Below are 132,106 nucleotides of genomic sequence, written 5' to 3'. Positions count from 1 at the left end.
CCCGCCAGCGCCCCTACCATCCTCCAGCCCCCACCCCACTCACCCATCGAAAAAAAAATTAAGTTTGTTTTCAAAAATTATTTTCTACTCTAGTAAAAATAAAAGATATTTCTCAAAAACATTTTTCATTTAAAAACCAAACACTAAAAACAAATTTCAAAAATTATTTTATACTCACCAACCAAACATAAGAAAATAAGTCAAAAATCTACTTATTTTCCAGAAAAACATTTTCTAGAAAAATATTTTCCTTCATACCAAACACACCCTAAAATTATTTAAAGTTTAAACGTACGGTAATAGATTTTAAAGTAGCTTAAGAAAATAACTTGCAACGAGCTTAGTAACTTCTTAAAAAGTCTTCCATCATACATGGGGTTTTCAATCACGTTATCAAATAGTTTAAATAGACAGCTTGCAAGTAGCTGACAACATATAAGTAACTTTTGAAAAGTCTTATACTAATAACTTATTTTTTCCTTCTATAATTGTTATTTCCTCCGTTTTAAAAAGAGTGGCTTAATTTGACTTGAAACGGAGTTTAATAAAATAAAGAAGACTTTTAAATCTTGTGATCCTAAATTAAAATTATGTCAAATATATAAAATTGTCCTTTAATCTTGTGGTTTTAAACATGTCACGTGGAAAACTGAAAGTAAATGTTACCAAAATAGGAAAGAGGTTATTCTTTTTTAAACAAATGAAAAAAAAGTAGGTCATTCTTTTTTAAACGGAAGGAGTATTAAAGAGTGTCAATATTGTTGTAAAAAACATAATAATAGATGAGTACGACTATTATAACACACGACTTTGAGGAATTTTCACAACACTTTAACCACTAGACTAAACTATTTTTAACTTGTGTCAAAAGGTATCGATACTTACATATATATATTTATTAAACTAAAATTTGATTTCTATATATCGTGTAATTTTCTGACGAGGAGGTGTCGCTTGACACCTCGGCTAGTGGGTCCGCTTCTGCACTCCCCCGGCCAAAATAAATAAATAATTTTTTTAGCTACATTTGTTGTCTTGTTCTTTTATTATTATTTTATATGATTTTTTGGAAGAATATGCAGTATTGCATCATTGCTTACATATTTTACTTAGAAAAAGTTAAAATTCAATATCGTTAATCGAGTTTCCATTTTCATTTGGCAGGCGTATGGATAAAAAGAATTGTGAAAGATGAAAAAAAATTACATATTTATTTTTAAGTTGAAAATAGAATTCGAAAATTAGAGTTATAGTAGGACATTTACAAAATTGAAGTTGATTTTGAATTTTGAAGTGATTCGAATGAGAATCATAAAAAATAACTATTTGATATTTCTTGATTTTCGAAAAAATTTGAAATTTAATTTCAAGTTGAATTCTAAAAAATTATAGTAATTATTTTATGTTAAAAATAATTTTTTGAAATAAAATTCCAAAAAAAGAATGAAAACTATCCATAATCAAACATACACTTAATAATTGATTAATTGGAATTTGGAATATTGTATTTTGTTTTCCGGCTGGAACATCGTATACTTATATTTGATCGCATTATTTATTTACTACTTCCAAGATCACTGTTGAAATAAAACAAAAAAATGGTTCTATCACATTAGGTGACCCTTCACTGAATGAAAGAGCTAAGTTCACCTGAGGATTTGAGGACCAAAAATGTTACTCTGCCGAATTATTAGTCGCGGAATTGTTTGGTAGGATGTATTAAAATATATATATATATATATTAATTATATAATATTATTCAATTTGTTATTTGATAGAATTTCCAATTTCTATATATTCAATTCAGTATTTTAAGGTGGATAACTAATACTACTAGAGTCTAGAGCTATATTTGCGTTTTTAATATGTGGATGAATATGATTAAAAACGAAACGATTTTTAATATACTAAATCAAATAGTGGATATATATGAGATAATTCAATATATTAATTTCATCATTACTAATACATAATATTCAATACTATTTTTATAATATTTTATACGATAACATTATTATTTAAGAAATCACATAGTTGGTTAGTAAGAGAATTTTTCAAATGGAGATCTTAGGTTCAATATCATTGGCATGCGTTTTTTGATTGAACTTGTTGTACATAATTTGCCTAATGTGACTACTATTTTTATGTTATTTGTATATTATTAGGCTGAAATAAGATTTACCTAAAGTAAACTCAAAAAGTGTTCTTCAGGATGACTCAGTTGGTTTGGAGGGTGGTTATTCACACGGATGACTCGGGATCGATCCCCCTCAATGCTTTCTGGGAGATTTATCCAGTGCGCACAAAGTGCTCACTATCTTATATCTTATGTTAATTTTTTTTCCTCTCTCCTTTATATGTACTTTAATAAGTCATCTATATTTTTCGAATGACGTATTTACTATTATAAAATCTAAAAAATAAACAATTATAGCAATTATGTTCACACTTCGATCGGTCCTCCCTTACGTGGAAAATCGTGATATACCCTGAAATTCCTACCAGCAGATGTCTAAACCCGAAAAAAATTGTTTTCTTCTTTGCCTTTTATGATCCAAAATATGAACACTAGCTTTCTTAAAAGGGAAGTAGTATTAAACATATTTCGACAATATTCGAAAATATAATATATTCTAGATCTTCCATCATATGACGTGCTCAATTTGACTATAAGTATGAAAATTTAAAATTAAAATTTTTTCTAAAGAATATTAATTTTAATGCGTTATTGTATTTATATGGATATAAGAGTTTAGAACTTAATATCTTACCTATTCTGCAATATTTGTGTGGCGATAAAAGTTATAGAAAAATCTAATGAAAAGTTTAATTTCTATTATTTTTAAATTTTAAAAGGTATTATTATTTCTTTTGAAACGAATAATAAGAATCAATGTGGTGTGGAATGAAAGAACACATTTTTCACGAAAAATAAATAAATAATTTAAAATTGTAGAGTTTTACACTTGGGGGGAAATAGTACGGTTTTCTTCAATTATATTGTATGTCATCCACGATGTTATGACTTCAAAGAAGATCGAGCAATTAAAAGAGTAGTTTACACTTTGGGAGAATTTATTTCTTGCATATCATTTTACAGCAAATATGAAGGATGTGTATCTCTAGCAACCACGAAAATGAAAAAACACTAAGCTAATGTGGGAGCATTTTGGGGTTATAAGTCTAACAACCTTAACTATATACTATTTCGAAAAAATTCTTTTGGCCAGAAAATTTGTCCAAAATGATAAAATAACATATTTCACACTATGTTATTTTACCTTTTTGAATATTTTTATCCTTTTAACTTTAATACATTTTAATTAAAAAATAAAAAAAATCAATTTATTTTAAAATAAAATATTTTTTTTTAGACTTTTAAAAATTTCTGGCCAAATTCTCTAATCATTTAACATTACCCTACTTTTTCTTATTGCATCATGGATGCCTCATTTTCATGCACTTGTGATTATTTTATCGTCCATTTATGAGGAATTCAACACCGTCATGATTTACTTCTAGGCAAAAAGGTGATGATTCATGAAAAAACAAAAGAAAAGTTAATTAATTGGAACTGGTCAAATATCTTAGCCACAGCCAGACGGAGGTTTTATTTATGTGTTCGATTGAATTTATTATTTTCCACATGAATTATAAAAACATATGAAGGAAAGTCATTATAATTTTATTAAAAATAATTGGCAAATTTTGTGCCGATTAACTTTATCATTTTAATATCATATGCTAAACTATACCGCTAAGAAAAAACAAACAAGTACCAGAATAGGCAAAATGTGACAAGTCCGGCCCAAAGATAATAGGTTACGATTTACAAAGCCAAATGGTTATGGCCTATGGGTTTAAGCCTTAGAAATAGTCTCTTTAAGAAATGCAAAGTAAAATTGCGTACAATAAATTTTTGTCGTTGGGCCCTTCTCCGGACCCATGCATAGTGGAATTTTTAGTGCTCCGGGCTGCCCTGTTAAGTTCGGTGATTAGATAAAAAAAGGGAAAATTGTATGTAATAACAAATTATTAATTCAAATTAAATGCTATAAATATAGTTTGATTTAATTGTACCTCATAGCAAACTGTTGCTATTTCACCTCTCTCTTGATGAATCTCGCTCGCCACTCTCGTTCTCTCCCTCGCCTCTCTCGTTTTTTATACAAACACAAGTGTATAAAGTGCGTTTGTGTTTGTATAAAGCGAGAGAAAATTGTATATATACATATATTTTCGTTCCCCTCTCCTAGATCTCGCTCGCCACTCTCTCAGATCTCGCTCTCTCACTCGCCTCTCTCACTTTATACAAAAAACGCAAATTGTATAAAATGCGTTGTGTTTGTATAAAGCAAGAGAAAATTGTATATATACATATATTTTCGTTCCCCTCTCTCCCCTCTCCCAGATCTCGCTCGCTCACTCGCCTCTCTCACTTTATACGATTGATCTTTTTGTATATATATGCCAAAGCAGATTATACAACTGCTTTCTTTTGTATATGTATAGCGAAATATACATATTTGTGTTTGCTATAGAGCGCAATTATGCAAACTTTGCTATAGCATACAAATATGAATTTTGTGTTTGTTATATATAAAAGTTGCTCATAAAAAAACAAGCGATTTAAAAAAAAAAGATTCTCTTGTTGTATGTATGAAGGAATCAACACTTAAAAATATATATTATGTGTATGTCAATATTTGTTCTTGAACTCTATTTTTCTATTCGTGTCCACTTCGTTGGAAAGAAAAGCTAAATTTAAACTCCTTAATTAATGGTTCATTGATAAGTCAAAAAAAACTCTACTACAACTGTCGTTTCTCCCCCACCCCCACGTCCACCAGCCATATTATTTGTTCATCTTCTCCCTCTTTCTTCCTTCATCCTCTCAATACATGTTTGCATGATCAAATCAACATTGTACATATAGGTTTGTTTCTATTGTTTTATTATTCTCATGTATATTAGTTTTGTACCTGAATTAGAGTTCATAACATTCTGAAGTTCAATTTCAAAAAGTTTTTCAAATTAGGTTTTATATTTTTTTATTTAGTTGTTTCTCAACCACTTTAATGGCTGACCATTCCTAAAATCAGATGATTCTTGTAAAAAATGCTACACATTAGCAATATTATACTAAATCAAACAACTTTTATTTGTTTATTTTCACTCATGAGTTTTTCATTGTATGGACCGACTCTTCATCCGCCAACATTCAAGCCGAGAATAGATCTAAGTATAGGAACACCCAAATCAAGATGAAAGAATTACGCCAAGGTTTAATTAATAGAACAAATACACCATTAAGTACACATCAAGTGCAACAATGTTGGATACACATCAGGTGTACATGTATCTAGTTAAGAGTTCGCGTGTATCTGAGTTAAAATTATATGTATCTATGAGAAAAATTTCAGATGCTAAAAAAAGAAGGAAGAATTTTGATATATTTTTTTGGATTAATGATAAGGCAGATACCGTTGTAATTTGTTCCTAAATTCGTGCGTTTCAGTTACATTCCATATTTAGATACACATAATTATATGTATTCGAGATATATGTGTTTGAGTATAATATATGAAATTGATACTTGATACATCAATTTAATACTAGATACATATAAAAGATACATGTAGCTAAAATTAGATCATACAAATAGATACATGAAATTAGAAGAATCTTCTTCAATCGATATGCCCTTAGGCATGACCATATATACATAACATAAAAATCACACTTGGAAAGGGTGGGCAATTAGCTAGAGCAACGGGTGTTGTAGCGAAACTGATTGCATAAGAGGGGAAATCGGCCACATTAATATTAGATCATATATTCGGCAAATAGATGTATCTCACGGGTTTAAACTCATGTATCCTAAGCAAGAAATATAGTAGAGAAAGTAATATTTGAAACTATCGAAAATCTTAATAATTAAAACCTAAACTAGTGGAATTTATGTACTTTGCCCAATTGTAAGTTAGACCATTGTTTGGGCCCCCGCTTTGTCCAAGCCCATTCCTCCTGCAATTCACAGCTCCGTCCTCCTTATGCTTCCTCCGTTCCATTTCATTTTTTTTTAATTCTTTGACAAGTAATAATTTAATATTGATTCTCGTGTACTATATTAAAAAAAAAATCTCTCCACATTTATAGAAGGAAAAATTACTTGGATGGGTACCTTTTAATAAATAATTATTAATTTTAGTGATATTTTTTTTTTATTACTATTTCTAGTAATACTATGTTAAATCTGCAATATGTATTAAAAGTGAATTATGTAAGCAATATATATGTATTATAACTATTTTTTAAAATATATTATGCTTGTTTGGTAAGAAATTGACACATTGTATTATAAATGTATTAAAATGTGTGATAAATATAATATCAATTAATAAAACTTGTATTATATGTGAATAATAAATTGTTCTTTGAAATATGCATTAAAACTGTATTATAAATGTATTAAAGGTGATCAAGTAGAAAAAAATATTATTGCTATAAATGGTAAATATTTTTTTTTTTATAATAGTATATTTATTATGTAAGTTTCCCTTTATAGAATTGGTATTTTTTTTTTAAAAAAAAAACATATTGAGATAATTTAAGTGATACCAACTAAAATTTATATATGATCCCTCACTTAAATTATGGTTTATGACGCTGATATATTACGTATTAAATAAGTATTATTAATCTCTACATAATTTGTCTATAAATATTTTGAGTTCTAGTTTTATTCTTGGCCTAGGTTGGGGAAGGGAGAAGTTCCTAAATGGCCCTCGGGAGGCCGGAGGATTTAAAAGATATATAATTAGGAAAAATTACATAAATATACATCTTATGTTATCATAATTTTTAAAAATTTATATCATTTAAAAAAATTACAAAAAATCCGTGAGCTATGTATCCGAGATCCTGTAAATTTAAGGGATCTTTGTAATTTGAAAAAGAATAGGAATATGATATAATTAGCTCTTAACACAATGAGATTAATGTAATTTTTACGTATAATTATAGCCTATAGGTACCGAAATAGTCCAACTAAATGGTAAGATTTTATTTTTTATTTTTTTGATGTTGAAGAGTTTATCTAGCTAGTGCTTTTCTTGTCATATACTCGTTTCGTTTGCTTGTCACAATTATTAAAAAGGATAAATGACATAATTAGACATATTTCACTATCATATATTATTCTTCTTCTTATTATTATTACTTTCAAAATTTGTCTTCGAGCTTTCATTCCCCAATTCACTGATTCCTTCCTTCATATTCCTCCCCACCAATAGATAGAGACAAATAGGAATAACCGAACCACATCTACAAAATGCCAGTACCATGCATCTGCTTCAAAGCCAACATGATGCTCCTTGGTCAGATGACCAAGATATTGGCGAATACCACAATGATCACGTATCTTACTACTAGTTAAGAGTTTCCTACCATATATTGAGGAAGATACATTTAGATACATGTAATTTTGCCACCAGATACACTAAACTAGGGAGAGAGGAGAGCGAGATGGGGAGGGAGGTGATGGATATTTGTTATGTATGGATACATACGAATCACACTAGATACACTAGATACATGTATCTAGTATGATTCACATGTATCTAGGATACCAGATACATCGGAGAGTAGCGAGCGAGATGGGAGAGTAGCGAGGGAGGCGAGCAAGATTTGTTATGTATCCAAGATATATGCGAATCCACTTAGATATGTGCATATAACACATCACACTTAATTTTGACTTCATGTATCATGAGATACATGTATCTGGACGTATTTGAACTTATCAAAATCTGATATAATACGTAATATTGTAAATTAGAGCGTATCTAAGTAATTAACACCTAAACTTGAATAACTTATGTTAGTTTCCTATTAAAATAGCTAATTCGAAGGAAGACTAATTTAGAATCATCCAAAAAAAACTTTTCACGGCACCTTTAGAATTACTGGAATCTTAGAGGACTTGACTGCAAAACACAACCGTTTAGGTGCAGTTATTAGCGCGCCAAAACCGTGCCCACTACCCTATATAGTGTACTGAAATTACCAATTCACACACTAAAAATTTTCAAAATTCCACAATGAAACCGCTCGTTCTCCTACTCTTCTTCACTCTGTTCCTTCTTCTTCAATACTCTTCCGCGATACAAATCCTCTCTAAATCGAGGCTTCAAAAATGCGAGAAAGTTTCCGAATCGAATAGCCTGAACTGCACCAACAAGATTATCATCGACTTGGCCGTTCCGAGCGAATCGGTAATCGATCTCTCTATCTTCTTCTAGAAACTTCTGATTTATCAATCGATTGTTGTAATGAACGAATTGCATGTTAATGTGAGTTTGATGTTGAGTTCCTTTTTTTTTCCGGTGGCGGTAGAGTGGAAATGAGGCTTCGTTGGTGGCAGAGATAGTTGAAGTGGAAGAGAACTCAAGCAGTAACATGCGAACACTTCGAGTTCCACCGGTGATTACGATTAACAAATCAGCAGCATATGCTTTGTATGAATTGACATATATACGAGTACGTCTTAAAAAAATCTCTGTTTGATTCGCCATCGGAATATATTAGTTTGATCTTAGTATACTTTTGGTGATTATGGAACAAAATATTGAAGTCATTGGTGTAAATTTAAGCTTGATTGAGAAAACGTTGCATCAAAGTTTAGATTTGAGTATTTAAATGAATTGAATTTGTGAAAGCTGTAAAACAATCACGTTTTTATGTTGTTAGTGATTTTTTGGCAAATAGTTTGCAACATTTCAAAATGAAATATTTTCATATAAATTGGAACCGATGAAATATTTATGTTTTTCTATTTGGAGAAGTGAGTGGAAATTTGTTTCATTCAGTAATGCTGCTGAATTGCATCTTAGAAATATTTAGTTCTTCTGAGAACTTGCGGGAGTTTTTGGAATAATTTATTTAGCTTATACTAAGTTATATGCTTGAAGCTGGAGGCCCTTAGATTACATCTTTAAGCAAACCTGATTGTAGTATGTATATTAAAATCCATTGTGTAGATTTTGTTTATCAATGTCTATTTCCAAGCAATCTTTCCATCTATGTGATCCATGTAATTCCTCCAAATGCATGTCGCATGTTTTCTGGTGACACTTGTTCCTGAGAAAGCTTCTCTACTGCTGTGTGTATTATCACATACACTTCCATTTCTCTTATGGAAAATAATCAGCTCGTCTGATTTTCATAGAATGACGGAACGATGCTTGTAGATGGACATTGGAGTCACTGTTATATAACACTTTGTCTTAAAGATTATACTCTTGTCTCGTACACCAACTTGTTTAGGCTACTAGATAGCAGACAGGTCTATAAGCAAAGCAAAAGAAAAGATAACATGTCTGTCATTACTTGAATTAAGTCCATGGTATTGTTTTCTCTCAGTTCAATTGACTTTTCTTGTGTAGGATATTGCTTATAAACCGCAAGAATTCTATGTCAATACACGCAAGTGTCAGCCAGATGCAGGGGCAGATGTTGTGCAGATCTGTGAGAGGTGATTCATTTAATAGTGTCCTTCTCCAAATTGGACTTACTTTAGGGAATTTTGCCTTTTCATAAACAATCTTTGTTTCTGCTGTTATGATAGCTGAATTTTGTTAGTCACTAGTATTTGGGTAGTTCTGCTATTGAGTTCCATAAATATCAGCTTTCACTTGGTCTAATTTGGTTTCATTTTCTGGCTTCCTAAAGAATCTTGAGGTAATATGAAAGAGATAACCAAAAGAAAAAAATAATAACTAGGGTATCTAGGTAGATACTGCTCCTTGGAACTTCACTGCGTTAAACATACATTAATTTTGATCTAGTTTGTCACTCCATAAATAATACGATCAGAAACTTCGGCCAACCACCTATATGTCAAGTTAAGCTTGTTAAGTTGAAGCTAATGCTATGTTGTCCTTCCCTTGTTCAAGAGAAAGCGAGGACTTAGTCCATGACTGCCTAACGTTATTTTTAGCTGCCCATAACCTTTTTTTGGCAAGGTTAAGCTTGTTCAATTGCAGCTAATGCTAGGATGCCCTTTCCTTGTTCAAGAGAGAGTGAGGACTTACTCCATGACTGCCTCAAAACATTTTTCTTAGCAGCCCATATTCATGTGTTATGTAGCATAAACTGCAAACTTGTCATCAATCCAACTGTGCCTTTTAGCTTCCCTTTTGGATATATTTGTATAAAGAAAATGGATTTGGTACACCTGATTTAAAAATAAAAAAATAAAAACAGTTCCCTAAACCAGATGGATGATTAACATTAACATCATTTAATGATTGTGAATTGATGTTTGACATAGATCTTATTACTTTTATGTTCTATGTATTGATAATGCAAAAAAAATAAATACAGCACATAATTTAGAATGCAGGACTTTTCATTCTTATATACTTTCCATTATATCAGTAACATAATCAATAATCAAGATCCAGAAGACAGATAGGATGATAAGTTAAGTAGCTTGAAGTATCGAGGATGTGTTTCCAGACTTAGAGGACCTGTCTCCTCCCAAATGTACACCTTCATTTGATGGGAAAATTTGAATGCAAAAGGAGATTATTGAAGCTGCAAAGGATGCCCTATGGTTTTCCAGATACATAGCTTTTCATTTAATATGATCAGACTTACCACTGTCATGTCTGTAACAATATATATTTATGTTATTAGGTTTCAGAAAGACTCATACAGATAGAAAAAGAGAATACTGCCATCTATGTATCTCCATACTTTTTTTTTTTTTTTTGAATTTCCACCAACCATACAGGAAAATAATCTAGAAATGATTACTGTGGGATTACGTGTATTCTATATTTACTTACGTTACCAATTGTCAATTCTTGTTCATTGTCATTGAGATTCATGTCAATTCGGATTAATATTTAGGTACCGATATTACCTATTTTTTTTTTCTACTTTCAAACAAAAAAAAAATGATTGAAGTTTTTCTATTTGGAATCGTGTTAGGTCTAATTCCTATTACTTTGGCTGGATTATTCGTAACTGCATATTTACAATATAGGATACTATGTTTAGACTAAATATTTCCGTTGTCCTGTCTTTATCATGGTTCAGATCTTATGTTTTTAATCAACCTTTCATCTTTAAACCATCTTTCCAGCAACTTTTCTGCTAACTTCAAGCTTAGATGTTTATATATATATATATTTGTAATATCTTAAACTTTTTTGAAAGTATTTTTTGTGTCAGCTGAGTAACTTTTTGATCTGTTTCCATAGGCTGAGGGATGAGAATGGACACATTATTGAGAATACTCAGGTAACATTTGAGATTAGTAATTGTTTTTCATCCTAGTAGGATGTATAATAATTGTTACTGTTTGGTGATGACAAGTTCATCAACTTGTCATATCGATGACAAGCTTATGTGATATCTAGGCTGGGCGAGATATATACAATTTCTTAATGACTGCTATAACTATATCTCTAAGGAAATTTGTTGCCAATCATGATACCTAGGAGCTGTCTTTCAAATTGAAATTTTAAAGGTAAGTTATAGCCTTCCATTTAAAACTATATTTAGTGAGTCTTATTGAAGAGGCAAATGAAGATTTGTTTTGTTAATGAAAAACCATTATTTACTAATAACATGCAGGTTGTCTTCTCTTCTTAGTATTTTCTCACATTGAAGAATTTCCTTTCCTGATTTCTCCAAGTACTGGATATAATCCTTCTTCTATTTTTTCTTCTCAGCCTACCTGTTGTCCGTGTGGGGATCAGCGAAGGGTTCCTTCATCATGTGGAAACTTTTGTAAGTTTACCCTTCAGTTCTCAGAGAATATTTTTCTTCGTTGCAGTTTACAAAGTTTGCAAGAAATTGCTTTCTAACTCATATAGTTTCTTGATTTAGTTGACAAGATGACGAAAGGGAAGAAAAACACGGCTCACTGTCTACGGTTTCCAGATGACTGGTAAGGCCTTTATAATTTTCTGTTGTTTGTGTCAATGTAATCTGTATTGAAATTCCTGTTTTAAGATTTGAGATACATTACTTTTGAAGGTCATGTTGTTCTATGGATAAAAATTGTTTCCACAAAATGCTGTTTTGACATGGCTTTTCTAATATTTCACTTCCCATACCTTTTTCTTCTCTACCATCAATTCAATTTTATTGCTACTAGCTTTATGCAAGCATATATTGATGGATAATAATTAGTTAATGCTGCAACAGTTCTCTCTACATTTAGGTTCCATGTATTTGGCATTGGGCAGCGCTCAGTTGGATTTAGCATTCGAATTGACGTTAAGAAACAATCTCAGAATTCGGTATTTTCTCTTGAAATCTTTTCCGGTATTTATTGTATTTGTGTTCCTTGGTGCATACTTGGTGCCTGATTCAGATACAATTTCTCAGCATACAGCACTCATTTCCTTTTTATTTTGTCTATTTTGTCTAATATGTGGTGGTGTCTTGTATGCTGGATTGCGTCTTTAGAATTTGATTAGTAAACTCCCCAACATTGTTTGGTAGTGAGGCCTAATTTGTTTATTTATGCATAATAGCTATTTTAGACAAGGAAACCAGCAGCATGAATTGGATAAAGACCATCGTCACAAATCAGTGTTCCTTTTCTAGTCTTCAGCACTGCGTTTTATCCCCTTTACACATCTTCATGTACAACTGCTTAGTTATTCATCTATCTTTCTAGGTTTTAGCTCCAAAAAATTAGCTAGAGACATGGAGTTTTTCTTAAGTTCACCTTTCACCATTTCTTCTCTATGTTAATATCTACTAATTCATAACCCCCCACATCTCATTTGTGTGACACTATTTAGTTTTTGGGATGGAAAGTTGTTTTATTCCAGCTTCTTACAAAATTATGAATACAAAACTAGTATAATATGAATGAGAATATGCTGTCAAGCCAACTACTTTTGGTGATGTTCATGATGACTGATTATGATTACAAGGATGACTATAGCAGAACCTAGATTAAAATCAACAGTGCCTTAATTTTTTGTGGAATGATGATATTCCATTCACTTTTGCATGATGGGTATAAGTGTCATAGTTTCATTGCTAATATTTGGTGGCAGGAAGTGATTGTTGGTCCGGACAATAGAACTGCTACATCCAGTGATAATTTTCTGCGGGTGAATCTGATTGGAGATTATGTTGGATACACTGATATTCCGTCTTTTGATGACCTCTACCTTGTCATACCTAGACAGGTAGCTCTTGTCACTCATTTCACACTGGAACTCTTCAACAGCTTTGAGATTTTATATAGATCTCATGTAGATACAAAATTGATATGCACCTTTTTGAATTGTTTTACAGCAAAGAAGTAACTAGCGATGGTGAACAAATTAATTCTAGAGTTATCGGCATAGACTGTAGAGTTTCATTCTTAATTCTCCCTTTATTCTGGTAGCTATATTACCTGATAGTAATCACTGATGATATGCTATGCTGGAAACCACTCTTTAAATTGATGCATTGTGCAAATTTAATTCTTGAGGACAAAGGAATAATGCAAACTGCATATTAAAATTAAAAAGAACAGAAAAGAATATTGCTTATTGTTTTATCATAGACGCAATTGCTTATGTGAAATTTTTGTCCATGTGTCTTTCTTTGATTATGCAAGCATTTCCATATACTCGCTGGAATTAGTTTTTTATTTCGGATGGAACTTTTGTTTGTCATTCTTGGGTAGTCTTGTCATTTGTTATACTAAGAGGTTTTGTATCCCTTTTGCTGAAGGGTGGCCCAGGTCAACCACAAAATCTGGGGAGCAATTTTTCCATGTGGATGCTACTCGAGAGAGTGAGGTTTACATTAGACGGTATTGAATGTAACAAAATTGGTGTAGGTTACGATGCTTTCAACGCACAGCCAGATTTTTGCTCTGCACCATTTTGGAGTTGCCTGCACAACCAACTATGGAATTTTTGGGATGTCAGTATATATTAAACACCTAATACTTAAACTATGCTCTTTTTCTGTTATAAAATCTTACATGTCTCGTAATTCACAACACTTGGTCCATCTTTGTTTCCTTTTTAAGTAATTTCTGTTCCATATTTTCTTACCACTACAACATTTGGTCTAGAATGATGGTCTTTTCTGTTTCTCATAAATCTGTCTAAACTGTATCAAGAGACATCTTGTTTTCAGATTTCTGTAATGGCATGTCATCTGTTCATATATCTTGGGGGACTTGTACTGCCCATGTCTTCTGTTTTTTTTTTGTTGCTAGTGTTTGAAGACATTTTGTTCATACATTTCTACAATTCCATTGGCTTGTATAAATTATCTTTCTTAATTAAAAATACCAATTGCGAATCAGCAACTAAAGGTAAAGCGTGTCAAGTGTTTATGTGGCTGTTTCTTCAATATTTCTTACTAAAAATGTAGATATATATAACATGGGGGAACCTGTGGTTTGGTTGCGCTGAAGTTCAAATGGACCTTAGAATTTTATAATGTTTCGGACTTGACCTTGAGTAATTTATCTTGCAGGCTGACCAGAATAGAATCAGTCGAAATCAGGTGCCGCTATATTGCGTGCAAGGAAGGTTTGAAAGAATCAACCAGCATCCAGTTACGTTTCTGGTTTATATTTTGTGTCTGCACAGATGTCTTTTGCTTGTGCTTGTAATTTACAAGTATCTGCAGAATGCAGGAAGTCATGCATTCTCTATTGGAATTACAGAAGTCCTGAACACAAATCTGTTGATAGAACTGAATGCAGATGATATAGAATATGTGTATCAAAGGTCAGTCACCTTATTTGGTATTAGTGCATTGTCCTTGTGATTCTTCTTGGCATAGTTTTTCGTCCATGTTCCCCTTTATCTGAAGAATGTGAGCAAGTTTGATGGCTGATTTATATCACCTCCAGATTGAGCTTGAAATAACAAAGGCCAACATATGAATGCCCTTTACCGTCCTAAGTTGATACAAGACCAAATCCTTAGTGCTTCGTCATCAACTTTTAAACTGGTTTAAATATCATATAGTCCAGAAATATTAATCTTAAAAATGAACTTTTGATGCTTTTCCTGTCAAATAAATATAGGAAGGATTTGATAATCAGCCATTTGAGAACATATTTGATGCTTTAGAGTTCCAACTTGATTTTTAGGAGAAGGATAAGTTTCTCTTTTGAGTAAGTTACGTTGTTTTTTAATTTCAATATTATTGTCCCTGCATTTATTATTATTTGGAAACTCTAGAACTTTTAAAATCATATTACGGAGATTATTCATTTTTTTTTGTATTTTTCTGTATATGACTTTTTGTCTTCTCTACCTTTGCTCCTATATTTATGTTGCTTAAATAAAACAATGTTTTCTTTATTAAGAAATGCCAACTACTTACCAAATTATATTATAATTTATGAAGCATAGTACATCAAACTTTTAATGACCAGCAAACATTATCAACTAATAGGAAAATAAAGAGAAAAGTTGTCCCTTCTAAGATTAAGAACAATTTTATAAGTATGAAGATAATATGTGAATGGAATTAAAATATCAAAACACTGAAACGTTAAAACATCAAAACAAAAACTTCATCTGTATAGATTAATTTGGACAGACTATGAGTATTGATTGAACATTTTGAAAGATTGATTTGGTCCTTTTATGCAGGAGCCCTGGGAAAATTCTCAGCATTACAATCCCAACTTTTGAAGCTCTAACTCAATTCGGAACAGCAACAGTTACAACAAAAAATATAGGTGAAGTGGAAGCGTCCTATAGCCTCACGGTAAACAATTACATTATGCTTAGACAGTTAAAATATGTATGTTATCAGCTAATCAGTTTAGTGTTCTGCTATGCTTTCTAAAAGGATAAACTTCCATATTCACATCCCAGAATTAAGCCGCCAACCAAAAATGAGTTGGCTCAGTTAGTAAGGATTGAATCTTGAAAGGTCTTTGTCATCCCTTATGGTGGATAACCTGTACGTCTAAAGTACTTTGAGGCCTGCAGGATGCTTTGGCCCTGGACGAGTCCTCCTCTCAGTTCAACTTTGAGGCCTACAGCATGCTTTGGCTCTGGATGGGCACTCCTCTCTCTGATCTGCTCGATAGACCACCCCCACCTCTGCAACCCACAAAAGTAAAAAGGAAGAAAAAACATAAAAGAGTCCCAGAATAAGTCATGCTACATGATTATGGCATTATCTTGGTTTATCTTTGCTTTGATATATCAATTTTTGGTAATTTCCGTTGTACTACGACCAGGTTTAATCTAAACAAATTTCACCAGTGAAGAATTGTTAAATATCTGAGAGGTCCTTGATGCATCATTTCCCATTTTCTCATTCTGAAAGTTCAAAATTTTTGTTACGTAATTCTAGTAAATAACATAGATGTCTGAATACAGAAACTTGATAAAAGTATCACAAGGCTGTTGACTTAACTCTAATTTTAGTCGGTCAATTTGCAGTTTTTGTAGAGGCATAAATATGCTTCATTCATCCGTTCAAATAATATGTGAAACTCTTATAATTGACCTTCTTATCATGCAGTTCGATTGCTCAGCCGGCGTCAGCCAAATGGAGGTCATCATTACTCTACTTCTGATATATGACACAAAGTCATGATACTTTCAGAAGAAGAAATAACTCTAGTAAACCTTATGGTGCTGCAGGAACAGTTTTATATAATGAAGCCAAATGAAGTCATGACTCGGGCATTCAAGTTGTACCCAGCAAGTGATCAAGCTGCAAAGTATGTCTGTTCAGGTAATATATTAATGAGGAAGACATGAAATGAAATGTAGTTGATGATCCCGAAGATGCCAAATTTTCTATGTTTACTTTTTGTTGCAGCCATACTGAAGGATTCAGATTTTAAAGAAGTTGATCGGGCAGAGTGTCAATTTACAACCAAAGCTACTGTTCTTGACAATGGGTCACAGGTCAGCTGTAGTTTATGCTGGAAATCTTGGTAGACACCGTGTGTGCATATTGTTTTCTAACAATATAAAAAAAGGAAAAATAACAATGACATACTGGGCTACATGATGCGGAGAGTGTGTTGAAATGTGACCATCTCATCTAAAAGTTCAAGTTGGTTGAGAGCGTATACTTTTATTTATTTAATTTTGTCTTCCAACAAAACCCCTCACATGCGGCTTGTGTTTTTTTATGGGCCAAGCAGGTGGAAGTTTTTTTTTTAATAATGGGTGGTGGTGAGACTTGAATCCAAGACCTCAACCTGCTCTCATACCATGTTGAAATGTGTGACCATCTCATCAAAAATCTTAAGCTATTAGTAGAGCACACTTTTATTTATTTAATTATGTTTTCAACAAAGTGGAGCGGAGAGACCACGAAAGTTACTCTCTTCCTGGCTCCTGTGTAGTTTACAGATTTAGATGGGGGCCAGTCTGAGTGAAGTCTTGACGAGAGAAGGTACTATGTTTTCAAAGTTGTTATATGCACAAGTTTGGAGTTGAGCCAGCAATGGTGTTAAAATCTTAGCACCTTGGATGACTAGTTTGTGGAGAGGCCAGATGCTAATAGAAAAGAGAGTGGCAATATGTGCTTCTTTTCTACGGGACTATAAGATTTCAAATTTATGTTGAGCTTGAAGCATTTGTTTAGCATCCTGTTATACTTCTCTCCAGTTGTAATGATCTTTGCATTGTTCGGTAATCCGTATAGTTGTCAACCTGGAAACAGTTTTGGTTTCTGCTTGTCATATGTTGAAACTAAGCGGACTTAAGTTTGCAAAAAGGGTAGAGAAAATGGAATAGATCTTTTTTTTTTTTACTCTTCTTGCCTGATTGAAGTAAATAACTGCACTTTCAAAAACTGCTACTACCCCATCAGTATTACCTTCCAGGATCCGGTGAAGTTTCAGTCTTATTTCCCAGTAAGAATAGCTTAGTTGGATTCCAATTAGTCTATAGTGAAACTAGCTTTTGAAAATATGCTTTCCTTTTCTCCTCCTACCCATCCATTTTGCCATTAGATTATCCTAAGACTGATCTCTCTAGGATCTAAGTTTCTCAACCATTCTTCAAAAACATCGTTGGTAGGGCTGTCAGATAAAATATGTAATATCTTGCACTCACTCTTATTTGTATCACTGATCACATGTCGTCTTCTTATTGCAGATTCCGTTTAAACCTCCTAAGACAAACATCAATGGTTTCTTTGGGAGCATTGAGGATCTATGGAAAAAGATGTGGGAGAATTTGACAGATTTTTTAACTGGGAAAAGCTGCAGGTACTCAAACGATCACCAATGAAGCATATATATAGATATAGTAATATATATATATATAGATAGACTCTTGGAAGACTTCTATGTCAATTGCAGTGTTTTCAGTTGAGTTTCACTCTAGTTACATTCTCCTAATTGAGTTTCAGTAAGGTTATGTACACTTGAGTGCTCTAGGCAGGAGTTTGAGATATCTTTGAATTGATATACCCTCAATGTTAAGTTTCTGGCTGTCTTACATTGGTCTCTGCTTAACCATGATTATGGGGAATTCAAAGATTTATTACATCACTTAAGGTTTTTGAATAATGTTTAAGTATTCCTATGTTGATTTCTTTTTTTTTTCCTTTTCATAATGGCTTCTTCACTATTGTATTTCCTTTCCAAACCTGCTCTTATATGTTTTACTTGAGCCGAGGATCTTTTAGAAACAACCTCTCTACCTCACAAGGTAGGGGTAAGATCCAGTTACACACCACCCTCTCCTAGACCCCACTTGTGGTATTACACTGGATACGTTGTTGTTATTTAAGCATTCCTATCAAATAAATTCAATTTTCATGTTAATTGTCGAAATAGTTTTCTTTTGACAAATAATTTTCTGATTAGCTTTTGTCAACAAATATTTGTTGACTAAAGAATGTTATTCTTTTACATATATTAACTATAAAGATTGGTGATAGTGTATAAATTTGAATATAGGAGACTGACAATATTATTATTTTTTCAAACTGAACTGAAATAGCTACTTAGGTTCAGTTATCAGTTCTTTCTACATTATGATATGGCATGTGCTTCAGATATTGCCTCTGCTTTCTGGATCAAACGTGATATAATTTTTGATTTATTCCTGAGGAAATGTGTCAAGCATAGATGTACCAATTGAAGTTTTATTTGAGAAATTGATGCATCTCTTTTTCTAGACTTTGAATTCTCTCTTGCAAATTGGTTCTATTCTGATTAGGAAATTGGCTGTTTCCATCACTTCAAATGCTTGAAATATATCATCAAGATATTTTCTATCATCCTAAGGATATTATTTGTCTTATGTAGCAGAATGCTGTTGAGTGAAGGAGGAGATATACTTGCATGAATTTTTACATTAATTTGTTAGTATTTATTTTAGTCTGCTGATGTCTGCTGTAGATGTTAGATTTTGTTGAAAGTAAGACCAAGTCCTGTCTATTTCTTGAGAGAAAGTAGTTATGTCTAATTTGTTTTCAATTGGATTATGCAACTCTGAATCTTTCTGTGGACAGAATGAAGTGCTATGGATTCTTCGACTTCAGCTGCCATATACAGAACATCTGCATCAGTTGGGTGGTGATGTTTTGTCTGTTCTTGGCAATTATTCCAACAGGTTTCTTGCTTAGATAACGTTTGTATAGAGATCTTTTAGAAGTTGAAAGAAGACAAATATTTGATGGCATGTTACTATTATGACTTGCAGTGATTGTACTACTCTGGCTTCTTCACCAGAAAGGTCTTTTTGATCCTCTGTATGACTGGTGGGAGGATCATTTTTCAATTACTGAAGATAAACATATGAGTCGTAGGAAGCACAATTATGATGCTGACCCATTAAGAAATCATCATAAGAGAAGTCATAAGAACGAGCCAAGGCATCATAAGCATCATAGAAGGCACACAAGGTTTCACAATGACCCGCGTGAGAATCTTTTGGGTGAAGCTGATTATTATTACTACCTTCATCATGTGCACAAGGATAAGCATAAACATGGAAAAACCAAGAGCTCAGGTATCACAAAGCCACTTCGTTCAAGGAAGGGGGAGGACGACCACATAAGACATCACAGACGAACAAATGAGAGAGAAACCTTGGGAGGACCTATCATAAACAAGAAGAGAGGTGATGAAAATCAAGAGGAATATCTAAGGCACAAACATCCCATCTTAAATGACACACATCATAAGAGGCAAAGCAAGTGGAAAGAATGACTAAAGCTGGTTGACAGTGATTGTCACAGCCTTGCAGCTATCTCATGTACAGAAGATGTTAAATTTGTTTTTTCTTCTTTATAATATGCTTTTGACCTCTCTTAACTTACAAACTAAATGTTCCAGGAATATTTTGCGGGGGCAGAGCAGGGTTCTGAAATATGGGGGAGCTGGAAAAAGTGAACTCTCTGATTCTAGTAGGACATCTTCATTCAAAACTGTACCATGTATTGAATTTACACACTTTTTTTGTTTTTTCCTTCTTCAATAACAACTACACTTTGTATTTAAATCATAAAATAAGAAAATAAAAGAAAAAATATATATGTATAGGCGTCATATCAGTAAATTTTAGCAAAATTTCCCCAGACTAATGATTTGCTGAGTTTTTTCTTTCTTTGTCCCAGCATTCTTTCAGCGGCAATATCTTCTGCTGCTTTGAGAATATCCTGGTAAGTTTGAATTCCTGGTATTGCCTTTAGCCACTTTTTCTGACTATCCCATCTATCGTGTGTTGGCTATAGTATCTTCTCATCTTTTTCCGAGATCCTAACGTGGTAACCGTTGGGAAACTGTAAACCAGGAGTCCGCACTGTGTTTCCTCCTCCAATCGTTTGCCACCTGACAGTTATTAGCAGTTATAACTGATTAGCTCCCTCTCTTTCTTTCTCAAGGATATTAATGTGAGTTATGTTCTTACCTGTATTTGGTCACGAGGGAATGGAGAAAGACAGCCATCTGCACCTTAGTGAAATCTGTGCCAACGCAAAATCTCATACCACCACCAAAAGCCATGAAATTTCGAGTTGCTCCATTTATTTCTACTCCCTGTATTCCATGAATATTTCATAGTAGAGTTGAGAAATCACTCTATGATAACACAGAACCACTTTCATTTTCTCTAACCTTTAGTGTCGTGCAAAAAAAGTAACAATAAATAAATTATGAAAGGCTCACCTCCCATCTCCACGGATTAAAGTCAAGGGGATCTTGATATTTGGCAGGGTTTAAGTGTACAGCTGGAGGACAAACCATAACCGCCCAACCAGCTGGAATGGTATACCCTGCATCAGATAAGTATTATATTAAGGTATGTTTCTATGAGTAAATCTGAAGCCTTGTTCACAAGAAGATGGTGGTAAAGATTTTTAATCATATACCTTTGAAGTTGATATCTCTTAGTGTTTTCCGGAAAATAGCAGGAACAATATTTGCCAGTCTGACTGTTTCATTAATAACCTACACATCCAGTATTAATGAAGAATGTTCTTAGTGCTGGTTACTAAGAATTTTGAAAATGGAAAATCAGTTTTAATTGAAATACCTGAAATGTAAATTTCATTGATTTATATTCTTTCCATGTAAGTCCAGAAGCTGGATTTTCCCTGCTTCTAATTATTGTCTCATGTTCCTCCTGAAAGGCATTATGTACCCGTTAATTCTGGCATGTAATGAGGTTGATAAGTTGGGAGAAGATTAGTCACACTTACTGTTAATTCTTTTAAAGCCAAAGGATGATCGTGAAGAAATTTAGTGGCTAAAGTTATAGCCAGAGAGGTGGTCTCGAAGCTGGCAAAGAGCAGTACAAACATCAAATCCAGAGCTATTGCCTCTGTGAGGATTGTGTCATTCTTTTGAAGTTCTTCTAGGACATAATCAAAGAAATCAGTTCCTTCCTTCCTAGGCTTTGCTCTTCTTTCCTCCAGCATTGTCTTTAGCATCTTCATTGCCTTCTTTCTTCCCTGATGATCACCTCTAGAGTCAGTTCATCACTTTAACAAGTATATGGGCACACCATTCTAACTGAATTTCGTAGAACTGCATTCTTGTACCAGATGGCTAAGTCTAAATATGAAGTGTTAGTACCTGTAAGCACTTGTGAAAGGCTGTTCCGGGAATGTCTATAGGAAAGGAAATTAACCCCTGTATAAAAGCTACAAAACTTTCCCGCAGATTTTCTGGTGAGGTCTCAGAATCATAGCTGATTAGCTTTTTGGCAGTTAGATCAAATATCATCTGCAGAAACACCAGGAGATATTCTGATTAAAATTGAGAACTTTATAATATAATACTACAAGGGAATTTTGAAGGGGAGCCTTGGTGCAACTAATAAAGTTCCAGCCATATGACAGGAGGTCATAGATTCAAGCTGCGGAAATAGCCTCTTGCAGAAAGCAAGGTTAGGCTGCATACATACGACCCAATGTGGTCTGGTCCTTTCCCGTATCTCGCGCACAGTGGGAGTTTTGTGCACCAGGCTCCCCTTTATTACTGAAGGGGAAATTTTGACTAACTTACATTGGCAGTTGCTTCCTTCATCTCTACACTTGTCTGACCTGACCACCTCTTCAATTTATTTTTCGCTACCTCTTCAACCTCAGGCAGCATCTTTTTCAGACTTTCAGAACCAAAAAGGTTTAGTACCATGTTCTTCAAGTACTTGTACATGAAACCATGCAAGGAACCAACATTTTGCCTTCCGAATATCTCAGTGAATGTATCTGGATACCAGCTCTGAAACGACTGTCCTTCTTGCTGAAAGATGAAGTAATTAAGGTCTGGGTCTGTAGATACTATAACAGGACGGCCCACCACGCTAGTGCGGAAAATCGGCCCATACCTGAAATAAATTGCCAAAAACTAATTTACTAGGATGGTAAAATGAAGTCCAGTAAATGTCAATTTGTAGTATTACTACTAAAGTATATAAAATCCAAAAGAGTGGATTGCAGTAACCACCTTTTCATCCTCTCCTTCACAAAGGGAGCAATATCTGATGTTGTATTTGGGGTAAAGAACTGAATGGTCTCGCCGAGTAACGGCCAGCCCATTGAACCTGGTGGGAGTTTTCCATTGCATCTGGGATTCCTCCAGTTGTAAACCCAATGTATAATGATCAAAATCAGAAAAGCCCCAATGCTCATACCAACTGATATCATCTTAGTAGTAATATGTATTAGGTGCCCCTATATAAGTGGAAATGTATGTTGCAGGCAGGTATACAATAGCTTGATAAGAGACTGAGAAATTGTTCAAGGAAAAAGAAATGTATTGTTTTAATTTTTATTATCAAAAGGAAGAAGTGGAAGAGTAATGGTAGGAGATGTTGAGAGAAAAAGACTTGTAGAATGAGAAGAAACTGCTGTCATGTACTCCATATCCACGAGGCGTAGTTCTTAAATAGGCAGGCTAGAATTACAACTAATTAGAATAATATTTTTTATTGTTTTTTCAAGTTGGTTGCTCAAAAAAAGCTGTACTAGTAGTTGGAGATAATAATAGTATAGCCAGAATTATTTTGCGTTGAGAATACCCTCATTCTTTTGTCAACGGCCATATTTAAAAAATTGTTAAAGAAAAAGCCTAACATAACGATGAAGCTTACACGATCCTTCCTCTAATTATTTCTCTCTCTGTGTAGATAATCTTTTAAAGGTCTTAAAACACACAAAACTGAGGGATTACTTGCATATCTTTAGGAGCTTTATTAGGAAAAAAATAAATATTCCCTTAATTCACAAATTTAATAGGGTGAAAAATTGGATTTAAAGTCATCTCTTGCTTCCATTTGGAAATATGAAATCAATCATCAAGATGGATTACAACAACTACAAAATCTAATGGTTGCATCAGCTACATCAAAAATCTTCCCAATATCTAAGTTAAATACTGTCTTTCAAACAAAATGTAATGAATTAAGATTCAATTTAGATCTCATCTTAGATCTTATTCTTCAGCTGTAGTTGGTTATACCATGTCAAAGTTTGAATCTTAAATTACATTAGCAGTGATTCTAATTGGAGTGTCCTAGATATTGAGGCAACAACTGTATCAGGTTCTCTACTAAATTATCTTATCTTGTCCTTTTTGTAACATTGGAAAATACCAAACATCCCATGGTCTATTGGAAATAGTTTTTTAACCTCTGAGGTAGGGATAAGATCTGCGTACACTCTATCATTTCAAATACTTTGTGAGACTACATTGGATATGTTGTTGGAAAATACCAAATAGAAATATTAAAATCGTCCATAAGCTACATTGCTTATATTAGCCAGAAGTAAAAACTTCATTTCCTTGATCACTTGTTTCTAAACTAGTACAACTTCTTCATGTTCGTGACCTTCATTTGCTGGAAAAATCTATACATTTATATGCCTCTATTCTTTTAAAGTGTAGACAATCCGTTTCCACCTCTATTCTTCTAAATTATCTTATCTGACAAAATAGAAAATTTAACTATTCTTTTGCTCTACCGTAAACTCTTTTTCTTTTTCAACACATAGAGCACCACCCCCACCGTCGAGCCGCGGGATTAATCCCACTAAATAATGAAAGAAAGGTAGGTTTACTGTGGATAATGACTAACCATTATATACAGTTTTAGCATGCTTCATCATACTAATCCTTCATTTTTTTTGTATTTTAGTATTATAATAATGTAATTAAGATTCATGTATTAGACAAAAACAGAAAGGAGACAATGAGTTTATCAAACTGTTTAACTCTTAAACTAAACCAAGCGCGGGAATCAAAATCTTTGTCTGGTTCTTGGGATTTTTATGACTAAAATAAACTCAACTCGTGTGCAGACTGAACTGTTTGGGTCAAAGGGGGGGTCCATTTTGTGCTAACTTTTCATTTTTCTTGGCTTTAAAGTGTTCCTTTTTTGTCACTATTACACAGAAATTTGTTTAGGAAAAATCCTAGTTATTGCTGGAATGGTATGTCACTGGTGCTGTACCATTGTACCAATTTTATCGGTGATTTGTTTTAGTGGAAAAGTTTAAGTGAATACAGAGAAAAAGACCAAATTCTGAATGGATTGCTTAAGAGGATGACACAGATGGCTCAACTGCCTTTTGGCCTTAGGCTTATGTGGAGGTGCAGAATAATGACAGCTCAATTTGACTCTTAGTTTGAGCTTTTTTTAAAATAAAAAATAAAAAATTAGTACCAACTCTATAGATTAAGATAGATAATGAAGTCAAATTCTCTGGACCTTGTTAAGTAGTAGGTTTTTTTAATAGCTTAAGAGTAAGCGACTTTTTCTTCTAAGTATTTTTTTACCTTTTTTTTCTCATCCTTTTGGGGCTTCTAAGAACCGACACAAAAAGGTCCTACTTGTCTTGATGGTGTAAAGCACAGATCTGTACTGGGGACCCACCTATTTAAAAGCCAAAATCTCTCCACCTGGTGTCATTTTTTTTTTTTTAGTAAAATGCAATTCCCGTAAAAAAAAAAAATGTTTCTTTAGTTTTACCCAAGAAATCCACAGTAAATGGTTTGATTTTTATTTTTGTTGGTATAATTATTTGGTATTCGAAATATATTTCTCTCTGTCCAACAATACTTGTCTACTATTGACTTTGCACAATTCTTAAAAAACTATAAATAGAAGGGTAATTTTACTATATTATCCTTCAAATATAATAAATACAATATCTTGAAAAATGTAATATAGAAATAACTATAATTAATGATAAGGGTAAACTATGAATTAAGTGTAAAATTATTCATTAATTTCATAAAATAAACAAGTATTATTGGACATCTCAGAATAGTATAGTAAATAACTATTGTTGGACAAAAAGAGTACATGGCTCATTAATTTGAATAATTTTGAGTAGCTTCAATAAGGGGCATGAAGACATTATTTTTAAATTTAACTTAATTTTAAAATTAGCTCAGGATGATATGATTATCCAAGAACATATAAGACTATTATAACTCATTTCTATTGTTTGATAGATAAGAAAAAAAAAGTTAGTTTTAAATATGTTTATATGTGATCTAGCAAAATACTATGACTATGAAATTGAATATGTAGTGGGGGTTCAGAATTGGCGAGAGGTAGGATGTGAGATGGTCAAGGTGTAAAGATAACATAATGAGCCTAAAATGTAAGTTACAGAACTTGTTTTCTCTATTTACATTCGAAAAGTCTATCTCCTTATTTTTTTAAAAATATGACCTCCTTAACAAGATATTTTGAAATCAACAAACATAAAAAATAAAAATAAAAGTTAAAAATATTTTCCTCTTACCAAACACACCCTAAGAGTAGCATATGACTTTTAAACTTTATGCTGCAACCGGTCAAAGACACTAATTGTGAAATCGTGTTGGTCAGATAATTTATCCATAATCTTGTAATGCATGGTGCTTAAAAGTTACTACAACTTCTGGAGTTATTAACGCTTTTCCATACACTGCCTACTGTTGGTCTCCCTATATGTCGAACGTCCCCTGTTTATTTGTCTTTTCGATCACTCGATGGGCTTAGTCTCCACCAAACAAACCAACTCATGTAAGTATTAATAAAACATCGTCCAAGTACAATACTTGATCCGCACTGAACCTCCTCCTTCCTAACTTGGGGTCATTCTAAATTTTAATTAGAGACAAATTTAAGATCTGAAGTTCATAAATTTTATGACTATCTCAAGTTAATAATATAATGTAATGTAGATCCGCCTATGTGTGAAAGATTATTTTCACGATAGTTTTTATATTAGTTTTCTCATATATAGGCTAATTGATCAAAATCCTATTAAAATATCTTTCTTGTCTGATTTGTCATCGTTTAAAGTTTGTAATTGTTAGTTTTGAACTACATGACGGTCGTGTGATTTCGATCCTAACACTTTGAATCTATGATACCAACCACCTATAAGTTAAAAGGGGAAAACGAGAGAGGGAGCTTAGCTATATGATATGTAGAGGTAAGAGGTACCCCTTATTTGTGATGTGTTAGAATTGTGCTAATTGTGTATCTTTTGTTGAATACATTTTTATAGTCAAACTCGAACTTCACACCGATCGAGATGCTAGCGATTAAGATAAGGATAGAGAATTTTTTGACGGAGAGATTTGACCTTACGATGAGTGTGCTTGTCAGGGAGGAAATTAATTCTCATATTTGATTGGTTAAAATATTTTCTTAAAAAAAATAAATTCCTTAAAAATGATAAAAATAGGAAAATCATTGGTGTATGCATGTGTGAAATCCACTAGGAACTATATATTGTACGTTATTCTTTAAAATTAAAAATTAAAAAATCCATTGCCGGATACATTGACGAATTTTGGAATTCAATTATGGATATTCAAAATTATACATATGTATAGTACAGTCATCATATCTCTTTATATAACCGTCACCGATCACTATAAGTACATTTTGTTATACCTAAGAAATAAATTTTCCTTAAAACCATTTTTTAATATTATATTTTATCTGTCTATATATAATAGTATATTTTTTTGCCTATAACAACAACATTCATCAATATAACAGTACAAAGCGGATCCTGAAGTAAATTGTCATCCAAATAATAATGCAAAAGATAGTGAGCAAGACATTGCCCTTCTGGAAACTAGCCTTAGCACGTCAGTGTGGGTAAAGAGCACATGCTTTGGAATTTGGAAGCACTCAACTACCACCTGTGATATGCTCACACTATTAATAAGTACGTATATATATACTAGTACTATATAGTGGTGTCTTCTACATATCTTTACTTACAATTTATACGTAAATATATAGAGAGTATATGCGGGGACGTATCCAAGGGGTCACTGGGTTTACGTGAACTCATGCTCTCCTTCCGAGATCATATATAGTAGCGTTATACTTTTTTTTTAAATTGAAATATAAATGTGTAACCCCACCCTTGGAGTATTATATAATGCGATGATGACTGGGTGCACCTCTCTATGTGAGGTTAAAAATTTGAATTTTATATTTATGTTTTTTTTTTCTTTCTAAAATTCGATAACACTCCTCTAAGTGATTATTGGTAACACTTTTTGACATTATAATTAATATAAGAATTAAATTATATTAGTAGGAGGAGGAGAAGATTGAGGAAAAAGTTGTACCTTCTGTCTGTGCCGTGTGCATGGGGAAAGTATTATTTGAATGAAACTTAGGACAATGATCCTGGTCAACTGCCTTCAAACTAGTTCCCTCTCTTCCTAATTCAACTTCACTCCTACGATTAATGAGACCTATCTGCTTTCACCTGCTCGCATAGTCGAATTTAAAATTTAAAATTTTATATACGCAAGGTGTGATGCTTCCTTTGATCTTGCATGAACACTGAATATTTTGTGTATTGAGTTATCTTTTATATTAGGATAATTAGTGTCATGAGCTTACTTATTTTTTTTAGTTTTCCATCAAGTGTCAGTAATCATTTTGGGACCCAACCAATTAATCAGATTTGGGCTGTGAAGTTCCAGTTTAGGCCTTTAGGGGTAAATCGTTCCTTATCAAAGACAGTTTCGTTCACAGAGATCAAGCTCAAACTTGAGACTTTTAGTTAAGGATGAAAGTACCCAGTGAATAGTGAATGCAAGCTTTTATGTGTGAGTATTTAATAATAATCAGATTTAAGCTATATAACATGGCTTTGTTAAAAAAATTATATCATCAATTTAATTAAATCGATTATAGCAGATAACTATATTATTCTAATTTTACGCTACTAGTGTACAAAACTTAAAATATACTTACGTAATTATTCAACCACATTACTACTGAAATCATGCATGATGCAACAACTCTCAGGTGTTAAAAAAGCAGTCAAATTGGTTGCTGAATCTCCGTACCTACGTTGACCAAAAAAAAATTTACTTAGCTAGAGCCTAGCTAAGAGGTTCGTATGATTGTATCCAAACAAAAGCAAATTGAACAAAATAAGAAATTTGAAGATTTTGCATCCACTATTAGATTATAGAAATAGCGTCAACTGATCACATTATGTCTTATTTATAAAAAATAGTAGTCGTACTAGAGTTTTTACTTCCACAAGTGAAACTCCATGACTCTACAGTCTACACTGGAGTTTCACTTATAGAAATTAAAATTTTATAACTATGACTATTATTCAATTAAAATACGGGAGCCAAAAAAGTAGTTGTTTGTAAATTTTATCCCCATTAGATTAGGGGTCTTGAAAGAGACCATAATTCAAATATGTTGCATTTTTCCTGGAAATAATAGAATTATGAAAATGTGCATCAAGCTCTATGCATTTTGATCGACAATTATGGAAGCATGCATAAAGATAAAAAGGTGTATGTGGATCCCATGGGTAATCTTGGAAATGGTATTCCATACAAATAAATTTTAATTAAAATTTGCTCACATATTTCTCGTGGTTTGACTTTTGACTGGTTGAGTGCTAGTTTGAAATTTTTATATCGTTGGAGTATGAATACATATAGGTCTTGATCATTATAATATGGGGGAAGAAGTTTAATAAATATTCTCATATCATGTATCTAAAATAAGTCTTGATCATTATAATATGATGAATTGTGAGAATAACTATGTAAATTCTTGATGGTCCGAATTTATGTCTCAATCTATCTCTTTTAAATCACGATAAGACGTGACTCTAAAAATATCGATCTTAACCCCAAATTAAATATATTGAAGAAGAACTTATCAATAAACTATCCAAACCCCTAATCTGCAATCAATATGAGACTAATAAGGTCCTGTTATATGACCACTGTAGAATTTTATTAGAATTGAGTAATGTGAGTAATGATCATTGTGTTATGGTTATTTTCCTCACAATCTTGTCTTATAGTATACTAAGTCATAATCAATCTAATACAAAATCTTGCAATTTTTTAAATATATGTAGTGTTCATATATGAAGCATTTTCACACTATATATATTTAATTATTTGTAATGACAGGAGTAGAAAATTAATTTTGTTGTTTTTTATATCATCCGACTCAATCGTGATGATTGGATACATAAAATAGAGTCATTTGGAAAACTGGGTCGATTGTCAGATCTTATATTAACATTATTATTCAACACGTTGAGTGTCCTAGACTTCATATGATCAAACTTGATCAGTAAATTACCAAATTATAATGTAAAGAATATATACTGAATTATACTTGATTAATCACCATATAACTCTAATTTGTACTTTGTACGACTTGGGAATATGGTGAAAACATAATTATATATCAGAAATAATTGTTACATAGTAATATTTCTGACAATTTGACAAAAAACTAAAACGAAACAAAACTATGAAAGAGTACGATGACCATAAGGAACTATTTGGTGGGTGTGTATGAATATCCCTCATAGAAAAGAAAAAAAAAATTGTTTATAAGGTGATTGTTTTGGTCGATCAGTCAAATGTGTAACTTGTCTTTAAGAGTATTTTTAGATTGTTTTAGCTCAACAATTGATATTACAGTCAATAACGAATATGAAAATGGGGAATCGATGGTGTGGGGACCCAGTTTAATGCCTTTGCACATCTATGAGCGTGCGAGATTATTGAGTGTGTGTAAACAAAGTAAAGTAGAGGAGAAAAAGATTTACTTGCAGATAGTTGAGTGCTCTTAATGGTGTGAGGCGTTATGAAAAAAAAAACATACAAATTTAATTCAAAGAAGATAATATCATACCATATTAAACGCATCTTAGCTAGAGAAAAAAAAAAGCCAACTAATAAAGGAGGAAAAAATAGAGATAGATGGAGAGAAGAACTAAAGCACAATGTTGAGAGATTCTTGATATTAATAAATTCCCTTCTACCAGTAAAATAAGATAAAAAGATAAGGAAGAAATTTGAATCAGTACACTAAAATTAGAAAATAGCATATAATCCAATAGGTACTAGGGCATAAATTGTCCTACTGTCACTAGAATTAGAGTTTGACAATTTGTTCTGCTCTGCACGTTTTAATGATAGAAATATAATATAAGTTTCTGCTCTCCTCATACATGCATATATTATAAATTCACTAAAACAATTAAAAGAAAATCATTAGTTTCGCTGATTAAATAACACGAAAATTATAATATAAGAATTTGGGATTATGGACTTATATTTGAAGGTGAATACAAAGTAAGACTATTGAAATCCAAGTTATTTTGGTTTTTTAAGTGTTTTATTTTCGTATAAATTATTACATAGTGGAGAGTGGAGACCCGGTACAAAATAATATTTATGAAAATTACGATATAACAAATCATAAATTTTAGTACTTCTATATACCAGAATGGTTATGTCAACCAAAAGAGGGTATAAAATTAGTGCCAGTATTATTTTCTCGATAACCAAACGGTGTTTCTGGTGCCTCATTCACTTATGCACGAACATTTGCTTGTTGCATTAGAAAAATAATTTACTACGTTATGAAACTGATCTTACTAATTAAGTTAATGCAAGTTTATGTGCTGTTAATTAGAATACTATAATCAACTACACCATGTACTGATGATGTATGAATGAAGGTGAACCAGGTTTCTATTGGGAATAATACATAAGCATGACCCTTAACTTGGCATCAGCCGATAATTATGACCTTTAATTTTGGATGTGCACAAGTAGGCACTTAAACTTGTATAAAATTGAGCAAATCGACACATTCGTCCTACATGACACCCTACATGACAATTTTGTGTCCTACGTGGCGTCCTATGTGTATTATGTCATATAGGACAAGTGTGTCTACTTGTTCAATTGTATACAAGTTTAAGTGTGTACTTGTGCACATTCAAAGTTGAAGGGCATAGTAGTTCGTTGAAGCCAAGTTAACGATCATGTTTATATATTATGTCTCTCCATTGAGATGATTGAAATTTGTTCACCTTTAATAAATATTTCGAGTCCGAGGTTTTGAAAAAGAAAAATCATACTGGAGTATTGGCTCTAGAAGCTGACTTTGCAATATGACAATTCTAATTTAATCAGATTTTAATATAAATATTAAAATTTTAATAAAAATAAATTATGTAGTATACGAAATTAAATTTAGTCGGGCTAATTAAGCGAATATCGACGCCGCATAGGAGAACAACAAAAGAAGTGATCACACTACATAATATACATATATTTTATAATATAGTCATTTGTGGAGCCTTTTAGTGCCACGTTCACTCATCCACAACCATTAGTAAGGGCAAGCATCTTGTGTATAATTAATGATGAATTTATTTAAATTTTATAATTTTAGTTCTAACTTTAGATATGTGTCAAAAAAGTTCTTTAATAAATATAAATAATAAATATCAAACTCAACAATTAAATGACAAAAATAGAATTTGGAAGGTAAATCTGTAATAATTTACTCTTGAATTCTTCTATGATTTGATTCAGTATAAATATTATTAAGCATTGTTTAATTCTTTTTTTTGTTATTATGTTTTTTAAAAACTTTTTTCTTCTCATAATTAACAATTGTGTTTTTATAAAGACTTCAATTCCTCCCAATATGAACTTTAAAGTATATAATTTATGAAACCGAGGACATCTCACATGCATTGTACTATCGTAAAGAAATAATTTTACACTAGATGAGTAATTGAGTATATAATGAATAATCTATCTTGTTATTAATTAATAAACGACGAATTTTTTTTTTAGCGGCTGAGCACCCTGACAAATTAAGCCTAAGTGAACATTTCGAGTAGAATTAAAGGAACTATATAGAATTTAGCTATGAATAAAAAATTTAGTAAAGAAACTAAATGATGATACAATTAATTAATAACAATATTAATAAGGCTCTACTGAATTTGAGGACATTATAAACATTATGCTAAGATGATTGTCGAATTAAATTCTTTAATATATTTTATATATAGCAAGTTAGCAATACGTATAGTTCTTGGTGATCAAGCACTCAAGAACATGCATCATTTTGTGATGATAGATTTCACTTAAAAATAAACAATGACTATCTCCATAGATTCTGTTATTAAATTAGTGAGCGAAAAAATGTTCGGTGGCTATTCTCAGTATTTCAATATGTCTGTTTCTCACTATGGAGGCTTCTAGTGAGCTAGTTCTGTGTGAATAGGGTAGAAAGATTATGTTCTATAGTATAAATTTCTCATTGAATCACAGTGAAAAAAATCTTTATTTCTAATCGTGCCTATCCTCTCCAAACCTCACTAATATAAGACTACATTGTCAATGTTGTAGTTATAGTTGTTTTTACTCACTCGAGGTGTTATCTCATGAAAATTTCTTGATTAGATTGTCTGTGCTTATCGTACATATATCCAATTAATTAGTTATTAATTAAACTGATCAGAAGCCAAAACAACTTGTACAGTACTACATGCATATACTAAACATCGACCATTTCTTGATTAGTATGTCTGTGCTTATGGTACATATCCAAAAATAATAGTAATTAATTGAGTCTTAAAATACTAATTATGTTACATAAATTGAGAAGGGAAATATTAATTTAAAGTAATAAATCAGTAGCCGTCTACTTATTATCCAAGAAAGTGAAATTCAGAAATGTGTTAATAAAGTTTTGTTTAACACAGGAAATCAATCATAGACAACTGTCCAATTGAGCCTTTATGACATCTTTAGAGTCAAGAATGTAGAAATCATTTTTGAATCCACCATCTTCTTTTCTATTTACGTAGTAAAAATCACTTAAAGCATATTCCTTCCCTCTCAATTTTATTTATCGAATTTTGATTTGTTATGTAGTCAAAGAAAATAATATTTTTTTGAGTCATGTAATTTTAAATTAAAAATAAATGTACCAAAGAGTTTCCAAAAAAGAAATTAAATATATTACATGGATAGTTGAAATTAAATAGTTTTTTTATTAAATTCGAAGATAACTTGCAACTGCTATAACCTTTGTCATAGCCTTTGCCCTTCGAATGAGCACTTTGTGCAAACTAGCTAGGTAAAAAACCCCCATAACATAATAGCATGTAAACCGCACTAGGTCAACCCTATGCAACAGACTCTACTCAGAAGGCATTGAGAGGAGAATCGATTACGTGTCATTCGCATGACCACCCTCCAAACCATATAAATTAAGATGTAGAAAATAGTATTATACAATAATATATTCAGTAAAAAAATTTCAAAAAAATGAAATCTAAAAAGAATAAAGTGTATGCAATTCTTATTATTATTATCTCTTTGAGATAGAGAAAATTGTTTTGAAAAATCCCTCAACTAATATCATCAATAAGTATCATTATCTTCCCCGGAAAAATAAGTAAGCATACTTTTCCATATTGATTAAAAAATTGCTTAAGGTGATATCATGCATGACCTGATATAATAAACAAAACCTAGGGACCATAAACTTTGTTTCTTTCTTGTTAAGAATATAAGTCAAAAGACATAGATCAAGCTAAAAGGAAATACATTACTACTATACTCAATTACTTCATTTGCAATTTTTCATTTGTATATCACATGCTTTGACCCATTTTTAACTTGTATTTTTTACTTGTATACATTTTTTTATTCCATGTTGATGACATCAAAAGGGACAAAGCTATTAACTAGCAGACATTTTTTTGTTCCCCGGTACCAACCCCCCCACCCCCCACCCCCAACCTCTTTGCAAAACTTTTGTCACCTTTCAACTTTGTTTGTCTGTCTAGTGAAATTTGACAACAAGGGGGAAGGGGGGGGGGGGGGGGGGATGGGACTTTTTATCTAGACATACAAAAGCAACAATAGTATTTACAAAAAATAATATAATTTGGTAAAAGTAAACATTTCTGTTATTGTATGTAGCTTTTATGTATTTTGTATGTTGTTTATTGTCATTGTATATCTGCTGATATATTGGACATATTCGACATAGAACATATTGTTCTTCATCTTCTTTTAAGTTAAAATCTAAAATTCTAATCAAAACATAGTCTATTCTTCACCAAACTACCTCAAAATTTTGTTTGTCTAATTGACAACAAAGAAAACAAAAAAGAGAAAAATTCATAAATAGCTTTTGTTTAGAGCGTGATTAAAATATGTGACTACAGTTAACGTATTTACGAAACATAGCTACAATTATTACATGTCAGACATAAGAGTTGTATTAGCGAAAGAAAAAAAAAGCTTTACCTAATTAGACAAACATCTCTACTACATCTACTAAATCTTCTCGACAATCCTTGTGCCCTTTCCCCCTTGCTCTCTCAATGCACGAATACATTGATGAATATATTTGTGCATTTTATTATAATATACATGTATCTATGCACAAATACACTAAATATATGATACTAGATACCCTGATGAAATTGATATGGGATACACGAGATGAACTTGATATCAGATACACTGGATGAAATTGATTTTGAATAGAAAGATACATGAAATTGATATTGGATATACAAATACATAAGATTTGTGAAACTCAAATAAATTTTGAAATATAGATACATAGTGAGAGAGGCGAGCGAAATAGGGTAAAGGCAAGTGAGAGAAGAGAGGGACAAGCTAGATAAGTTAGAGGCGAACGAGAGAGTCAGTATATTCCAAATACATGCAAATCATGCTTGAATATAATGTATCTAAAACAAATTGCACCTAATTTAACCTGCATCTATCTAAGCCCATCAGATACATGTATATAGCGAACAAAAAGTGGTACGAAAGATAATTTGTTAAACTACTGTGTCTGAACATAATTACGATTTAAACTAGCAGAATTTGTGTTGTTTCCACAAGAAAATATCATTCTCCGGTTTGCAGTCCTACAGATAATTGGGCTGACGGAATAAAGTCAGCCCAATTATGATTTTGTGTATTTTACTTGGATTAGGCAATAGTCATCTTAACCAAAAAGGCACAATTCAAATAGTTGTCTTCTAACTAGTGCTACTCAGTGTCTCCTTATTTTGTTCTAGTATATCGACGTGAGAAAAATGTACTAATAAGAATGAGACTGAGGAGTGGTAAAATGGGTGAAGGAGCAAATGAAGATAACTCGAATGAAGAATCTTTACCATTCTAAAATAGCAAGACGAGTGAATGAAGATGTTGTAAGCAAGTGAATACTTTTTCCATGGAGAGACTAGGAATAGCATAGCAAAGTGCATCTAACAATTCTTGCTTAGAGTATCTCTTTTTCATGCACTGCTTTCTCATTTTGCTCCGTGTCCTTTAGACAATATGTCGACTGGGGTCAGGCTAGGCAATAAGCAACGCCATTATTGCTAAGCTCCATCAAGCCATGTATCAATTGATGAGAATAGAATCAAGCACATAGTAAATTATAATCGATCAGAGAGATTACATTAGTATACAACTTGCGTGTAAAAGCCCGAATTCAATGGTTCGGTATGAGTTATCGCGTGTTATGACACATCCGTTAAATGGCCATTCCATAGGCCATAAGCAGAAACTCTATCATGGAAGCAAACTCGGACACAGTTAAGTTGCAAAGGAGTTGATCTAAAGAAACTGCAACCAACGGCAATATGGATCTGTCTGGCCAAAAAATGCTCACTCCTATATAGTGTTTAGATCTCAAGCTTATGTAGCTGCAACCAACTTTCTGATCTTTCTGTCATGGTTCAACATAGCACTCACACTCTCAACAACCAATATAATCTGCACAGGTAAGAATATATAACATCAAAATAAACAAATATACATGAGGAGCAGGGTCCCAAAAGCTAGGGTGTGTGATTATGCAATTTGAATGATCTGCTGAAACTCCATAGAACAAAACTGCGCAAGGGAGTCCAGCTAACCTCAGAAGAGACTAGTCAAATTATCAACTTAAACAACAGGGATTCAAACCTCAGAAATGATGTTACAACATGAATGACTTACTGCTTCCTATATATTCAATGTCTAGACAACTTCTCTCTGATTACTGCATTGGTAAGAGCAGGTTTAAGGGCTTCAAACTTAATGCTCAATGTCCACAGAAAGGCGTGACCTACAATGTCCTCACATGACTGGTTTCTTGCTTAAGAAAAGATGAAGGCAAGAATGTGTTGCCCTACTGATAGAATAAGGTGATTATAGAAGTAGTACATTTAGATTAGCAAGCAAAACCATGATTACACAACCTTCTTATCTATGAGGAAGCCATGTCACTCTACTAGAACACCATTAGCTGTCAAGCATAGTATTCCATGACAAAGACAGAATACAAAGTAACACCAGCAGGTTTTGAATAATTAATACATGAAATGTCTCGCAGGTCAGATATCAATTGATTTGACCCGGAACTCTCTTAATGCATGACATGTTTCACAGGCCATACATACCAACAAATATTCCAGTATAAGTACAAAAGCAAACCTGGAAGCAAGCATAAGCCATTCCTGTTGCAAAGTAAAAGTTGGCATTGCCAGTACCCTGCAGAGGTAGTAATTATTTGAATAAGCACCTAATGCATATCTGGCTTTACCTTAATGTTTAAAATACACTAGGAGCAATAATGCATAAGCATATACCCTCCATATCCACAAGTTGTGCATCACAGGACTAAGAAGGGAAACTCCAACAAATCCGCAGAAGAGAAAGAAGGAAAACTGCATTTCTGCAATGAGTATAATGGTCAGATATAATCCAGTTAGGACCGTAATCAAGTGAAAAGGGTAAGCTTAGTACCTGCTAACTCATTGAAAAACAAAGCTAACAAAGCCAAGTACAGAGCTGAGTCCCCAACCTGATCAATTTTGAACCAGGTTAAGCAGGAGTCGAGATATGATCATAATGTATTGCAAAAAACACAAGCAAATACAATACTGAGCAATTTATTCGACTTGATGAAAGCTAAGACTAGTAAAACTGATACAACCATTTATAACTTTGAATAAGTTTAGCACAGCTACAAGAGATAGTATCTGATAGTTAACCAATCATGCTAAGCATTTGTAAAAGCAGTTTATGCTTTGTCAAACAAGGTAAATCTCAGAAACATAATTTCAGAATCAGCCTAACATATAGGGGTGTAAATGGGGTGGGGCGGAGCAGGATAGGGCAGGACAAGCCTTGATCCACTAAGATTTCAACCCACCCCGCCCTGCCCTATTTAACAATTTCCATGATTTTGCCCTGCCCTACCTGGCTCTGCTTAGACCCGTCTTGCCCCACCCCATTTAATTTTTTTTAATCCAGATATAGTCCACATAGAATTTAAAAATGTGAAGAAGCACCGGGAAAAAAAAAATGATAACTCGTAAAGGAATTTTACTGTGCCTTAACTTCAAATTATCAAATCTTTGACCCAAAAGAATCCAAATTATTTGTTGCTTCCTAGATTAGTGTTCACAGTTATCAGTGTAAACTGTGAATAGAGTACTGGTGTATAATGATTATAAGTTACATGAAGAACATAAAAATGGACTGCTAGTATATTTTCAAATTCCATACCATTCCTAGCTACAAATGCCAATGACCGATAATGAGAAAATCAGAACCCATCATCTTGACCTGCACCTGCCCCGCCCTGTTATTTATTTCTTAAGAATAAATTTACCCTGCCCCGCCCTACTTAATTGCTCGCTCCATGTCCCGATAAGGACGTAATCTGCCCCGCCCTGCCCCTGCCCCATTGTCATCCATACTAACATAGAAAGATACATGTATGACAGCATCATGACTGAACCAAAAGTGTCAGACAGACTTCACAACTAGATAAGAGTTACTAGATGATAAATTCATTATCCTACCGACAATGGAAAAATCAAGAAACTCCCAACTACACAGTCTTCACACATCCTCTTACAAAAGGGGACTGCAAATTGTAGAATGATCACCCCACCCAACCCCCGCAAAAAAAAAAGGGAAAAAAGAATCACAAACATGATTCCAGTTATCCTGAAGACGTCATAATTTCACATATTGACAATTATCTCACGATGTAAGAGATTGAAGTGCTCAATCTTCAAACACCAAATTTAAATTTTTTAAATATTCATGAGTGAAGTGAAATTCAGGAAATAGAGATCTGTAATGGATAGGATTTAGGCATTAAAGATTCACTTAGGAAATAGAGTACTCACTGAAGGATAGGGTTTAAGCATTGAACAGATTGCCATGTAAACAAAAGCCAAGAAACACGGCCGGTGCTTTAGCCTTATGGCCAGTGGCAGTATCATGAAAAGGATGTTCACATGAAAAACAATCAGAAAGAAATCTCTGAAAAATTCAAAGACCTCAGCAAAGAAGTACCTGCAGCCAAGATGCACAAAGAGGTTACTGAAAAAAGAGACAATTCATGGAGAAAGCAATTCTATAGTCACTTACCACAAGACACCTATGTTTGGAGACAAATCTTTAACAGTAAGAATAAACCCATAGGTCCTGCAAGTGAATAAATGATCCAGAGCTAGTAAGTCTTGGCTACATGAATCCTTTCTATCAATATCCCTCCTTTTAAACTCAGATCAATTGAATATTTAGAAGTGAAGGTTGTCTAGGCAATGACGAGCACAAGAAAATAACTAGTACCTGTTAAACATTTCTGAAAGGCCACCATAGTTTCTCATAAAGATGCCACACAAAACCAATGTATATAAGGTCCAAATAAAAACCCAGACAAAGAAGAGTCCAACTGGTCTCCATGAGAATTTTTTTTGTTCTGATAAGCCATTTACCACCCGGCCTTTACTTGAGTTGTCGCCTTCGTCTTTCTTATACATCAGGAACAATTTCCTTGGGGTTGCATCTGGACCATTACCTAACAGCAAGATTACCTGGAACGAGAAGAACCTAATAGAAATTAGAAGAACTCATAAACATTGATGTTCACAAACTAAAGAAGACAGACTTAATAGGTATTTCCACTCTTTCCTTTTAAACTTAAGCAATATTTCAGCCTTTTATGACATTATGACAAGAAAAACTTACAGGTATAATCAGAATTGTCGGATAGAGAGACAAATGAGATGCTACAACCCACCCAAAAGCTGCCAATGGGGCTACTCCTGTACACGAACGAGTTAATTAATCAGTTCATATACAAGCACCATAAGAAATTCTCTTTTTGAAAAGGAAAATGAAAAGCTATATTCACTACAACAAGATGAAAATCATAGAGTATGTCCTATCAAGAGCACCAAGAAGGAAGGAGCAAATATGCTAAGTTTCCCCTTCAATGAAAGCAAATATGAAGATAAATGGAGTGGCGAGGAAACTATATAAAAAGAAGAAAAGAAAAAAATCACTAACATATAAAAAGGATAATTGACTTCTTACGGATGCAGGCTCCATAAAGTGACAAGATAATAAAAAGATTTTCCACAGGGGTTGTATTGAAACCCACACATGTGACTATGGCTAAGGGGTTCCACAAGTACACAAGAGCTGCAATGTCCTCTGATGGTAGAATCTCTGAAACAAAAGAATGGTAGTTATTGCATCATTAACTAGTGAAGAAGCAAATAAATTTCGGCATTAAAGCTGAATATTCACCAGAAATTTCAAAGAGCTTCCCCAAACCCAGCGATTTTAATCTCTCACAATATGCCATGCGAAGTTTAAGGCCAATTGCCCGGATTAACATGGCAGAGATGAAATCTGCAATCACAGAAACGAAACTATATCCAAAAATTGGTTGAATGTCCATGTGACTTCATAATTTTTAAAGAGCTACTCAGAAATAATGCTGCATGAGGAATTAACAGATAAAACCCAACATGAGATCTTTTCTATCTGCAAATTTTATAGTCTCAGGCAAGATTAACAGGACAAAATATTATTCAGCACTGATGACTGAAGTAATGCAAAAATGGAAACATGTTACATGCAGGTAACTCGTTTCAAGCTGTATGACGTCTGTCTCATGTTAAGTGTGTTCTCTGTTTTGGTTTGTCCAAATGAGTCTAATTTCTCCAAAGGAAAACTCTTTGTACACTCTAAGAAACTTAATTTTTTTTTGATAACCATACTCTATAATACCTTTTCATCATCATTCTACTAAAAGCACATTCAGTCACCCCACCCCACACACTTATCTGGAACTTCTCTATTTAAAAGAAAATATGTAGGTAAAGAAAGAAAGAATTAAGTGCTATCAAGTGATGATGATGAAAGCAGTATACAGCAAACCAACTTTTGTGCTTTAAGCAGTTCTCCTGAGGAAATAACAAGAACCATAGCAAACAAGCTTTTGTTATAATTTACAAACAGCTCCCCGAAGTTTCAAGGAAGTCAACCAACAATCCTTCTTGAGAGTGCAGGTATACAAAGCTACTCAGAAGTCAGAATCATTACTCTTACTTGGATCTTCTGGAAAGAGCTTAACTGTTTACACTGAATGCTTTTATTTAGTTAATTATACAGTAAAACAGGGTAATGATCATCACCCTTCCATCTCCATGCGCTTCTTGTACTCCTCACCACATTTAATTGATATAGTGACAGCTAGGGACAATGAATATAGAATCAAGAATAAAAGAAAATGCCATTAATTAAAGTTCCTTAGAAAAACATTAACAAACCCATTCACACGATAATCACTGTATGATCTTTAATACAATGCAGCCATTAAAGATTCTATAGTAACCAATCATTTTTTTCCGTGTAGGAGTTAGCAAGAAGTTCTTTAAATGTTATTTCCAAAATTCAATGATGTACGAAGTTAACACTTAACGAGTGCAAAGCTTAATTATACATCCACGCCAATATATATGCCTTAAATGAGTATTTGTATTTTTGTGGAAAGCAAGAAAGAGATAATACCTGCATAGAAGATGATAAGGCTGTCCTTCAATTCTACCAATGACATCAAGAACAAACAAAATAAGTCACAATAAAAGGAAAAAATCAACAACAGAGTGTGAACGTATGAACAAATGCTTAGCTGAAGCTAAATATTTTACTTCTTCATTGTAAGCGGACCGAGAACCGAGAGCAAAAGCGGTGAACCATGATACATAGAACCTTCCAAAACAATCAAAATCAAACATCAAACATCAAACAAGTGAAACTCTGACCACATCGAATTAAACAATCATGAAAATAAAAAATACTCCCTCCCTCAGTTCACTTTTACTTGTCATGTTTGGCTTCTCGAAGTCAAACCATATGAACTTTTACCAATACTTTAAGATGGAATTTCATCAAAGGATTGCAACTTATATGTTTAGATTATCTAAAATACAAATTTAACATATTGAAATAATCTAATTCAACTTAGCTCCGAATATTAGTTAAATTGACTTCTTATGCTAAATATGACACTTAAATGAACGGAGGGTGTATTAAGCTTCACTTGAAAGTATAGAAATATAGGAAACGTACCGGCATACGGCGACATCGATGACTGCGTTAACCAGTAACCTTCTGCCACTGTCAAGAGTAAAAAACAAAACCAAAAAAAAAAAACAAGTTAATCAAAATACTTATACTTATACATGGATGTTCTGTATGAATAATTATGAATTCCGGAAAGGTGAATACGTCGGCGTAGACTGGTGACCGGAGTGGAAACTTCTGGACGAGTAGCTAAGTTAAGGTTTTTGGGGAAGTAAATGAGAACTAATCTGAAGATCACTGATGCTACTGCCCATCTCCAAAAGTGTGGCTTCGTTTTCATATTCTTCTTCTCCTCCTCCTTCATTATTGCTACTGCACCGGAGCTTCCAGATCCAGCTCCAATGGCTGTGGTAGCAGAGTTGCAGCGAACGAATTTCGAACCGGAGAAATGCCCAACTTGTGACGACTCGTGTGGTGAATTTAGATGGGCTTTGGTCACTTAATTGGGCCTAGCGCGCGCAACATACTCATGGATAACCGATAGCATTACTATTTAAGTCATAGCCGTAGTTAGGGGTATTCATGATTTGATTTCGAAAAACTCGAAGAAATAATTAAATCGAACTAACAAATTATATGCATATATTTATAATATAATATTTTTTATAAATAATTTAAACATCTTATATATATATCAAATTTTATTTATAATTTGTTTGTGAAAACAAATGAGCCCAAGATAAGAAGTCCAACAAAAAGGCCAATTTGGATCCAAGTCCAAAACCAACAAAAATAAAATAAAAAGCAATAACAATCAATTTTAATTTCTTGTTGGTGGATAAAAATCAAACCTCTTCAAGGTTTGTAGGGTCATAACGAATGTCTGATGAATTGTTTGGTTATCCTTTGTTTGCTAATTAATTTGTTTTTTAATTTTCCATCTTGTGTTTGAATTTTATTTTTGTGTATGATTATTAATCGAACAGTCAAATCAAACATAATTAGAAATGATAATAATTAAACAGATAAATATAAATTGAATTATCTTTGATTTGATTTTAAATTTAAAAAATAATTAAAATAATTTAATTTTAATTTTAACAAATAATCAATCCGAATCAATCCATTAACACCCCTAAAATAAATAAGAGTATTTCAATCTGTAGAATTCCATTAAATAAACAATACCAAAAAAAAAAAAATCAAAATTGAGGATAAAAACTAAAAGGAACTTCAAAATAGGGGTGGAACACTCCTCTATTTTGGTGCCTGATTTTCCAAAAGTTTGGAAGAATATTTTCAATCTTTTTTTTTAAACAAATGCCTATTAAATTATATCTTATCAAAACTGTAATTTTGCTAAAGCATATAAAATTTATGAAGAACAGGAAAGTAGAAAACTCCAGTCAACTTTAAGACATGAAATATGATGCATAAATTGATTGATTCATTAAAAACATCTTTTTGGTATTCCTCCAAAAAATATTACATGAAATGATGATAGTTATCTCTTACTATTATTTTATTTATTATCAAAAAATGAAGCTAATAAAAGTTATTTAATATTAAAATCGTTGAGTTACACAATTTGATCGACATATTTGGAGACTATTATGAAAACATAACTCTTTCAAAATTATCATGTGGGATATATGCCAATAGGAATTAATTGACCAAAAAGAGTTATAAAATTAAAGCTTACCTAATCTTTATTCTTACGTTCAAATGGAGAAAGAGGAAGGAAATAACAAAGCAAAACTATTCATGTTTCATACCATAAAAAGGGATTTTGATATAAATCCAATATAGATAAAAAAAAAATAGTAGATGANTATATCTTATCAAAACTGTAATTTTGCTAAAGCATATAAAATTTATGAAGAACAGGAAAGTAGAAAACTCCAGTCAACTTTAAGACATGAAATATGATGCATAAATTGATTGATTCATTAAAAACATCTTTTTGGTATTCCTCCAAAAAATATTACATGAAATGATGATAGTTATCTCTTAATATTATTTTATTTATTATCGAAAAATGAAGCTAATAAAAGTTATTTAATATTAAAATCGTTGACTTAAACAATTTGATCGACATATTTGGAGACAGAGGCGAATTTAGGATTTTTCGAACATGGGTGCACCAAGTAAAATGTATTGAAGTGAGAATTGATCCTTAATCCTCAAGGCCAAAAGCTCAACATCTAACCATGTGGACCATTTAGACTTCTTGTAGTACGGGTGCAAGAATATAATATTATACAAAATCTTAAAAAATATACATATAAAATATCTAATTTTACGAAGAGACCACGGGTGCGGGTGCCCTATTTTTTGGCTGTAAATTTGCCACTGTTTGGAGACTATTATGAAAACATAACTCTTTCAAAATTATCATGTGGGGTATTTGCCAATAGGAATTAATTGACCAAAAAGGGTTATAAAATTAAAGCTTACCTAATCTTTATTCTTATGTTCAAATGGAGAAAGAGAAAGGAAATAACAAAGCAAAACTATTCGTGTTTCATACCATAAAAAGGGATTTTGATATAAATCCAATATAGATAAAAAAAAATAGTAGATGAATTTTTTTTTCCTGTGTCAATGTCATATTCTTAGTGAACCCGTTTATTTAGTACTCATAGCGGATAGAAAGTGACAAATATATTATGAAATTAATAAAGTGTATTTAAGCTGATTAAAATATCATAATTATGAAAACAACAATAATAATAAACGTATCTATATTGTTGGAAGACCGAGGAAGAGGATAGCAAAAATTAAAATCATGTGAGTATTTTCTATCGATATTATTAGACTATGTTCTTGTTTTACTATAGATTTTGAAAGTAAATTAAAAATATCACTTGTTCATTTGGTCAATTTTATCACAAAATTTCAAAAATTAATTAGAATATATTATCCACTCGCAAAATTCCAATTTTTTTCTAAAAAGTAAAAGAGATATATATTCAAAATAAGTTTCAAAACTCATTTTTTTCGAATTTTCTAATTAAAGGTTAAAGGTATTCTATTCGAATTATATTTCTAATATTTTTTTAATATCAATAATAGTGATTAGTGTTATATACTTATTTAAAAATAAAAATAGGGATCCCTTCACTTGGGAGCAAAGATTATTTTATTTCCTTTCTTCGAGCTTTTTGGTCCTACATTTATGCCAAATCACACTATAAGTCCCCAATCGACTTATTCCCCAAGATATCCAAATTTACAGTCAAGGGCCTTATAAACTTTTTTACGAGCAAAGTCGTGGAAGTTAAAGAACATTATAGAAGGAGCAAGCAATTTCACTTTATTTACTTGTAAGTCCCTCAAACTTCACCCTAATTTCTATTTCAATCCCTCTATAATTATATTCCTTCCTGCTCTTTCAGTTTCCCCCAAATACTATCTATCTATTTTACTCTTTCACGTTTCCTTCACAAATCAGTTGTTTACAAAGATCGGAGAATCTCTGTTTCTTCTGCAGAATTTTGGGGAATTTTTTTGTGGAAAAATGGCGAGACCTAATCAAGAAGAAATCGAGACATTCATGAGCATTACTGGTGTTTCTGAAGCCACCGCTATTCAGAAACTTGAGGTGATTTTTCTTTTTTTTGCAGTTCTGATTTACTGCGATTGTTAGCGGAAGAGTTTTCGGATTGTTTTTAGCTTATGATTATTGCTTAGTGTAGTACTTAATTGCTTGCAATTGATAATTTTTGTGCTGTAATCAATCATCTGAGGTTTATTGTGTTTGCTTGGTAAGTTACTTTTCTGTGTAAATTAATAGATTACTGTGATTGTATTGAGTTCCTGATTTTCATTCAGTTTAGTGTTTTAATGCCTAGAATTTATTCTCGTTTACTTAATTTTAATGAGCTACTTCAACTAATAAAAAAATGTAATCAGCTACTTCATCTGCACTTTTGCTTCCTATGATTCAAACTTATAGAACTTTGATCAACATTTTGAAACTATTTTAGTATGGTATTAGGAGAATTGTAACTAGAAGTATTTTTGTGTAGTTTTCGGATATCTAGATTTTTAAGAAAATAAATTTAGATAAGAAAACATTTTTTGAAGTTCTGGTTACTGAAGTTGCTAATCGGGGGATTTCAGATTGTCTGCAGTTCCTGATATTAGCTTCATCTAGTATTTTATTGTTTAGACATTAATGTTTGATTTGTGTAATCAGAACCACTTTCCACAGTCAAAACATTTGACACATTTTGTTTCTCCAAGCTGCCAACTAAGTGAATTCGATCTAAATATCTAATGTATTCTTTCACGATTTTGAAATGTGGAGAGTTATGTTTCTTAGTATGGATAAATCAACTGCAATTAAGCTCCAAAAGTTTGTCAAATTGACTCTCTACAAGCTAAAAATTCCAAACAAATTGGTTTAGAGGGAGTTAATTTTACTGGTTTTGTAGTTTGTATCATGATGTATATTTGGATGAATTGGATATGAACTGGACGAAGTGACTGATAACTTAATGCTGCTGATTGTGGGGCTTATTGCGGCAAGTGTAATGAGGAGAAGTTGGTTCTTGGCTGTTTGATACAGTTTATTCTTCAGGATCTGGAGAGAGGTCTCTATTTGGTTGTGGTGTTCAATTTTGCTGGTTTGTGTTTTCTAAATTGGAGCTATTTCATCTGTTGTAGAGTACTAGTGTTTTGTGCAGCCAAATATCATTTTACAAGATAAATAAGTTAGTAATGAGGGAGAAAACATTCGTACACAAGACCGTGTACCAAAAACTATAGAACCTACACAATTATATTGCTCTCTACAAATGTCACCCAGCTTTCTATACAGCAGCAACCTCAAAGATGCACCAGAGGAACTATGAATAAAAGTCTATTCCTTCCCTTATATGTGTAAGGGCTTGGGTGAAGACATGGATCACCTTCTTCTACATTGTAGGCTAGCTTCTTGCTTATGGTGTGAATGGTTTGGTTTATCTGGGTGATGCCAGGTTTTCTGAAAGAAGGTCGTGTAGTTGGGACTATGGAAGATGGAGGAGAAAATGCTGGGCATGGAGGGTTTCTCCATTAGCACTTGTGTGGATTGTTAGGAAAGAGAAACAAGAAAGCTTTTGAAGGTGTAGAGATTGATTTTGACAGTCGAGGAATAACCTCTTATTCCTTATTTCTTTTTGGTGGACCCATGAGGTTCCTCTTTGTAGAAGAGATTGGATGATGTTCATAGAAAACAATATCTTTTGTCAGTATCTTTTTGGGGTATGCAACAAGTGTACAGTTTTTTTTCCCAAACACTTCAATAGAATTATTTACCTTATTGACAAAAGGAGGTTATCGTCGAATGTATAAAATCATCTATGATGATCTAATACCTCGAGAGTTCCTTCTATTACTCTCTTTCCACAAGACCCACAAGTGGCTAGCGGCAAACATCCTGCAGCCAGACGTTATATGAGTTTTATTTAAATACTAGCTAATATATGTGTCCTTGTGGATTACTTTTGAATTTGATGGGTTTGTGCCTTAGGCATTCTGATAATCATCAGGAAAGAATTCTTGGAATCCCAAAGCCTTGAATTTGAAAAGAAAATCCCACTATTTTATGTAGACAATGATAGGTGATATTCCATAAAACCATGTTCTCATCTAGAACCCCCCTCCAAAAAAATAAAATAAGGCATGCCTGGCTATGGGTGAGTGCTCCACTCTATGTTCCTTTTCAGTCCCGTCTTACCGGTATAAGAGGGAGATGAATGGAGAGGTGATCTGGTCAAAACATACATGTGACGTATCAAGTTGTAGTCAAGAAAATGATAGAATTTCAGGAGAATCTAAGCAATGCCATCATGTCCTTTTGTCTTCTCTATATATTTTTGAGAAAAAAAATTGCGCGTGTAACTGAACTTAATGCTCATAGGATCTTGGTTCGCCTCCCCTGCCATACTCGATAGATCTAGAATCTACTGCAAGGAAATGATGGTAATCAAATTTTCATTTTCCCCCACAATTAATATTAAATTAATTAAGTACCATATTATCCTTCCGATACATGACCCATCTTTTGCTTAATCACTCCCCGCCACCTGGAATAAAGAAAGCCAAGAGTCTTGTAGTGGAAGCTTAAATGTACGCATGAAAAAACATCCGTGAGATGGTAGTTTTTGGTCGAGTGCTTTTCTTTCATCAGGTGTGTTTTATCTTTTTTTGAGAAAGCAGGTGTGTTTTATCTTCTTGAAGTTTGGTATTCTATTATCATCACACAGAAGTTACTAGACAATCTATTGATTGATATAAGGTTGGAGATGCACTTTAGTGTGTCTTTTGCATCTTTAGGACATATTTTGCAAATGTTCTGCCATTGTCATTACTCGGTGCTTGACATAAAAACCACTGCACTTGATATGGGAGCTCCATATATCTGTTCGTTTGTTCTTTGAATGGAGTAGTTTTCTTATCTTACATGTTGTGTTGATAGGAGCATGGCGGGAATCTGAATGAAGCTGTGAATGCACATTTCAACCAGGGGGACATCAATAGGTTAGTAATACATGTCCTTGGTCTCATTAGTACATCGTCCCTTGGTTCCCCCATTGAGCTTGTTTGGTAGCTGATTATTTCTTCTTCTTCCTTTAATTAATTTTGTCGGAAGCTATAATGATCTTACTTACTGTCAGTTGCTGATTGTTTCTAATTATGCAGAGTACATCCAGCACCTGTTGCTGCTGCTCCACACGAGGATGATATGGAAATAGATGATCCGATTACAGAGGAATTTCACAGACCTCCCTTTTCAGTTTTTTCCTCTTCTAGAAGTCCAAATGCTTTCTCTGTTCTTGATCCTAGTTTCACTCGAAGTGTGTTTGACACCGATCTTACAAGCCGTGCTCCATTTGTTTCACATCCAAGACAAGTAAGAGAGATCCCTATTGAGGTGAAGGATGGGGATGGACAATCTGGTCATTCTAGAAATGCTCCTGTTATTGAAGATGTTACAGACGCTGACCAGACCCAAGGCCCAGAAACTCGTGGGACTGTCATAATTGATGAGGACGATGACGATGACGAAGTAGTTCCAGGTCCTCTGGCAACACGTGCTGCCAGGCGTGATAGAACAAATGATGATATCCTTGGCGGTGACTCTACAGCAGTATTCTCAGGACCAAGTGCTCCTGGTGGTGATGTCTTGCCAGACTATGCCAATGATATTGAGGAGGAAATGGTTCGTGCTGCGATTGAAGCTTCCAGACGTGACGCTGAAATGTCGACCCAACAATTTGACGTCAACAGTGTATGTAGTGATATTGCTAGTTGTGATGTCCTTAGAGCTTCTTCCGCTTTCAGTCATTGATATTCCTTTGTCATGCTACAGGATCTAAGTGATCCAAGGCCTCAACCAAGGGAGTCTCATCTAGAGGATGTTCAACTTGCACATGCAGTCTCTTTGTCTTTGAAGGTTTCGTTTTTACTATTGCTATACTTTTTTCCTAAGCTGGTATTTCTCATGCTAACACTGAGGAAATTTAGGCTGCTGAGCAGGAGAAAGCGATGCATGAAGAAAGTAAAGCTATACCAGAATCAGAAGGTTATAAGCTAGCTGAAGAGAATGAGCATGGAAAATCAACAATTTCAAATGGAAGGTACTGGTTATTGTCTGTAATATTTTTTTTTGAAGATAAAATTTCTCTATGTATCTCTTTGCACATTGCTTACCCGTCGCACACTTGCAAGCGGGGCATCTTTGCTTCAACCTACACCTACCCTCATGTATGTACTTTGTCAGAGTAAAGAGAGCATGTTTCTGCATTTTTTGGATTATCTAACTAGTTTCCCCAGGCAATTTAGATCAGAGGTGGGGAGTTCATCCGTCCAAGATGAAGCTGAAGATTTAGAAGAGGAACCACTGGTTTGGCGCAGAAGAAAACCTATATCTTCAGGTTCTGAAACAGCTCAGGATGTCGAAGAACGTGTTGTTAGCCCATTATCAAGTCCTCGACAGAATCTTAATCACTCCCCAAGAAACAGTGCTGACTTCCAGTCTGATGAGGTATTTTTTTCGCTGTTTTAGTGGTAGATGTCTTCATACATAGTCATTTTGGCTCTGGACTGTGCATATGTTTACCCTGTACTTCCATATGATTTCCTTGAAGTGGGGTGGCATGTCATCCCTGGAGCATGATGAAGCTGTCATGCTTGAAGCAGCAATATTTGGCGGAATACCTGAGGGTACTGGGTATCGTTTGCCATCTGCACCTCATCAGCCTATTCAGAATGGTGCTGATGGACCTATGGGCCCCTATCAATGGCGCATGCCTCGTGCCCCATCTCCGTCTCTTGTGGCACAGCGTTTACTTCGAGAACAGCAGGTTAGCATTTTAAGCCCTCAGCTGCAATTAAATTTAGCTATTACTCACCTGATTCTGCTTCTAATATTGTACGTAGGATGATGAATATCATGCTGCATTGCAAGCTGATAGAGAAAAGGAATTGAAGGCCAAGCAAGAAGCTGAAGCTGCACTTGAAGAGAAGAGACTGGAGGAGGAGGAATTACAAAGGAAAGCAGAGGAGGAAAAGGTATAAAGCACCATATCTCTGGCCTAAAAAAGGGGGAAACAATAGGAACACTGAAACCCGTGCACTTTTGTCCCTCACAAACTTTATCAGTAATGTGGATTTCTTGTCATTCAATCTTCTTTTACTATCTGTTTTTACATCATTATTGTTCTTCAACACGATTTTCATTTTAGTTGAGTGATATGCCCCCAGCCTCTTTCTGTTTGTACGTGTCATAGGGTGTTTGTACATGCACACACAAAAATCTCATTTCTCCTTCTCTGTGATTGTTATTAAATTCGAAGGTATTGGTGAAACCCATATCTCATCTCTGTAGTAAGTAATGTCTAGATAATCCGATGACTTTAGAATCCCTGACTCAGTTATTGATCAGGAAATGGAGAGACAATTAGCAGCAAAAGAAGCTTCTCTTCCTCAGGAGCCCAAAGCAGATAACGAGAATGCTGTGAATCTTGTTGTGCGTATGCCTGATGGCAGCCGCAGAGGCCGACGCTTTCTCAAATCTGATAGATTACAGGTATATTGGTGTTCAGGTGACATGATTATTGCAGATTCTATGGTATTATTTTATGAATGATTAACTGGATCAACGTGTGCTTTGCAGTGTCTTTTCGATTACATTGATGTTGGCAGAGTGATCAAGCCCGGCACATATAGATTGGTAACTCTCTTTAACTTGAGAGTGGTATTTTCCTATTTGTTGGGGTTTGGATAATGCATGTTTTTAAACAAATGCTCCTCAGTCTGTTGCTCAAGAGTTGTTTCAACATTCAAAATTGTTAGGAACTTCCACTTTGACAGTAATTGTGTTTTGCGAAATAATTGTGTTGTAATGAGTTCATACACGTTTAAAAATGGTTGTGTACTTCATTTTTCTTGGTTTAGATAGTGTGGGTGGGTGGGTGTAGCCTAGTGATCAAGATATGAAGTGGGTTGAGAACCACGAGTTAGTTCAAATCCCAATGAAGGTAAAAACAATAGGTAATTATTCTCATCTGTCCAAGTCTTGGTGGACCGAGTTACCTGGTAATTGTGTTGGTGGGTGGTAGCAGGGTATCCCGCGAAATTAGTCATGTTGCTTGCAGTTTGTCTGTCTCGGACACCACAGCTATCAAAAAGAGAAACTGATGTTGAATATTTGCTAATTCAATGTCTACTACATGCAGGTAAGACCTTATCCAAGGCGTGCTTTCAGTGATGGAGAGAGTACCCTGTCTCTGGACGAACTGGGGTTGAACAGCAAACAAGAAGCCTTGTTTCTGGAGTCGATATAAGTCATTCACGTTGTAAAGTAGTTTCAGATCTCTTCCCAAAAAAATAGATTTATACATACATACATACGTGAAAATGGTGTTCATGGGTTGGTTTGTTTTGGTTGTTTATCATCGCTGCATATTTATCTGGTTGCTAGGGAGAACGCCATTGATGATCATGGTTAGTCGGGAGTATTCCAACGATTTATGGTGCTTTATATGTGGAATTAAATCATTTGCTTTTTAAAAATTGACAAAAATAGTATAAAGTTTATCAAGTGGTTATGACATAAGCTGGAACTTAATGAGCATTATGGACCAGCTTTTGAGAAATACGAACATACTACTTCTGGGTTCATTTTATTTGTCATGTTTTAATTTTTCACACGTCCCTCAACTAAAATGATTATTTTACTAAATTTTTCTTATTACTTGTTGATCTCAATAATAGCCTAGAGTTTTTTGGGAACTACACTTTCCACATTTCATTTTGTGGGTTTTTATTGAATGTTGTACTTTTTTGAAATCTTAATTTAATACTATGTTTTAGTTACATTATTCTCTCCACAAATGAGAACTATTTTGGACAAGTAAATTGTAGTAAGCACGATAATTAAAATTAAAATGGATCCAAGAAAGTATATGTGTCTAGTCACATAATGAACCCAACAAGATATTTGACCAAATCAATCTGATGACTCTTGGATTTCACATGTAATGCTGAAATCAAGTACACTAGAATTTATCTGCCTACAACGGCAGCAAAGAGTTGTAAACGACTTTTCTTTAATAGTCGTAGTTTTGTGATGTCCTAGTAAGCTCGTGTATACCTTGATTAGTTTTGACACATGTGTCGAGTAGCTTTATTCATTAAAGCTAGGACATATGAGAAGATTATCTAGAGTTTTTGTCTTTGAAATTGTACTTGAGACCATATTGTGAATTCATTTTATTGATCACTAGATCACACCCTTAAATGTGAGTCACAATAATCTACAATGATATTATCTTAAGCGCAAGTTTAGTTTTCTTCTTTAACCAATCACACAAATCGTTAGCAAGACTCCAACTCAGTGATTTGCCTACTCCAATATCATTTTATCTAAAATCCTAAATTGTTAAACAATTATTATTGTAGTCTTAACTAAAGGTAACTAACTTTGTGTGCTTTTATTAATACATCAGTCGTTTTTGGCAAGTTGAGTTTATCTCAAATAATTAAGATTTTAGAAGAAAAAAAAGAGGTAATTTATTTCCGTTTTTGCTATGTAGTTGAACGTTCACATACTCTTATGGCCAGGGTACTTAATATAAAGGGATCCTAATATAAAAGTTATTCGATTCATTTTTACTTGTTCAATTTTGATTTGACATACCTCTTAAAGTGTAATAAATAAAATGATATTCAATAATTTTAAAAATATATCAAAAAATAATTATTGTTAATAATAAGGATACATTAAAAACTAAATGATGAATGAACATCTATTTATAATATAATGAACAAGTAAATGTGGATGGAGAGAGTAACAACATACCCAATGTAATCTGACAAGTGGAGTCGTCTAAGGAGGGTCGTGTGTTTGAGGTAGAAATATTGTTTTTGATAGATCATCACCTCAAGTTAAATATTTCAAAACAACTTTGAAAAGGCAATACAATTAATGTATAAGTCATGTAAAAAATAATGAAGAAATGAACAATAATAACAACGAATAATACGATAATCGGAAAAAAAATAACAAGTAATAGAATACTACTAATAAAAACTAAACGACATTAACTATCTACTAACTTTTTATCCTAATCCTCGACCATCCTAAAATATTTATCTCAAGGAAAAATCTTTTTGGCCAGAATTATATTTTACCTATGTTATTTTACTTTTTTTAAAACATTTTTACCCTTTTAACTTTAATACCTTTTAACTAAAAAAAAAAGATCAGTTTATTTTAAAATTAAAAAATATTATAATTTTTTAAAATTTTCTGACCATTTAGCATTACCCTTATCTTAAAATGTGTGCAAAAATCTTTAAAATACACATAATATGAAACTATAATAATATGAAACTATAAAACAAAAGGCATCACTCCAACGTTGGCACGAATCTTTTTGCAACTGCCCCCCTTCTTTGTCCTCATTGATATGTCCATCATCAAAGCAATCTAATTAATTAAACTAAAATAAATTACAGTCCACTATCTCTGGCCTTTGTACTGTAATTTCCCTGATTAGTCAGTTAATAATTTGTAATTTCCCAGAAAACTTCACTAATTAAAATGGTTAAACAAAAAGGCAACGGTCAAGTAAAAAACGGGTATCATGAGACATGCACGTGCATCGGACGTGACTTCACCTGCACCCTCTAAAAGAACAAACAAACAAAAAATATTGCTTAATACATGATCGTGCCTTTTAACTTGATTTTGGAACATTTTTTTTTTAACTTTGAGCGTGAATGAGTAGACACTTAAATTTATATATAATTAAATAAGTAGATACACACATTCTACTTGACGTGTTATGTGACAATTTGTGTCATACACTCTTACTTGTATTATACCACATAGGACGTGCATGATTACTTGTTTAACTTTATACAAATTTAAGCGTCTACTTATGCACGTCCAAAACTGAAACACATAGATACTAGTTGAGGTCAAATTAAATGACATATTTATGTATTATGCCAAAAAAAAACCCGCCTCCATTCATTTCAAAAAGTGTTTTCAGTTTGCAACTCTTTAATTCTAACTTAATATGTGATAGACTTAAGACCACCGTCCACAAATAATAGTTTGGTATATTTCATGTATTTTTTTGTATAAGACCATAAATTTAAAAGTCTTTTTTACTTTGTTAATCTTGTTAAGTTAAAATCAGACAAACAAATTAAAACAGAGTTTCGAGTAATAATTTCACACACTGTTCCCTACAATACCAACTCTCTCTCAACGGTTATATTCCTCTGACATATACCTCAACGGTCATATTCTTGTTCTTTTCCACCGTCTGATTAAGATCGGACGGTGATAGATCAAGGTTCCTCTCCCCCCTTTCTCCAACATCATCTTTACCAAGCCATGATTTGTTTCCCTCTAGAAGTAAAAGACAAGAAGAGGGTTGTTTCAATCTTGATATATAAAATAACACAGTTGTATATGGGGTTTAACTTTTTTGGGTAGTGGGGCTTTGGGAAGTTACTTCTTTTTCTTCAGTTTTTTCTCTTTGGTGATTATAATGATGATGACAGTTGATTTGTCTGTTTACGCATATGTTTGAAGGCTTAAGGGGTGATTTTCTTGGGGGGTTGGTGTAGATTTTGGTTAAGTTATAGCTAGGATTTACTTGTGGGGTTGTTTGAAATCTTGTTTGGTGAAATGGGTTGCTTAAAGATTCAATTTTTAGGGTGTTGATTGGTTTAGATTTCAGCTAAGCTGGCATGGGATTGTTGAAAGTGTATTTTGCTGAAGTGGGTAGCTCAAAGTTTCAATTTTTCTGCTGCATTTCTGGGAAAAAATGTGTTCAGAGTTTCTACATTCATGGTGTGAGTTCTTCTTCTTTCAATTCTTTGGGAAATCAAATTTCTAGATAATGAGTTTTATTGTACTGTGAAAGTTTTGGAATCCGATGATCTTTTTTTGGTAGGTGTTAAAATTGTTGATAATAGGAGAATTCTTTCCAATTCTTTGATTCTTTCTATTGGTATTTGTGTATTTGTTGTTGATTCCATTCTTTGTTGCATATAGAAGTATTATATATAGGACACACAGATATCACATTTTGTTTTTTTGGCATCGGATTCCAATTTTTGTTTTTCTTGGAACTTCACACACACTCACATATAGACATTGTTCTGTTTCTCTTGGATCATCTATAGAAATTTAGCATTAACATATTGTATATTTCATAGTGAAAATATATACATATATAGAAAGATAAGAGAGACAGAAACATAGAGAAGAAAAGGGTTGGGTGAGTTGGAGTTGAAAAGAAAAGAAAAAAATTGGAAGGGTGTGAAGAATGTTGGCTGGTTGTTCTTCTTCATTGTTGTCACCTAGGCATAGATTAAGGAGTGAAGCATCTGCACAGTTTCAAGCTTGTAATTTCCCTTCAATGAGCACACAAAGATTGGACTTGCCATGTAGTTTTGCTAGAAAAGATACCTCAAGGTCCCAGTCCATTAGTAGGCCAGTTGGACTTTCTGTTGAGAAGCCAATTGAAGCAAAGAACAGTACTTGCTCTCTCAAGCAGAACATTCGTCTACCGCCATCCTCGACAAGTGCTCAGACATCATATGTAGAAGGTAGGAGAGAAAGCAAGGATGAATTTTGGGAAAAAGGTAGGAGCTTGAAGAGATATGCTGAGCAGGGATGCATTGATGATGAGAGCTGCATGAGCAGAGCTAAGAGGAAAAAAGGTAATAGGAAGTCAGGTGATTGTTCAGAAGATGGCTATGATCTGAGTTTGAGCCAATTGGGTGGTGGCGATTTCTGGTTACAATCAGGTTTCAACGCGGCGCGATCAGTTCCCCTAATTGCAGGCCTTCATCCACTTCAAGCAGCACCATTCTCCTTTTCTTGTTCTGGAGAGGAAGAGAGTATATGTTATGTGCCAAATGAGGTGATATCACCACCTCTGCCTATGTCAAACAATCCTTGGATTGAATCTGTAGTGACTGAGATTACGAATTTTGGTGACAAGAATGTCTCAACAAGTCAAGATCTTGCCAGAGAGGCCTCAGTATCAAGTGCTTCTTTAGACAGCCATGGCTTGGTTCTTAGGCCTAATGAGAATCCCGGGGAGCATGAAATAGGCAATGGTTCTAGGCTACCTAATCCAAATGACAGGGGTGAAGTTGTAACAGCACATAATGGGCATAATAACCATAGGGAGGATGATGCAGCTGAGCTGATCAGCTTACTTGTGAGTTGTGTTGAAGCAATTGGCTCAAGGAATGTTACTGGTGTTAATCAACTGATAGCTAGGCTAGGGCAGCTTGCCTCTCCAAGAGGGTCTCCAGTAAGCCGGCTAACTGCTTACTTCACCGAAGCTTTAGCTTTGCGTGTTGCAAGGATTTGGCCTCATATCTTTCACATTATACCCCCTCGGGACCTTGATCGTTTAGATGATGATAGCAGTACAGCATTGAGGCTTTTGAATCAGGTTAGTCCAATTCCAAAGTTCATCCACTTCACATCAAATGAGATTCTGCTTAGAGCTTTTGAAGGCAAGGACCGGGTTCACATTATTGATTTTGACATTAAGCAAGGGATGCAGTGGCCTAGCCTGTTTCAGAGTTTGGCTTCTAGGCCCAACCCTCCTACTCATGTTAGAATTACTGGTATAGGAGAATCAAAGCAGGATCTTGTTGAAACAGGAGATAGACTTGCCGAGTTTGCTGAGGCGTTGAATCTGGCTTTCGAGTTCCATCCAGTTGTTGACAGGTTGGAAGATGTACGACTATGGATGCTTCATGTAAAAGAGGGGGAAAGTGTTGCAGTGAATTGTGTGTTACAGATGCATAGGCTTCTATATGATAGTTCTGGGGGCATCCTGAGGGACTTTTTGGGGTTGATTAGAAGCACAAATCCCACCATTATTCTGATGGCAGAGCAAGAAGCTGAGCACAATGAGCCTAGCTTGGAAGCAAGACTTGTCAACTCACTCAGATACTATGCTGCTGTCTTTGATTCTATTGGTTTCAGTCTTCCATTAGACAGTCCTGCCAGGATTAAGATAGAGGAGTTGTTTGCTCGGGATATTAGAAATATCATTGCTTGTGAAGGACGAGATAGGACTGAAAGGCATGAATGTTTTGGGAAATGGCGGAAGTTGATGGAACAAGGGGGTTTCAGATGCACAGGGATTACAGAAAGGGAACTGCTTCAGAGTCAAATGCTGTTGAAGATGTACTCATGTGAAGACTACAAGGTCACAAAGCAGGGGAACGACGATGCTGCACTTACTCTGAGTTGGTTAGACCAGCCTCTATGCACAGTCTCCGCGTGGACACCCCTTGATGCTGCTGGAAGTTCATCCTCTTATTATCAGCCAAGTTGATTGATTGTTCTTTCGTCGAAACTCTTCATTCATTCATAGACACACATGCCGTAGTTCTTTTCGTACACAAGAAAAAAGGTTAACAAATTCTTTGTAGGTAGTGTCATTCTTTCATTCTTTATTGCAGATAGATTTGCCAATCTGGTAAGAAAAGAAAATCTTTTAGATAAAAATGCATAGGGTCAGGGTTCATTTTGTTCGGTACCTTTGATTTCATATTGTATTCATTCTTTATTCTTCTTTTGTAAGCTAGGTATTCTTTCTTAGTTCAGTATATTCAGTCAATTTCATCAATGTATTCTTTCTTTGGTTGTAATGATTTGTCATTGTTTCTCATTCAATTGTAGCAAGATATATCCAGATATTGTTTTCAATGAAGTGATTCTTTTAGTAATTTTCTCATGTCAGTCACAATTTTTTGCCTTCATTTATATTTGTATGTTTGAATCCTCTGTATCTTTGAGGGCAAGGAGAGTAAAACCCAAATGAAATATATTATTTATATTTTGCACATGATCTTGTCTATAAACAACTACACGAACACAGCAGGAAAACATATACTTGAATCTAACACACAATGCAAGGTATATCACTGAAAAGAGCTACTGATGGTATATTTCCCCCGATGGTCATTTTCTGGCCTTGGGAATCAGAAGCAGCGGTTCTTTCTTTTGTAGTGTTACTCCAAACTTTTCAGTCATGTCTAGCTCAACAGGACATTTTCCATGAGGAAGTTCCCAATCAAAGAAATGAACAAGTGAAGCAAGGACTGACGGAATTTTTATTGCAGCCATTGGCAGAGCTGGGCATATTCTCCTTCCTGCACCAAAGGGTAAGTACTCAAAGTCATTTCCTTTGAAGTCCATATCAGAACTCAGAAACCTCTGTGGTCTAAACATGTCTGGTTCTTCCCATATCAAAGGATCCCTTGTGATAGCCCAGACGTTTACTAAGATTTGAGCGTCTTTAGGAATTGTGTTACTCATCACTTGGCAGGTTTCGATAGCACGATGTGGAAGCAACAATGGTCCTGGAGGATGCAACCTAAGTGTTTCCTTTACACAGGCTTGGATATAGGACATCTGCAGCAATTGAGATTCTTTTAGGTAATCACTTTCACTGAGTCCTATCTCGAGCTCCTCTTGAACTTTCTTCATTGACTCTACGTTTTTTATCAGTTCTGCCATCGCCCACTCAATTGTTGAGGTAGTGGTGTCTGAACCAGCTAAGAGCAACTCCTTCACAGGATTAGAAGGAAACTTGTTATATACTACATCCCAATAGAGAACTCCCTCGAGTATAAAAAGAGAAGTGCTAAATACTAACTTAGTTTGATTAACATGATTACTTTGATTTTCATTTTTCAAGTACTAAATACTAACTTAGTTTGTACCAGAAAATGAATCTTATAAATAAAATTCTGAGAAGAAGGAGAGGAAACAAACCATAAATAGCTGGTTGATATGATCATTGGTAAAGCCATTATCAAGGAGAGTTTCCAAGAAATCTTGTTGGCTAGAAGAATCATTCTCTCTATTGTTCCTTCTCTCTTCAATAATCGGTTCCCAGATGGAACAAAACTTTGTCACTAAATCTGTAGATTTTTTCCGCAGACCTTGAAGATCTAGTTTACTTAAAATAGGATAATAATCAGACATATTTGGAGCAGAGCCTACTTCCACTATCCCCCTGACAAGACTTTTTATCTCACTATCTTCTGTTTCTTCCTTCAAATGAATCATATCCTTAGATATCAGAACATTATTCAACATGTTCAACACAGTTGCAAAGACTAGCTCTCCAATATTCACCACTTGACCTTCTTTTGACCTCAAGAATTCTACCAACTCCATCACTTTTTTCTCCCTTAAACATGCTTGAGACTCCAATACTTTGCCAGCGAAAAGCTTGGTTCTGCATAAAGTCCTCAAGTATCTCCATCCACAATCACATTCAGATTTCCAGCCCAATGATGTCTTTTCAAGGTCTGATCTTTTTGATCGAACAGCATTTGGAACATGTCTCCCTGAAAGAATTCTATCATGAGTTTTGAAGATTTCAATAGCAACAGAAGGTGATGATCCAACAACTAGACATTGAGTTCCAAGCCTTAATGATATAAGGGGGCCATAAGTTTTTGCAAAATTTGTTAAGAGTTATGTGAGGCATTTTTCCTATTTGAAAAATATTTCCTATGACTGGCCATGGTGGAAGTTGTGTGATTTTGGATGATTTTTTGAAAATTTTGAAGATAAAAAAAATTAAGGGCAAGAGGAAAAGTGGAAGCAGGAACAGAATTTCAAATTGCTGAGCCATGATCTGCAAATGAACAAGTTCTTTTTTCTTCTTTCAAATCAAATATATTTTAGTGTAGAATTTTGTACTAGATTTATTGATGTAACCTCATAAGCTAGACCCTGTAGTAAAATGTACTAATAATTTTTGTTGAGCAAGTCTTTTGTAATTGTATTATTGTGAATTGAAAGTGATGTAGGGGAAGATATTTAAGGGAGTCCGGAGCCATGGGGCAAAAAAATTGAGTAAAATTTCCAAAAGGGCAACAAAAAATAAGTTTGAAATCAAAAGGGTAACATTTAGACGGAGGAGTGACGCTGTAAAATTTTATGGAAGAAGGGCGCACGCTGCTTGCGCCTTGTAAGGTGCATGAGAGCTGCGCCTTACTCCTTACCATAAAAATAAGTTTTACTTTCTCCATCACTACTACACACATTAATGCTGCATACAACAACAGCAACAAATAGGGACTTATTTAATTACTACAAAAAAAATAAAAATATTCATTTGTGATGGAATATATATATAACGAGTTTGAGATATATGTTAGTTTTATGGAAAAATTCATTATATCAATGATTTTTTTTCTAGCAATAACGTAAGATGTGATATCTTCTTTGCTTAGACAATAGGAATATAATTAATTAATTAGGGGTTAACTAGATCTTTTCTATCATCCAAAGTAGCGTAAGAGAAGACACAATTAATTTATCACATGATAATTAATACCTAAAATGTTTAGTCAATAATGGTACCAAGTAGAGTAACAAGCACCATTCCTTAACAATGACAATTTATATAAACTTGACATGTCTTTTAGTTTGAGCCAAGAATTTATATAGCGCCCTTCCTCCATAAAATTTCATAGCGTCACTCTTCCGTCTAAATGTTACCCTTTTGGTTTCAAACTTATTTTTTGTTGCCCTTTGAGAAATTTCACTCAATCTGTTTGTCGTTTTTGCTCCGGACTCATATTTAAGGTGTCAATTTTCTCTCTGTTTGTAATGAAACATAAATGCTACTGACAACTATAGTAGGTCATTTGGAGCATTTCTTTTTTTATATAGGTGAACTTTCAATCTTTATTTCTTTTCTGATTTTTTTCAACAAATTAACAGGTTCAAACATCTCTTGTACAATAAATAGACAATCATTATCTAGGTTTTGTGATGCTCATGACATCCTTCTAGCTATTACATGTTCTGCCTAAAATGTTATGCCACTACTTTAGCACATCCATCTTAGCATCCGTACCTCTGTGATACTCATCTTGTGAATATTGTTCCATTGTCATCAAGGGTAAGGAGAGTAGACCCAAAATTATGCACATGATCTTATTTTAATAGGACTATAACTTGCCTCTTAACACCATAAGAACTTCTGTATGTAACTAGACGAGATATAGCAGGACAAAATATACTTGTATTCCAATGCACAATACAATGGATAACACAGATAAGAGAGACTGATAGTATATCTCAATGGTCATTTTCTTGCCTTGGGAATCAGAAGCAGTGGCTCTTTCTTTTGCAGTGTTACTCCAAACTTTTCAGTCATGTCTAGCTCGGTGGGACGTTTTCCATGAGGAAGCTCCCAATCAAAGAAATGAACAAGCGAAGCAAGGACTAAAGGAACTTTTATTGCAGCCATTGGCAAGCCTGGGCATATTCTCCTTCCTGCACCGAAGGGTAAGAACTCAAAGTCATTCCCTTTGAAGTCCATATCGGAACTCAGAAACCTCTGTGGTCTAAACATCTCTGGGTCTTCCCATATCAAAGGATCCCTTGTGATAGCCCAGATATTAACAAAGATTTGAGCGTCTTTAGGAATTGTGTAACTCATCACTTGGCAGGTTTCGATTGCACGATGTGGAAGCAGAAATGGTGCTGGAGGATGCAACCTAAGTGTTTCCTTCACACAGGCTTGGACATAGGACATCTGCAGCAATTGAGATTCTTTTGGGTAATCACTTTCACTGAGTTCTATCTCGAGCTCCTCTTGAACTTTCTTCATTGACTCTACATTTTTTATCAGTTCTGCCATCGCCCACTCAATTGTTGAGGTACTGGTGTCTGAACCAGCAGCGACTAACTCCTTCACATGGTTAGAAGAATACTTGTCATATACTACATCCGAATAGAGAACTCCAACTTTCTTGCATATATGAATTTTAAAGAGGCTAAATGCATCGGTATCAGTTGTATAACAGCATTTATGCACAAAGACTAACATGATTACTTTGATTTTCATTTTTCAGATACTGCTATAAAGACTAACTTGGTTTATACCAGAAAATGAATCTCACAAAGCAAATTTGAGAGAAGGAGAGGGAACAAACCGAGAATAGCTGGTGGATACAATCATTGGTAAGACCATTATCAAGGAGAGCTTCCAAGAAATCTTGTTGGCTAGAAGAACCACTCTCTCTATTTTTCCTTCTTTCTTCAAGAATCGGTTCCCAGTTGGAACGAATCTTTGTCATTACATATCTAGCTCTTTTTCGCAGACCTTGAAGATCTAATTTACCCAAAACTGGATAAAAATCAGATAAATTTGGAGCTGAGACTGCTTCAACTAATCCCCTTATTAGATTTCTAATCCCACCATCTTCTGTTTCTTTCTCCAAATTAACCATATCTTTAGATATCAGAACATTACTCAACATGTTCAAAACAGTTGCAAAGACTAGCTCTCCAATATTCACCACTTGACCTTCTTTTGACCTCAAGAATTCTACCAATTCCATCACTTTTTTCTCCCTCATATAAGCTTGAGACTCCAATACTTTGCCTGAGAAAAGCTCAGTTCTGCATAAAGTCCTCAAGTATCTCCATTCATTGTGACATTCAGAATTCCAGCCCATTGATATCTTGTCAAGATCTGATCCTTTTGCTGGCATGGCATTTGGAACATGTCTTCCTGACAGAATTCTATCATGGGTTTTGAGGATTTCTATAGCAGCAGATGATGATGATCCAACAACTAGACATTGAGTTCCAAGCCTTAGGGACATAAGAGGGCCATATATTTTTGCAAAATTTGTCAGAGTTATATGAGGCATTTTTCCCATATGAAAAATGTTTCCTATGACTGGCCATGGTGTTGGTCCTGGTGGAAGTTGTGTGATTTTGGATGATCTGAAAACTTTGAAGAGGAAAAAAGTTAAGGGCAAGAGGAAAAATGGAAGCAGGAAAAGAATTTCAAATGGTTGAGCCATGACCTTCTAAGTAACAAGTTTATTTTTTCTTAGAAATATATTTTTGGGTAGAATTTTCTACTAGATTTGTTTAAGTAACCTCATTAGCTAGATAATGAAGTTACAAATACTTATCTAAAGCATTCTTTGACTAACTTGTATTCTTGTGAATTGAAAGTGACTGATTCCAGATAAGGATGATATATGAGAAGATATTTTAGTAGTCAATTCTCTTTATTTCCTTTTTATATAGGTGAACTTTCAATTTTTGTTTCTTTTCTTTTTTAAAGGTTCAAAAACCTTTTGTACAATACATAGGCAACTAGTACATTCATCTTAACATCCACATCTCTACAACACTCATCTCGTAGATACATGGCAGAGTAGATCTAAGTGAAACATTTTCACTTGAAAATTTATGCACTAGCACATAATCTTATCTTAATAATTTAATATAACTTGCTTTGTCTTCTCCTCCTTTCTTTTGAAGTTCAATATGGAAAATTGTATTCTCACCCTAACTAAAGCGAGGAAGCACTATTCACTTGAAGTACAAGAACTTCTGTTTATGATTCATACAAGATAACATAGATAAGTTGTACATTTCCGAAAGAAGGATATAATGTTAATACAGAGGACACCATCCATTATTTCGATTCAGATGGTGGAAATTGACGATACATCTAAAACTTAAAAACTGATTGTTCACTTCTGCAGGAAAAGTCTAAATAAGATCAACTGTATTTCTGATAACCAGTTTGCTCCTAAATGAAACTTCAGCCAACAGAATGACACAATCAGGTACGACAAGAGCTTCATAGAAGACGATACCTTAAATTGTACGTACAAATACATTTTGTTACTTCTCATGAAAGTTATCTCCATGAGCAAATGCATATGATCCTGTGAAGCTCCCCATAGAAGTGAACATGCAACAAAACCCTCATGAGTATTTGAGCCTAGTTATTGGCGGTCTTATCTAGTACAGGCAAACAATTGAATAAGATCTCAGCTGCATAGTCCAATTCTTGCTCGGTGATGGTCAATGGTGGTACAAGCCTCACAACATTTCCTTTCCCTGCTGTCAAAACAAGAAGGCCAGATTGTTGACATGCTTCAACCAGCGGAGATGCTGGTACATCAAGGTCGACCCCAATAATAAGCCCCACACCTCGTACTTCTCTCACATGTGAGTTCCCTCCTAGTTTCTTAACAAGTAATTCCTTGAAATCTTGACCTTTCTTTGTGACACTGGCAAGGAAACCTGGTCCGGAGATCTTGTCCAGCACAGCAACTGCAGCATTGCAAACAAGAGGACCGCCAGCAAAGGTGCTACCGTGATCCCCATAATTGATGGCAGCAGCAACTCTTTCAGTTACCAACACTGCTCCAATAGGTAGACCTCCTGCAAGAGGTTTTGCAAGAGTCATTATATCTGGGTATATGCCATATGCTTCGTGCGCCCAAAGATGACCAGTTCTTCCTAGGCCGCATTGAACCTGATAAAAGAAAATACAAGTAAAAGCTTCAGTATAGTATTGTGCGTTGACTCATTCCATCCAATTTAATTCCAGAATGATCATTATCACAGTTGGAAGGAGAGAGTGTTAACAACCCAAGAAGTCGATCATCAAACTAAACTTTGAAATCACATTTATAATTTCTAACTTTTTTTACAAGTAGATGGTGTTCATATTTCTTCAATTAGCTATTTATCTACACAAAAATATGAACCAATCTTAGGCAATATATTGTTATTAGTGAATGAACAACCTTAGTCCTATCTGCCAGCTTATGGTGAATTGAGTCTTCATAAAACAAAGTAAGCTTTTTCCTTATGAAGTAATTGGGAACCACTATTCATCATTGAAATAATGGTAACCAACACAATCCCTGCATAACTTATTTCTCAACCAAATGACCCAAGTGCAAAATGCTGAATTTTTCTATCCATTTCACTATGCAAGCTAACATTTTCATGTGTTTTCTTTTGATGAATCCTAGAGAAATTACCTTACAAAAATAATACAATGTATTACTTTACAAAGACATGCGCTATTGGTCAAGGTAACTGCTTGTATGTTTATGTAATTTTCTTCAATTTAAGGGTCTGTCATACATGTCAGATGAACATAAGCTTAATGTACTAAAGTGGTAGCAACATAATCTGTGAAGTTTCTTACCTCATCAAAGACAAGGAGAGAACCTGCACTATCACAGGCAGTCCTCAGTGCTTGTAAGAATTCTTGTGTTGCACTATATATGCCACCTTCACCTTGGATTGGTTCGACAAATACAGCAGCTATTTTACCACTCTGAATTAGTTCTTTTGCTGCTTGAACATTACCATACTCCAGGAAAGTAACTCCTGGCATTACAGGTTCAAAAGGTGACCTGTAATATTCTTTGCTTGTCAAAGCAACTGCACCCATGGTCCTTCCATGGAAGCAATTGGAGAAGGCAATAAACTCCACAGGAGGTTGCTTCTCATCAGGATGAGAAAATCTCTGAAACTTCCTTGCAAATTTAATTGCAGCTTCATTTGCTTCTGTTCCAGAGTTTGACAAGAAAACTCGGTCTGCAAAAGAATTAGCAACAAGGCGTTTTGCAAGCTCCAGCTGTACGAAATAATAGAACACTACGTTAGTGACATATTTTTTTTGATGACTACATTAGTGACATATTCAAAGATCCTTTAGTAGATGGAGGAGAAAAGATGCCCCTTGAAGCCATAATAATTAATCATATACAAAGTTACAGTAAAGAAGGTAACTAAGTTGATATATCAAGTTATAGACATAGAAGAATAAACATGTTCAGGAACGCTCTACTTAATAAGACCAGAGGTGAAGCCAAAATTTTGAGTTTACGGATTCTGCATCCTAAAAAATGAAGCTTATAGCCTTACACTGGGTTTTTGATAAATTAAATTTACACACATATATATAGTGAATTTCATAACACAAACAGTATAAGGTTTTGACTAAAGCTACTCGGTTAAGCTAACCCGTAAATTCTTCTATAGCTCCGCCCCTGAATAAGACCCCTCTCGCCAACATCTCCCAAAAAAATCCAGAAACAAAGAACCTTACACACTGCTAGTAAGTTCCAATTACCACTTCATACCATTCAGTTGCACAAAATGAATCCACAATATGATACTGCTATTTCTTTTTCTTTTCAATCCAGAACCATAAACACTACTATTCAAAGAATGCACACTCTAACAAGAACTAGAAAACTTGAACATTAAATAAAATTGAGTAATATCCCCTGTCCTCATTCTGACTACTTAAAAAACCAAAACAACTAGTACCAAAGACTCAAAGAGTGTAGCCTAGTGGTCAATGAAGTGAGTTAAGCATCACAAGGTCTTAGGTTTAAATCCCTACAAAAACACTAAACGATTTCTTTCCATCTGTTCTAGCCTTGGGGGACAAAGTTATCCATTACCATTTACCACTATGTTGCTCGTGCTCTCCTAAAATGTTGCCGCACCCGTGTCGGATCCTTCAAAAATATGCACTACTTTTGGAGGATCCAGCACGACCCATGCCATTTTTGAAGAGTCGGAGCAACATAGGCCGTACGCATACCTTTTGCTGGTGGGAGGTGACAAGTATCCCATAGAATTTGTCTCATGCTTGACTACATGATCATAAATATCCATCCCACTCTATTTTATCATGTTCCCTTCCAAAAATACCAGTAAAAAGCTGCAAAAGACTCTTTTTTAAATCCCTATACACTATAAAACTCCCAAAAAAGAGAAAAAAACTTGTATTCACTAAAGAAACTTCAAAAAAAATGCCCTTTTAAATCCCTGTGCACAATAATTCCAAATGAAATTTATGATAAAAAGATACAAAATAAGAGCTCAAAAAAGGTTCACCTGAGGTAGAGTATAGTAAAGATTGCTGACATGAGTTAAGACATTAGCTTGTTGAGTAACAGCCCTAATCCAATCAGGATCACCATGTCCAAGTGCATTCACAGCAATACCAGAGGTCAAGTCCAAATACTCTCGCCCTTCAATATCATACAATTTACAGCCTTTGCCACTCGACAAAACCAATGGAACCCTAGCATATGTACCCACAAAAACCTTGTTAGATTCATCCATCACCTCTTTGCTCAAATCCGGTGCCTGCACTTCCACGTTAAGGCTAGCGGCGATTCTAACGCCGCCGCCGCCGCCGTACCTTACATTGTTGAATGAACGGCGGAGATGGGTCGAACCCGAAACCGATGAAAAGGGGTTGGTGAGGAAAAAGGTTGATGAAGAGCTCATTGCTGATAAAGGAAGAAGAATTCTTTACGCCAACTATAGAGAGGATTTCACCAAAAAAAAACTTTTATGCTAAATCAGAATTACTTGAACTTTGAGGTATTTTTATGTAAAAAACATAAAAATCAAATACCGGAACGATGAACCTTTTTTATATTGTCAATTTCGGCATGCATTTCCAATTACTTTCTTGATTGCCGAGTAAAAAGAAAATTAATGTAATTACACAATTTAAGATAACATAATTTCTAAAAATATCTTCTTCTTTTTCCTTTCCTCTCTTAAATTCATTAGATACATTACAACTTTGTTTATGTACAATGTATCTGGCACAATGTTATTATTGATATATAATTCAATTATTTCAAATCTAAATTAGTATGCATCTGGTTTATAGTTACGTATTTGATAGATAACTTATGTATCGGATGAAGAAGCAATGTATCTGCAAGTTTTGAAAAATCTAGAATTATTATAATTTGAGAAATTTTTTGAATAAAATGTAATTGTTGGAGTTTCTGTACGGTATACTTTTATTATTATTATTGGTGGGGAGAGTATATGGACAAATGTATCATTAACTTATGCTCTAACAGCATCGCGTGAATCAGCAAAAATCACAATGGCTGTTCCTTTTTGCAACAATACATGTTGAGAAGTTTATAGCATCTAACTGGGCCCATTTATAGGCTAGACAGGGCCCAATACATTGATTAACTGGGCTGACTTCTATAACTCTTGCTGGGCTCATCTTTTACATCTTAATAAAATGGTCAATGTTGCTGGCTGGCACAAAAATTTGCATAAAATAATCTTTTGGTGGCTACTGTTTAAACTATGTTCCATTAGTCCCATTAACTAAATTATGTCTGAAAAAAAAAAAAATCACAAATAGCCACTAAAATAAACTTAACTAGGCTACATAGCTATAGCTTGTTAATTACGATCCGTAGCTACATGTTAGAGGGAGAAGGGAGGAGAGAGGCGACCGAGCGAGGGCATAGAGTGGAGAGAGGTGAATTGTATATGTATATTTGTTAGATAATTGTATATATGTAACTGGTATACATATATATTTGTATATCTGGCGAGCGAGATTGGGAGAGGGGGAGGGAGGAGAGATACGAATTGTATTTGTATATTTGTCATATTGTACATGTATATGTATAATTTGTATTTGTATAATTTGTATATGTATAAAAGAGGAGAGAGGAGAGAAGCACACATAATTATAGCTAAACTTAAGTTGCGAGTGGTAATTAATGAAAATTATAGTTATGTTAGCTAATTAACTAGTACATGTAATTTGCTTATTTGCGTAATTTTCCCAAAAAAGAATATTTGCTTTTATTAGATGCTAATTTATCTTATTGAATTGAGCATTTAGTGAACAATTATTTTTTTCAAAGTGGCCAAAAAGGGCTAGAAAATGCTAATAATCCGGCATGAAAATGGTACATAAATGATATCGAGCCTATGTGCATATCCGTCATTTTGATCTCGATTCTTAACAGTTGTGTTTTAAAATTAACTTTTCATTTTACATAAATAGGAAAAAAAAAACCATATCTATGATAGTTATATTCAAATTTGTGATACTACAATTTCAATTGTGATATTTTAATCACTGAACAATAAAAAATAAAAATAAAAAATTCAATGCACTAAATTTCTGTTACGCTAGATATATTCAACAATATAGGTTAAAATTGCAATTTTGTAATATTTCTTACTTCTTTAATAATGTTGTTGAATGACAAATTAAGTTGGTGTCACAGTTAGTTATTTTAGTGTTTTTTTCTTCTCTTTTGTCCAACTTTTCAAAATATAAGAAATTCAAGGAAGGACTTTAGTGTGGAAAGGCCAAGATGATTTGAATGAAGATATGGACATGTAATATCATATCAATCATAATTGTGTTACACTTTTTGGCTATTTAATTGGTCTTCCCCTAATTATGTTTATTTGTTTTCCACAATTTGTTGTAGGTAGCTTCTCGTACCAACCAACATATATAATTACAGGTTTCTAATAGGCATATTAAAATAATAGATGAAGATTTTTTCGGAAGAATAGAGTCATTTGAACTGAAATAAGCTAAACAATGTTTAGACTTATATAGATTGAGCAAATCACATTTTATAGGCTAATTTTGTCACTCGTATATAATATCATCAAGATTGTGGTGAAATGATAGAGGTTATTCTTATCTTTAATTAGAAATTCTGAGTTTAAGCCTTGAGTAAAGAAAATCTAATAAAAACGCTTTTATTTCAACAAATATAACAAACGAGGGCACAATTCTCATTGTAGATATATTCCTTTTTTCCCCTCGTGATACTTGGTATATAGGTAAAAAAAAAATCCTAGCCGATTTTCAGAGTCCGTATTAGAGTTTCGATTAAATTCGGATCACGCACTATGGAGCTCATTCCGAAGAAGCTCTCAACAAGACTTTCTCTATACATAGGGCTCAAATCCGAAATCTTTGATTAAGGATAAAGCAATTTCATCTCTTCACCGCAACCATGTTAGTGGTATATAGGTAACTTCTTTTACTTTTGATAGTAAATTATTATACACACATATCAGAGAATAATTTTATAAAATATGGTTGTAGAAAAACCACGTTTTCCACATCCTAAATGATTCAATCAACTGTGTCAACAGCCACAATTTATGTTTGCTTTCTCTCTTAGAAATATAAAAAATAAAAAAATATAGAGATTCTCATCTTTACCAGAAAAAAACCAAACAGTAAATAGTTGTTACTATCATAATAAATAATTTATAAGATTTTTATTCAATTTCTGTCATATTCGTTGAGCATAGGAATAACTTTTTAAACATTATTGCGTGGAAAGTGTTCGAATCACAAATTATTAAGAATATAGAATATAGAATTATTAGCCACTACAGTCATATGTTACGTACTATGTTTCCCCATCACTCCCAGTTGTGTATGACAAGGATGTCAATTGAATATATCATTCTTTTCACATGCCTCAGTCCATCTTCGGTAATAATATTGAAATTCGATTAAATTTAAATTTATATTAAAAAGTATTTACTATTAATGTTGAAGTTCGACCAAATTTAAATTTGTATTAAATAATTTTATATTATGATAAAACACTTGTTAAATTAGGTCTTGAGTCTAATTCATACACCAAAAAATTAGCTTAAAAAGGAAAGGATTGTCCAAGCTATATAAGGAGTTCAGAATTTCATTTATTCTCCCCTCATACTTGGATCCGGACATTCTTTATCGGAGGTTCTACGATCCGGTCTGGTGCGTACATATTCATGGACTGAGGTATTTTCATCCCGTTGCAACTATTTAGTTTCCTAGGGCCCACATCAACAAAAACACAAAAGAGATGTCAGGTATGTGTACATCCCTAGTGATGCAATTTAAAGTTGAGCGCGCCTAGGTCCAAAACGGTCTATATCATTACTAGCGGAATGGATTTAACACATGATATCAGAGTCAAGTTAATGTTTTATTTGGGCTCTTAGTCCACACTTCAACTTGAATTTGAGAGTGACAGGAAATACTAGAGTGGGTTAGAATCTCACATAAGCCTCAATTATAAGTGTACATGATAATATAAATTTTATTACGTATTTTTTTTAGCAAAATGAATACCTACGTATCGTATTAGTTCACGTACTTATACATTTATTATATGGATCACAACGATATTTATAAGGAGTCTTGAAAACTCTAGAAAATGTATAATTTATGTTCCTTTTCACATAATTAATTATCAGATTGATTAACATACCTAATTATGATTTTGTGGGTCCTAAATGTTACTTCAATTTGTGGTCATGCTCATGCATGTGATTAATTACTTTGGCCATGATGTTAGTTGAGATACAAAAGATATTAATTAGGTGATGTGACAAATACAATTTTTCCTTTTTCTCATATCTTCCTAACTGTATTACTTATTATTTATGGTCCTTAAATAACTAAAGATTATGCAACTTGCTAGTTTTGATTTTAATTCAATGAATAATGTTCATATCTTGATTACTAATTTCTTTCTCATCCACATTTTATTTTCATAATTTTTCATCCACTTGTAATAATAAACAAATTTTGAAATAAAAATGAATGTGATAATTTGAAATAATAATATTTGAAGATTTGGTCTACTCTTTCAACTTTAAATTTAAAATTAAAAAATAATATTAATTAGGAGTATTTAATTTGTACTTTGAAACTCAAAGGTGTGTTTGGTACAAAAAAATATTTTCACAGATTTTATTTTATAGAAAATATCTTCCTAAATAATTAAAATGATTTCTTATTTTTTTATGCGTTTTAATAAGTAAACAGAATATATTTATATAGACTATAGTTATAGTTGACTTTCAAAATCCTAGTGTGTGCTTGCTTTAGTTTTTGAAACTATATATATATATATATATTCCCACTCGAGACATAGAATTATTTGTCAAACAATTAATTTGGTGTAATTATCATGTCATTCTTGGAATAAAATACAAATGAGGTATGATTTTAAAACATTATAGTACTATATTGTCATATTGACATTATATTCCACACTATTTATGAGGAAATTGTTTCCGACCAAACAAGTGATCAAAAAAGTAGCTAGCTAGTTTCAAACAAATTTGTGTCATTATCACATACTAATACAAAAGGGGAGGCAATTTCCTAACTCATATTTTCAATGTACAAGATCTTGGATTTTTTTGAATGAAGAAATTTTAATTATCTCATCAATGTATATTGAGAAAGTCTTGAGTCTCAACAAAACTTTTTAGGAGCAAAATAAAAAAAATTCTATAAGAACACAATAACTTTGTGCGAATTTCGTATTCATATAGAGAAATCTAGTGATCAATGTATAAGAACTATGAGTTGAGGACCCATAAACAAAGTGTATTATTGATCAAGTGATAAAAAAAAAAGAACCAAAAAACGTTTTCAATTCTACCCCTATTACAGTGGCACGCATTCAGAATTTTCATTAATGGAGTTCAAATTTGAAAAAGTAAACATATGAACTAGTCAAAGTGGATTCGATATCTACCATATATACATAAAAAAAATAATTTTAATCATATATAAATAGTATAATTCTCCACCGAAGAGGATTCATCCGACCCCCTAATTAACCATAAGCCGGCTCCGCCCCTGCCCTCTTGGTTGAGGATTCAAATCCCATAAAATAAAATTGTATTATGTATCAAGAAATTACATAATTCAAATGTATCCTTAGCCTCGTGTACAATCCAGCTCGGGAAAAACATCATCCAATAGATCTCATTCAACAAAGAAAATAAAAAAATATAACTAATCTATGAGCTATTTTATTCAAACATCTAAAAAAATATATAAAATTGACATAATCCCATAATCACCATGCACGCTTTTATTTTACTTTTTTATTCACCCTTTAAATTCTAAATTCATCACTAAAAACCTTAATCCTTTTCAAATTGATGATCAAGCTAAAACACTTTTACCATTACCTAATAAGTTAGAGGTTCAAGTCATGTAATTAGAAGTAAGTTAATGCACTGTTTATCCCCTCAACTTGCTTAATAAAAATACTAGTGGCAATATGTAATAATGCATTATTATATTTTTCATACATTATTATTTTATTGAGTTAGTAACAAGGGAAAAAATTATATATTTTTCAATAGTCTTATCAATTCCACACATACACTGACCATGAGCCACGTGGCACAAGATACAATGAGCTGTTATCTAGTTTGCTTCTGACTCATACACACGTAGAGGTGGCTATACATCATACATACCCCCCTATTATTTACTTGCCACGTATTACTTCCAAAAATTAAAAATATTAAATAAATACAATAGACCCCATCTAAATATTTTAATTTGTCCATGCAACCTAGTATATTATTTATATTGTTATAAAACTTTTATACGTAAACGGAACATTGATTTGATTTGTATACATAGTGGTTTTCAACAGGATCACGGTTTTATACTAGAGTGGACTTTATTTCATATTAAATTGAATAATATAATTTTTATTTTTAAATTAAAAAAACTATAACTTAGTTCAATTTAAATTAGTTCGATTTTCTAAAGTTTGATTTCCGATTTATTAATTTGATTATTTTGAATTCTTTGTTTAAGTCTATAGATCGAATTGCTTCTTCTTCTGATAAAATAAATATTTGAATATAATAAATTACCTTAATAATACCTTAATTTTTCCATCATCACACAAATAATATTTACATGTAAGTAATGAAACTATTATTACATAAATCTTCGCAATAAAAGCATCCAGACATGAGATTTAACAACTTCAAGCATAATAAAATTATGTTAGTAGGGACAAAATTTTTACTAAAGAATTAATATAAGAGGCAAAAAGGTGTTCATCATATGTTATATACATAAAAAATAATTTTTATATCATATATAAACAGTATAATTTTTTATTAAAAGCTATTTAAATGAAAATAATCTACTTCACCTAGCTCCACCTTTGAGGGCGGTAGGTGTGGGGGGGGGGTGGGGGGGTGGGGAGGGGGTAACATTAAGAAACTGAAGTCGAAAACCTCTAACAAAAAATGAATAATTCTATTCTATCCGATCCTGGTTAATATTATCCAAATTATGCCTACCAGGCCGAAAGTGCAAATAAAAGAAAAGAAAGACAAAAACAACTCATATATTGGAATATTTTAAAAGGCAAGATCGGTACAAAAAGGATAATGCAAATTAATGATTGTGTTATGTTTTTATTGTTGGTTAATATTATATTCTAGAATTAATACATATGTATATCAACAAACATCTTTATAAAAATGGCAAATTAGTGACCGACCATAACCTAAGATTTTTTTATAAATAAGAAAAAAAAAAGCAATGAACTCGATAATGCAATTTATAGACGTGTAATACACAGTATATGTGATGGAAAGTGTACTAATACGATCAATTATTATATCATTAGCAAAAAACATTGCTTAATGGTTAACCACTAATTTTGTACATTAATTGTAGCCTCAACTATATAGAGATGCTTAATGATTTATTAACCACTAATTTTGTACTTTAATTGTAGCCACAACTATATAGAGAATATTTCTGCTAGTACTCCTAACATACTTCACATTTTTTAAAATTATAGAATAGAATTAATTGCCATATATAATTATATCGTCAAGAATATTACGCCTTTTATTGTTATTAGTTTAGTATACGTGTGTTGCATGGATCGGCTATCATAGATATTAGACACTTTTTTTTCTTTCCTAATTTATATTTTTTTATTTTCTTATGATTGTGTTGCCATATATTTAGGACTCACATACACAAAGCAAAACTTTCCATATATGCTTAGGAGTACTTATCCATATATTTAGGAGCATTCTTAATTTTTTTTGTTAGGATCTCATCCCGCCCTTCATGTACACAATCTTTTCATATATTTATTAGAAAAAAAATCTTCATGACAATTTTTCCAATATTGCTTCACGTAAATAAATTATTATTTTTTAATATTATAATCAATATTATAAATTTAATGAAATAATAATAAAGAAAATGATTTTATTTATCGTACAATCTTTTAATGAAAAACAAAAAATTCAATAAACACCTCTAAAAAATTTATGTTTCTAATATAATATCGACATAGAGATAAATAGATGATAAAAATCCGAGTTCAATAAAATAAAGACAATTAGCTTTGTCCTTAAATCACCTAAAATAAAGAAGAGGATAATTAAGGTTACGCAGGGTGGTATAAAAAAAAAAAAAAAACAGATAAAAATAATTATTTTTGTTCGTATTTCGATTTTATTTCCTTCCTATTTTTGTTTCTCACAAGAGAAAAAAACAACTTTAAACAAAGTAGAAGATTATTTGTTCTAAATATAGTTATTTACTCACTAAAAAAATCTCTATAAAAAAATATTGTCATAATTTTTTTTATGGTCAACTATTTATGTCGATAAATAAAGTTTGTTCTAAAAATTAAGAACATCTAAAAATTACAACCACAAATTTGATTTGCTAAGAATAATTCAAAAATTTTAACCAAACAATCTATTTATCCTAATTTATTTGCTTGAATTTCTAAATCTAACCCTAAAAACTATCACATAAATCTAGACAAATAAAATAACAAATACCATTAGTAATTCATACTCCTTATCTTATGCCAATATTTAGTTAAATCTAGACAAATAAAATAACAAATACCATTAGTAATTCATACTCCTTATCTTATGCCAATATTTAGTCAAACTTTATCATGATAAATCCAATCATCCTTTGTATCAATTAATAAAATTATCCATTCCATTTTTCAAATTATCAACTTTTTCAATCTAATCCAACTATTATTATGCACTAATACAAGGTGTTAAGTTTCCTATTAATTTTTTTTTTCTTCAAAAAATCTAATCTAACTACTACTAGATACTCCCCTAATCTATACACCCCTACCCCAGCCCCACCCCACCCCTACCCCTGTCACCGTCCAGTTATATATATATATCCAGTCTCCAGCTGTATTTTTTTGTCTTTGTGTTCTTCTGTTTATAATAAATACCCATATCACAAATTTTCATTTTCATCTTTCAGTATTTGAGATTTTTTTTCTAATTTTAACTGAAAACCCATCATGGGTTCTTCGTTTTCTGTGTTGATTCCTCAGTTTTCATCTACTGTTACTAAGCAAAATCATTCAAGTCTTGGTGATTTGCCTGAAAGTTGTGTAGCTTCAGTTCTTGTATACATGGACCCGCCTCAGATCTGTAAATTATCTATGCTTAATAGGGCTTTTAGAGGCGCTTCTTCTGCTGATTTTGTGTGGGAATCCAAGTTGCCGATGAATTACAGCTCTATTATTCAAAGGGTCTTTGCTGGTCGAAATTTTCCGGCTAATTTGTGTAAAAGAGATATTTATGCTATGCTTTGTCGACCTAATTCTTTTGATGGTGGCTCAAAGGTACAATTTTTACCCCTCTTATGCTTAAATCTTCCTTTATAGATATTATTTGGGTACCCAATTTATTGAAATTTTCATCAAGGCTCTTAATTTGTGTAACGGAGGTATATTATATGTATAATCCAGGTATAATATTGTATACCGGCTAGAAAAAGTGAACAGTAAATTTGTCAGCTATTTGTGTGAAGATACCTAATTTTTTTTTCCTGAAAATAAAAATTCATATACCGTTTACTAGTAAATTTGTACTAGTTTGGTGTTGAGGAGTTGTTGTTGAAGTGGTAGTATATTAAATTTGAGTTGTAATCTAAAGGCTCATTATTTGTTTGAAGGTGGAAATTGAGTTTGATGGTTTTATTTGTTTTGTGGGATATGTGCAGAAAGTTTGGTTAGATAAGAGAACTGGAAGAGTTTGTATGTCTATATCTTCAAGTGGCTTGGCGATAACGGGCATCGATGATAGGAGATATTGGAGTCGGATTGAAACTGATGAATCTAGGTGAGGGTTCGAGATTTACTTGCTTCTGATGTTTGTTTAGAGTAAATTGGATGTTTTTGTATTTGTGTGGTTATTGATGTATGTGCTATTAGATTGGCTGATGAACTCCGAATGTTTGTCCATTTGGGGCATTTTCTTCAATAGAAATCCCCTTTCCAACGCGAGTCAACTTGTCTAGATTGTGAATTGTTTTTTTAAGAATACGGCTTCAATCTATGTTGCTCGTACTCTTCAAGATTGTTGTTGTTCCTTCAAAAAGTATACTATTACTTTCAGAGGATCTGACACACACCCGTCTGGATTTTCAAAGAGTTCGAATAACTTAAGTTTCAAGTATATGAAGCGGAGTTGCTTAATGTAGTTTTTAATTTGACATTGCATTGCCTATGATTAATTGGTGTTTTATATGCAAATGACCAAAATTCATGATTTTTTTTTGCAGTAGTATTATCCTTGTAATCCGATCTTTTGATTGGATTGTTGTTTCTCATTGCATCGGTTATATTGTTGTTTATGCAATGTTTGGATAGATTACATGGTTCAACAAACCCACCATGGTTCAACATTACTTGTTAGATTGTTATTTGATGGTTTTTGAGTTATGTTGCTCGGACTTTTGCAAAATGTTCAAGTTTTATCCACAACTAATTGTTGGTCCACATGATTTACTTAGCAATTATGATCAGGAACGCCCTTTAACGTTAGTACACATTTTTCTTTGTTCTAGTGCTGGCTAGACACTAATATACTTGTAGTACCAATTGAGCTTTTGGTTTATTGCTATATTCGTGTATCAACATCAAGCTAGTACGTCCCCAGACAGAACACATAATAATCTCTTCTCCTTTCCGTCCATGCAGATTCAAGTCCGTTGCATATCTCCAACAGATTTGGTGGTTTGAAGTTGATGGAGAGGTCGATTTCCCATTCCCTGTTGGGTCCTATAGCATATTCTTCAGACTACAAGTAGGACGTGCCTCTCGGAGATTTGGACGCCGAGTCTGCAACTCCGAGCATGTTCACGGGTGGGATAAGAAACCAGTGCGGTTTCAGCTCTCGACATCAGACGGTCAACAAGCTACAACCCAATGTTACTTGAACGAACCTGGAATATGGAAGTACCACCATGTAGGTGACTTTGTTGCCACGGGTTCAGTAGAACCCATGAAAGTTAAATATTCGTTGACACAGATCGATTGTACACATACTAAAGGTGGACTATGTGTAGATTCTGTACTGATATGTCCAGTTGAGTTTACAGAGAGGTTGAAGCAGAGTTTTTGATTTGCTGATTACCTGTTTCTGAGGGCTCGTTTGGTAGGAGGGCCAGGGATAACTAATCCCGAGATTAATTTTAGGATGAGTTAATTCCATATTTGGTTAGGATAAAATCGCAGGATAACAATCGTGGAATAACTTGTTCCTAACCAAACGAGCCCAAGAGTAGTTGTAGTTCTAGTGCTATCCATAGTTTTTCCGAGTGGTTAGTATTAAGAGATAATCATATATTAGACTGAGGCAATTTGTGTAAATGTGAACAATGGGGCTGTTTATCCATTCATTGTACTGAGTTATTAGCATCTATTACATTAAATACATTTCTTTTTGCACTTTCAATTCTATTATGTGTTACTTGAGCTGAGGTTTTTGTTAGAAACAATCTTTTTCCATGAGGAGGTAGTTGGTAAGGTTTGTGTACATTCTCGACACTCCACACACACATAGTTTCTACAGTGAGCTTCTACTAGCTTTAATGACCTTGATTAGAATATCATTTCCTTCTATCTCGTATGGTAAGAACCTCTGTTGGGTTTTGAGAATTTTTTCCCTTTCTATGTGCATAAATTAAAGTTTAATTTGACAAGTCCACTTTGTCCATAAACCCAATATTATGGTGTATATGTAAGACTTTCTTTTAGGTCTTATTTAAGAGATATCACAAGAGATTGAGAGAGCAGCCATATAAAGAGAAGTGAGAGAGTGCAGATTTTCGCACAAGCCCTAGCAGCTAATTTCAAATTGCAATTCCCACTTTGTTTCTTATCCGATTGAGCTGATTTTTGGACAGCTTGTTCCTTTCAACTTGATCTTTGATTGGGAACTGAGAGAGGGTGATTTGGAGTCCTGTAGCTCCAGATTTTTGCTCGTGAACAGTAGCTGCCTAATTTTTGGTGCTATCTTGTAGTTGTGTTGCTCATTGTTTGACACTTTGTTAGTGACCATTTTGGAGAACACTTTTGTAACTCTTGTTGATTTTAGTAGAGCTTTGGCCTTGTGGTTTTTACTCTTCACACCGAAGAGGTTTTCCACGTTAAATTTGGTGTCTCGTGTTGATTTATTTTTCTTGCTTGGTTGATTTGTTTGTTGCCCAAGCAGTTTTGTTCTTGCATTATTTTGTCTTCTCTTGATTCAAATAGAAAGGAAAATTTTGACTTGAGTTTTCTTCCGCTATTGCCCTGTTGTGCACATTTATTTTGTGCTTGCCTTTTCCAACACCCTCCACCTTTAACACACTCGAGCTTAGAAAAGGGCGTCACATATATTGAGACGGGAGGCGTAATTGATTTAAATAGGAGTGGAGAATCCTTTTTAGTTTTGATTTCTGCTCAATAATTAGTAAACCTGAGTATTATTATAGCAGATGTGTAGCTGGGCAAAGTTGTAGATGGAACATTAAACTTATTATATAAAATGGGCCTAAAGATGAAAGAATGATTCAATGGAGAAAGTATAGGTTACATAGGCCTAGTACAGTATAATATGGGCCACACTTTTATTAGGTATTCCAACATAAATTCAGTTAAAATGTGAAAAGAAAAGAAAAAAGCTTTTTGAAGTTGAAATGAATGATAATTGAAATTAGAGATTGTGTCTTGAATAAGCATTTCATTTGTAAAAAAAAATTAAAAATTTGTGTGTAAACATATAGTAGCTAGTTAAGACGTAAATTAATTAGATTTTATATAAGATAATATTATGTTTGATAGTTGGATAAACTATAATTCTCTGATTATTTGGAAAAATTGTATGAAATAACAAACTATTAATTCAAATTAAATGTTATAGCCACAGTTTCTTTTATTTGTAATTCGTAGCAAATATTCCATGTTTTTTGTCATCCCATTTGTATACCGAAATATACAAATGCAGGACCCATTTGTATATCGAAATATACAAATGCAGGACCCAAATACATATTTTTATGTGTATGTATACCGAAATATACAGATTAATAGTTATAGCAAACATAAAGTTTACTATGGAACACAATTATACAAACTATAGCTATAACGAACAAATATGATTTTTATGTTTGTTAAACCTAAAATTTACATTTTATTCCTTAAAATTAATTAAAAGAATAAATTTATTCTAATTAACTTTGTATCTTAATTTAATACAACAATACTACTTCCATTTCCATCATATTAATTTCTCTTCACATTGAGGAAGCATAAAAATAATTAAAAAGAGTACTTATATATATTTTGAATTTCTAAAATAACACTTATTTTTGAATTATATATTTTTAGCAAGAATGACAAGTAAGATGAACGAGAGGGAACATCAAAGTTGAGCTGCTTAGATTTCATGTCATTTCTTTTTCTTTTCTCAAGACTCGTTTGATATGAAGAATAAAATAGATAACTGATCTCAGAATTAATTTTTAAATAAATTTATTTCATATTTGATTGAATAAAATTATAAAATTACTTATTTTAAAATTAGGTTTATCGAAATTATAATCTTATTGTCATCCCATATTAAAATTAAGGAAAATAACAATCTTGAAACCAAACGAGGTCTTGCTACCCACCTAGAAGTTTGGTAGTGGATAGGAAAGACAATTAAATGCACTATTAATTTCCAGTCGATGATACCTAGGTACCTTGGGTTCTCCATCACAACATAAATCGCAAATTAAATATTCAAAAGTTATATAAAAATTATTACTAGTTGTCATGTTTTTAATTTTAATATGATAAAAGAATATATTATAAAATATTAATTAAAAATTCATACAATTTAATCGTTGAAAAACACAATATCATGCTTTTTCCGTTTCTATATAATTGCACATTTAGTAAATTTTGGATTTGAATCTTGAAAATACACAAAGAATGCTCCACAAAGTAGGACTATTCCATGTACAAATAAATCTTCTTCCACGTAACCTTGCGTATGGGATTTAATTTCTAGTTTTTTATATTCTTTTGATTTTACTTATTACGTTTTGTTTTTCAAAAGCTAAAGTACATAAATATTGATCGATAATTTAAGTATATTTTGCTTGATATCATAAATATTATAAAAAAGAGTTACAATTTATAATATTTTTCAAACATTTTATTTTAATTTAAGAATATTGAATTAATCTAATGCTCCTTTCATCTCTTATTACTTGACTTATGTTGATGTGACACACGCATTAAGAAAGCTTTAATTGGAAGTTTGTTTACTTAACTGATTATATTAATGATATTTTTAAACTCTGAATTTGAATACAACTAATTTAGGTAGCTATTTAATTTAAAATAAATAAATTAATTAAGAAAAAACTATCTTATTAGACATAAATACATCCATACCATATTTACTAATTTTATCTAAATTTTCAAATAATTACGTAGTTTTCACTAATTAAGAGTTTCTTACCATATATTGATGTAGATACACCTAGATACATATATTTTTTGATACACTAAAATAGTGACAGAGACGAACGAAATGGGGAAAGAGGCGAGCATATCTAAAACGAATTACAACTTATTTTAATCACATATATTTTGAGATATATGTATAGACTTATTTGATTACACCAAAATCTAATAAGATTTGTCATATTTCAAATTAAAATGTGTCTAAATAATTAGTTTCAAAACTAGAGAAATATCTCATAAATTAATCTAATACAATTTACTTTCAAAAGATTAGTCCATCTTCTTAAAAATTAGTCAAATTAAATCTCGGAAACTCGGAGGAAATATTTATTTGTATTTTGTTTCGTTGTCACTTGTCTCTTTTAAGTTTGTTTCCAGGCCTGGCCCTGCCCTGAAATATAGATTCAGAATAACTTGTACAGGTGTAATTTGTTCAACCAACCGGATTCGGATTATACCTAACTCGGATTTTGATCCAACATGGGCTTGCCGGAGTTAGAATCAATGGCTCCGGCGATCGGAGTATCGGTGCCGGTGCTCCGTTTCTTGCTCTGTTTCATCGCTACAATTCCGGTGAGCTTCCTACACCGTTTTGTACCTAGCGCCACCGGTAGACACCTATACGCCGCCGTCACCGGCGCTGTTCTGTCGTACTTGTCGTTTGGGTTCTCGTCAAATCTTCACTTCTTTGGGCCTATGCTTCTGGGTTATGCTTCTATGGTTCTCTGTCGCCGTTACTGCGGGATCATCACTTATATAGCTGCTTTTGGTTATCTTATTGGATGGTACATTATGTTCTCTCTTTGAATTTCTTTGATTTGGAGATCCCTGATTTATAGGAATTCATAAAGCTCCTTTTTAAAAAAAAACTTAAGCTCCTAAAGTAACAATGAAAGAAAATCAGTAGATCTCAGCTGGACTTCCCACTATATTGGGGTTGTTTGGTTCACATACTAGTTATGCAAGATTGTTTTTTTTCTCGTTGCACCTAGTGGTCAATGAAGTGGACTTGAATACTGTGAGGTCAAGTATGCTGGATAGAGTTACCTGCTACCTGTGTTTGTGTTGGTGGGAGGTAGCACATATGATGTGAGATTAGTCGAGTTGTGTGCAAGCTGACTGAGACACCACTATTATCCACAAAAAGAAGAAGCTACTACTTATTGGTTGAACCTAGAGGTGTGGCTTAGTGGTCAATGAAGTGGACTAAACATTGTGAGGTCAAGCTTGATGGATAGACTTATCCGGTACCTATGTTGGAGGGAGATAGTAGGTATCCTGTGAGATTGGTTGAGTTGTGTGCAAGCTGACTCAGACACCTCAATTATTTACAAAAAGAAGAAGTTACTATTTACTAGTTATGCTGATTTATGGATTGTTAAACAAAGATTAAGGTATCAAGTATCCCCTTTTTGTTCAGCATAGTACTTAGGTTAAGGTATCAAGTATCCCATTTTTGTTCAGTATAGTACTTAGATTAAGGTATAAGTCTACTACTAGTTAATGCCAACCGAATACAGGATAAATATTACAGATCGTGTACTGGGATAGCTTGTTTAATTCCTCCAACCGAACGATTCTGTAGTGTGAGTCCATCTTTTCTAAACTAGGTGGAGACATTGGAGGCAGTCGACAGGCTTACCCAGCAATTGTGTTAATGAGTTGTTATAGGCAGGGGCGGATCTAGCCCTTTTGGTGCCATAACTTTTTGTTTAGACCTGAATTTATTTGTATAATACCCATTGAAATTGTTAAAAATATTGAATTATGAATCCATAACTTAAATAAGGTGAATGTTCAGTTGTTGGATGCGGTTCATGAACCCATGGAATTAAAGTTCTAGATCTACCTTTGGTGATAGGATGGCCAACAAATTAGTCTACATGCACACAAGACCATTATTATTAATAGGAAAAGAAGATCCTAGTTCCTAATATGTGTGTTCTTTGTTGGGGTTGGTTGTTGGCTGGTAAACTTAAAACAATAGAATTTAAAATTTGAGAAGTGTGAAACTTTTGGATTCATGTGTCAAAAGTTCGATGTTTGAGTTAAGGTTTCAGGTTTTGTACCCTGATTATATTTTACCTAGTTGTTTTAGTACTCATCTACGATTTGTATGTTCTTGACATTGGGATTTTATTGCACGTTCATGTAAATGTGAGGGACGTCTCTTTGTAAATTGATTCATACCATACAATTTTCAAGGAGGCTTTCTCATATAAAATGCAGGTATGCTAATATGCAAAGCTACTGATAAAAAGTACACTTTGTGATAGGTGGCTCCATTGGCTTAGATGCTTTTTATGGTTCCTTTATTGTTTTGTGATTCCAGTTTGGGAAGACTCTTAAAATCTGACTACTTGATTGCCCCTCCTCCCCTCCCCGCCCCAAACCCAAATAACTATGTGATAGAAACCTCTCAATTTCCATAAGATATTTGACAGTTTTTTGGTAAAACTTGCAGCCATGTATACTACATGAGTGGGGATGCATGGAAGGAGGGAGGAATCGATGCTACAGGTGAACACTGGCTCAATCTTTGGCCTTGCCTCTTTTCCTATTGAATGTAATAGTGTATAAGAATCATGCCCCTATTTTATTGATGTGTTCAATCCCTATATTTTGTTTCAAACCAACAAATGCACTCTGAATCAACAGGAAGTTTACTTGTTAAGAGAACCTACCCAGATTTATGGGTCAAGCACTACACCTGCCCTCAAGTTTTTAGAAATAAAGTCTACCTTCTGTGAAACATCTCAATACCTCTCATATCAAATGTTTGATTTGGACGATCTCAAAATTTACAACGTTGATGAAAATGTTCTTGATCAATGAGAGGGAAACTAATTGGTAATAGAATTATGTGTCCTTAAAAACTAAACAATTCACAGAGAAGAAAGTAGGTTCAACCATACGTTGATTGAGGTGGAACTGCTGCAGCCATAACTGGACAAAAATAGGCGCTATTTATCATTAATTAACAATGTCAGGCTTATCTAGACCTTCTCATGGGTTTGATATATCCATTTGTAGGCTGGAGATAACTTCAGTTTAGGTCTCTCTACGTGGGAAGTGGGAACTAACTTTTCTCTCTCTCTTTTCTTTCGTTTTCATTCTTGAGCTATTGTGTTTAGGAAATGGATAACTTAGCAGGTAAATGTGGAAATAAATCTATGGTAGTTTTCCCTCAAAAGTTTTGGAGGATGATGGTGTAGGAGGTTATCTAATGATGTGGTTAAGCTGGAGTGGAGGTCACAGATTATTTTAATTTTTAAATAGAGGAGGTTCACTTTGTTTTGCTAAACTAGAGGGGAGGTTTAAGTAATTTACCTTGAATCTTCTTCTGTGGTGAGTTCAGGAATTTTGTTGGTTCCCATCACTAAGATCTACTGATCTATAGTTTAGTACAATTGATTACCGTCATTTAGTGGCAATATGATAGACACAAATTCAGAGTGAAGTTGGCTGATTTTTTGCAGATGGATGAAAAAATTAGATCCTAGGAGGAATGGCCATTTTGTTATTTGATTTTATTTCAGAATGGTCATATTATTCACATTCTATTGTTATTGGTAGACTACTCACAATTACAAAGTTTACTTCTTGTGTTTCTAGATTTCTAGCTAATCCAAAGTTAATGTTATTTTTTCCCTCCAAATTTGCAGGAGCCTTAATGGTGATAACGCTGAAAATAATATCATCTGTGATTAATTACCAAGACGGATTGTTGAAGGAGGAGGATTTGCGCGAGTCTCAGAAGAAAAATCGTTTGCTCGAGTTGCCATCATTACTTGAGTATGTTGGTTTCTGTCTCTGTTGTGGAAGTCATTTTGCAGGTCCAGTGTATGAAATGAAGGATTACCTTGAATGGACAGAAAGAAAAGGAGTAAGCTAATATTATCATTGTATTGTTTTATTCACTTTGAATTCAATTGCAACTACTTCATCAAAAATAGTTCCATACAATAAATAAAATCAATTTCTTCCTCCTTTCAGATATGGAAACCTTCAGAGAAAGGAAAACCCTCACCTTTTGGATCAACTTTAAGGGCTCTTCTTCAAGCTGCTATATGTATGGGGTTGTATATCTATCTGGTGCCTCATTTCCCACTTTCCAGGTTCACTGATCCAGTATACCACGAATGGGGTTTCTTCAAACGGTTGGGTTACCAATATATGGCTGGCTTTACTGCCCGGTGGAAATATTATTTTATCTGGTCAATCTCTGAAGCTGCTATAATCATATCTGGACTGGGTTTCAGTGGTTGGACAAATTCTTCTCCGCCAAAACCACGTTGGGACCGTGCCAAAAATGTTGATGTATTGGGTGTTGAGTTAGCAATGAGCTCGGTCCAGTTACCACTTGTATGGAACATTCAAGTCAGCACATGGCTGAGGCATTGTAAGTGACTCTCTCTTCTATACGTTTACAAGGTGATCTCAAGCTTCAGTCTTGTAAACCTATTAGACTAGTAGAACCATTTTGGCTAATGGTAAGAATGTAAATAATCGTGAGTGAGATGCTCTTTAGTTACATTCAATTCACTTAAGTGGTAGACATTGTTATTTCTAATATGAGCAAACTTTACATTACCTAGAAGGGAGTTTTTTTTTTTTTTTTGTGTGCATTTCATTTCGATGATGAAGCATTATTTTGGGGACAAATTATTCACTCTACAAGGAAAACATAGGATTTTAGTAGTTAATCTCGAGATATTAGTTCTGAACTGTTGGTAGTATAATAGGTTATTAAGCATCAACATTTACAAGTAGTTTGGTTCACTATTCACGTCAATGTGAATACAATCAGATTTTATTGGATTTACATTTTTGCTCCGCAGATGTGTATGAAAGGCTCGTACAGAAGGGAAGGAAGCCTGGTTTCTTCCAGTTGCTGGCTACTCAAACTGTCAGTGCCGTTTGGCATGTAAGTGGACAGTCTAGCACTTTCCTCTAATTAAGTATTTGTCTGCCCTTTTTTGGTGTTCGGAAATAGTTGTTTGCCTTTTGAAAAGAACATTTTTGATATTTACGAGATAAGATGTATGTCTTTGCATTTTTTTCTTTGCTTCCATTCATTTAATCTTCATAAACCCTATTGATCTTGACCAGATTATGCACATTCTTCCTTGTCTTTCTAAGCAATGACACTTCTTTAGCTTCTTAAACTCCACAATAGTAAGCAAACGTGCTGGTTGTCCAGTTTAAGAATAAAGAACAAACCTACTTTTATGCTTCTCAGAACTAGTTTCTCAGTTCCCAAACTCAGTAATTTCAGAAAGTTAGCTGTGGAATCCTTATCTTTTTTTAATCTTTGATAGTGGTGGTGTCTTGGCCAAATTACGCACCTCTTTTAGTCCATCAGTACCTGCTACCTCAGAATGCTTTTTCTTATACACCATGCTAATTGATTGACATTTTGAATTCTCATGTTTATCTACAAATTTAATTATGGTAATTTGGGTAAATTAATCTATGCTCATCTGATGCTTTTTTTTCCTTTTCATTGCACCCTCTGCTTATCGTCCATTAGTGTGTCTGGCTGGCTAACTAATGGTGTATTTCTCTCTGTTACATTACAGGGATTATATCCTGGGTACATCATATTCTTTGTTCAGTCTGCTTTGATGATTGCTGGATCAAGAGGTATTTAGCTGGCATACCCACTCGATGAGACACATTTAACTTTGATTTTCTTTTCCTAATCTTGTTTTGTGTATGAGCAGTCATTTACAGATGGCAGCAAGCTACAAAAGGTACTATGTTTGAGAAGATACTGGTAGCAATGAATTTTGCCTACACACTGCTGATTCTGAACTACTCCGCTGTTGGGTTCATGGTTAGTCACATATTTGTTGGAATGATAATTTACTCTAAAGACAATTGTCTTCGACAGACGCTGATCATAGTTTTCTTTCATGTGTTATAGGTATTAAGTCTGCATGAAACTCTTACTGCTTACGGAAGTGTATACTATATTGGAACAATTATACCAATTCTTCTCATCCTGCTTAGTAAAGTGATTAAGCCTCCAAGACCTGCGACGTCTAAAGCTAGGAAAGCAGAGTGAATCCAAGTCAGTTTCTTGAGATTGTTGCTTAGATTCTATTTATACTGTTTCAATGGCTAGATAGCACTTAGTTTTGAGCAGAACAGGAGAAGTAGAATTTTTACTCCTTAACTGGCCACTGAAAGTCATGTAGCCAACTGTATAATTATTGGGATTAATCTTGGCCACAAGAATTGTTAAATGATTGTTTTTGCTACTATCTAATCAAGTTCTGTTCTTGCATTCAATGTTTATAGCCAGTTTTTGTGGGTTGGTTGTTTATCTTTTCTGAAAAGGCTTCACAAGAAACAAGAATGCTACTATTTATCCCAAAAGAAAAAAAGAAAAAGAAGCAACATACTCTTTGCCCCTGTTTCCCTTTCTTGCAACCTGAGGGTGTGGGGTTGAAGCAGTGGGGAAATAGACAGAAAAGGATGCTATAGTACCTCTTTTTCTTGTGATGTTCCCTTCAAAATGTGACATCTCTTTGTTAGGTGACTGGATATGATGATCTGATTCACTGTAACCTATAACAAATGTTCACTGGTAAAAACAAGGTAAAGCTTATTGCTATGGTTAGTGTGAATTTACATGTTGGACAGTATTCTGCAGTTTGGTTATAGCAGGTTTTAGGAGAGATAGAGGTAGAGGTAGGTCAAAGAAGAATTAAGGGAAGGTCATCAGATAGGACATGAAACATCTTAAACTTTACTGCGGACATGACCCTGGATAGGAAGGTTTGCAAATCGAGGATTAGGGTAGAAGGGTAATAGGTAGCCGTGTGTTGTAGTACTTCTCTGAGGGGGTTTCATGGAGCTAGTCTCCTTTTTCATCTTCTCCTTATTAAGTAGTCTTACCAAGGTATTCATGTAGTATCTTATTCTTCAATTGTACTACTACCTGTTACTTCAAATACTTTGTTTATCTTACGATTTTGCTGTCGTTATTTACCTTTCTATCCTGCTTTTATTATGCTTCTTTTGAGGCGAGGGTCTTAACGCGAAACAACCTCTCTACCCTACAAAGGTATGGGTAGGGACGTAAGGTTTGCAACATCCTACCTCCCCAGACCCCACATGCGGGATTAGACTGGGCATGTTGTTATTGGACAATATTCTGCAGTTCTCAATTTCAAATTTCAAGCCCTTCTTACAGCCTGCATGGTTTGTAGTACTAAACCTTTAACTCAAAACTGCATGAGTATTACATTATGCTCCAATAAGTACTGAAATTGTAATACTCAAAATGCTGCCTCCTGTGGATTTGCGCCATGTAAGGCCCATATAAGGGGGAAACACAAGATTTTTTCATATCAGTGCTTGAACCCGAGACCTCTAGTTAAGGGTGACGGGATCCAATTCATCCCACCATAACCCTTGTTGGTGCTGTTCAAAACTCTAGTTATTCATAAACTTTGACATGTTTCATATACTATACACAATCTCTTTCAATACCATTGATGAATGGAACATTGTAGGTCCTTAAGCTCCAGTAAGTTGCTTGAGTTGTGTTATTATAATAATGTATGAATGCAGCTGGATTATTGACTTTGTGTCCATTTCTTTTGTGATAAAAAGTGCCAATAAGGCATGTTATCCTGGACCACCTTTAAAACAGCTTTGTATGAGTTAAAACTATATAAAGATTCATACTAGAGTTTCTGAAATATCTTGCATTATTTCTTCATCTATTTGTTATCTCAAAAAAACTGTAGAGAAAATGAACTGGCTTTAGCCCCCACTTCTCTTTGTTAATCCTTTTTGGAAACATGGACTGCTTCTTCAAGGACAAGGCATGAAAAGGCCTAAACAGTATTTAAAAAAAAATTGTATTCTTCTCATGGAATTATTTTCATTCCACTATTTGTAGCCCCCACTTCATTATGTTTATGCCTATTAGGCCAATTCATATTGTAGATTTTGATCACACCCTCAAAGATAGCATTTCTTTATATATTGTTTTTGATCATCGAAGGGTGATCGAAGGGTGTGGTGGGATGGTTGGGATATCTTCATCTTCGATCAGAAGTTTCAAATTCGAACTCTGAAAATGGATAACCTTTCATTAAGTAGCATTTTACTCTCCTTAGTGGGTCTACCACGCAAAATTCATATTAATCACTAGTGGATTCTGTTAAGGCCACTTGTGCGTGAGCTTGCTCATATTATCGATTTTAATTTCAGAAAAAAGATGAGGGTTGCAGTAGTGGCGTAAATTCATGATGGATAACATGAAGTGAGCTTAAGTAAAGCAGTAAGGATTTATATAGCCGATCCCAATCTGCTTAGGACTAAGGATTCATTGAGTGACCCAACTTTTGATGGCAAGGTCGATCTTTAGACGAACATGTGTAGACTATGACAAAAAGGACGGAATTCCAAAATCGATAGTCATCATCAGATGCTCATTAATGAGTATTATATCTTCCCAGTGAAGTAGAACCGTCTTCAAGAATAGATTTGGTCTCATGTCTTGTTTGATAAGAGTTCTTGGCTTTCTATGCGTTAGTTGTGATGTTAATTTTGAACAAACATTTAATTGTACGAAATTGTGCCATGTTGGGAATAACATACACACACACATATACATTCTTATGTTTGGGAATTTGTCTAATCAATTATTAGCAAGAATGACATCAAATTCAAATGTCATACATATTAATTAAACATTCTTTATTCTGCCAAATTATTTTTCTAAGTACTTTCGATGGAACAACGTAGAGTCGAATTCAGAATTAGAGTTTATATGTGTCAAAGTTAAGTATATTCCAAGTTATTAAATAGGCAATGAGCTGTGCATCTAGGTTTCATTCAGTAATAACACGTCTAATATACATGTAGATTATTACAAAATAATTGAAGTTTTCTTAAAAGTACATTTATAATTATCCAAAAACATTTCATAATAGTTTGTTTTCACACAATATACTTTTTATTATGTCGAGTTGAGTTATTTTTGTCATGCATTAAACATACTACTATTGATTATTGCACACTAACTCAAACTTTAATAAAAATAAAATACAATTATTATTATTGACCAAAAGCATATCATAATATATTATATATAGTTTATTTTCACTTACTATGACGTAGAATGTCACATCGTACCAACAAGAATTTTAGTGAAGTGATAAGTACTTTTTCATCCTTAACCGAAGGTCTTGAATTCGCGTTCTCCCGAGTACAAGCCTTTATTATTAGAGAGATGTCACATAGTAATACACTTTCTATTTTGTCGAGTTACTTAATGTGACAATCATACAAGTAGATTATCACACGTTAATTGATCAGGCTCTTACAAAAATACAGTTATTATTGACAAATGACATGTCATAATTTGGTTGTTTTTTAACATATTATTATTATTTGGACCAATGGCTGCATGACATCTGGAAATTAAAAGAAACAAGACATTTATGTAGGCACCAAGGAAGATGGGTACTTGACTAAGTAGTTCACTTGCTATGTTTTTTTTGTTGAAACAAAGTGATGTGTGCCCCTTCTGAAATGACTTCTAACAAACTCTCTAGATAGGCATAATAAGCCGATTAGATAAATGGATTCAGAATTTAAATTTATCAAATTCAACTTTTAGTATTGAATACGTTACAATCTTAAATTATTGGTTTAGGTCTAATATTTGTTGAGATTTTAGTAAGTTTTTACGTATATACTATATCTTAAATTGAAAATTATGAGTTCAGATGAACCTGTAACGAAAATGCTATATTTGCTTTTGATTGGATGAAGTTTTTTCAAATGACCCAAGAAAGCTGGCCATTTTTGTTTCCTTTTTTTATTTGGCTTTTTGTTAATAGAGGGGGACATGGACCCCTTGTTTAGTAATACCCCATTGGTTAATTTTTCTTGTGCTTAAATTTTGGGTCCCTAATTATTTTGTTTCAACATTTCTTGGTTCATATGAATATTTCCAAGTTAAGACAGATGTCATCAACTTTTTTTTTTTAAAAAAATTAAAATTATGAACAAAGAAACGTGTTTGGATATATGTTATCTTCAGGAAATAATATTTTATTACGAGAAAGATTTTTTAAGAAAGAATTTCAAGACTCTCTATTTTTGTCATAATAGTGGTGTTGGAGCCAAATTACAATAATTTTCACTATTTTATTATGTATATGCTACTTTTCATTGTTATATTAATGAATAAACCTTCTTATTAATGTTTAAATAAATAAAAGGAAAAATCATCTTGCATTTTTTTTTTGGCTTTGTTGATGTTTCAAGACCAACTTATTTTAAACAATTTTTTTTGCATTACTCAAATAACAAGATCATTTAGTTGGAATTGTTTTTTCTTATGAAGGTCAAGAAATTTTGTTTGAAAAAGTAAAAGATATAAAATTGTTATGGAATAAAAGTATGAAAGGAATAATTGAATCTAAGAGAGCAATGAAGCAAAAAAGATGCCATCTATAATTAAGTTCAATTAAAAATTCAGGCCTTGGTTGTTTTGTCCATATTTAATTTAATATGTCATCACCATTTTTCTAATTTTGCTTTGCAGTCATTCTAATCATCCTCTTTTGATTCTATCACTTTTTATTTTCGTTATGTTTTGTTCTTCATCTGATATTCAATATTTGTTTGAAGTCGATTAAATTTAAAAATTATATAATAAAATTTCACCTTAAAAAATAAAACGCTTTCTAACAAAAATAACTTTATACTTAAAATTTAAATTTGAAACCTCTGACTAGCATGTATTATCTTTTAACTTGCTAGTTGGGCTAAAGATTAATAATTCCTTTGATTTGGTCATGAAAATGAACATTCTCTATTGCATGCTTGTAAGAGAAAAAGTGTTTGAAAATAAAAATTCTTTTGACTATTTACTATTGCTTCAAGGGATTGCTTTCCTTACAATTGATCTACTCTTTTTCCTTTTCCAACAAATCCACCAAGTGGGTCAAATTTATATTTAATCTTGGAAATTAAAAAAACATTTATTTGTTCTAGAAAAGACTACATTTATTTATTTTTTTAAAAAGAAAAAAGAAAAAGAGAGAGTTGCTTACAAATTTTCTTAGGCTTTATAGAACTTTTGGTTAGTCGTTTATGTATAAATTTTGATTTTAGTCCTTATAATATTTGATTATGTACCTCTAATTTTAAATCAATTGAGACGTACTTTTAATCCCTTTACGTATGAATATTCAAAAATTAGTTATAGATATTAATTGTTCCATCACTTCATTATACATGTGTTATGTTAAATTTGTATTGTTACTATATATTTGACCGTAATATGATTCTAACAAAAATAGTCCAAATAAGATATCTCCTACATAAAAAAGGACAAAAAAGTATATACACATTTTAATTAATTGAAGATTGGTATGCTTAGTTAAATAAAAAACAATTAAAATTTACTCTTTAATATGGGACCAAAAATGTTATTATCCCAATTTATAAACACTTCTACTAATGATTTGATTGTTTTCTCTCTTGTCCCAAAAACATTGTAATTTCAAATTGTAGTTTAATTTTTGCTTAATCATGTAGCTAATACCAAAGTTTAACAGAAATTATTAAATTGGTAACAAGTTTTATTAATTCTTTATGGTTATGTGAAAGATTATTATTAAAAGTTGCCTTTTCAATTTTTCTAAACAATGGAAGTAAATAGCTTAGGCAATCACAAGTAGGGGTAGTCATTACTCATTACTCATAAATCACTAAAAAACAAACTATTGAATTGAATTGAGATTTATCATATTAAAGTTTTCCAATTTCATATTTGATATCTATTTTTATTTATTAATACCAGATTATTAAAATTAAAATTTAAAAATATCGAATGTCAACATTCAACAAGTTGGAGTGACTTACCTATACTATTAATTTATAATTATTGCCTACAAAATATGGCAAAAATAGTATTCCAATTAATTTTAGGTGTATATGAATGGACAAGAAATTACGTGGATAACGAAAATTTGAACAAGCAAAGAAACAATCACTATTAAAAGCCAAAGCTATTCTTCTCAAGTCTCTTTCCCAAAAAATAAAATAAAAGAAGAAGACAACAGTTGGCATTTTGACCCCAATTATTATAATTAAATTAACATATTAATATATGGACACTAAGATATCAATCTTTTTAAATTATATATATATATAAATTTAAAAATCAAATTCACCTTCCTATTTTTTGCCCAATAGAAAATAAAGTTAAGCACCACCAAACCCATAATTCTTTTGAAAAAATTAAAAGGGTCTTCCAACTCTTATTTAGGTTAATAGTATTTTTGATCCTTCAATTATTAAACTTTTATTTTATAATATCTGACTAAGCATATGTGATATATTTTTTATCCCTTTACTTGCGAACCTTATAAATTTATCAAAATTATTAATTATTAACTATTTTATTATCAATGTGTTATATTAAACTCGTATTACTATTCAATATTTGAGGGTTGTATAGTTCTAAAAATAATCAATACATAACATATTGTTACACATATGGCAAAGTATCTATTTTAATTAGTAATTGAAAGTTAAATGTATTTACTTACGTAACATAAGAACTAAAATCAGAATTTACAAATAATCGAGGTACCAAAAATGACATTATCTCTTCTTTATTTTTATTTTTTAAAATTTAATAATGAATTCTTTTTTTATTTTATTTTATATCCTAACATCCATATATTCCCTTCTCCTCACCACCCAAATAGCCATTCATTCTTGTTACTATCCCTTCTTATCACCTCCACATTTTAATAAGTTTCTATAAAACCATTATAATTATAATATTGTTTCTAAAAAGTCCTTGAAGTTTCTTTTTCTCCCTTTTAGTCTCAACAAACACAAAGATAAAAAGCCTACTAAAGTCATTAACAATTTAAGCCAAATTTGGTGTTTCTTGATTAGTTACAAAGAATTTTAACATAACAATATTGTTGTTGTTGTGTTTCTGACATTGTGTGGTTTTTTCTTTTCTTCATTCATGGGGTTGTTCTTAGCTTAGCAGACAAGCACTAAAAGGAACAATTTTTTATTTTTTTTTTCAACTTTTGACATTTCTTGATAAATTGGCTTGAATTTTTCATTATGAGCAAAGAATTGTTGAGAATGAAAACTAAAAAGCCAAATGGGAATGGACTTTCATCTTCAGGATGGGAAATGAGGCCAGGAGGAATGTTAGTACAAAAGAGAAGTTCTGATCATAATTCAAATCAAAGTTCAAATATTGTTGTTCCAATTATTAGACTCAAAGTCAAATATGGTTCATCTTATCATGAAGTCAAAATTAGCTCACAAGCAACTTTTGGTAATTTTGATAATTCAATACTTTTTTGTTATGCAATTGTTATATTCATATCTCAAATGATCACTCAGTTCAGAAAATCATTTTCTTTGTTGAAAAACCTTAGTTGAGTGATTATATGAGAAATCAACAGTGTCGTAAAATGAGGAATCTTGACATGAATTTGCACATTCATATACCTTGATATGCAGTTTTTCAATTCAGATCTCAAAAGGGTTGTCATAAAATGAGAAATCTTGAAATGAAATTGCATATTCATACTTTTTTTTTCTTTCATTTTTTCATTCATCTCTCAAAAGGATGTTCAGAAAATGAGGAATCTTGAAATGAAATTTCACATTCATACTTTGATATGCATTTTTTTCCATTTATTTTTCAAAAGGGTAGTCATAAAATGAGAAATCTTGAAATAAAATTGCATAATTCATTTTATTTTATTTTTTTTGCATTTTTTTTCATCTCTCAAAAGGGTGTTCATAAAATGAGGAATCTTGAAAAGAAATTGCACATTCATACTTTGATATGAGTTTTATTTTCCATTCATCTCTCAAAAGGATGTTCATAAAATGAGGAATCTTGAATTTTCAGGGGAGTTGAAGAAAATGCTGGCAGGGCCAACTGGATTACATACTGAAGATCAGAAAATATTTTACAAGGAAAAAGAAAAAGATTCAAGAAATTTTCTTGATGTTTCTGGTATAAAAGATGGATCAAAACTTGTACTAATTGAGGATGAAATAAGCAGAGAAAAAAGGTATCTTGAATCAAGAAGAAATGCAAAAATGGAAAATGCATCAAAAGAAATCACATCAATTAGACTTGAAATTGATAAGCTAGCTAAACAGGTAACAAGAATTATATTTCCTAAATTACAAAAAAAAAAGGTTTTTTATTTTTATTTTTTATGTCAAGGTATTTGATTATTGTTTTTTATGTTTTATGGCGTAGGTTGCAAATGTTGAAATGGACATTTATGGTGGCAAAAAAGTAACAGAGACTTTGTTATTGAGTTTGATTGAACTGTTAATGACACAATTGATTAAGTTGGATGGAATTACTGCTGATGGTGATCTCAAATTACAGAGAAGAATGCAGGTATACATCAATTCAACATAGTTTGTGTCTTTTATAAAATTTTCTATGTTGGATGAAGTTTCCCAAAATTAGTATTTTTGAGATTTAGGAGTCGTTTGGTGTGAAATATAAGGTATAATAATTTCAGGGATAAAATGCAAGATTATTTTACGCTATGTTTGGTTGGAGGTATTAGACAGTCCAGTCCTGAGATTATTTATCACACCGTTTATACCTTAGTGATGGAATAAATTATCACATATACACGATGGAATACTTATCCCATAATAAGTTATCATGAGACTAATAACTTGTTCCCGCAACTCCTTATTGTATAGTTTACTAAGAAGTGTCTTTAGTTTAGCTATGTAAATTGGCTAGTTATTGTTTGTTCTTCCTTGATCTTTCTCTACAACAACAACACCTCAATTGCAAACAATTTGGAATCAGCTATATGTAATGGCGGAGCCATCCTTCTCCATGGGGTGACACTACACAATATAAATACTTTTTTTTTATATTTTGACCTTTCTTAGTGAAATTCATGACTCAACAGTTGACTGTATGAATTCTTACTGTCCATATTACTTCATTTAAGTTTTACCTTGGGAAATCACTAATTATTTTTTGTTGATAAATTGTAGGTGAAAAGGGTGCAAAAATATATAGAGACTCTAGACATGTTGAAAATAAGAAATTCAGCACTTGGAAATGACAATGCCAAAGTGTCAATGCACCACAAAAACAGAATATTCACAGGACAAATGCCAAAATCAATTTATTATCAACAAGAACAAAGGAAGATGGGAAATTTTGCTGATGAGAGAAGCCCAGGGCCAGTTGTAGTGACAACAAAATGGGAAACTTTCTAAGAATTACTAAATAAATTATAAAAAAAAGCCTAAGGACTATTAGTGTGTGCTTTGAAATAAATATATATTTCAGATTGCATATTTTCAGTGGCTTTGGTGAAAAGGGTATAAAGTTAGAGGGTACAGAAATAAATTTTGGTTTGTGGATTCATTTGCCTTAATTTCTTTTTTCCTACTTCGATTTTTGACCCCAAATGTTTTTGGGGTTGAAAAAATAATGTGGTGATATGTTATATGGCCTTTGAATTCCAAGTTGTATAAATGTGTATATATATAATGCCAACATCTGGTGAATTAGATAAGATTATGGTTTTACTTGAATTGAATCTTATATTACAAGTGTCTTATTAATTAAGAGACTTTATCAATAGTGTAAGTTGATTTCTCAAATATACAAGTAGACATTAGTTAGTTTGTCATCGTGATTTTATGAGGTAGTGAATATATATATTTTTCTTCTAAAGTGTCTTAGTTCGTATATCATTGAAGTGAAGAGCACGCTAGCTAGGTGGAGTTTTCCATTCGTTTTTGATATGTTCTCTAAGTTGTATATATGTGCATGTGATATACATCATATAGGCTTAATTTGTATGGTTTATGCTCATCGTGAATCTACCCGATATAAATTTAAATCAATCGGATCAATTGAGGGGGGGGGGGGGGGGGAACTGTTGCAATTATTGACTATTTCCTGTTTCTTTCATCCATTTCCTTTCTTTTTGTCTTGTAAATTAAATGTGATTTGGGACCATTTTGCCAACAAACAACTTTGCTTTTTGATGTATGTGGAAAACTTTTTTGAATTAGATTCCATTTAATGAAGATATGATTAAAAGTTAGTTAGGAAGCATAAAGATCTAAAATGTTGGTTGTGAGGTTGCAAAAGGTAATTATAAAATTAACATTGGGCCGAAAGAATAAACCTTTTGGTAATATTAATAATTATACCATAACTAATCACACCAAAATGATAAAAGTGTACGGTTGACTTTGGAGGTCATGGTAATGATCATTTTGGATTGTTTAATCAGTTGGATTCCACCTTGTTACTAATTATTTATATACTTATTTGTTTAGGTAGAATGGTCTGGGAGACTCTTGTACTTGTCTCATTTTGTCACCTGAGCCCTTCGAATCTAGACTTTGCCAACTGAATCCTCGAACCCACTGAAATCCAACATTTTAAACCCTTTTTTTGATCACTCAGTGGTGCGTGAACTACAGACACCGCACGTAGCTATCCACGTAATATAAAAATGCCACATAGGATATGACATGTTAAAAATAGGCTAATCCTTTTCTTTCAAACATTTCTTTCCTTTCTTTTTTCAACTAGACCCTTCTACTCCCTTAATCCCGATTTACATTGTTGCTCACTGTGATTTTTTTCGATTTTGTGAAGTGTTTGAGTTCGCGTTTGACTCCATAGTTGTAAGTTTCTTGACTAATTTTCATTCTCTTTGTTTTGCAGTTGTGTTTTTGGTGTTTCATTTTGAATTTTGTTGTTTTGAGTTCTTGTTAGGGCTTAGTTGTTGCAGAGGTCGTGGTGTGATTTTAGGGAGGATTTTGGTTTTTTACATGCCTAATAACAAGCCTAATAACAATTTGTAGAAGTATTATGCATTCAATGACATTTGTCGTGAATATCTGTTGAATCTAGAATTATTTATTTATTTTTTATCAATTGCGTTGGATTTCTTTCTTGTTAGTGGTCCAATTGGATTATATCAGATTGTTATAGAGGTTTTTGTTGTGTTCCATAAAGAATTAGTTTAAAATTAGATGTTTTTGTCGATTAGGGATTTTTGCGAATTAGGGCTTTTTTTGGACATTTAGGGTTTGTTGTCAATCATCTGATTGTATTCTCGTGACTTTGCAGGCATGATAAGAATATTAGTTCGACAATTATTACACTTCAAATGTATTATGGGGGCTATTTTTTATCAGATCCTGAACTCAGGTATGCTAATGGAATTTCTGATCTTGAAAAAATAAGAATCGATATGGATGAGCTTCATATTATGTTTTTTCATAAATTAGCTAGAGAATTGGGAGTTGAACAAGTTGAAACCTTTGGGTGCAAAGTTAACAAAAAAGGTGTTTTTTATATGTTGAAAAATGATGCTGATGTGTTGAGATTTATTAACAACTTAAAGGGTGGGGACTTTGTTGATGTGTATGTGGTACATCAAATTAGTACTCCTTTAATTGTTGAGGATCCTACTGAGGTGTAAATAGCCCAATTGCTTACTCCAAAAAAAGGTAACCCCCCCCACCTACTGTTATAAATGTTAGGGCTGATGTGTCTTCCCCTCAACCATCTGATAAAAATGATACCAATATAAAAGAAGATCAGCAACCTAGGGTAAACAAGGGTAAGAATAAGAAGGCTGCTGCTCTTGAGGTTTCTTTAGAGAATTTAGATGAAGAAGAAGGTCAAGATCAAGGTCAAGGTAATGACTTTTCTTCCTACCACCTTCATACATCTGATGAATCTGATGTAGATGTAGATGCTAAACAATCTGATTCTGAGTCACTTTATGATATTGATGAGAACATTGATGACTTAAGTGACTTGGATTCTGAGTTCGTTGAAGCTAGGAAGTCTAACATTCAAGAACAAGTTACTAAAGAGAAGGCTGCTAGAATAAATGTAGATGAGATACCTTCTGGTCCTGTAGGTATAGATGCTGGTTTTGAAGATATTTATAACAATAAGAGGGGAAGATATGAAGGAAAATTAGGTGGGAATGACCTGTATTTTGATAGCTCAGATCCTGGCAGTGATATTAGTAAGGATGAAGGGGATCCTGTTGATTCTGATGAGGTTGTAGATCCACTAGCTAGAAATTCAAGTACAAAGGTCTATTTTGACCCAACTGCCATTTTTTTTTATTCAAGTTGTATATGATTTTTGTGAATAATGTTCAGTTTAGAGAAGCACTACAGACTTTCTCTATTCAAAATGGTGTGAACATTAAACTTAAACCTAATGAAATGGAGAGGATCAAGGCAAAGTGTAATAAAGAGGGTTATCCTTGGCATATTCTTGGAAGTATTGAGGGTAATACTGAAAATTTTATTGTGAAGACATATTTTCATTTCCATAAGTGTTTCAAAAGAACAAGAAACAAGTTATGTACTCCAAACTGAATTTGTAAGACTTACAAAGATAGAATCATGAGTGAGCCTAGCATCAGATTCAAGGCTCGGTACAAAAGAATTATGGATTGTATGTTAGTAAAACAAGTTGTAGAAAAGTAAAAATGAAAGTCATGAATGAGCATATGGGTGATTTCATAGAGGAATTTGCTAGATTGTATGACTATGCTGAGGAGTTGAAGTTTACAAATCCAGGAACTACTGTGGTTGTTAGGACATCCAAGAATACAATTCCTGGAAAAGAGGTATTCCAAGGGATTTATATTTGTCTTGGAGCATTAAAAAGTGGTTGGATGGAGGAGTGTAAAAGGATAATTGGTTTTGATGGTGCATTTCTGAAAGGTATATGTAGAGGTGAACTGTTGTCGTGCATAAATAATCAGATGTACTCTGTAGCATGGGTAATAATTAATAAAAAATCTAAGAACACATGGTCTTGGTTTATCAAATGCATCAAACATGATTTGGAACTGACACAAACTGAAGGTGAAGGACCGACAGTTATGTTTGATATGCAGAAGGTATGAGAACACTTTGTAGTATTTTTTTTTACTTTGCTATAGCAATTTCTATGTTACACTTATGTTCTTATTGTTTTTTCTAGGCATGCCTTTTTTCTTTGATAGGGTCTTAACCTAGCACTTGTTGATTTATTGCCAAATACTGAGATTAGATGGTGTGCTAGACATATATGGACCAACTGAAAGAAGTTTTGGCAGGTTGTTAGGGCTCCATTTGAAGTTCATTTACAATTAAAACTTGATGAAATGAGTCTATTGGGAGAAGGTATTGTGGAAGCTTTGTTAAAGTACAACAAAAATGCATGGTGCAGGGCATTATTCAAGGACCATAGCAAATGTGATATAGTTGAGAATAATATGTGTGACACATTCAATAGTTGGATCTTGACAGCTAGATTCAAATCAATCATCACAATGTTAGAGGAAATTAGAGTCAAAGTCAAGGAAATAATGACTCAAATGAGGGAGTTTTCTGAAAAATGTATAACTGATGTGTCACCTATGGCTATGCAAATTCTTACTGACAATGCTGAACATGCAGCCATATGTGAGGTTAAATTTAATGGAGATAATGGCTATGAGATTCAGCATCCACCATATAAACATGTTGTTAATCTCAAAAAGAAAGTGTGTAGTTGTAGGTCATGGCAACTGAAGGGGATTCCTTATGCACATGCAGTTACTGCAATGCATTGCAAGGATCTAGATGTTGAGTCATTTGTTGATCACTAGTACAAGAAGGAAACATATTTGAAGGCATACAGTAAGTTCATTCAACCTATGACAAACATGAAAATGTGGCCCAAGAGCACAATACCATCCATTGAGCCACCTGAAATCACTCATATGCCAGGAAGACCAAGGAAAAAAAGGTCAAAAGATAGTGATGAACCTAGTAAGAAGAAGTTTGGAAAGGCTACAAGGAAGTGGAGAAAAACGAAATGTTCTTTGTGCAGAAATTTTGGACATAACAAGAAAGAATGTCCAATTGCTGTAAGTTTTGCTTTAACTTCTTCAACTTTGTTAATGAAATTTATTTTTATCAATACTTCTTAATTCAGTTTGAAAAATTTTTGTATGTAGAAAAATGGCTATACTACTGGAATTGCAAGAACTGCTACAGGTGGAAGTGGTGCTGCAACTACTTCAGTAGCTTCTACAGGTGTAACTGGTAGAGCTACTAGTGAAAGTGGTGGTGCAACTATTTCAGCAGCTTCTACACGTGTAACTGTTGATGGAAGTGGTGGTGCAACTACTAAAAGACCAGTCACTACTTCAACAGCTTCTGTAGGTGCAACTACTGGTGGAAATGGTGGTGCAACTATTTCAGCAGCTTCTACAGGTGTAACTACTAGTGGAAATGGTGGTGCAACTACTAACAGACCAGCCACTACTTTAGCAACTTCTGGAGGTGCAACTAGTGCTGCAACAACTACTGGTGGACGTGCTGCAAATATTTCTGTAAATTTTGCAAGTGTTGCTCAACAAACAAGTCAATTTAGTACTCAACAATCAACTACTAGTGCTAGTGGCTCAAAGAAGAGTAGCAAAGTTAAAAAAGGTGGTGCAAATCTAGAATATAAAAGGCTAACAACAGAGAATGTCACGATCCAAAAATGGACGTGATGGTACTCGTCTTATCCCATTAAGACAAGTCAGCCTAAAACCCAACTAATACAATAAAATGCGGAAATATCATAATTAACTCAAAAATATCCCCAAAATTTGGTTGTCACATGTACAAGGCTCTAAGTATTACCATTGATTCAAAAGAAAATACAAGTCTCAAATGACCTTGTTTCTAGAATAGAACAAAATCATAAATAGGAGTAAGAAGGTCTGCTGAGATGACAAACAACTACCTCACAAATCTCCAAGAAGCCTCAAAAAATAGGAAAATGGAAAGTATCACAAAATTCAGGCTCGTAACCTATAAAAAATTGTAGAAGCAAGGGATGAGTACCAAACCACATGATACTTAGCAAGTAAACTTCAAAACACAAGCTAAGGGAATAAAATACGGGTACTCCTTACACACCAACCAAACCTCCACAACTACAACCTGCATAAAACCAACCAAACCTAACAGTTCACAGTGTACATAGCACCCAACTCAACAACAATCACTTTAACCAATTACATATCCTCAAGAACAAACTCAATATTCATCAATCACAACTTCCACAAAAAGAGGCACTCACAATATCAGCAACACACAAGATCAAGTTCATTAAATAGAGGTAATCAAATATCAAGTATTTTCCAACCACCAAATAAACACAAATCATCAAGAATGAAGGATGTCATGGGATGTAATGCAATATGACACCATGAAATGAATGCCTTAGAATACCAGGTACTCTCTCAACCGTATATACATGATACTCCTCGAAAATACATTGAGAGTTCATGACCCATGGGGGACTCGCGAGATCCATATACCGACACAGACGATATCAACGTGTCTGTGCGGACGATCTCAACGCACTATCATAAAATCAAACAATCCCCAGCACGGACGATCTCCACGTGCCTAACTTATAATCATAATCAATTTCTCTCACGGACGATTTCCACGTGCCTAACTTATAATCATAATTAATTTCTCGCACGAACGATCTCCACGTGCCCAAAGTGTAATCGTACTATATCTCAACACGGACGATCTCCGCGTGTTAGACTTTACTCATACCCAATCTCATGTCAATGCATGTGCACAATATGATATCAATTAAAAGGGATGATGCAACATCTCAATAAATCAAATGTCGTTATGATATATAATCACCTCAATTATCACAATTATACGGGTTTAGTAAAGAACACAATTACACATAATAAATCAAGTCAATAACATATCAGTTAATGCCCATATGCTTTGGCATTCTCGGATTACAATCCGCATTCTATAGTAATGAACTTTCCCTTTATAACACCGGTATCCGTACCATTCTCAACCATCACACACAAATAATTAATCACATTGCCTTTTATTACCCCTTTTCATCATTAGAATTAATCAATGTGGACAAGACAACACATCACCAAGTCTCATTACCCCCAAACACATATTACAAGGAAATACACAAATTTCATACACTTAACAAGGGTTAGAAATCCACTTGCCTCAAATAACCGAACAATCACTATGAAACTTGAGCCTTCCCTTTTCATTGAGCTTCCAAATCAATGCAATCTATTCAAGTACATATTCACAATAAGATTTCAAAACTAACAACGCCCATATTACTATAGGTTTAGCCTTGACCTAAAAATTTGCTAGACTTAATAATCAAGTTTGTAACTCTTGATGCTAATTAACATTTCACTAACATATTTTTCCAAATTTCAAGTCTAGGGTTAAGTCCCAATTTTTTCGATATCCTAAATCTAATGGTATTCACATAATACCTTACATCATATCTCAATATTATTAAAATTGATTTATGAGGTAACTATAACAATAAAATAAAAAGAGAACCCTAAAGAAAATGACAAACCAGTAACTTAGATTGGCTACCCAAAACAACCATCCATTCATACTTCAAACACTATCCAATCACCCTTCATTATTATAAAATTATTATTTTATAATTATCCTTAAATTTAATGGTCACGTTAATTCTTAATTTGACACCAAGAAATATAGTAAAAGCCACGGTTACAACAACGATCAATTCACAATAAAATACCCACAATATAATACTATATTTCCTCTAAGAAGCAATTTCCAATTTGCTAACGATTAATCCTAAAAAGGCAGTCATTGCCAAATCATTTTCTCATTGATAGCCATCAATTGTTGGTAAGGAATTAAGGTTAAAAAACCGATAAAAGGCACCTATCTAATCTACAAATTCAAGAGGCAACCCATTATTTTCCTACCTATTATACTACTGATTTTATACACACACACACACACACACATATATATGCATAGCAATTAATGCATTACCTGAAGCTGCTCGTAATTTGATGCTGCCACCGTCCGTTCCTTCTTTCCCTTTCTATTTCTCTTCCAAATTAATTGTTTATTAAAACTGACAAAATCCACTAACTTATTTTTAATACATGGGCCTAATGGCATAGGGTCTTAAATAAATAATCACTTTAGCCCATTAACTGTCAATTATTTACAATTACCCATCAATTAATTAACTCAGGTTAAATGAATAAATCCAAATTTCCAAAAACAAAAATCGGGTCATTACAGAAAAGCCAAGAACAACTGGTTTTGGTGTGCTATTTGGAGCAAATGGTAGTGTGATTGAGAGGGTAAGTATTATCATTTAAGGACCTTTAGTTTGGTTTTATAGAATCTCTCTAACTAATATCATTATTGCCTTTTAACAGTTTGGAACTACTGATAGAGTGTTACATTGTGCACCATTGAAGAGTTCAGTGCCTACCAATATCGATCTTGGTTACAAACCCAATGGACTAAGGTGGAAGGGTGGAGCTGCAGTTACTCAAAGACAGCTACAAGAACAAAGTTACAAGCGAGCCACTCAGTCTACACCAAGCACTCAAGACACATAATATTTCATAGTAAAGACTCATGTTTTGCCTAGCTAAATTCGCAATGACATTGTCTATGCTACTTTTCACTATTAACTTAATTTTCAACTGTTGTGTTAGCTTGCTATGACAAACAAGTTATTTTTGCTTATGAATTTGCTATGATAATTATAAGTCTTAATCTAGATATATTCATACATTATATTACATTATCATAGTACTCAAATGAACAAATCATCAATACATCTTAAATACAAAAGATAGAAACCAAATGACAACAATTACAACAACACTGATATAAATACTAATGCTCGATCTCCCATGTCTTCCATGCTTTCCATGCCTTCCCTGCCTTCCCCGCCTTCCATGCCTTCCATGATCGACATTTGTTGATTGATTCTTCATGTAGTATTGTTCTTGGTATGTAGGATCAACCATATCAGTCCATCAAAAAGATCCACATCCATTACCGTTTGTGTATTTTTGATAGCCCCAAAACATTCTTCTTGAATTTATTGATGTTCTTGACATCTTAAGTTCTGCATGAAGCCCACAATAGCAAAAACAAACAGTCATTATGAAGAACAAAAAAATTAACGAGTAAGGAAAATGCGAGAAAAATAAAATATAGACAAATAAGGCCTGATCAATTGTGGAGAAGAAGAAGAAATTTGGAGTGAAGAATTTTGGAGAGAGATAAACGAGTGAGAAAGAGAAGAAATTTTGGATATTTGAAGAAGAAATTAGGGGAATTTGATGAAGATGACCAAAAATGACCGTTATTGGCTTTTTAAAAGCATCTCACGCTCCTAAAGTGGGTGTAATTCACACACTTGAACTACTTTTGCCACATGGGATGACAGGTCAAAAAAGAGGTTTAAAATGTTGGATTTCAGTGGTTTCGAGGGTTCAGTTGGCAAAGTCTAGATTAGAAGGGTTTAAGTGACAAAATGAGACACGTACAAGGGTCTCCCAAACCATTCTGCCTTTTATTTATCATCACATTTTGAGACAAATAATAATAACAACACTAACAAATTATTAGATGAGTCAACCAATTTCTCTACGTCGCTACTTTCTGTCACGCTCTGAGCCTACACTTTGAACGTGACAACTATTGTGGCCTGAGTGAACCCTTGGTCTGGCATACAGTAAGACTGAATACTGACGTATGCTCATCTTTTAAAAGATTTTGTATTAGTCAGTATTCAATAATCGTATAGTATATCAGACCAAGGGTTCACTCAGCCCAGTAATAATTTTGAATGCTAGTCAAGCCCAGAGTGTAGGCTCGAAGCGTGACACTTTCTCTTCTTATTTTGTCACAATTTCCACCTATGCCCCTGACTTTAGTTGCTTGGTCGGGATAGAACACCCCCCCCCCCCTCTGCCCTCACCCATGTGGATTAATCAAAGGGATGTGGCGCAACTTAATAGCATGTTTGTATTTAATATAAAATGTCACGAGTTCAAATTCTAAAACTCCCAAAAAAAAAACCTTTCTCAAGCAGCCGGCTAATTAATGTCAATATTTGTAGTCTTTTGGTGATATATCATAAACAGTATTTATAATACCATTTATGTGAATTTCAACTCTCTCATCATTGAAATGAATTTTCAAATTTCATTTTCTTCCACTTCATCATAAAGTTAATTAAACATAGAGGGATCGTTTTAGTTTAAAGGTATGACTTTAAAGGATACTCAATTACTCATAATCATAAATTAACTAATGATTTTTTTTGTTAAAAGGAATCAAAATCCTAAAATTCCAAAAAAAAGGCATCTAATTGTTGAGGTAATAATATAAAATAAAAATCAAGGACAAATCAATGTGATAATAATCAGAAATAATATTCTACAATCATATAATTATTGAAATGCTCTGCCCCAACAAATGAGGAACCATGGATAATGAACTAAAATGGTAGTATTAATTCTTAGCTTTATTTTGTTTATTTTTTCATTTTAGCATTAAGAAATACTCCCTCTGTCCAGTAATAGTTATCAACTATTGACTTGATACATAAATTAAGAAGCAGTAAATTATAGGAGTAATTTTACCAAATCACCCTTATTAAATATATGTCAACTAAACATTGAAAAATGAATGTTACTATTTCATAGAAAGGGTAAAATAGACACAATATAGTAAATTATTCATTTATTTTATAAACTGGACAAATATTATTGGACATCCCTAAATAGTATATTGAACAAGTAAAAATGAACGGAGTGAATATAAAGATTTCTTCTTTATAATTTTTTTCTTCATTTAAAAGTTGAGGAAACTCATATTCTTTGGTTTATTCCCCCTCTCTCTTTAAAATTTTTTATATCTCATGATAATAGAGACAAATTTGGTATTTAATTGCAAGTCGACATTTCTTGATATGAAAGTGATGAAGTAAAAAATTGACATGAAATAAGTGAAGTGAGAATTGGTCCCAAATAGAATCTAAAAAAGGTCAAATTACTTGAGATTATAAATATTAATTATGAACTCAATTATTATTATATATTAACTTGAGATAATTATAGTAATTTATGATCTTCAAATTTTGGATCTGCCTCAATATAAAAACTATGCCAAGTTATTTAATAGAAAACAAATGACCAACAAAGAATATGGTGAAATGATAAAATTTGAAGTCTAGGTATGAAATAGCCTTTGTTGAAAAACGTCTTACCCCAAATATATATCAGACTTTCTAGCGTGATTTAGTTTCGATAGTGTCCGATAGGAATACCAGTTTTGGGTATGAAATTGTCTCTATTAAAAGACGTTTAACCCCTAATATATATGAGACTTTCTAGTATGAATTTAAATTAAATTGACTTTCGATACAAATATCAAACACACAAGAAACTAAATAAAGTAAATTGAAAACCAACCCCAAATAAAGGCCATAAAAGTTGAGTGGAGGCGATCACTTATGGAATTTCCCACAAAGCTATAGGTATTATATTCTCTTCAAAAATAAAAGAAGGGAAAAAAAAAGAGAGAATATATGCTGCTTATAATTAGTAGTAGAAGAAGAGACATCTCACACTAGATGGGACCTAAAGCACATAGAATAAAGAGAACATTCTTTTGTCTATCTTATAATTATTATTACAGCAAAAAATGCACATAGGTGGAATTATTGGCATACCCAAAGCCTTATAATTGCCAAGAACATGTACTCCCTATTTGTTAGGAATATTTTTTTCATAGTGACCAAGGTGAATGTACAATTTTTCAATGGTTTTTTTGGTACATATTTTTTTCCACAAGAGATCCATAAATAAACTACAGGAAATTTGCAAATAAAACACAATAGAGGTTTGTAAGATTATAAAGGCATTATTTGGGGCTGCAAGATTAATTCAAATTTATTTATTCGTATAAGATCTGTGACGGCCGATTGAATCAAACAAAGATTAAAGGATAATTCAATTCATTAAGGAGCATAATCAAAGAAGATTTTAGGATTTTTTTAAAATTATTTTTTAAGGTTATTAATCGATGTCAGGTTATGATTTATTAAAGAGCTAGGCATAATCGAAGAAGATTCCAGAACTTTTACCATTCTTTTTCAGGTTACGAATCGGTATCAGATCAAAGACAATTCTCTATGGCTCTCGAACAACTATAGCTGAAGGTATCAGCCTACTTTAATATATCATCGATACCTTTTGTCATAGTTGTCAAGTGCTGTAGTGAATTGGCAAATGAAAAACCTAAGAATCTTTTCAGGTTATGAATCGGTATCAGATCAAAAGATAATTCTCTACAACGCTTGAACAACTATAGTCGAAGGTATCTTCCTACTTAAATATTTCGGCGGTACCTTATGCCATAGTTGTCAAGTGCAGTAGAGAATTGGCAAATGAGAAACCTAGAAATTTTTTAATCTATGTTTATTTCAGTGTGAACCAGACTAATGAAATCACATCATATTTATTGGAGGATATGGACTTGTAGGCAAATGTTTTAATCCTAAGGACTTTTCATAAAATATGATCGCCCTATGAAGTCATAATTAATAGTTTCCTTCCATCAAAGAAACTTCGAGATATGCATAACCAAAAATATTAATTAATTTTTTTATCTATTATTTACTTGAAAACAAGGTAAATAATTTTCTACCTAATATGTGGGACACATAATTGTCTCTAATAAACCAGTGTATTAATATTCTTGAAACAATGTCCAAGATTCATGCATGCTTCTAATTTCTAAACCATAGACAATTCACCTATATATAATTTTAATAAAATAAGCTTACGAAATTTCCATACAATTTTCTCAAATATATATTGTTTTCAAAATTTTAAATATCTTTAAGCATGCTGCACAATATTTATTTATTTTTAAAAATCTCTGTTAGTATTTAAGTATAATTTGTTTCAGGTAAGTGGAGTTATATTTTGACTAGCTAATAATCATAAGATTTTTTATTTAATCAAACAAAAGAGGAAACTGTTGTGAAATGCACACCTCCTACCTTGACATTTTCTGATTATAAAACTAAGATTTTGCCTAATCTTATTGCACGATCAATTCTGATTTTCTAGTAATAATAAATTAGAGTAATTAATCTAACTAAATTATTTTCTTTTAATTTTCGATGGACAAACCTTCCTACCTAGCTAAGTCATACTGCTCTCAATGAAATTTGATTAATTAATATATTTAAAATTTGATTTGTGAAGAATTAAACTATTAATTTAGTGATAAGTGTGACGACCCGACATGTCATCATGTTACATAAGTGTTACGTAAGTGCCACATGGCACAAAGTTGTACATGTAGAAGGCTTACATAGGAAAAAGACTAGTTGTTATGGATGATTCTGGAGAAGTATGGAAGTTTTCATGTAAGAATATAGAATTGCATAGAAGGTCCCCAGTTATGTAGAGAATTCTAGAAGAAGGACTTATTTGTAAATGTGTAGGAACTTGCTTAACAATTATTACTTACATATTAACCCCTAGGTTAGTAGTATAAATAGAGGGACATTTATTTGTAAATTCACCAAGCAAGAATCAAGCAATCTTCCCAGCAATATAGAACCTTCAATTCTCTTGTGTCTTTCTTTATTCTCTTATCGATCTAATTTGAAAAGGCTTACTTAAGCGTATAAGATCGTGAAAATCCGTGTATAAGTTGTCAAGTCACGCACAGAGTACTTAGTAGAAGTCTAAGGTTGTGTCATAGAACTCTTATCTTACAACTTAAAACTTAAAAAGGTGTTAAAAAGTTCCATTCTCACTAGATTCTCACGGACGCAAGAAATATTGTGAAAAATCGTGATAAGACATGACATGATGTATTTTTAGTTTATCAAGAACATTACTTTAGATAAGAGGATATGCATATCACAAATTATGATAAAATATTAGCAGGTACGCTTCCTTGCGTAATAGGCTTGGTGTACCCTATTTGTTTCTCCTTCCATTATTCTCGTAGTGTTTTGTCTTCCAATTTTTGTTATTATTTGTTATTTTGGTTAAATTATTCTAAAGTGAGTAAATGTACAAAAAATTTAAACGACTAAATACAATTTAAATAGCGATGTCTAAATAGAATACCTTGTGAAATAATGCAAGTTCAACATTGAAAATTGGTAGATAGATGGATCTGAAACCCCCTGCAAGGCCCAACAACATCTTAGTGTCTATTAAATGGGCTGCGTTTACAAGATCTATGGGCTTTTTATTGAGGTAGCCACATAATGTTCATGCGCGGCTCTAGATAAAATATAGGAAAAATTACTTAAATACACAACACTTCTTTACCTATTCTCAATATTTCCCTACTCTTTTACTAAAATACAAAAATCCCTTATTTTCCCCCAATTCAACTTAACCGGATACTTTATTAGTTTAAGTATCCATCCGTTATTAATTAAAGTATCCGCGCTGCTATATTTGCATCTGCCCATTAATTAAGTATCTGTGCCTGCTAACAACTTAATAATTTAAGTATCCGTCCGTTATTAATTAAAGTATCACCGCTGCTATATTATGTATCCGCCCGTTAATTAAGTATCCGTGCTGCTAACAACTTAATAATTTAAGTATCCGCCCGTTATTAATTAAAGTATCCGCGCTGCTATATTAAGTATCCACACTGCTATATTATGTATCCGAAAAACACTAAAAAAAGAGATTTTTGGTAATTAATGAAAGAGTAGGGAAAGGAAGTAATTTCTTTATTATACTATGTCATTTGCCTAATTTTTACTAAAATATATCGCTATTTATGAAAATTCCTCTATTTTTAATTATAACGCCTCTACTTTCTATTTCTATTCTTCTTTTTGCATGAAAAAATGATGCGATACATATTTAATTCCCTTTTAGTTATAGTTTTATCCAAGTAGATGCTTCTATGTAGACAAATGACTACAAATTTTACTAATTAAAAATACAGGTCCTATATACAGTTGATATACAAACAACATTTTTCGTGAAAACTAAGTTAAATTCTTAATAAATAAAGTAAACGATTTAAATTTCGTGTTATGAAAGTATACTTTGCTTTATATTATTAATAAGTTGAATTAACTTATAACAAAATGTAATATTTAGCTATAATTTGGTTACCTAATCGGTTAAATATGCATCGATAGTGAAGAAATTATTTACATAGTATATAATAGTAAGTCATTAACAATAATATCATGATTAGGATAAACATGCTCCTAACTAGGTCCACACAACAAACAAAATAGATTATCCATAATGCATAGATTTTTTTAAAAAAAAATTGTCTAGAGGTGATGAATTATATATTATGGTTGAAGAAATTCATTAATGCAATTAATTGTACGGAAACAGTTCATCAATTTATGCTTAAACAAAATTTGGATAATACAACAACATTATCTCAAAATAATAATTACGCAAATTGGCATATTTTTCAAGCAAAAATATTTTATTTAAAAGTATGCATCTTGTAACATGTTTGCCATTACCTATCCATGTTGCATGTCATGTACATTTTGTAATTATCCCATTAAAGGACAACTTTATATTAACAGATTAGTATAAACTAGTTACTGAAATTAATCAAGAATTTTTTTTGTTTTGATAATTAAATCAACAATGCACCACCAATGCATGTGGTGGAGTGCAGGAGGGGAGTTGATTCTCCCTTAATTGAAAGTTTAACTCAGGTTCGAGTCTTGGTACCCTGAATACTGTCCTACTTGGTGCGCATTCAAATTAATCCGACTTTAATATAGATATCACACCTCATATGAAATAAAAAAAACTTAATAAATGCTAAAAACAGATAGTACAAATTTAAAGCTAGTCAATTTATTAATTAAGTTACAGAACGGAGAATAGTCATGGCTGGTTAATACAACTTTATTTATTCTTTTGTACTTGAATTCTTTCTTTTTCATGTTTGTATTTTTCAAACAACTTGCTTTTTGTCAAACAATATACCCCCCCCCCCCCCACCCACCAAAAATAATAAGCACTTCAATATATTTCATCTAATAAATGAAAATCGGAATTATCAGGTCTTCTCACTCAATATTTAATTTGAGTTTACTGTATAATAAATTGCAACTTTATATGTCATAATAATGTCATATACAAGAAATATATCATATATTTATCAATTTGATGCACTCATGAGTTCACATGTATACTTTTTCTTTCTTCAAATAAAACCACCTCAGTAAATTCCAAACTATACTCAAAGATTCAATGCATACATAATATTCTATAGACTTAGTTACACACAATATTGCCGCCGGTTGCAAAGATTGAATAGTCTTCTCAATATTGAATAAAAAATAATAATAATATGGATATTAAATTATAAAAAAACAATAACTTAACCATAAGAATTATGGATTAATTATAAAAGTAGATCACAAAATTACAACTAAACAACAAAAACTTGTAGAAAAGACATATATCTTGTATTCATGATCTTGTTCGCGTATACTTAAAAGAGAAGTTTCTATGATATTTTAATTTTATTTTGTTATCGATTCTTATTCTAATTATTGTACGTACTAAAAATTCGATACATTCTGAAATTAAGATTGAATTTAGTACTAGTACTTTGTCCCAACGTAAACAAGATGATTGACTTTTAAAATTCAAACAATATGGGCTTTCATTTTTCATTTTTTATACTTTAAAACAGCTCAAATGGATAGATATGGGACACAACTCAACAGATCTAAGTTGAAATATTTTTTTAAAAAAGGAAAAAAAAATTAAATTGACTTTTAAAAGTCAAATATTTGTGTTTCAAAGGAGAGAGGAAAACAAAGCAGGCTGATAAATTTTACAAAATCTATAGATAGATACAAAGGAATAAACAATGCCGGCTTTCGTTAATTAAATTGAGAGTGCTTAAAAAAGTAAAGTCAAATTTAATAATTTACATATTAGCTGATTCGAACATTATTATTGTTATTTAAAAAATAGTTGACTTTAAAGTCAAATATTTGTTTTTAAAAGGCAGAGATGAAGCACGCTAAATCGAGGCGAAGCTAGCAAGCACGAAATGATTTTATCTGAATTTCTTTTTGTTAGAAAATATATTAATTATATCTGGTTCAAATTATTTTTTAGATAGATATACTACACGTGGAACCCCATTTGACATCTTATTTGATTATTTTATACTTCAAATCCCTTAATAAAATTTTTTGATTCCGCTATTGCACAAAGCTGATAAATTTTCACAATCTCTTGACATCTAAAATCTAAATTAATGTCACAAAATAATGCCGACTTTCATTAATTAATATTATGCCACAAAATAGAAAAAGAAAAAGGACTTTCTAATTTCTACGTGCTTAATTACATTTCAAGAAAGAAAAAGAACTAATTTAATCTCTACTAGTGTACAAAAATATATTAAAAAATCAATAATCCACAAGAATTGAATGAAAAAAAATAAAAAATCAAACATTTGAATTTTCCAACTTGTGATAATCCAATGATTCCAAATAATCCTCTATCTTTTCATCTTGATTATCACAATCACCATTAATAAGTTCTTTTGCTCTTCTTGCTTGATCTTCCCAATTAGTCTTAACCAATATAATTAACATCATAGTCACAGCACATGAACCTTGTGCAGCTAATAATCCAAGCCATAATCCTTTAAAATCAAATCCCATAAAAAAACTTAACCAAATTGCAATTGGCATTCCAACTAGATAAAAACATCCTAAATTAACATTAGCACCTAATTTAGGCCTAGCTGTTCCTCTTAACACACCACAACATGTTGTTTGTGGACAATTCCCAAGTTCACAAAGCCCTATAATAGGTAACACCATCGCGGTTAATTTCATAATTTCTTGATCTTGAGTGAACATTTTTGCCCAAATATTACGTACCAGAATAGCAAAAAATAAGGATGAGATTCCCAAGACGAAACTTGTACATAGTCCAATAATAGCTGCTAATTTAGCGCGATTTGGACGATTAGCACCTAACTCATTTCCAACTCTTGTTGATACACCAAAGCTTAATGATGATGGGAAAATGTAGATTAAAGATGTTGTTTGGATTAAAATTCCCATTGATGCAACTGTTGATTGAGGATTAATTAAAATCCCACATAATAAAATCATAATTTCATACCACCACCACTCTAAACAAACACTAATACAACTTGGAATTGCTAAATTAAGAAGTGATTTCAATCCCTTAAAACACTCTAAAGAAATTCCACTCCAAGTTTTCTTATAAATCTTTGAAAATATAATATAAATAATTAATGATCCAACAAGATTGAAATTTGTCCAAACCCCACTTAAGGCAACACCTTTAATCCCAAGATTAAGAATTTTGATTAAGAAATAATTAATTGGGATGTGAAGAATAATTGCAAAAATAGCACAAAAAGTTAAAGGCAATGTGATGGATTGTGAACGAAGATAAATTCTTAGGGGGTGTAAAAGTGATTGAGCAAAAAGATCAGGGAGTGAAAAAAGAATGTAATTTTGTGCCATATTTGCAATTTCATGATCTTGGCCACAAAGAATCAAGAGTTTTTGCATAAATAGCCACAAAATTGAAATGGGAATTGAGGTTAAAAGTAGCAAAAGAATAGTTCTTTGTAATGTAAGGCCTAAAATGTTGAATCTTTTAGCACCAAAAGCTTGTCCGCAAATTGGTTCCATTCCCATGGCTAAACCTGAAAGAATTGAATAACCGGTTATATTTGCAAATCCAATTGCAAGTGAACCACCAGCTAAAGAAAGTTCCCCTAAATGACCAAGAAAAATCATGGAAATAATTGAACGTGAATAAAGAATTAGGCCTGTAAATATCATTGGAAATGCAATATTTCCAATGCATTTTGCTTCTGAAATTGCAAGTGTTAGATGGTTTTTTTGCTTTGGAATATTATTGCTTTCTTCCTTTTCATCTATCAAAGGACTCAACATCCTTAACAACAATAAAAAGATGTGTTTTGAGTATGGCACGAGTAGACGGAATCTGATAAAACGGTGAAATACGTAGAAATCGAAAACAACACCAATAATAAAAGCAAAGATGTATCGAATAGAGTATGAATAGACAGAATATGATAAAACAGTGAAATAAAACAGTGAAATATGTAGAGATCGATCAAAAAAGAACGTCAACAACAAAAGTAAAGATGTATCAAATATGATATGAGTAGACGAAATATGGTAAAATGGTAAAATATGTAGAAATCGAAAAAGAACGTCAATAACGAAAGCAAAAATGAGTAGAGTATGATATAAGTAGATGAAATATGATAAAACAGTGAAATATGTGAAAATCAGAAAGAACACCAACGACGAAAGAAAGTATGTTTTTTTTCTTGAATTAAGTGACTTAAAAGGGTTTTTGAGGGGTTCAATATGTGTTGGGGTTGGTTGGCTTTATATAAGTGGGAGAAATTATTAAAAAAAAAAAATCTCTGTTTTTATCTCTTTCTAGTAAGGTCGGCTTAGAGGAACAAAACTATTTTGGTTGACTAAGTTTTTTTTTTTTTTTTTTTTTTTTTTTGCAAATATAGCCACCAAAATTTTTACAAAGATTTTAAATGTTACTACAATATAAAGTCGTTTATATAACCGACCAATTTAGAATTATGTCACTATTTGGCCTGCATGCATCAAAATATACAGCCAAACATATCGAGAAAAGTAAGAAAAATGATGATGGTTAATATCATGTTTGAGTTTAATTTATTTAAAAAAAACATACAGTGTGTGTGGACTTTGAGAAAAAAAATTTAAAAAAATTGTGGGACGGTTATTTAATAGTGATAATTAATTAAAAATATTTTTTGACTATTAAGGGAGGCAGGGACAATTTATGCCTGCCGTTTCAGTTTGTGAATTAATACATCCTTTGAATATTGCAAATACCAGTTACTCTCTAGAGATAATAAATCAGTTTTTATGACTATATATTATATACATATACATATATAATATCGTAATTATCATCGCTCGATTATTATTTTTTTACACCACAAGCAATTACTTAGGCACCTTAATATATAATCTAGATTATTTCTTTCTCGACTTTGGATCATTGCATCCACCTCTGCTCACTCTTTCATTTAATTCAAATTTTTGTCGTGTAGAATTCTTCATCATAAATTCAAAACTTCTTATTAATAGTATAGAAATTCTATCAATTTCACGACATTTCTCGAATATAGCTATAAAATAAATTCTAAAAGAAATTGGCCGACTTAATAATTAGGTTTAGTACCAAATTAAGAGAAAGGCAATTTGTTCATACAAAGACAAATCTAAATTATTCAGTTAACTTGGACGCCTTTCAAATTAATTAACAGAATTCTATTATTTAATCACCCATTTGAATGAAATTTCATTAGCTGCCAATCCTTTGTCTAATATAAATAAAATAATTATACACTTGCCCACTTTTGCCAAATATATTTAAATATTATTTTTGGTACATCCAATTTTGCCTAATATACTACTAGTAGCAAAATTTTGAACAGAAAAATCCAAAATAAAACCAGAGAACTATTCTTTTTTGTCTTGTCTTGGAATTTTATGGTGCGTAGAAGAAAATTAAGACAACAAAATAGACAAAAAAAAAAAACATGAGAATAAAACAAAAAAAGTGTTCTCGTGCGGGTGAGTGAGGGGGTGGGGGTGGGGTATGGGTAGGCAGAATTTCAAAAGAAATAGTTTGAGTCAATTGGTTTGTGTTGGGGGGGGGGGNGGGGGGGGGGAATGAACATGTGTGTCATGAAGATTACTGTACTAAACGGTTGTGATAGAGCGATAAATATTCCTCAATTCTTAATTAATAGGCTTGTGTGAAAGCTTAGAGCCCTTTTCGCTAGGTCCAAAAGCTTTCCAAAAGACTTGATCCAACAGAAATCAAGTATTGAGTGTAGCTAATATGCGGCTACGGCTAGCCGATCATATCATTCCATAAAAAAATCTATATGCGATCATAGAAGCACTAATACATCAAATCTAATCAGAACTCCAAAGTTAAGTATACTTGCGTGAGATCAATAGTATTAGGATGGATGACCCCTGAGAAGTTGTTGGGATGGCAAGCATTCTTCACCTCCGGCATTTGAGGTTGTGGGTTCGAGTCATCAAAGGAATAAAAAGGTGGAAGCTCCTAGGAGCGATTAAAAAAATAGAATATACAATCTTTTTGGTAGAGAATTAGGATCGGAGAGAGTTACCTACTTAAACAAGATTTTCTGCTACGAATTCAAATCAATCAATCCCTAATATAGATATTGAACACTAACACAATAACTAAAAATGTGTATCATAAAATCTTATAATTATACAGTACAGATTTAAGTGTTGATCTAGCTAGACACATGTTTCTTGTTAATAGGTTTCTAAAAGTAAAAAGTCCAAGTAAATCATCGTACTCTAGCTACTTTATATGCTTTGATTAATTATTAGTAAGCTTACTTTCTAACTAATATAACTATTCATAACTTTGAATTATGTCCCAAATTAGGTCCATGATTGAAAATAATTAAATTAACAAAAATAGTCAATCAACAGAGTCACTATTTGATTTGAGTTAATTAATCAGAACCATTTATATTTTACCTTGATTGTCTCTAAACAAGTGCAAAAATAATCGATTTTAAAATCATCATTTAACTCCTTATCGTAATACACAAGTGACTCCAGATATTTTTTTCCTAAAATTTGGCTTGACTAATCCCAAACTTCGATTTAAAGTTTGGCTTGCCAATCTCAAAGAGTCAAAGTCTAACACTACTGCTTAAATGACGACGTCGAAATAGGTATAAATGATCAAATGAGGCTGCGTTACTAATTTCAATAATTCCTTTTAGAATTTTGGATAGTACTAAAAAATCAAGCTGTGTTTTACATGTAATAAACAGTAATATTATTTATTCCTCAAGAAATGTGATACTTATGAGAAATAAATTAAAGTCCCATATTTGAATAAGTGAATACACTCCCCTTGACATAAATTTTTTTTACTTGACAGTTGCCACATATAGAAAATTTATATTTTGTACGATTTTAGGAACTAAAACAGCAACTTTAGATAGTTGTTAAACTCTTTCGATAAGGAAAAAAATTCAATGCCAAAAGTTTTTTTTTTTTTTTAAAAAAAAGAACGACAAAGAAGAACAATTAGTTTATTTAAAAAAAATTTATAACTTTTTACTATTACCGAGTTTAAATTTTATACATTAATGATATACAATTTATCATATATAATTAGGTTTTTTTAAAAAATAATTGTTAAAAATATGTTTATAGCGATAATATATAATATTTAATAAGAAAATACTATACATGAATATAACTCAAATCCTACTAAAAATGTGTTTGGATAGGTGTAAATAGTAGGGCCATTTAAAATCGAATTGCAATCGATAATTCAAATAAATAAAAAAATCGATAATTCAAATAAATAAAAAATCTATTGATTTATCGATAATGGGTTATTGATTTAGCGGTTTCGATAATGATTTTGATATTTTTATTATCGAGTTATTATTCTATAATGTGATGGTGTTTGCTTTTGAGCAAAGATGCAATTTGTTAACTCATGTGCATGGTTTAATTAATTTGGTTTGTCACCGTGATTTTTCTTTTTTGTTCTGGTTTAATCGATAACCAAACCGATAACGATTAATAACCAGTAAATTAATATCTTAATGATTCTATTAAGAGTTTAGCATGTTTATAAATTAATAATTCAAACCAATAAACCTCAAAACCGAATCGACTGATACGGAAAACTTATTTTGAGAAGTCGATTAAAATAATTCAGAACCTCCTTTCATCTGAATTTATTTCCTTTTAACTGATTCTGAATTTATCACAAGACACAATTAATATAATGGCAACAATAATTAAACCAAACACCTACAATTCACACTTGAACTCAACATTTTACACAAGACGCAAAACGAGAAAACAAAAAACATATAACAAAAACTTATTAATTAAATAGATGTCTTTAGTTTTTATCAAACAAAAAATTAAATAATCTAACTAATCTACTTATAGCATGCTTTAAACGTGTTTTTCCACCCCGTCCACTTGTGATTGCAACTTATTTTCTGTTGATTTTTTCGTATCGTCATCTTTTTGAATAGTGACATATCTTCTCCAATACCAATGTTCACTCCAAATTGCACCCATATCATCAATTGGAATCCCTTTCGTCTCCGGGAGGAAGAAATAGATGAATATTGTCATGATCGCGACGAAAAACGCGAAAAATAAGAAGAGTCCAAACTTGAAGGAGCATAGCATTGCTGTGAAGATCTCGGCAATGAAGAAGGTGAAAATCATGTTGAATGACACGTTTACGGCTTGACCAGCTGGTCGGACCTCGAGGGGGGAAATTTCACTAGGGACTAACCATCCTAGTGGGCCCCATGACCACGCGAAACCCGCCACGTATATGCAAATGAATGTCACAACAAATGCCGCGTACCATATTGGTAATTTTCCTGGATCGCCACTTGTTCCAAACTTTAGTGCAATCGAAACCGCTATAACAATCTATAACAAAAAAAAAAGGAATTTTAAGTACTAACAATATTTCAATATAGTGAACTTCGAGTTTCTTATGATATGCAACTGAATTATATTCTTAGTAAAAAAAAGGACAAAAAGGGGTTATCGGAAAAAAATGTTTTCCCAACACGAAGTTAAATGAAGGTCTAGTGTGAAAAAATATGTTCTTCGTGTTCATAATATGCAACTGAATCACATTCTTGCTGAAAAGGAAAAAAAAGGGGATTTTCGTAAATGAAAAATATTTTCCCAACATGAAGTTAATTGAAGGTTCAAACTAATCAACCAGGAATGACTAAGGTTAAAAATTAGGTTTTACAAGTTTATGCTAAAAATGGGACTAAAGGGGTTTCAAAAATGAAAACTATTTTTCCAACACGAAGTTTAATTGAAGGTCGCAGTAAGTCGATCAAGAATGACTAGTTTTTAAAATTAGGTTCGTCAAGTTCATTATAATATGCTACTGAATCACGATCTTGTCAAAAAGGGAAAGGGGGACAAAAGGGAAAACTACTTTCCCAACACGAAGTTAATTAAAGTAAAACAAAAAAAGTACCTGACAGACAAACATTTGTATGCCACCTTCAAGGAACAAAGCTCTCCTTCCAACTCTATCAACAGTAAGAAGTGAAACAAAAGTAGCAACAAAGTTGACAAGACCAGTAATAACAGCAGACATAAGTGAAGCAGTGTCTCCAAAACCAATAGTCTTAAACAGAACAGGCGCGTAAAACATAATAACGTTCATCCCAGTTAACTGTTGAAATGTTGGAATCAACATAGAAAATATCAATTGTGGCCTATATTGTTTATTTTTCAACAAATTACCCCAAGGACTTTTCACTTGTTTTGATCTTTCACTTGCTTCAACCAAATCATTAAACTCAGAATCAACATTGTCAATTCCCCTAATTTTCATCAACCTTGATTTGGCTTCGTCCCCTTTACCACGTTCAATTAAAGAATTTGGTGTATCGGGGAGAAAAAACGAACCAATAATGAATATCAATGCGGGTACAACTGCACCCCCTAGACTCAAACGCCAACCCCATCCACCTTCTATTTTCGCGAAAAAATAATTGAGAAGATTTGCTGCAAAGATTCCAACTGTGATTGAGAGTTGAAAGACTGTGTTCAACGCACCACGGTACCTATAGGGTGCCATTTCCGATAGGTACACTGGCACAGACTGCAATGTGAAATTATTTAAACGGTTAGTATATATAACTTAAATAAGAAATAATTATTATAAGTCTAGTTAGCTAAAGTGTCTTGATATACCCATATTGTCAGTATATATAGCATAAATAAGAAACAATGAATATGTCTAGTTAGCAAAAGTGACTTGATATACTCCTCGTTGTATATTTGAGCCATTTGTGTATGGGTAATGGTATATCTGAGCCATTCGCAAAGTTGGGGTATATCAAACCATTTTCTCATGAAAAAATACAAACTGAAAAAATCTAAATAAATAACTTAAACTAAAGATAGACATCAGATGTAGAGTATATGTATGTATAACATGCATATCCATGTATAATATGTATATAATAACTGTATAATCTATGTATATCAGCTAGAAAAAATATACCTGATTGGCGAAACCGATACCACAACCAAGAAGGATTCTACCAATAATGAGCATAGCAACATTTTTGGAAAATCCATTGACAATAGCACCAATTAGGAAAAGGATTCCACCAGAAAGCATAGACATTTTTCTTCCCATAACTTTAGTTACTATTGAAGCAACCCATGAAGCAAAAAGTGCAGCCAAATATAGAGATGATGTAAACATTGTTAATTTTGGGCTGTTGAATTTGCAATATTGATTTGTTGATACTGTGAGTAGTACTTCTTTTGCATATACATCTGGGAAAAACTTCTCCAAGAATGAAGGCATTGATGTCACTCCCCCTAGTCAAAATAAAAATTCACACAATGTTAAATATTATTCGTCAAAAGTATATAATAAATATTTATACAATCAGATCGGTAACTAGTAATTCTCTTCAATAATCATAGTTACCTAAAGATATCCCCTGCCTCAAAAATTCTGTGTACACTACTATAACAAGAAGAATAAGCAAATACTAATAATGCTTTCGAAAAATTCTGTGTACACCACTATAACAACAAGAATAAGCAAATACTAATAGTGCTTTTGAAAAATTTTGTGTACACCACTATAACAACAAGAATAAGCAAATACTAATTATGCTTTCCAAAAATTTTGTATACACCACTTTAACAACTCCTAACATTACACTATAATGATCAACACGTATAACTTAAATCCGATGTATAACACAATTATACGAAATTGAAGTAAATAAAAAAACTTAAAAGAAAATTATATTAACCTGAAATTCCAATGTCATAACCAAAGATTAAACCACCCATAGCAGCAACAATACAAGTAACTAAGACTTTAGATGTGAGATTTCCAGGATATGCCTTGCCATTTGTTGGCCCTATTCCACCTCCTCCTGCCATTTTTTTTCCTTCAACAATACTTTTGAAGTATGAAACAAAAATTAAAATATATAAACTCAAATTTTTGCCCTTAAAACTCTTTTATTGTTATGCTTATTTTAAAGAGTTTGTTTCTTTTCAAACACTTCCATTATACAGATTTTATCTCATGTTTTAGGATAACTTATTTTTTCGAGTTTTTTTTTAACTTTATTTTGATTTAAATAGTGAAATAAAAGGAAAAAAAAAGAGTTATTGTCCCTACAGAATTCTATCACGTACTAGAATAACTAAAAAATAAAAAAAAATACTTGGAATAACTATTTGAACTTTGCAGAAGTTTTATTTAAAGTGAAACTCCAATCCAAATATATTTATCTATGAGCAATTATATTTGGTGAACTTACCTAAATCTCACTTGTTTAGGAGCTAATTACTTAGATACACTCTACTTTGTAATATTACTTATTTTATCAGATTTTGGTGCCTACATACAGATATATGTATCTTGGATTCAAGGGGTCAAAATTAGGTGTAATTTGTTCTGATACAATATATCCAAGTGGATTCATCCGTATCTGGATACATAGAAAATCTCGCTCGCATCCCTCGTCTCTCGCGCATGTATTTGGGATCACTCCAAATACATACAAATACATGTATCTAATGTGATTCGCATGTATCCGGAAAATCGGGATACATACGAATCTCGCTCGCATCCCTCCCCAATCTTTGTTGCCCCCCTCTCTCTATTTTTGTATATCTGGTAGCAAAAATACATGAATCTAAATGTATTTTTTTCAATATAGGATATGAAACTTTTAATTAGTTGTAAAATGCCTAATATTTAAAAATATAAGTAATAATAATATATGCGTAATATTTAAAAATATAAGTAATAATAGTAAATATGATAGTCCCATTATTTTCACAAATCGAATCAGTTCCTAATATATATTCTTGTATGTTAATATCTAGAATCTAGATTAGATAGTAATTTGTTTAAGAAATATATACATTGACAAGAAAAAAGAACTAGCTTTATCTGTGTAACTTAACCTATAAATTATAATAACAGGTTATCAACTTTATGGAAAATTACATAAATCTCACATTTTAGTTTACTTATTACCATTATCCCCTATAAGTTTTACAAATCTCCAAAATCCNATTTGGGATCACTCCAAATACATACAAATACATGTATCTAATGTGATTTGCATGTATCCGGAAAATCGGGATACATACGAATCTCGCTCGCATCCCTCCCCAATCTTTGTTGCCCCCCTCTCTCTATTTTTGTATATCTGGTAGCAAAAATACATGAATCTNTCTAAATGTATTTTCTTCAATATAGAATATGAAACTCTTAATTAGTTATAAAATGTCTAATATTTAAAAATATAAGTAATAATAATAAATGCGTAATATTTGAAAATATAAGTAATAATAGTATATATGATAGTTACATTATTTTCACAAATCGAATCAGTTCCTAATATATATTCTTGTATGTTAATATCTAGAATCTAGATTAGATACTAATTTGTTTAAGATATATATACATTGACAAGAAAAAAAAACTAGCTTTATCTGTGTAACTTAACCTATAAATTATAATAACAGGTTATCAACTTTATGGAAAATTACATAAATCTCACATTTTAGTTTACTTATTACCATTATCCCCTATAAGTTTTACAAATCTCCAAAATCCCTCATTTTTGCGCATTAGATTAATGTATCTCGCGCATCAGATTAGTGTATCATGTATAAAATGTAATGTATCTTACTTAACGATTAATGTATCTCGCGCATCAGATTAATGTATCAACGCTTATATTATTGTATCCGTTTGAGAGATTTCTGTAATTATAAACTTTTAAGGGAAAAATTGTAATTTTACCTTAAAAGTATGTGATTTCTGTAATTTGCCCCCAACTTTATTCCATGTTACATGATTTTACCTATTTATTAATACAATAATGAAATAGGTAATGTGAAAATATGTGTTACATAGATGTAATATTTTGTATCACATTGTATATATTTGTAAAAAAAATACACATCTTAATAATGTATTTATTCTTTATTTCATTATTAGGTTTCTTGACATTATAGTAATGATAAACTTTAAAATAGTTTGAAATTTCATAAAATATTCTAGCCAAATAACTATTCTACGTATAATTTTTAATTCATTTTTTTTGGATTTGCAACACTCCGCCTCATCCAATTCACACAAAACGGCAATGCTAAACTAATATAATATCTCAAATTAGCTATTCCGCAATTTATCAATATGTTATTTTCTAAATTTATTTATTTATTGAAGTAAAACATATATTATAAGGATTAAAAACTCCACTATAATAAGTATGTTTCTTGAATTATTTATATTTTTTCTTTCATTTTAGGGTCTTTAATTGGTTTAACTCTTCCATACAATTTATTGTTTGAAGTAAGAAATCTATATGCTATTTATCATTTCATATTTGGTATCAATTCAAGAACATATTAGTAATATAGGTATATAAGAACATATGTTTTATTTGTTACGTTACCCTATAATCTCACCGTGTTTAGTAAATTGAAAAGAAAAAAAATTGACATGTTTCCTAATATTTTGATTAATCGTATCAACAAAGTCTAATTTTTCGGAGAAAATTGAATTGTGAATTGATTTACAATGACCTGTTTCAAACTTTCTACTCGGGTTTAGAAATTTGTATGATTATCAACTATTGTTTCAATTGCGAGTTGGTTGAGTTTGCTATAGATTCCGGATAACTTACAAATAATATGTATTTTGATTTTAATTTGTGTCTAATATTTAAAAATTGTATTTTTTTTAAAAATAAATCACGGATAAAAATAAGATCTATGAAAATAGATTTGTTTTAGGTTTTCTTTTATGAGATTTTAATCTATACATGATACAACATTTTTTATTTACATAAATAACCAATGACTTATTTCTTGTTATTTAATTTGAGTGAATATGAGATTTGGCCTGAATTTTACCTTATAAACTTAAATCAAAATGATACTTCCTCCGTTTAAAAAAGAATGACCTCCTTTCCTTTTCAGTCTGTTTTAAAAAGAATGATCTCTTTCCTTTTTTGGTAACATTTTAATTTCAGCTTTCCACATGGCATGTATTGAAGGGCAATTTAGTACATTTGACATAACTTTAATTTAGAACCACAAGATTCAAAAGTCTTTTTTATTTTCTAAAACTTCGTGCCAAGTCAAACCAGGTCACTCTTTGTGAAACGGAGGGAGCAATATATAACCAAGAGGAACATAAAATCTAAAATTCAAAATTTGGGCGGTAATTAAATCTTATTTCGAAAGTTTCTCTAATTACAACAATCTTGAATTTTTCAAAATTTGCAGATATATTACTCATTCGTCCAATACATAAAAAATGATACATAAGTTATGTAACAGATATATAAGTTACGTATCACATACATAACTATAAAGCAAATTCATACTGATTTAGATTTAAACTAATTGGGGTTATGTATCAACAATAACATTTGTACCAGATACATTATACACAAATAAAGTTGTAATGTATCTGATAGAGGTGAATTGATGTATCCGGATGTTGAGAGAGAAGGAAAAATGGATTTTTGTAATCAATTCAAATGGTAGAAATTTTTAAAAATTATGTTATCTTAAATCGTGTAATTATACGTAATTTTTCCTTAGAAATATGCAACCTAGGTAAACTTGAACCCTGGATAATTATTGGACTAGCTTTTATTTTTTTTTAAATGGCAATTATATATATCAAACTATATTACTGGATGTCTAGCTATAAAAATAAAAGATTTTATTTTTATTTATATTAAAGAGATTCAATTATTGATCAAATATAATCGAACAATACACGAGGTGCTCTCTAATAAATAATACGCGAAAATATCATACGTTAGTAACGTTACTCTTTCGTAGTTAATGCATCTTGTTGAACGTACCTAGTCGATGGTCATGTCATGATTGGTACAAACTTAATATTAACAAAGAAAAAAGTGTGTTTTTCTTAAGATACTTTTATTATCGTATGACCCGCAATGTGACAATTATGGGACCAAAAAAAGGTTTCTCTAATGTTTTAGTTTAGGTTTTGGCAATGTCGAAGTGACATGATGAATTGATCTATACCAAAATAATAAGAATAATCTTTCTGTCGCAATTTGTATGATATCGTATGGACGATAAAGTCACTTTTTTAATTTTAATTTTATTTTTTCGATAATAATAGAAATTTCTAATCGATGTTCTTTGAGTTGCGTTCCAGTTAAATCCTCTTCAATATAATAGCTACAAATCAAATCGCACTAATTAAGCAAGCTCTGTGAGATGAGCTTAATCAAGAAACACATGCAAGTGGTATCGAACCCAGGACCCCCTTTTTTAAAATTCGGAAGATCTCCTACGCTCAATAATCAACTCGACCACCATCGAAGTGGCAATTTTTATTTTTTTTTATTTTAACCAGGAAACCTGCATTTGCGCTCGCAATGTTATAAATTTGGATATGTAATTTTTTAATTTTTTGAGATACAATTATATATTTAAAAACTACAACATAAGTATTTATAAATTAAATTACCGTAGAAAAATTGACACCATAAAATATCTTAAAGGCATATTAAAATATTACGTTAAATTAATTTTATTTGACTCTCGAAATTCAAACAAAAAGTATCTTATACAAGTGATATCTACGACTCACAAGTTTGAAACGTGACAACTTGTTATAGCCATTAATATAGATCAAGTAAAAGGCCTTGTTGGTTAATTCTAGACCATTAAATATCTTCTACCAGACCACAAACAAATGTTATTATTTTCTCTCATACTGTAGCAAATTAGTTATAATATACAACTTTCTTATTTTTTTATTGGGAAAAATGGCATCTTTTACTTGTCTCTGCAAATTTTTTAATTTTTTTATCATATAATTAAACGTTGAATTTGGGAATAAAAAACGTAAGAAACAGTTGATTTTCTACAAGTTGGAGTCTATAACCTATGGTCTCAACTCTCGTGTCTGTATAGTACATGTTATATTTTTTTATTGTGGTATATCAAAGAATTGTTAAATTTAATTTAGTTCATACGATCGTTTTTGGTCTTATATATTTAATTGATAAGTAAATATTACATGTTGATTTGGTCGATCGATAAAAAAAGACTTATATTTTTAGTATTATTGTCATAACTTTGTTAGTCTATGTTTTCATTCGTCATTCTTAGACAAAGTTAAGGTTGCCTTTTGTAGTCGATAAAATGGGGAAGAATTATAAGGTTTGAAAGATTCAAATTTTAACGAAGATAAAAAGAAAAATATTAATTTTTTTATAAAAAGAAAAATATTAGTAAATGATTTATTCTTTTTTCTTTTAAGTTTTGGTGAGTAAAATTATTCAATATCTATGTTGAAAAAAAATAACAATACACACATATATTCTATACATTTCAAATATAATCTTGGGCAAACATATCAATTGCTCGAACCCTCAATAAAAGAAATAAATATATTGTGCATGAATTATTCATATATTTTTGAATTATATGTATTTGTAGAATTAATTGGAAAAATAATAAAGATATACAAGAATAAAAATGAATTAGAAATAATATATTGGAAGAAAGTTATTTCTAATGGGACTCAAGCAATTAAAGTTGTATTAATATTTGAAAGGAAAAGGATAGGAAATAAATTAAAATCATTAATATGACCCTATGATAAGCTCATCTAAGACATATATTAGCATCTTCATGAATAGCAACGTTGTCTTTAATTTGTCTCCAACAATATGAAACCTTACCCCTTTCCTTTTCTTACTACCAAAGAAAGATTACATACTAATTTTTCCGTTTCAAATTACTTATTATATATTTTTTTTCAAAAGTCAAACCTGAATAAATTTTAATATAACTATTTCAAAAAGTCAAATTAAATAATTTTACAGTACTAGTGTAATTTTAAAATATTTAAATTTAAATTTTAAATATTAAATCAATCTAATTTAATCAAATTAACATAAAAATAATCAAATTAACTTTAAAAAATGAAAATTAATGACAATTATTTTGAGGTAGTAGGAGTATTTATGTATACTATAACAAACAAGAAAATTTCATCTTCTTTTTTTTTAACTAAAACAAATATAACAATTTCACTCGGCGGCAAAATTGTTAATTTCATCACAAGGTTCAAAGTATGAAAAAAAGAAGAAGCAACAAATACACCAAAATAGTCGATGAAATTCAAAATCTACTACTCCCTTTGTCCCATATATTAGGTGGGCATTTTCTATTGTACACGATGATTAAGAAATCGTTAATAGATTGATCAATTTTACTGTTCTATTCTTGTTCATGTTAATTAGCCTCTTGAAAAAAGAAATTCTTAAATCTTCAAAATTTGTTTAAACTTTCAAAGGTCATATTAATTATAGGTATAAAATGGAGAAAAATTAAATAATTTTATCCTGACTTAGTAAGTAATCAAATAATATGAGACAAATATTTTTAATAAAATACACATCTAATATAGAACGGAAGAAGTATATCTAAAATATACTCCCTCTGTCCCTAATTACTTGTCCACTTTTGAATTGACACATCTATTAAGAAAAACAATAATTGACATAGTGAGTTTACCATTTTACCCCTATTAATTATGAAGTGGATGAATTAAAACTTAAGATTTTCAATAAGTTATACACTTTTGAAAGTAATAAATTAAGGATATAATAGGTAAAAATAATTATTCTTTTTTAATTTGTTAAAATAAAAAAATAATTAAGGACAACCAAAAAAAATGGACAATAGTAATTAAGGATAGAGTCAAAAAACAATTAGAAAGAACTCAATAACTGGCTCCCACTTGACTCTGCCTTTATAATTAATGTATAAGAGAATTGTAATTGGCTACAGCATGTCAATGGATTTAGACATATAATAGTAGATAACAGCTAAAGCTAGCTAGTTTAATGTAGTATATAATACGTGTGCAAAAATATTATAAACTTTAGTAAAACCACATAGTAGCAAATTATCCACGAATTCCCCACGCTTTCACTTTTTTCCACTCATTAATATTCAATACTATGCACCTATATTTTTCTTCCCTTAAATACCAAACTTCACATTCTTCAAACTCCACCTACAAAAATAGCCCCCCTCCCCCACCCCCCAATAACCCCTATAGAAATCTACATATACATAAAAAAAAAAAACACACACACATATATATGGATGACTCTCAAAATTCTACCAAGTCCAACCAAATAATTCAACCTCCTCATCAATCTAGTGAAAGTACTAAAATACCCTTCAACCCTAACCCTCCTCCACCAATACCACCGCCGCTGCCGGCACCGCCGGAGACACACATTCAAGCAACCAATACATTATTATCAAAATTCGAAAACACAAATTCAACTCCAAAAACAGTTCAACTACCAAATATTATCCCAGCTACAATCATGAGTTCCACCTCATCGGGCGGCTCGGGATCTCCTAGCCGCCCGATAGGTGGAAAACACGCAGTATTCCGCGGAATACGATGTAGGAGTGGGAAATGGGTGTCCGAAATTCGAGAGCCACGTAAGACTACGAGAATATGGTTAGGTACTTACCCTACACCCGAAATGGCCGCTGCTGCATACGACGTCGCTGCAATGGCTTTAAAAGGAAACGACGCCGTAATTAACTTTCCCGGTAATATTAATTCGTATCCTTCACTTCCTCCTTCACCCGCCGCCGCGGATATACGAAAAGCTGCCGCCACTGCCGCCGCCCTGATGAAGATTGAAACCGGAGAAACCACCTCGGGAACTCAACCAAGTAAATATATTCACCTTTTTTGTGATACATTCATCTGAATTCAGTATTTTCGATAAAGAAATGCATATGGACTTAAATTTATATATATTGACAATGTAAACAATTTTTACACTATCAATATGAATTCGAAAAGGATATATATAAAGATAACCTTATATAAATGATTCTTAAAAATTCTAAAGTAAAATTTAAATTCTGAATTCGTCTCTAAAACTGAATTCAATATTTCAAAAGTAGAACGATTGTAGTATTGAAGAATCATGAAAATTCAACAGTACAGTTTAAATTTTGAATTTGTCTCTGTATCAGGTACGGATGATCATCAATCGTCGAGGAGTGTGCATATGGTGGAAACTAGGGATCATGAATACATTGATGAAGAAGCATTATTTGATATGCCTAATTTGCTAGTTGACATGGCGGAGGCAATGATGGTGAGCCCTCCAAGAATGAGCTCGCCGCGGTCCGATGATTCACCGGGACATTCTGATGCAGAAAATCTATGGAGCTATTAAAACAAATGAATCCATGGAATTTAATTTCTTTCTTATAACTCAATTGAGATCCCACCACGTACATTGAGAGAGGCATGGTTTATACATGTATCTTGAAGTTTTTTCAGTGTGAAAATGGGAATTATTTTGGATGAGATAAAGTTTGGTAAAAATTTAAGAAGGGTTAATTAATCTAGGGTTTTTTGTTTGTCATGAGTAAATGGAGTAGTTTTTGTACTCCATATATATAATTCTTTGCATTTGAGAAAATCTAAAGATCGCTAGTTGTTTTGAAATAGTCATCGATATTTTCAGCTCAATTTTTCACTCTTGTATCGGAATTCAGAAACAATCTTTCTACCTCATAAAAGTATAAGCAAGGTTTGTACTTCCTGCCAGACCAGACCTCACTTGTGAAATCATACTAAATATGTTATTATCATTTGCGTCCGTTAATTTCTTGTTCGTGATGTGAGCTTTTTTGGTTCCATTTTAAAATAAAATTAAAAAATATGCAAAAAAGATCATATAGATTAAAAGGGTACTATAATATTTTATTAAGATGTGGCAAGTAGGGTTTTGGTCAACTTTTTGAACGAGGAATGAAAAAAACCTCTGAAATGATAGTGCTTGTAAAGTCTTTCCCCAATTGTCTTTTCTTCCTTTTGTGTTTTCTTCTTTTGGAGTTTTTCTTCTTCTTTAGGGGGTTTGGGGGGTGGGGGG

General features: G+C 32.4%; 14 protein-coding genes and 1 pseudogene across 15 annotated transcripts; 8 read left to right on the top strand and 7 right to left on the bottom strand.

Annotated features, from left to right (window-relative positions):
* The first annotated feature begins 8,102 nt into the window (after positions 1 to 8,102).
* On the top strand, positions 8,103 to 20,315 carry LOC125843247 (protein HAPLESS 2). Its single transcript, XM_049522458.1, has 18 exons — positions 8,103 to 8,276; positions 8,398 to 8,541; positions 9,447 to 9,535; positions 11,271 to 11,310; positions 11,745 to 11,802; positions 11,902 to 11,962; positions 12,239 to 12,317; positions 13,089 to 13,223; positions 13,759 to 13,953; positions 14,518 to 14,598; positions 14,674 to 14,774; positions 15,651 to 15,768; positions 16,537 to 16,569; positions 16,659 to 16,752; positions 16,840 to 16,928; positions 18,132 to 18,244; positions 19,498 to 19,598; positions 19,689 to 20,315. The coding sequence occupies exons 1-18, from the start codon at positions 8,103 to 8,105 to the stop codon at positions 20,195 to 20,197; spliced, it is 2,214 nt and encodes a 737-aa protein (XP_049378415.1). The 3' UTR covers positions 20,198 to 20,315.
* A 319-nt stretch (positions 20,316 to 20,634) lies between these two features.
* LOC125843246 (cytochrome P450 87A3) lies at positions 20,635 to 23,534 on the bottom strand. Its single transcript, XM_049522457.1, has 9 exons — positions 22,937 to 23,534; positions 22,496 to 22,817; positions 22,064 to 22,213; positions 21,688 to 21,939; positions 21,522 to 21,611; positions 21,358 to 21,436; positions 21,155 to 21,261; positions 20,898 to 21,025; positions 20,635 to 20,818 (listed from the first exon to the last, which is right to left on the bottom strand). Exons 1-9 carry the CDS (start codon positions 23,134 to 23,136, stop codon positions 20,716 to 20,718), a joined length of 1,431 nt encoding a protein of 476 aa, XP_049378414.1. The 5' UTR covers positions 23,137 to 23,534; the 3' UTR covers positions 20,635 to 20,715.
* A 12,682-nt stretch (positions 23,535 to 36,216) lies between these two features.
* On the bottom strand, positions 36,217 to 42,668 carry LOC125841853 (uncharacterized). The gene is made up of 14 exons (XM_049521037.1): positions 42,395 to 42,668; positions 42,236 to 42,283; positions 41,815 to 41,875; positions 41,675 to 41,707; positions 40,406 to 40,530; positions 40,190 to 40,324; positions 39,842 to 39,918; positions 39,443 to 39,687; positions 39,239 to 39,295; positions 38,995 to 39,163; positions 37,598 to 37,655; positions 37,441 to 37,526; positions 37,286 to 37,342; positions 36,217 to 36,583 (listed from the first exon to the last, which is right to left on the bottom strand). The coding sequence occupies exons 1-14, from the start codon at positions 42,552 to 42,554 to the stop codon at positions 36,506 to 36,508; spliced, it is 1,389 nt and encodes a 462-aa protein (XP_049376994.1). The 5' UTR covers positions 42,555 to 42,668; the 3' UTR covers positions 36,217 to 36,505.
* Positions 42,669 to 45,540: 2,872 nt separating this feature from the next.
* Positions 45,541 to 52,250, top strand: LOC125841454 (plant UBX domain-containing protein 8). 2 transcript variants are annotated; one of them, XM_049520590.1, is made up of 11 exons: positions 45,541 to 45,794; positions 48,657 to 48,718; positions 48,881 to 49,469; positions 49,551 to 49,634; positions 49,706 to 49,818; positions 50,024 to 50,225; positions 50,329 to 50,544; positions 50,621 to 50,752; positions 51,126 to 51,269; positions 51,357 to 51,413; positions 51,919 to 52,250. In XM_049520590.1, exons 1-11 carry the CDS (start codon positions 45,711 to 45,713, stop codon positions 52,024 to 52,026), a joined length of 1,791 nt encoding a protein of 596 aa, XP_049376547.1. In that variant the 5' UTR covers positions 45,541 to 45,710; the 3' UTR covers positions 52,027 to 52,250. The 2 variants fall into 2 exon arrangements, with proteins under 2 accessions (XP_049376547.1, XP_049376546.1); XM_049520589.1 differs by having other exon boundaries at positions 50,015 to 50,225.
* Positions 52,251 to 54,996: 2,746 nt separating this feature from the next.
* LOC125842077 (scarecrow-like protein 28) lies at positions 54,997 to 58,423 on the top strand. Its single transcript, XM_049521279.1, has one exon. It carries the CDS (start codon positions 56,032 to 56,034, stop codon positions 58,069 to 58,071), a length of 2,040 nt encoding a protein of 679 aa, XP_049377236.1. The 5' UTR covers positions 54,997 to 56,031; the 3' UTR covers positions 58,072 to 58,423.
* A 123-nt stretch (positions 58,424 to 58,546) lies between these two features.
* On the bottom strand, positions 58,547 to 60,476 carry LOC125841334 (probable (S)-N-methylcoclaurine 3'-hydroxylase isozyme 2; annotated as a pseudogene).
* Positions 60,477 to 61,768: 1,292 nt separating this feature from the next.
* Positions 61,769 to 63,671, bottom strand: LOC125841333 (probable (S)-N-methylcoclaurine 3'-hydroxylase isozyme 2). Its single transcript, XM_049520442.1, has 2 exons — positions 62,705 to 63,671; positions 61,769 to 62,460 (listed from the first exon to the last, which is right to left on the bottom strand). Exons 1-2 carry the CDS (start codon positions 63,581 to 63,583, stop codon positions 61,852 to 61,854), a joined length of 1,488 nt encoding a protein of 495 aa, XP_049376399.1. The 5' UTR covers positions 63,584 to 63,671; the 3' UTR covers positions 61,769 to 61,851.
* Positions 63,672 to 64,147: 476 nt separating this feature from the next.
* On the bottom strand, positions 64,148 to 67,919 carry LOC125841268 (acetylornithine aminotransferase, mitochondrial). The gene is made up of 3 exons (XM_049520361.1): positions 67,455 to 67,919; positions 65,746 to 66,180; positions 64,148 to 65,061 (listed from the first exon to the last, which is right to left on the bottom strand). The coding sequence occupies exons 1-3, from the start codon at positions 67,851 to 67,853 to the stop codon at positions 64,522 to 64,524; spliced, it is 1,374 nt and encodes a 457-aa protein (XP_049376318.1). The 5' UTR covers positions 67,854 to 67,919; the 3' UTR covers positions 64,148 to 64,521.
* An 8,474-nt stretch (positions 67,920 to 76,393) lies between these two features.
* On the top strand, positions 76,394 to 78,927 carry LOC125842382 (F-box protein PP2-A12-like). Its single transcript, XM_049521666.1, has 3 exons — positions 76,394 to 76,837; positions 77,218 to 77,336; positions 78,197 to 78,927. Exons 1-3 carry the CDS (start codon positions 76,511 to 76,513, stop codon positions 78,618 to 78,620), a joined length of 870 nt encoding a protein of 289 aa, XP_049377623.1. The 5' UTR covers positions 76,394 to 76,510; the 3' UTR covers positions 78,621 to 78,927.
* Positions 78,928 to 82,368: 3,441 nt separating this feature from the next.
* On the top strand, positions 82,369 to 88,294 carry LOC125842072 (lysophospholipid acyltransferase 1-like). Its single transcript, XM_049521272.1, has 8 exons — positions 82,369 to 82,782; positions 84,462 to 84,517; positions 85,663 to 85,883; positions 85,994 to 86,399; positions 86,839 to 86,924; positions 87,580 to 87,643; positions 87,724 to 87,836; positions 87,927 to 88,294. The coding sequence occupies exons 1-8, from the start codon at positions 82,478 to 82,480 to the stop codon at positions 88,065 to 88,067; spliced, it is 1,392 nt and encodes a 463-aa protein (XP_049377229.1). The 5' UTR covers positions 82,369 to 82,477; the 3' UTR covers positions 88,068 to 88,294.
* A 6,546-nt stretch (positions 88,295 to 94,840) lies between these two features.
* LOC125842442 (BAG family molecular chaperone regulator 3-like) lies at positions 94,841 to 97,565 on the top strand. The gene is made up of 4 exons (XM_049521734.1): positions 94,841 to 95,348; positions 95,934 to 96,190; positions 96,294 to 96,440; positions 97,064 to 97,565. Exons 1-4 carry the CDS (start codon positions 95,129 to 95,131, stop codon positions 97,289 to 97,291), a joined length of 852 nt encoding a protein of 283 aa, XP_049377691.1. The 5' UTR covers positions 94,841 to 95,128; the 3' UTR covers positions 97,292 to 97,565.
* Positions 97,566 to 101,754: 4,189 nt separating this feature from the next.
* LOC125843196 (uncharacterized) lies at positions 101,755 to 105,513 on the top strand. The gene is made up of 5 exons (XM_049522410.1): positions 101,755 to 101,967; positions 102,058 to 102,166; positions 102,266 to 102,535; positions 105,188 to 105,249; positions 105,328 to 105,513. The coding sequence occupies exons 1-5, from the start codon at positions 101,755 to 101,757 to the stop codon at positions 105,511 to 105,513; spliced, it is 840 nt and encodes a 279-aa protein (XP_049378367.1).
* An 8,888-nt stretch (positions 105,514 to 114,401) lies between these two features.
* LOC125843287 (protein DETOXIFICATION 49-like) lies at positions 114,402 to 115,916 on the bottom strand. Its single transcript, XM_049522511.1, has one exon. It carries the CDS (start codon positions 115,914 to 115,916, stop codon positions 114,420 to 114,422), a length of 1,497 nt encoding a protein of 498 aa, XP_049378468.1. The 3' UTR covers positions 114,402 to 114,419.
* Positions 115,917 to 120,026: 4,110 nt separating this feature from the next.
* LOC125843195 (sugar transport protein 1-like) lies at positions 120,027 to 123,035 on the bottom strand. The gene is made up of 4 exons (XM_049522409.1): positions 122,903 to 123,035; positions 122,131 to 122,456; positions 121,093 to 121,725; positions 120,027 to 120,521 (listed from the first exon to the last, which is right to left on the bottom strand). Exons 1-4 carry the CDS (start codon positions 123,033 to 123,035, stop codon positions 120,027 to 120,029), a joined length of 1,587 nt encoding a protein of 528 aa, XP_049378366.1.
* Positions 123,036 to 130,294: 7,259 nt separating this feature from the next.
* On the top strand, positions 130,295 to 131,633 carry LOC125841875 (ethylene-responsive transcription factor ERF027-like). The gene is made up of 2 exons (XM_049521057.1): positions 130,295 to 130,889; positions 131,199 to 131,633. The coding sequence occupies exons 1-2, from the start codon at positions 130,295 to 130,297 to the stop codon at positions 131,402 to 131,404; spliced, it is 801 nt and encodes a 266-aa protein (XP_049377014.1). The 3' UTR covers positions 131,405 to 131,633.
* Positions 131,634 to 132,106: the final 473 nt, after the last annotated feature.

Source organism: Solanum stenotomum, chromosome 10 (assembly GCF_019186545.1).
Source record: "Solanum stenotomum isolate F172 chromosome 10, ASM1918654v1, whole genome shotgun sequence".
Taxonomy (NCBI): domain Eukaryota; kingdom Viridiplantae; phylum Streptophyta; class Magnoliopsida; order Solanales; family Solanaceae; genus Solanum; species Solanum stenotomum.
Note: the sequence above shows the minus strand (reverse complement) of the source record. Positions and strands in the feature narration are given on the sequence as shown.

What these genes read in the sequence shown, in the direction of transcription:
- LOC125841853 (XM_049521037.1), bottom strand. Translation starts at nt 42,554, where the DNA reads ATGAAGGAGGAGGAGAAGAAGAATATGAAAACGAAGCCACACTTTTGG. An exon ending in CGACAATTCTGATTATACCT is followed by an intron (nt 39,688 to 39,841) that starts GTAAGTTTTTCT and finishes TTCTCGTTCCAG; the next exon opens with GTAATCTTGCTGTTAGGTAA. An exon ending in CTTTCAGAAATGTTTAACAG is followed by an intron (nt 39,296 to 39,442) that starts GTACTAGTTATT and finishes ATTCACTTGCAG; the next exon opens with GACCTATGGGTTTATTCTTA.
- LOC125843246 (XM_049522457.1), bottom strand. Translation starts at nt 23,136, where the DNA reads ATGATATCAGTTGGTATGAGCATTGGGGCTTTTCTGATTTTGATCATT. An exon ending in TGAAGGAAGCAACTGCCAAT is followed by an intron (nt 22,214 to 22,495) that starts GTAAGTTAGTCA and finishes GTGTTTCTGCAG; the next exon opens with ATGATATTTGATCTAACTGC. An exon ending in AAGAGATATCAACTTCAAAG is followed by an intron (nt 21,262 to 21,357) that starts GTATATGATTAA and finishes TATCTGATGCAG; the next exon opens with GGTATACCATTCCAGCTGGT.
- LOC125843247 (XM_049522458.1), top strand. Translation starts at nt 8,103, where the DNA reads ATGAAACCGCTCGTTCTCCTACTCTTCTTCACTCTGTTCCTTCTTCTT. An exon ending in CTACGGTTTCCAGATGACTG is followed by an intron (nt 11,963 to 12,238) that starts GTAAGGCCTTTA and finishes CTCTACATTTAG; the next exon opens with GTTCCATGTATTTGGCATTG. An exon ending in CTTGGCAATTATTCCAACAG is followed by an intron (nt 19,599 to 19,688) that starts GTTTCTTGCTTA and finishes TATGACTTGCAG; the next exon opens with TGATTGTACTACTCTGGCTT.
- LOC125842442 (XM_049521734.1), top strand. Translation starts at nt 95,129, where the DNA reads ATGAGCAAAGAATTGTTGAGAATGAAAACTAAAAAGCCAAATGGGAAT. An exon ending in TAGCTCACAAGCAACTTTTG is followed by an intron (nt 95,349 to 95,933) that starts GTAATTTTGATA and finishes TTGAATTTTCAG; the next exon opens with GGGAGTTGAAGAAAATGCTG. An exon ending in TTGATAAGCTAGCTAAACAG is followed by an intron (nt 96,191 to 96,293) that starts GTAACAAGAATT and finishes TTTATGGCGTAG; the next exon opens with GTTGCAAATGTTGAAATGGA.
- LOC125843196 (XM_049522410.1), top strand. Translation starts at nt 101,755, where the DNA reads ATGACAAACATGAAAATGTGGCCCAAGAGCACAATACCATCCATTGAG. An exon ending in TAGAGCTACTAGTGAAAGTG is followed by an intron (nt 102,167 to 102,265) that starts GTGGTGCAACTA and finishes CAGCTTCTGTAG; the next exon opens with GTGCAACTACTGGTGGAAAT. An exon ending in ATGGTAGTGTGATTGAGAGG is followed by an intron (nt 105,250 to 105,327) that starts GTAAGTATTATC and finishes GCCTTTTAACAG; the next exon opens with TTTGGAACTACTGATAGAGT.
- LOC125842077 (XM_049521279.1), top strand. Translation starts at nt 56,032, where the DNA reads ATGTTGGCTGGTTGTTCTTCTTCATTGTTGTCACCTAGGCATAGATTA.
- LOC125842382 (XM_049521666.1), top strand. Translation starts at nt 76,511, where the DNA reads ATGGGTTCTTCGTTTTCTGTGTTGATTCCTCAGTTTTCATCTACTGTT. An exon ending in CTTTTGATGGTGGCTCAAAG is followed by an intron (nt 76,838 to 77,217) that starts GTACAATTTTTA and finishes GGATATGTGCAG; the next exon opens with AAAGTTTGGTTAGATAAGAG. An exon ending in ATTGAAACTGATGAATCTAG is followed by an intron (nt 77,337 to 78,196) that starts GTGAGGGTTCGA and finishes CCGTCCATGCAG; the next exon opens with ATTCAAGTCCGTTGCATATC.
- LOC125841333 (XM_049520442.1), bottom strand. Translation starts at nt 63,583, where the DNA reads ATGGCTCAACCATTTGAAATTCTTTTCCTGCTTCCATTTTTCCTCTTG. An exon ending in GTATCCACCAGCTATTCTCG is followed by an intron (nt 62,461 to 62,704) that starts GTTTGTTCCCTC and finishes AACCATGTGAAG; the next exon opens with GAGTTAGTCGCTGCTGGTTC.
- LOC125841875 (XM_049521057.1), top strand. Translation starts at nt 130,295, where the DNA reads ATGGATGACTCTCAAAATTCTACCAAGTCCAACCAAATAATTCAACCT. An exon ending in CACCTCGGGAACTCAACCAA is followed by an intron (nt 130,890 to 131,198) that starts GTAAATATATTC and finishes TCTCTGTATCAG; the next exon opens with GTACGGATGATCATCAATCG.
- LOC125841454 (XM_049520589.1), top strand. Translation starts at nt 45,711, where the DNA reads ATGGCGAGACCTAATCAAGAAGAAATCGAGACATTCATGAGCATTACT. An exon ending in TCAAATCTGATAGATTACAG is followed by an intron (nt 51,270 to 51,356) that starts GTATATTGGTGT and finishes TGTGCTTTGCAG; the next exon opens with TGTCTTTTCGATTACATTGA. An exon ending in AGCCCGGCACATATAGATTG is followed by an intron (nt 51,414 to 51,918) that starts GTAACTCTCTTT and finishes TACTACATGCAG; the next exon opens with GTAAGACCTTATCCAAGGCG.
- LOC125842072 (XM_049521272.1), top strand. Translation starts at nt 82,478, where the DNA reads ATGGGCTTGCCGGAGTTAGAATCAATGGCTCCGGCGATCGGAGTATCG. An exon ending in AATGGACAGAAAGAAAAGGA is followed by an intron (nt 85,884 to 85,993) that starts GTAAGCTAATAT and finishes TCCTCCTTTCAG; the next exon opens with ATATGGAAACCTTCAGAGAA. An exon ending in CTGTCAGTGCCGTTTGGCAT is followed by an intron (nt 86,925 to 87,579) that starts GTAAGTGGACAG and finishes GTTACATTACAG; the next exon opens with GGATTATATCCTGGGTACAT.
- LOC125841268 (XM_049520361.1), bottom strand. Translation starts at nt 67,853, where the DNA reads ATGAGCTCTTCATCAACCTTTTTCCTCACCAACCCCTTTTCATCGGTT. An exon ending in TTTACTATACTCTACCTCAG is followed by an intron (nt 66,181 to 67,454) that starts GTGAACCTTTTT and finishes TATTTCGTACAG; the next exon opens with CTGGAGCTTGCAAAACGCCT. An exon ending in CTCTCCTTGTCTTTGATGAG is followed by an intron (nt 65,062 to 65,745) that starts GTAAGAAACTTC and finishes TTCTTTTATCAG; the next exon opens with GTTCAATGCGGCCTAGGAAG.
- LOC125843287 (XM_049522511.1), bottom strand. Translation starts at nt 115,916, where the DNA reads ATGTTGAGTCCTTTGATAGATGAAAAGGAAGAAAGCAATAATATTCCA.
- LOC125843195 (XM_049522409.1), bottom strand. Translation starts at nt 123,035, where the DNA reads ATGGCAGGAGGAGGTGGAATAGGGCCAACAAATGGCAAGGCATATCCT. An exon ending in TTATGACATTGGAATTTCAG is followed by an intron (nt 122,457 to 122,902) that starts GTTAATATAATT and finishes TATTTTGACTAG; the next exon opens with GGGGAGTGACATCAATGCCT. An exon ending in TACAAATGTTTGTCTGTCAG is followed by an intron (nt 120,522 to 121,092) that starts GTACTTTTTTTG and finishes TTTTTGTTATAG; the next exon opens with ATTGTTATAGCGGTTTCGAT.